We start from the raw sequence: 143,809 nt of genomic DNA, 5'->3' as shown, positions 1-143,809 counted from the left end.
CTTGCAGCTATAAAACTTCCTGCAGGAGGTTGATTTGAGTCCCTGCCTCCCCCAATTGTCATTCCAGAACATTAAGACCTTTGTGTTTGATTGAGTTTTAGGGTGAAGTTGAACCCCTTTCTCCTGTGCTTTTTGTGGTGTCCTCTTGTCCCTTTTGGTCGTCAATTTTCTTTTTATTGAATGTTTGCCTCTTTGTGTAGTTTTTAAACTGAATGTTGGAAGCTGTATTGGGGTCCATCTGGGTCTGGAAGGGAGGTGTAAGTATTTTAATCAAATCTGACTCCTGGAAATAGAAGACTCTTCCTCCCTCCTTAGCTTTGCTTATATCAAGCTTTGTCATCTCTCTGTTCACCATTTGTGCCTTCTGAGTACTTCTCAGACTGCTGGTCGTCTGAACTCTGGACTCTGTCACATCTGTGTGGTACCTGCTCTTGCATTGGATAAATATTTTAAACCAGTGGAATGAGAATTTTAGAATGAGAATCTGTCAGGACTCACCAGAAGTGATGTCATGACCAGAAGTGCCATCATCAAACAGGAAACTTTTTAACAATCCTAGGCTGCAATCCTACCCACACTTACCCAGGAATAAGTCCCATTTACTATCATTGTTAAAAACATATACAGAAAAACCTCTTAAAAGTACAGATTTGTCACATTTCCCCAATGTAGTCACATGTCATGGTAGCATCAAGTCTAATATATTAAAAATAAAAAATTGAAATAAATTGGGTCCCACCTGAAATCAGCTTGTGACCCATCTAGTGGGTCCTGACCCACAGTTTGAGAAGCACTGTTTTAAATTATGCAGGACTCATAAGGGTCATTAAGTGGTGCGTCTTCTCGGCACATTTATGAATCCCTCTTGTTATGGAGTACAGAGCTTGAATTTAAAGACGAAATCCAAAGTAGTCTTGATCTGCCTGACATGCGCTATCTTCTTTGCTGGGAGTGGATGTGCAGCTGAACCTGTAAGAAGTCTCCTGCAGCCCCCCCCCCCCCACTTGTTTTTGGCCCCTCTCTGTTTCTGAAGGTTGAGTGTGTCCCTCTCTCTGAACAGGAGAGAGGATGAGCTTGTTCTCCCAAGAATGCTGCCTGGGGTCAAAGAGATAAGCAACTGTTTGAAAAAGGCTGTTTAACTTCCTTCTTAAAAGTTCTAGTACAAAACGTTTCCCAGCTTTGTGGGCAAAACAGCTGTGCAGCATAATCTGTTTATTCATTTATCTATGGTTACATTTGCATCTTGCTTTTTTTTCTGTATTGGATCTCAAAATGGCATATACAAGATTCTCAGGCCGTCTCCCATTGGGGTGCAGACTCAGTGAAAGGTGGTTGCATTGTAAGCTTTCGAACTATGCTTTATAATGAAGAGCATATCTGTGCTTAGTGGACTGGGTTTCCTTGCAGTAAGCATTGATGCACCAAGCCACTCTTTTCTGTTGGCCATCTGAAAGAAAAAGCTTGACCAGCAAGCTTAGATGACTTTATAAAAGACTTTGACAGAGGACAGGTTTACCCAAAAGTGCCCTTTTTAGGATCTACCAGGGAAGGCTGCTGCTTTCATGCCCTCCTTGCAGTTTTCCACAAGCTTTTGCTTGGCCATTGCTGGAAATAGGATGGATGCTGGACTAGATTGACCCTTGGTTTGATCTAGTAGGCAATTCTTTTGAACATTAGAGACTAATTGCTCTAATGTTTAGAGAGAGTTCTGAAACCAGGATGTTGCGAGGTCCCCAGTTGCCTATTGCTTGAGCAGCAGCGCTATTTTCTCAGCTGGCCATAGAAAGCTGCATTTATACTGACACCTTTGGTCCATCTAGGCCAGTATTGTCAACACAGACTGGCAGTGGCTGCCCAAGACTTCAGGCAGGATTTTTTCTCTGTTCCTCCTGGAGATGCCATGGGTTGGACCTGGGACATTCTGCATGCAAAGCATCTGTTCTTCTACTGAGCTATGGCCCTTTCCTTCCCCCTGTAAAGGGCTGAATCATCATAAAACAGTTGAGTGTAATGTTCTCTCAAGACCTAGTGGCTGCTGTGCCACAAATCCTGTTCCTTCCCCCACCTCCATTCATTTCTGTATTTGTGTTCCTTTTTTAAAAATTTCTATTGTGTAATTACAGGTGATGTGTGGATCATTTACCTCTTGTGTTTCTAAATGTGCATGTGCTACTCAGAATTGAGGCTGCTGGTTTGTTAGTATGGCTGGTTCAGAATGTCTGTAGTACTTTCATTTTACTATTTTATCAACTGGTACTTGGCAATGGAACAATGCTGCATGGCAGGAACAATATTCAACATGCTCTACACTCATCTAAGAACCTTCCCACCCTCATCCATGGAAAGAATGTCTGCAGGGTGGTCATCTACTGAGGACACACACGCCCACCCATTCCCTAAGCTTATGCAATTTAAATATGCTCTCTTTTTTCCCAACACAGAAGTCACTGCATCCTCCTTGGGTTTCCCAGGCAGTTATCCATCTAGGCACTGACCAGGCCTAGATATGACACCAGATCTGCTCTTAGCCCAACGTAGGAGAGTGTGCTTTGTATTTTGAAGAACAGTTTGGTGGGGAGGCAGGCAGGCAGGTTCTTAATGAAGTTGGCAGACTGGGGCTTGGCTATATTAATGGAGCCAAATTAGTGAGGGTGCAGGGGATAAGAGGAAGTTTCTCCTTTGCTAGCTAGGTGATTGATAATGCACATGGTGTACTGTGGATGGATTTGTACTTTCCCTGGCAAAATTGGGTCTTTCCCTGACAAAATTTCAGACTGGTGGCTGTGCCAGCCTGCGTGTGAAGACTGGACATGTTTTTCTCTTAGGACAGTCTTTCGCCTCTTATTTCCTTGCTTGTCCTCCCTCTCAGCATCATAATCGCCCAATTGGGTAACCTTCACTCTGTCTTTGAGGGGAGGGTGTGGCTTTATTTAAGATTTTTCCCCCTCCCATCTTGCATCCCGATTATGATGCTGTCTTAACACATTTTTTTCTCCTGTCCCAGAACATGTCACTGCATTAAGAACTGATTATGATGGAAATGAAGAACAGAGCAAAATGCCCTTTAATGGAGAGTCGTATTTTGATTGAAAGTGGTGTGTGTGATTTTGAAATTTACTCGGCAGAGTTTCAAAAAGATGTCTGGTGAATTGTAGAGGCTGTTAAATATTTGGGCAAGATACTTGCAATCCATGGTGTGTTGAAGAGGGAGTCGGTCTGCATAGCCCACTGTTCTAGCACTACGTAAACACTAGAAGGATGTTTTATTTTGGCATGGAAGGGTAAAAACTCGGGCTTCAGTTTGGTGACAAGATTATTGAGTTTTGGCAGTATAAGATCCCAGGTTCAGTCCTTGGAATCTCTTGATAAAGGGCTTCAAGAAGACCCATCTGCTGCCAGTCAGTTGATAATGTACTAGGGTATTTGCATCATAAGAACATAAGAACAGCCCCACTGGATCAGGCCATAGGCCCATCTAGTCCAGCTTCCTGTATCTCACAGCGGCCCACCAAATGCCCCAGGGAGCACACCAGATAACAAGAGACCTCATCCTGGTGCCCTCCCTTGCATCTGGCATTCTGACATAACCCTTTCTAAAATCAGGAGGTTGCGCATACACATCATGGCTTGTACCCCATAATGGATTTTTCCTCCAGAAACTTGTCCAATCCCCTTTTAAAGGCGTCCAGGCTAGACGCCATCACCACATCCTGTGGCAAGGAGTTCCACAGACCGACCACACGCTGAGTAAAGAAATATTTTCTTTTGTCTGTCCTAACCTGCCCAACACTCAATTTTAGTGGATGTCCCCTGGTTCTGGTATTATGTGAGAGTGTAAAGAGCATCTCCCTATCCACTCTGTCCATCCCCTGCATAATTTTGTATGTCTCAATCATGTCCCCCCTCAGGCGTCTCTTTTCTAGGCTGAAGAGGCCCAAACGCCGTAGCCTTTCCTCATAAGGAAGGTGCCCCATCCCCGTAATCATCTTAGTTGCTCTCTTTTGCACCTTTTCCACTTCCACTATGTCTTTTTTGAGATGCGGCGACCAGAACTGGACACAATACTCCAGGTGTGGCCTTACCATAGATTTGTACAACGGCATTATAATACTAGCCGTTTTGTTCTCAATACCCTTCCTAATGATCCCAAGCATAGAATTGGCCTTCTTTACTGCCGCCGCACATTGGGTCGACACTTTCATCGACCTGTCCACCACCACCCCAAGATCTCTCTCCTGATCTGTCACGGACAGTTCAGAACCCATCAGCCTATATCTAAAGTTTTGATTTTTTGCCCCAATGTGCATGACTTTACACTTACTGACATTGAAGCGCATCTGCCATTTTGCTGCCCATTCTGCCAGTCTGGAGAGATCCTTCTGGAGCTCCTCACAATCACTTCTGGTCTTCACCACTCGGAAAAGTTTGGTGTCGTCTGCAAACTTAGCCACTTCACTGCTCAACCCTGTCTCCAGGTCATTTATGAAGAGGTTGAAAAGCACCGGTCCCAGGACAGATCCTTGGGGCACACCTGGATGATTGTGTCCTGCTCAAATGCATCCCTGGACATTCACATCCATTTTTTTGTGTGTGTCCACTATAACTGGGTAACAAACCCCGTGTTATATATGCTAAGCCTCTTACCTAACCCTACCTTTTGTATTTTAAAAATAAAGAGTACATCTAATATATATATATATATATGTTCAGGGACATCAATGACTGGGACACAGTTGGACAGGATATGCATGTAGCCGGGATATATATACAGGGACACAAATGTACGAGACACAAAAAAACCAGGCACAAATGTCCAGGGACATCAATGTCTGGGGTGCATCTGGCCGGGACACAGTTGTTCAGGACACGATGGTCCTGTCTCTGTTGCTAACATCTTGCCAGACAATATAATAATAGTGTGACTCTGTCTAATGTCGTTTTTAATCTTTTGTCAAGTTTCTGCTTTCAGGCCTAGCATTGGGCTGGGATTCTGTACACATCAGAGATTAAGTTCCCTTAAATGCAGTAGAACTTGCTTCTAGCAGATGTGCAGAGAATTGCACTGTTAGAATACTATGGGCTAGAAACTTAATTTTTAAAAACATATGAAAGCTGAGATCCTCAGGATCTCAGACTCTGATTTCATAGTTGCGTGAAACAGTTGCAGAATGCATACAAGTCCAGCCATAGTTCTGAATCATGTGGAGAACTTTCTCTGCATTTGGTGCTTGCCCTCTCCAGACAAACTCTGAATGTGAAGAGGTCAAGGGAACATGTTGGCAGAGGAGGGTGTATGTAGCTAGCTGATGTGTTCACCTTTTATGGGTTGCTTCTACCCCAAAAGAACAGTGTCTGAAAAGGGCTGTAATGGAACTCTGATCAGTTCACCACATTGCTACCTTTAAAGGTGACCTTTGACTAAGGAATGGTGTATTTTGTGTGATGGTGGTGTTCCTTTTGGGATAGTTAATTGTGTGGAATGATTGCTAAAACAGTCTGTAACAACCTTTTGTGAGATCCTATGAGCTGTTGTCCAGTGGTACTCCCCCCCCCCCGTGACAGGATCTTGTAATGGTCTGTGACTAACTGTTGCCCCCTCTCTTCTTTTTCTTTCCTTTGCTGTCCTCAAGGCCTATGAACTTTCCACCTTAACGGGAACTCAAGTGTTGCTGCTGGTGGCCAGTGAGACAGGCCATGTCTACACGTTTGCCACACGTAAGCTGCAGCCCATGATCACCAGCGAGACAGGAAAAGCGCTGATCCAAACATGCTTGAACTCTCCTGACTCCCCTCCTCGATCGGACCCAACCACTGATCAGCGCATGAGTGCTACGGGCTTTGAGGAGACAGACCTCACTTATCAGGTGTCTGAGTCGGATAGCAGCGGAGAGACAAAGGTAAGCTCTTCCCTCTGCCCTTGTATTTTTCTGCTTCCATGATTCTGGTAAGTTTCTTGGGAGGGAAAAGGCTCAATGCTTCTGTCCTTGAATTCTGCCTAGGAGCAGGACAATTTGCTGCAGTGGTCTGCATATGTGTTAATGTACAAGGCTTGCAGGTGCCTGGCCTTTGTGTAGCATCAGTTCTAACCGGAAGCTGCATTGGCTCCTTCATAGTAGGGACATTGCAACAGAGATATGTGAGCCTCTTTTTTCCATTCTTTCACAACCCTGAGTCATTAAAGTTAATTCTCCAAGCACAATCAGCCCTGCAAGATTAGTTTTGTAAACAAAAGGTAAGGGCATTTGAGGGCTGTGGTAGGTCTACTTGCTCCTCATGTTATGTACTCACAGTGGGCCAGATGGGGGAGAACAGTTGGGCATCTGGGTTTCTATGAAAATTATGAACATTGTGTGGTGTTGCAGTCCTCTTCCTTCTCCCCTGTTTACATTTATTATTAGAACTTGGGGCCACCAAATGAAATTCTTTGCAAGTGTATTGAGGACAGGCTAACAAGAGTAATTATTTTCACACAGTGAATAACTTGCTTTTGGAACTCACTGCCACAAGCTGTAGAGCTGACCACTCATTTTAGATGGCTTAACAGAAAAAGATGATATTCAGATTGTTAAAATCTGTTGAAGGCAAGCTAAACTTCCATGTACAGGGGCAGTAGATCTATGAGTGTCATATGCTGGGGAGCCTGTGAGTTCCTCATGGCGCCTGGCAGGCTGCTGTTAGAAAGCTGGATGAGCAAGGCAATTGGTGTAGTTTTACTTTGAATGCTGATAAGTGAGTTAGGCATGTCTCTGTGAGGAGGCATTTTGTAGGGATTTGTGTCTCTTATCTGGCTTTGGTGAACTCGGGCTTCAGCAGAGGGAAGACTGTGGCTTGAGTTTGCTTTGAGTGTTAGAATTCATATAGCGTTACCCCTCCTGGGTTTGTTTTTTTTTCCGCTCTTCCCTGGCTCTTGGGTAGTTGCGCAGTGTCAACTGTGCTGGACATCCGCCAGACTGAAAGTGGGGCTGTGGCTGGCCTTACTGACAGCAGTGAGGTGGGCTCCTGTGCTGGATGGAGGGTGGGGGGGGGTATCAAAATGACAGGTGCTGCTAGTCGCCCAGTACCCTCCTCGCTGCAGCTCTGTGGCTCCTGTTATCTCTCCTTGGGCGTCTCTGTGCTCACGCTCATTGATAAAAATTTGATTCTGCCTCCGTGGCCATATAAGGCCTGGTTTCCCTCCCTGGAGTCCCTGGCTGGGCCCCTCGCATTCCTTATAAGCTGCAGCTGTCTCTTGCTTTGGTGCTGTTTTGGAAGGGGGCAGGGAGGACATGGGGAATTGAAACACTTGGCTGAACAGACTATTCCTCCTTTTCCTCCCTCCCTCCTTCTCTCTTTCCAACCAGCTCCTCTGCCATTTTAACTCTTTGACTTTCAAGAGTGGGGGGCATTAGGAAGTGGGGGGGGCAGAGAGTTGTCAGTGGTGACACTAGCTGAGCAGACTTTCTTCTGCCCTAGGAGATTGAAAGGTCTTGGATCAAAACTCTTGGACCATTTCAAGTTCTTCGCTGCTTGAATCTTTCTTACTCTCCTGCATAATAGGTTGGTGTAGAAAAACCACTATCTAGAGAAGGGTGGTGAAGGTGCAATTTGGCTAAGGGTTTTCTGGCTCAATCATACATCAAATCTCTTTCTGTCTAACACCAGCCTTAATATAACATGACATTTATAACCTGCCCTTCTTCCAAGGAGCTTACAGCAGTGTACAAGGCTGCTGTATCCCTTGCATGTCCTTCTTTTTATCTTCACAACAACCTTGCAAGGTAGGTTAAGTAGAAGGAGAGTGGCTGACCCAGGATCACCCAATGGGCATAGCTGAGTGAGAATTTGTACCCAGTTTCCTCTGTTCCTGGTATGACACACTATCTACTGCAGGGGTGCTCAATAGGTGGATCGCGATCTACCGGTAGATCGCGAAGCAAAATGAGTAGATCGTGGAGTGCCGACCCCCCCCCTTTCAGGTGCCTCTGGGAGGAAACGCCGGGAGTAAGGCCCATTGTACTCAATGGGGCTTACTCCCAGGTAAGTGTGGCTAGGATTGCAGCCTCACAGCCTAATCCTAGGCATGTCTACTCAGGAGTAAGTCCTGTTATACTCAGTGGGGCTCAAGGTACACCAACATACAATGTACACATAAATGTTATATGTTATGATGGCGCGAACATTGTAAAAAAAACTCTGGTAGATCTCCGGGCCTTGCTGGGTTTCAAAGTAGCTCTCGAGCCAAAAAAGTGTGAGCACCCCTGATCTACTACATGGCTTTGGGTATCTATTGCTCTTCGTTTTCTTCTTTTGTAGTTTGTAAGGTGAAGGCATCAAAACTTAAAATCATGTGATGGTCATGAGACTTCTGTAACAACTTGTTTGGGTTGCACAAACCTGTCAGTGTTGGTTTATAGACCCCCAGAATGGCCAATGTAATGGGAGGTTATCCTAAGCAATCTGTTGTTTGTTTCTTCTACAAACCAGCGTCTTGTGCTGGGGAGGCAGTGCTCCTCTCTGGACACCTTAAATATATGAACATTTTCTATAGAACACTGGAACTTATCATCACCTTCTCGTATCTGATGCTCCCTATTATTTAAGCTCGCAGAGTGTGTATATGAATATAACTCACGGTTGCATTTTTTTAAACATAGGGATCCTGCCATTTGTGAGGTGCAGGCATGATCATGAGCTATACTGTAACATGCCTTCCTTTCCTGGGCTGCACTAGTCTGAAAGTCCGAATGCCCCCATGTACAAATCTAGGAAATGGAGACATCGCTGGGAGAACCACAAGGAAACTCACGAATGGCATGATCTCTATGTTTAAAAAAAACAACCATGAGTTATATTCATATAGATGCTCTGCATGTTTAAAAAATAGGGAGCATCAGATATGAGAAGGTGAAGCTAAGTTCCAGTGATCCAAAGGCAAGAAACGGGTACTCTGAGAGGAACTTTTAAAACTCTGTGAAGAACTTTTAAAAGTGTAACATGCACACGAACATACCCACTATCGCACTTCTTCTAACCCTAAATCAGAATTTTAGAGGCTGACTGTAGAAGCTAGAAGTTTATGTCTTTTTGTACTTAAAAGTGCTGTTCTTTTGAATTTGGGGTGGAAAAGAACTATGGACTAAATAGCAATATATGAAGCTGCTTTATGCAGAGTTGAACAACTTGTCCATCACGCTCATGACTGTCTGACTCTACACAGTAACCGGGCAAAGGGCTCTTCAGGGTAAAGAATCAAACTTTACATATAGGCTAATGCTGTGGTTCTTACACATTTTGCACCGGGAACCACTTTTTAGAATGAGAATCTGTCAGGGCCCACTGGAAGTGAAGTCATGACCAGAAGTGACATCATCAAGCAGGAAAATTTTTAACAATCTTAGACTGCAATCCTACCTATACTTATCCTGGAATAAGTTCCATTTACTATCATTGTTAAAAGAATGTACATAGTAGCTTATTACAGTTCTGTAACAGGTACAGGTCTGTAACATTTCCCCAAATGTAGTCACATACCATGGTAGCATCAAGTCTAATATATTAAAAATAAAATATTGAAATGAATGGGGACCCACCTGAAATTGGCTTGTGACCCACCTAGTGGGTCCTGACCCACAGTTTGTGAAAAAAACACTGGGCTAATGAGTTCTGAGCTGTCTGTGACAGATCAGGAGAGAGATCTTCGGGTGCTGGTGGACAGCTCGATGAGAGTGTCGACTCAATGTGCAGTGGCGGTGAAGAAGGCAAATTCTATGCCTGGGATCATTAGAAAAGGTATTGAGAATAAAATGTCTAATATTATAATATCATTTTACAAATTGATAGAAAGGCCACACGTGGAGTATTGCGTCCAATTCTGGTCTCAGAAAGGAAATGGAGAAAGTGCAGAAGAGAGCGACCAAAATAATTTCTGGGCTGGTGCACTTCCCTTATGAGGAAAGGCTACAGTATTTGGGCTCTTCAATCAAGAAAAGAGGCGCCTGAGGGGGGACATGATTGAGACATACAAAGTTATGCAGGGGGTGGATAGAGTGGATAGAGAGAGATGTTCTTTTCCCTCTCACATAACTCCAGAACCAGGGGACATCCGCTAAAATTGATTGTTGGGAGCGTTAGGACAGACAAAAGAAAATATTTATTTACCCAGTGTGTAATTAATCTGTGCAACTCCTTGCCACAAGAAGTGGTGATGGCATTTTGACTAGTTGCCTTTAAGAGGGGATTGGACAAATTTTTGGAGGAAAAGTCCATCACGGGTTACAAGTCATGATAGGTATGTGCAAGTTCCTGATTTTAGAAGTAGGCTACCTCAGAATGCTAGATGCAGGAGAGGGGCACAGTCTTGTGTGCTCCCTGAAGCAATTGGTGAGTTACTGAGAGATATAGCAAACTGGTCTAGATGGGCCTTTGGCCTGATCCAGCAGGGCTCATGTTCTTAGGGTTTCACATAGGGGTCTTTCCCAAACTTACATGGAGATGCGTTCAGGAATTGAACCCAGTGCCTTCTACTTGCAAAGCTGGTACTCTGTCACTGAACCACTCTACTATTGAACTACCATCCTTCCTCAGCTTTTATCTCTCCCCCCCCCCCCCACTATCTTATCCCTTCCAATGGAACAAATTCCTAGACTTGCGCTCCTTCCTCAGAACTTGATTTTTATGGCTAATGACCCAGTCTAAGGCATTGCACTGAATGGGTGGTTTTAGTCTAGAAACAGAGGAGATAGGCGTAGACTATGATCTTTCCTAGCCCTTGCCATCAGTGATAGCTTTTCATTGATGGCTCTAGGAACTGAGCATAGAACTTTATGCATATTGCGCACATGACTTGCCCTTGAGCTGCAACCTTTGTGTAGACTTGATGGGTTTGCTGTGGAAGGCCCAGGTAGATGTTGGGCCTGCCAAGAGAGAAGAGAAGAGCAGTAAAAGCTCTTGAACCAAATTACTCTGCAAGGAGAATTCTGTCACTTGTGGTATTTATACTTCTGTCTGTAGGTAACTGCCTCCTTTTTGGCATGTATGTTGTTGGAGATGTAGCTGTGGGAGTGAGGAATACGTTCAGGTCTGTGGGAGGGTGAGCTTCGCTCTTATCTGGTTTTGTCTTATTGCATCCATTCATCCGCACTCCTAAACTCCAAGAACCTGCCTCCGTCCAAAAAGCCACCTATGAGGCAAAAGAGCATAACTTGCCATGGAAACATTTTTGACCAGTCACAGTCTGGCACACAAAATAACATAGCAACGAGAGACAGCAGCTTAGCAACCAACAGTGTGTCTGCTAAAGCATGGAAGGTAGAGAGAGGGATGGAAAGTGCAGAGTTGAAGCCCCAGGTGCTTGCAAACTACGTACAAGGTTCACACTGTGGCAATAAATGCCTCCCACATGATCCAAAGAGGGGAGACATGAGTAGTGAAAGGAACACTTATGGCAGATAGTTGATAAAAAAAAACTCTGGACTGGTCCTTCATTCAGTTGTGTTGAGGGTTGTTTCTGTATCTCTCTGGTGAGAGTAAATGCTACTGCTGTTGGAATTTTTTTCACCCTATAAGGTTGACCTAGCAGTGTATTTTGAAACAAATAGATGCTACTCTGATAGTAGCTTGTCCAGCCAAAGCATGTTGGTTTAACTAGTGCCTACAGGCAGTGATTCACAGCATGATGGTTGGAAGAGTGGCCAACAGAGAGAGGATCTCCCAGATTTCTTTCTTCCTATCTAAACTGCAAACTGTACATCCACTTAAACATATGCATCAGTCAGGTAAGCACAGCCGTGTTCGATTTTCCTAGGTAGGAGTACCAGAGGAGTGGGCAAAAGTAGGCTTAGTGCATTGATAAGTGATGATGTGTGTACAGGCAACATTTGAAGCTTTGGAATGTGAGTAAAATGTTACCAGACTGGAAAAGGAACATTTGGAACCCACACAATCACAAGGACTAGAAATGTAGTGTTAGTAAAATGAAAGCTTAGTGTTGATTCTGTGTATGCAGTTGGATTCTATAGTCTTTGCCCTACAATCCTCATAAGGGGGGGACTGCCTCTCAGTGGTCGAGTGCCTGCTTTGCAGCTGGAAGGTCCAAGCTTCAATCTTTGACATGAAATCCAGGGAGGACTGGGGAAAAGACCCTTGTCTGAAGCCCTGGAGGATGCTACTGGAGGATGCAACCTGCAGTGAGCCTCTGTCTGGCCTGCTGCCAGCCTCTGGTCCCCTGAGAGCCTCTGACCCAGTTGACCAAACATGACCAGAGCTATGTTTGTGGGGTGGGGGAATGGGGGTCTATTTTAGTGTGTGCTTTATTTCTGTGGTGTGTGTTGGTGCTTGGAGTAATCCTGGAAAATTGAGACATTTATTTATTCATCTATCTCTAATGCATTTATTTAAATTTTATATTTTAAAATGTTTTTTCGGCCCTCAACACTGTGCCAGATGCTTGATGTGGCCCTTTTGTCAAAATGTTTGGAGACCCCTGGGCTCGGTGGACCAGACGTTGGATTCAGCATAAGGTGGCTTCATATGTTCATAGTGAAGAGGGTTATGGTTTGTTGCCTAGCAGAATAGAGGCTCTCCAGACTTGTAGTAATCCTGGCCAGTCTGGACTGTTTATCTTGGAATTGTCCAAGCAGCAACAGTGAGGGCAGTTGAAACACTGGGACTGCCTCTTGAAGGATGTGGTCAGAACGCGTGGCACAGTCTCTACTCCTATGGGTGGAGGGGAATACAATCCCCTGACTCAGGAAGCTTTAAATTGGGTATTCCTTCTTTTTAATTCTATAGGAGCAAATATTCAGGTGCATTCCCCTCCCCGCCCTGTTTCATTTCTGTGAAATGCTAACAGCTATGCAAAGCAATACTGCTGAGCACTGTCATACAAATGGGCAGGGGCAATGGGGCTGTGGGCCATGGGTGCCAAGCTGTGGGGAGGGGTGACACCACTAGTGACCAAAATTGCTAAAATTGCGGTTATTAGGAACAATGCCAATATGTTGTATACCATTCGATGTGTAATTTACGGCATAATGCATTGAATAAAAATGGAGTGAAATATCTCAATTCTGTCAAACGTTATGGCCAAAAAACGAGAAAACAAAAATGAACTGTCTTATTTAACAAAAAGTACATTTCCTTAACTCAAAACAAATCAATGAGACTGAGTATTTGAGAGCTAATGAGATGCTATTACTACACAGCATGGAACCAATAAGGTGCTAGTAAGGTGACACCCTGGTGGGGTGGTGACACCATTAGTGACCAAAATTGTGGGAATCGTGGATTTTAGGAATAATACCATCATGTTATATACCATTTGATGCATAATCAGCAGCAGAATGCAATGAAACAAGCAGCATTGAAATGTCTTTGCTCTATCAAAAGCTATAGCCAAATAACCAGAAAAGAAAAACACAACTGCCTTATGCCACAAAAAGTGGATTTCCTTAACTCAGAACTGACCAATGTGTCTGAGTGTTCCGTGAGCTAATGAGGTGTTTGTTATGACGCAGCATGGAACCAATAAGATGTTATTGTGAGTCAGCTCCCTTTTCCTTGTATTGGAGCTAGTACTAAAACTCTTATTTGGTTGTGTAAGTGTCATTGAGTTGACCATTTTTTTTGTTGGTTACTGTTTGGTAGGGTAACCTGTACTGTTCTATAATAAAATAAAGTTAATGGGGGTGACACCATGAGTTATCAGACTGGTTAACACTAACCCTAGTGATGCCATTGGTGGGAATGTTGGGTGTTGTTGTACACTGGCCTAGATGACTTTTAAAATGGATTTTTAACATGGATGGTGGACTATACCAGTGGTTATTAACCATGATAACTACATTGAACCTCCAGATGCAGGGGCAGTATGTCACTTAGTCAGGGATGGATCCAGAGTTTATATTTGGGAAAGACATGAGCACTGTTTTAACTTCAGAGCCCACATCAACCAGGCAGAGCCCAGGTCAACCTCTGTGTCCAAGGTTTGCTGGGCAGGCAGACTTGGACTCCCACTTGGACTTGCAGCCCAGATTAATTAATTTTGTCATGGGGGGGTGTCAAAAATTTATTGGCCCTGGTACCAAATGGCGCTCATACACCACTGCTGCTGAACTATCTCTGGTCCTTCCTGTAAATGTAAAGCTACACTTTGAGTCTTGGATATCATGCTTCAGCTAGGCCCAAGTGTGCGGGTTCCATAACTGTGACTTTTTAAAGCCTGACCATCCACACAGGGGCTGGATTCTAGGGCAAACTGCTTCTGTCCTAAATTGTCTGGAGAATAGAAGCCTTCGAGCCTAGGCAAACCGGTCCTCCTTGCACTGGAAAGTCGAGCTATTTATCTTCCCCAGCACTCCACACCAAAAAGTAGTTTGCCATAACAGTTGGAGAATCTCTAGTCTACAGAACACCGGATGGCAGCCTTTTATAGCTGCAAACATACATGTACGCACCCACCATCTGCAGTATGGAGTAGGATAATATTGGTTTATTTTGTGGGATGTTTGCAAATGACCTGGTTTGTAATGATAGCTGGTTCTCATCTTTTTGGACTGGTGTCCACTGTTGCCCATGGCCATAATCCTCAAAAGGATGCTTTTGAGAAGATGTATCTGTAGATGCTGCACTGGATTTGTCTAACGTGCTGGAGATATTGTAGCAGATATATGTTTGCAATAGTTACTGAATGAATGACCTGATCCACATGATAGTAAACCATGATTTTAGCACATTGATGAGCCTTGGTGAGCTCCAGCTTCCACCTTTCCCTCCCTCCTCTTTTCTCTAATGTGTAACAAATCACTGTTCAGCATTACGCTTCGGGTCCTATGCTTTGACCTAACTCCAATTTGTTAAGTGAAGAAGAATCAGACTGTGATTTGGTATCCTGGTTTGCTTTAACAAAGAGTTGAAATAACCCACAGTTCTCAGAGTCTGTATGTAACACAATTGTGGGATCATTCTAAAGGGAAAGCAGAAGCTTTCTCTCTTTTGTGTGTGTGTCCCAAAGGGAAAAGAGGAGCACAGGACCTGCAGCTCTCTGCAGCTTGTTTATGGCAGTGTTGTCATGATAATTGTTGCCTCTGAACCATCCAGGTGTATGTAAAGTACTTGGAAGATTCAAGAAAAGTGTTACATTTGTGCATATGATTACTTCTACCACGTGTACAGCACCAGATAACTGTGACTGATCTTGGAAGCGAGATATTTACTTGCAGCTTCCCAACACCATCTCTAACAGTAGAGAATTGCTCTCTAATGTGTGTTGTGAAGCAACCATGGTCAGCACTCAGTTTGCTGTCTTGCAGCTGAAGCGGGGGGGGGGGGAAGGTGGGGAGGGGGCAGAACTGGGTGGGGGGAGGGCAGAGGGAGAGGAGGTGGAGACGGTGGCAGGCCCTGCCGCCATATCCTAACCCCCTCCCAGGCTGGGAGACCCAGCACGGGTCTACTAGAATCTGTGTCTGCTCAACAGCAGGTGCGAATCCAAGGAGACCCTTTGGGGCTGCCTGGATCTTGTACGAGGTAAGGGAGCATAAGTTCGTTCTCTTACCCCAAGGAGACCTGACGATGCTTTCCTGGCCCCACTGGTTGCAGTGTTTGCCATTCTGGTGCTGCTGCATTCCTGGGTGCTAGGGAAGCTTAGGATTGGGCTGCCCATCTCCTAATGTACCCCAGATATCTCTTCCTTGCTCTCATCTCCTGTGGTACAGACCCTTTCCCCCTATCCTCTGTGTAGTTTTGAATAGACAAATGTTTTATTAAGATCAGTTTAGTTTGGTGTGCTATAAACATTTTTGTGGGTTGGCAGTGTGTCTGAGTTTATAGATACTTTAAGTATGAGACTCAGGGGAGAAGATACCAATCTAGATATGAGATGCTTGTGTGGCCATCTTGTGCTAGTCACTTTTTTCAGCCTAACCCGCCTCACAGGGTTGTTGATAAGCTGAGAGATCCTGATGTATGCTCCTTGGAAGTTGTGCAGCATACAAACGTAAGAAAGAAAATACAATGAAGATGCATGAAGCTAAGAAATGCACCCTCAGCACTGCTGGGTTCATAAAAAGAGGAAGCTTATGACAGTTGCCCTGATCTGTTTACGAAGCTTCTTTGCTTCTTTCATCCAAATGGTGCCAGCTGAGAGAGACAACAAGTTTTGCAAAGTCATCTTCTGTGGCTTTCTAATAGCAGTCATGTAAGGCTACCTAGAGCTTATAGTTGGAGCTCTGCTGCCAAATTAAACTCCATTGTCACTGACTTGAAAGATCTCCAAATGCATCTTTCTGCCCGCCAAGTCTAGTTTGGCAGTTGGGTACAAAGGCCTGGTATCTGCTGGATACTTACAGATGGTCTACTGAGGGCACTGTGCCTTCTTTTTCTGTGGGTATATGTGACTGTATTGTGTTACACCATTACTTGTCCTCCTTACGCAAAAGCCGTCAGTCTGGCAGGGCTTTGTCCTGTATAGGTCTCGTTGGTCTTATGCCTGTGGCAATTGGAGATTCAGGAACCCTTGGAGAGCGAGGGAAACTTCCCTGACTCTCTTGGCAAATAGCGTCTGATGTTCCTGTTTGCATTTAAATTTATTTTCAATTTTTATGCTCCCTTGTTCTTTGCAGTATTGTTCATGATGTTGGCTTTCAAAGCATCTTGTGAATTCCTAAGGATTATTCCAGCTAGTTGCATCCAGAATAGATTGTTGCTATGCACTCTGTAGGGGGCTAACTTTTCAAGATACTTTGGAAAGTGCAGTTGGTACAAATGCTTCCTCCAGAAAAGCTTTTAGCAGACCAAAAGAATCTGCTCCAAGTCTTCAGGTCAGTTCAGAGACCCTGCTCTCTGACCCATCTTCATGGGAGATTTGAGTGCTGGGTACCAGGGACAGAGGACTACCTTGGTGGTGGCATGTGCCTCTGGAGTGATCTACCAGCTCTTTTTTCTTCCCACTTAAAAATGGTACATTTTTGTTACCATATCAAGAATAGAGCCTCAAAAAAAAAAAAAATCATTGCCTTGCATTGAAACCAAGAGATGTGGAACATAAAGGACAGATAGAAAAGTTGTCATAATCTGCAGTAAGATTGACCCTTCCCACTTTTAGAAAGACCATATAGATATTTTTATTCAGAGAGGCATTTAATAACCTCTCTCTGCTGAACTTAATTTTTGTATTTGTTGTATTTACAGCTGTGTATGTGTTGTATTTACTGCTGTGTGTTTAAATCGTTTTATTATATGCCAAATCAAGTGCATTTTTCTGTAGAAAAGTAGGATAAAAATAAAATGATTGATGTTTATTAAAAATGTATATTTATGTATTCCTTCTCAACAAAACATTCATAAAGCAGTGTATACAGCAAATGCAAATAAAATAAATGCCCACTGTATCTATATGTTTCTGCCCCATGTGCTGTTTTGATAATAGCCCAGTGGCCTGGCAATCCATCAGGGAAACTCCAGTCATTCTCTCAAGGGTCATGGCAGTTTTTAGCTTAGTTGTGTAATGCAGACATATTTCTTGTGAAATTGACAGGCAGCCTTATCATGTGTTGCTTGTATTTTGGGAAGGAGGTAATAAAATGTATTTTTCCACATTTTTCCATTCCATTCATGGGCATTCTATACCTCTATGTCCTCCCATCTCTCGCACATCATCTCTTTTCTTCTTTTAGCTTGCAAATGTTTTGAAAAAAGTCACTTTGCTCTCACATAGAGGTTCTTTTTGATGTTCCTGATACATCTTGTAGAGGGGGGGGGAGTTTGCCCTTTGGGCTGAGAATCCTCAGACAGAAGTAGAGAAAGGCCTGCTGCAGTCAAACTGCGTCATTGCCCCCCCCCCCGGCCTGTCACGTTCAAGACAGATTTTTGAACTTGAGTCTACTGTTCATGGTCAAATGAATCCCTCATGGATTATTGAATGGGATTTGGTTCTTTCTGTATTGAGGTTTGGACATGATGTCCATGGACTTCTGTACTTGGTGAGGTGAGGTGGGGTGGAGGGAAGCTTCATCAGTATGCAGGCCCTACAGTGCTCTTTTAATAGTTAAACTTGGTAGTTACTTGGATTACTGCAGTGGTATTCAAACTGGGGCGTCGTAACGCCCCAGCCTGTGGGTCCTGGCCTCTGCCTCCTTAAGAGGCAGGGGCAGCCAGGAGACAGGGGGAAGGCAGCAGCACAATCCACCGGATCGCACCACTCAGGGGGGCTGCAGGGGCTTGGGTGCACTTGCCCAAGCCTCCTACAGCCTCCCGGGGGTGCGGGGAGCCCTGCGCAACCTTCGGCAGGGCTTCGCAGGTCAGGAAAAGGCAAAGCGGAGTAATCACGCCCCGCTCCGCAAAACTGGAAGCGCAGCACGATTGCTCCGCTTTCCCTTCTGATGGGGCTGCAGAGACTGGGGTGCACCCTCCGGTCCCTTCAGCAGCCGTCCCTGTGTGCAGGGAGCCCTGTGCGAGCGCCTGCAGGGTTCCCCAGGTCAGGGAAAGGGAGAGTGGGGGGATTGTGCTCCGCTTCCACTTTTGCGGAGGCAGAGCAGATTGCTTCACTCTCCCTTTCCCTGACCTGGGGCGCCCTGCAGGCGCTCGCGCAGGTCTCCCCGCACACAGGGACAGCTGCTGCATTGACTGGAGGGTGCACCCCAGTCCCCGCAGCCCCCTGAGTGACGAGATCCTGGGGATCGCGTCGCTGCCTTCCCTTTGCTCCTGCTGCCTCCCCCCTGCCCCCGCAAAGACTTACTGCAGGTTTCAAACTCCCGGAGAGTTTGAAAACTACAGGATTACTGTAACACACTGTACTTGGGGCTGTCCTGAAAGGCTGTTCAGAAACTGCAGTTGCTGCAGAATAGAATGGCCAGCATGCTCTCAGATGACCATTGGGTCAGAGTGTGTTATACCTGTACTTGTGAACTGCGTTGGCTGCTGGTATGTTTCTGGGTCGATAACGAGCTGGTTATCACCTATTATAAAGCCCTACGTGGCTGGAAACCAGAGTACCTGAAGAACCATCTCCTCCCACATCAATATGCATCCTATCAATTCTATGGCCAATATTGAAGACCATGCTTCATGTCCTGCTGCTGACTGAGACACAGTTGATGGGAGAATTGGATAGGTTCTTCTCAATGTTGTCTGCCTCACCAACAGAAAATAAGTGTTGCCTGTACGTTCACCCCCTGCAAAATTCGTACTTTGTACTTTGCACCCCCTGCAAAATTTCTGCATTAAGTTTGATAAGAATTTTGAACAATAAAGAACCTATTAAGGATTTCTGACAATGAAGTCATTTTTTGATACACTATGTATATGAGAAACCAAAGATTTTGCTCTTTTCCCCAGCTCTGCACACCTGGTTGATAGGACTAAAGAAATGCTAATTGCAGAATGGATAAAAGCAGGAAGAAATCAAGAGGAGTGTCTTAACCAGTTTGGGGGAGGGGGAGGGGAGAGAAGATGGCAAAGAGCTGTCCAGATTTCTAGTGCAGTCCATCACTTAAATAAATTTTCAGTTTTTTATTTAATTATATGCAACATACAGAATTCAAACTTGAAATCTCTGCATCCTGACTGGAGGAAGTGTGTGACTGTATAGTTTAGTAAGCAAAAGCAAGCAGTCAATTTTAGGAAGAACAAGCCAGCTATCATATTTTCTGTCTTGTTCTTTAGTACAGTAACATTCCTGAACCAAATAGCCTCAAAATAAATTTTAAAAAACCCCTCTAAACTCTCAGCCCCATGGACCAAAATTTTTCCTCAAGAATTGATCAGCAAGAATTTAAAAGGTTGATTTAGTGATTTAAAGCCAGCCCTATGAGTACTCCCCAAAACTCTGTGTATACATGGTTATGTTTTCTTCGGGGTGTAGCAGCATGTAAGAAGGGGGAAAGAGCAGTCTTTACTTCCCTGATGTTGTCACAAATAGTACAAGAATTGGTGCGTTGCTGTTTAAAGAGGTAGGTCTTTATCTGACTGGCATAGAATAGACTATAGAATAGACTTTGGTGTGAACATTGTATGTATCCCAGCACGTGCTTGCCATTGACCTTGTCCCTGAGGTACCCATAATTCAGCTGCCTCCAGTGACTTTTGGTATTCTGGTAGTGTACATCCCAGACAATGTTACAGGGTCTTCAGGAAGAGGCCTTCAGCTGCTTTGGTTGGGGCTCATAATGACCTCAGTGTAGTTTGTTCTTTTCCAATCCTTCCACCTGGGAATTAATAGCACTAAGGGCTGTGAGGTTGCTTGTGTATGGGGAAGGTCAGACCCAAGTCTTTTTGAGAGCACCTTCAGTGGGGAGGGGGGTGAAGCGGTTTGAAGAAGTGATGTCATTGGACCTTGATGGATGAGTCTTTGCCTGTCCTGTTGCTGCCCCCTCCCCATGGCATGCAAGGCTGTTTGTTGTCTGGATTTCTTCATGTGCCACTCATTCCCTGACAAATGGAACAGCTGCAGAACCCCTCCCTTGAGGCGAGGGGCAGGAATGTCCTGTGGCAGGTGTGAGGGAAGGGCCAATTCTCTTGAGGCTACGGTTGCTGTCTTATGCTGGCCGATTCTACCCCTATTCTTATGCCTACCCTTTTCCCTTGTCTTCTCTCTTCTGCCCTACAACCTGTACAGGATATGCAATGGTTCTTTTGACACATTGGCATTAATTGCCATTAACTTTCCTAGTAGAGTGTTACACACATCATAAGTGGGGCTGCCCATGCTACCTGCCTCGGAGGTAGAAAGGAACTAAGACAGACATGTTTAGCTGCAGTGCTTAGGTCCACTGTGCTCTCTTTTGCTCACCTCTCTCTGGCTTTCCCTTAAACCTGAAGTCTTGGTCAGGAGCTGCCTCTTTCTTAGATCTCTGGAATTTGCCTGGCTTAGCAGCCTTTCCAGCCACAGCAGGGACACTACAGTGAAACTTGGAAGGTTTAGCAAGGACACTACAAGTGAAACTTAGAAGCCACTGCATGATCCACGTATGTGGCTTCTGAGACTAGCCCAGTGAGAATGGGCCCCTCCTTGTCACAGTCCCTCGCATAGAGGCTGCCACAAAGAGCTTGGGGTTCCGTGTATTGGATGTAATTTATCTTCATGCGCTGGTTCATATACATGTGGCATCTCTGCACCATTGCTGCCCCCTGGGTGCACATATAGGCCAGCAACCTGGGAAAGAGCCTTTTAAATATGAAGTTTACTATGTGCAGGATAAGCACATCTCAGCCAAATCAGCCCTCAGTTGAGCTGATGAGTCGGTTGACTTTACTTTCAACCCTGATCCCCACCAGAACTGTTCAATTTTCATATGGTTCCATGTTTTTCAGGGGAAATGACCTGTACTTGAAACTACCAGACTAGTGATACCCAAACTTACTGGGAGTCTGGGAACCAGGGTACCTGCTTGTAGGGGAGGGGCAAAGATAGCACTGCGATCATGCTGCTGCTGGGGATAAAAGGGGTTTGTAAAAACTTACCATTAGCAGTGCTGGCCCTCCAGGGGTTGTGGGGAGCCCACAGACCCCTCTGCTGGACTCCCCATGCCTCAGAACAGCTAATAACAGCTCTTGCAACCCACTTCTAGTTTGTGATTGCGAAACCAGGAGTGGATTGTGATAGTTACTTTTAGTTGTTCTGAGGTGCAGGGAGCCCAGCAGAAGGATCTGGGGGCTCCCCACACGATCCAGAGGGCCGACACTGCTAATAGTAAGTTTGAAAACAAACCCTTTTATCCCTAGCAGCGGTGCAATTGTGACAACTGCGTAGCTGCCTTTGCAGTTGCTCTGCCCCTTAAGGGGGCAGAGACAGAGCTTCCCTGGCTGGGGTGTCATGCCACCCCAGTTTGGGAACCTCTATAGGTAGTGGCACTAACTGTCTGTTTGTCCTTGTCCAAAAATGGCAGCTCTCCCCAACTTTAACATCTAGTGCAGCTTTTTATGTGAGTCTTCCCTGTCAAAGTAAACTATGCATTCACTGTCTGGAGTCTGAAAGGGCAAATTCTTCTGTTTGTGGCTTCCAAAGGGCATTGGCTTCTTACTTGAACATGTTAGTTTTAAATGGTGAGAGGCAAGGATAAGGGTGTGTTGAAAGAGAGAATGTGTTAATGAAGATGAATGCTGGCCAGGTTGTGGTTTCCTGGTTTGGAAAGAAGAGCTGGCAAAATGGGGAAAAGAATTTTTGGGAGACAGAGCTCCTCTACATAAGGAGGTGGTGGAAAGGGCCTAGTTCCATTTTGCACATTTTGAAATAGGGTCTTGTTGATGGGTCATCATCTGAGACCGTCTCCTACTTATGTGTAAATCTCTGTGGCTTGTCACATATTTATGGCCTGTAGCTTCATAGGTGAGACTTCCATGTCTGAAATCAGTAACACCTGCTGCCATGCTTGTACAGTACTTAGTGTTTTAAATGCACATTTTTAAATAGCATGTTGGTATTAGTCTTTTAAGATTCTATTCCTAAGGTGGGCTATCGACTCAAAGCTACTCTATGCTAGCCATATGATGCCCAGATGGAAGAAAACACTTTCCAAGGGAGAAGGCATTAGGGATGGGTATGGTGTCAGGAAAGTGTAAGATGAAAGAGAATCTAGTATGCTCTCTGGAAATGCTTACTTTCCCATGCCGCCTTCCTTAAGGGTTTGAGCATTTGCTGATAGGACTTGTGTCTTTTAACATTCCTTAAATATAGGGTGTTTCAACTATTTTCCTGCCTTGTGCCTCCTACAGTGTGGCTAGGTGGTATGGAGATTTAGAAAGTGAGTGCACTAAGGAACTATGTTGTGCTATTTGCTCCATCAAGTCTAGATTCTGCAAAAAAAAAAAAAAATGCAGATTTCTCTGCAATCTCACAGTGGTAAAAAAGGAATGTGCAGAAAATAGCTATGTCAGAATGATGCCTTTTCAGGGAAGGCAAGTGGCTTCTGTTCCTTGCACGCTGCATGGTAGAACCAGGAGTCACATTAGGCTATCCTAAGCTTCTTCCCTGGGCTTGTGCCTGTATGCCATAGTTGTACTAAAAGGAATGGGCACTGCTGAATTGTGTTAAGCATTAAATAGCCACCAGCCCTGTGTGTTTAGACCAGTGTTTTTTTCACGTAATCACATAATCACCTGTCCAGTAGTTCTGATCCTGCTGCATCACACATTTTATTTCAACTAAGTTTATTAATCTGTAGTCTTTAATCGACTACACAAGTAATATACAGCTATCTCATCTGGTGCAAACATCATTGCATTAACCCTTTTCACTGTTCCAGGGTTGCCTGAGCTATTTCTCCTGCTTTGCTTGTTTGTTTTCTGTCTCTCTCTTCCACTCTCTCAGCTCTAGATCAACCTGAAAGTAACCATGCCTGTTGTTTGTTCAACTGTTTCCCCCCTTATAAGTCTGGGTATTTTGCATGAGAATGCATTTTCATCTAGGCATCATAACTCTTCCAAAGAACAAAGCTGCCTGGAAGAAAACATATTTTCTCCAGGCTGCCTTGTGACAATGACCAAAAAAAGGTGTTTTTTTTTTTTTTTGAGGCCCTTTGATGTCGGCAGAAGCATGCACACAAGCAGCTTGGTGCAGTGTAGTTGCACGCAGTATTCATTATGGGGCAATCCTGAATGAGGATGGTACTGAACATAGATGAATGTCAGAGGAAGAGTTGAATGAATCTGCAGTAACAAAAGCGGTACATACATACCCTGTGGAATCTTAAAGGCAAATGGATTTATTTTGACATTAACTTTGTGGACTGGAGCCCACTTCATCTTCCAAAGGGAGCTGTGGCTCAGGGGAGCTTATGCAACACTAAATTTGTCTTTTTTTGAAGGGCCATAGGACACTTTTGTTGCTTAAAAGGAATGGTGTAGCCATGGTTTATATTGAACTTCAGGGCAGCCAAATCCAGGCTTGGAGTATGAGTGTTATCCAGCACTGGACCCTTGATGTTACCTGTTGGGACTGAAATTAAAGTGTTGCAGGCAGAAGGTGCTGCTCCGTTGATCAGACTAGGGCAGAGAGCCAGGTGCCTAGCATTTGTACCAGGACCAGCTAATCCAAAGGCTTCCTTTTGCCTGCCAGTTATGGGAGCTGATACTGCATGCCCCTGTTCCTGACTGTATCTGTCAAAGGCTTTGAGGTTTGAGTTCACGTGGTCCCATTAGGGATGCGTCCTGCAGTGCAATCTTATGTAGGCTTTCTAAATTCTGTGGGCTTATTTCCAAGAAAGTGTTAAATATTGCAACCCTAACATTGAACTTAGTGCAGACTTAACCTCAGATGCTGAAGTTCTCCAGATGCTGGATTCCCTGACCAGCAGGCCACATGACTCCACTAAATATATGCCATGGAGCTGTGCTCAAGGAGCAGTAACGGACTTCAGTTCTCTTTTGTGAGTCCTATAGCTACCTTGCACTTGACAGGGGAAGAAATACCCCCGGTATCTGTTAATACTGTAGTATGTCTAGTGGCCCTGCACCACACTGTTATCCTAACTCTTTTCTTTGTAAGTGAGCGTGGGGGAGAAGGAATTCTCCTGAAGCAAGGAGAGGGTCATTTGCAGTGATGGAGTAAATTGGCTCAGTGTGTGTAGGTCAACACATGTCACCAGATAACTGCAGTTGTCTCACAGACATGCCTAAGCCAAAAATTAAAATAGAGCCCATTAAGGTTTGCTGCTCCAGCCTTGAAAACAAGTCAACGGAAATCATAGATCTACAGGAATCACTATGCCTCGGGGCCATCACCTAGGGTCCTCTGCCACTGCAGCATGCTGGGGAAAAAAGCCCCTTACCATGCTCCATCACAACTTTCATAAATCTGGAAGTGCAGGATTTCTGGTTTGATCTCGAGGGACATGCGAATGAAGGAGCTCCTTTAGTTGAGTGGTCCCTGTAAATAAAATTAGAAGTCTCGCACTTCTGGATTTGCAAAAACCATGTGACGAGGTGCATCGCTGATTCAATCCCCACTTGAGCAAGCAGGATCAGATCAATGCAACTCTCATCAGCAGTAGACTGGAGGGAAGTGTTGGCAGACTAGAGGTGAAGGGCACCCCAAATCTTCAGCCCCATTGCTCTCCCACCATCTCCTGCTGACGTAAGCTGCATTAGGTCACCACATGGCTGGGCCTGTCATGAGACCACCTGTATTTATTCATTAGTCATGTGTTCTTGAAAGGGGGGGGGGAAACACACCAGCCTCTGTATACTTTCCTTCTTGGTTACCTAGAGATAATGCCTAATTGCTCAGAATGTGTCATTTGTGTCAGTAGTTGATCGAAAGTCAGTGTGGCATAATGGTTAGGTGTTGGATTAGGTAGGACAACCTGGGTTCAAATCCCCATTCTGCCATGTTCCCTGAATGTCCTTGGGCCAGTCACTGCCTCCCAGCTTTCTCTTTCTCTTCAGGGTTGTTGTGAGGATAAAACAGGAGGGAGAGGAGAACAGTTTGGCTCTCCAAGTTACCTGTGGCTGCGCTGGTGCTTTTGCAGTGACACAGTTTGTCCTTTGTTGGTGCTTTTGCACAGGCATGATATCATTGGACAGGCAAGAGCTGGATGTTTCAAACAACGTACAGCTTGTGCGTAGATCCCTGGGACCTAGCTGGTATGTGTGTAGGGGACTTGGACTTCAATCCGTTACACACTTTCCTGGGATTAAGCCCCATTGAACACAGATTTACTTCTGAGTAGACACACATAGGATTGTGGTGTAAGTGCATACTACCTTGAGTCCTTGAAAGCAGGGTGGAATAAAAATGTATCCCGTAATATATAGTGCTCAGAAAAACAGGTTCACTGCTTTCTCTTCTTCTGATCTGAGGGCACTCAGGCTAGTTGTTCAGATACTAGCCTGTTTTTTTTTTTTGCCCCATGCATGGTGATCTCTGGTTGGTTGTGTGTGTGTGTGTGTGTGTGTGTGTGTGTGTGTGTACACGCAAAGCAGTGGCCTGCTTGTGTCCTTTCCCTAAGGCAGATCTTTGTCCTCTCCTTTCTGGTGGGTGGTATGTTGTTAGTAAGTAACAGGTCTGATCTTATCTAGTGGAAAAGAGGCTGCAGCTGAGATAATGGAAAGTTAATTTGCTCAATTCTGCACCATTATCACATGCTCATCCTAATTCCATCTACACTGATCTTGGTGCCAGGGCTGAAGAGGAAGGGGGGCAGGCGTCTGATGCCCAACCCTCCCCTTTTCTCCTCCCCGTCTCCTTGCGGCATGGGAGGGTGCTTTGGATTGGCTGTCTCCGTCCAAAATGGGCTGCCTTTCCTTTTTTAGATGTTAGTCAAGCTGTGAATTCCTTGTTTTTGGCAGCCTGTCAGGTCAGGAGCCTGGAGAAGCACATGGGAGTGCTGGCCTGCCAATCTGCATGGGGGTGGGCAGCGCACGGACAACATATGCACATTAACCCTTTCCAGATTTGGTCAGCATGGTTGAGCAAAAAAACAAATGGCTGAGCACATCAATCCCATATGAATCTCCCTTCATTTAGGCAGCCTTTTAAAGGGTGAACTCTCTATGGCTAAAAACCAATCCCCAGCATTCTGTCATGTTCTAATGACTAAGAAACCAAATTAGAATGAAGCTATTGCAAATAGGAGCTGGCTTGAGTCTTGTCTGGGTTTACTGCTGGCACAGAACATTACTAGGCTCCCCCACCCACTCTCAAATGGTATCCAGGAGTGTGCCCTCCATTGCCTTCTCTTGTCAAAGTAAACCAATGTAGATGGTTATCATGCACTTGGAGGCACTTGTGGTGAGAGGAAAAACATGCCCAGAACCCAAGACACAGAGGGGAAGTCATACTGATTGTTAGGTGCCTTCGGATGTAGGATACAGGTGTACACCTTTCAAGGACATAGCCTCGGTGTCTGTTCCTAAGTACCTGTAGATTAAATAACTGGATATCTTTCTCCCTCCTCCTCTGTTTTCTCCCTTGTGTCTATTCCAAGAGTGTGAGCCTCATGGGGCAGGGACCTATCCTCCTATCTGTTGTAAAATGCTGCTTACATTGATAGTGCTGTAGGAATCATAATGCCTAGAAGGCCAGTAGCTATTCCTGCATGTTGCATGAGTGACTGAATCTAGTTATTAAAAACAATAGTTTCATAACACTGCTAAGCTGCTTCCTTGTCCCCACCAAGTTCATGCCCGAACTTGGGATTTGAATCTGGTCTGAATTGAAATCTATCTGTTTGCCACTGTCTCTTATCAGGGATGAGCACTCGAGTCATATGACTTGAGTCGCAAAAACATGTGTATTTTGCTGACTCACATGCACTTGAGTCAAGTGTGCCACTGATTCGGTTACCACCTTTAGTTTGAGCCACTGACTTGGAAATGAGTCCCCACATGTGCAGGCTCAAGTCTGTCTGGGTGTGCTTGCTTGCGTTTTTTGATGTGTGAAAGACTTTGTGGGGCCATAATTCAGAACAGGCGAGTAGCAGCAGGAAAGTTCCAGCCAGGAGGCAGGGGAGGGCTAGTGTTTAGCATTGAGCAGGAGGCAGGAGTGGTCTCTCTTGTCCATCTCTGAAGGAACTGATGGTCATTGGATGAAGGATGGGTGGTTTTTTCCTCTGGATGAGTGAAGGCAGAAAGAGGAGCCCAAGAGGGTTCTTGCCTTAGGAGTGGTTGGAGAAGCCCAAGGAGGGAGAAAAGGAGGCTGGAAAGCCAGGAAGCGGTTCCTCATGGCTCTGGCCATTGTTAAGTGAGAGGAAGAAGCTCCCTCATTGAATGGGACTACTATGGGACTACTTTTGAGTTGAGCTGCAAAGGAGTGGGTTGTACTTTTAATGTAAGCTTTCCAGCTGCTGCCGCTTGCAGCTTCTGTCCCCTCCCGCTGACTGTCCCGCCCCTCCTACCTTGCCAGGCTTGAACACCCCCCAGTCCCTTTTCATTCATGCCCTGGCATGGCTGACCCAAAAGACTCTGACCCAACTCGAGCACAAGTCAAGTTGCAGGGGAGTGGAGACTCAGGACTTGACTTGAATCTCGCCACAGTGCCAAGTTCCCATCCCTGGCTCTTATGTGCTTGTTCTCGTAGAAGACTTCGGTTGGAATTGTTGGCTGAGAGCATCTTATTTGGACTCTGGGCTTCTACTCTCATGTGAGCATCCTAGGTACAAGTTGCACTGTTTGTGCTGCTGATGTCTCGCACATTTCGGTTTGTTGATAATCTTGGGACTGATTGTTCAGTTTCTGCCTTGTACTGGAGTGTCCCTATTTTCCACTGATTGGTCATTTAAGAGAAGCATCAAACCAGACTATCATCTCTGTAGGAGAGTCAAACAAGGTGTAGGTGAGAAATCCTACTTGTCCCTCCTTCCAGCAGCTGAGGAAATGTCTCAATCCTATTTTAGGACTGAAATGTATCGTGTCTGTATCATGCAGTTGTAGAGACTGTTCTTCACTTTGAATGATTTGTGTTGCAAGGCTCACAAGAGTATTTAAGACATCTGCCTCTCTGTGTCCTCCCTACCTTACCCCTGTGTTCTTGGCGCTGTGTATGTTCGTACTTGCTCTACTTTTGTCAGTGGTCATCTCTAGTAGCAGGTGCTTTGCATGCAAGGAAAATCTGGTCTCATTTTCTTGAACTCTGTCTTGCATGTGTTTTTGTTTTTGTAATGGAAAGTTGTGACGTAAAATTCTTCAGTCACTCCTTGAACTTGCATATGCTTGTTTCTCCAGAGCAGCAGTGGTAGTTGTTAATATTTACTTGTATATACCACTTTGGACAGAAATGTTCATAGAGCAGTTTATGTAGCAAAACCAAGAAGATGGTTTCCTGTGCCAGAGGGGCTTGCAAATGAAAATAATGCTTTTGGATTTGTATGGCACTTTTGAGGGTTCAAATAGCTTCATGGTAATTATCATCTTATAAGCTTTGAAACAACTCTAGGTAGCAGTGCCCCTTATTGTGGTGGGAAGCTGAGGCTGAGAGGGAGTCCTGATTTGCTGCTCAGTCTCTTAGCAACTATGGTACACCAGCTCTCATAAAAAAACAAAAGCAAAAAAAGACCCAAGGGAGACACCAGCAAACTGCCATTGGGAGGGAAGGCTATGCTGGAATAGAAAGGAAACAGTTCCGATTCCCCTGACAAATCTAAGAGAATCACCATCTAAAAATGTGTCTTTTTGTCCTGGTAGCCTAATTTTAAAAAACTTAATTATGGTGCAGATCTAAGAGTTCCTTGTGTTCAATTTGTAAAGACGGGTATCGGGGCTCAAGCTTACCTGAAATTTGTGGGGGAAATCCCGCTCCAGGGATCCACAGATTTTTGGCTGGCCTCAGTAGCTAGCCAAAGTTCATGTTCGCCGTTGATGGAGGAGGGCACAGTTTTGTCTGTGACATCATGCTGAGTGTTGTAGGTTTCTAGAGCAGAGTGTGGGACAAGCACCTGCCCTTCTTCCCAGTGTTAAAGGAGAATAATAAGCATGAGTGCAGATAATCCTTCAACTCTTTAGTCCAAGAGCTAAGGGATCACCCTGGAGTCAGGTGATTCTATGGTGCCAACTCCATGTTAGTTTGCTATATAGCAAGAATGTGCAAATCCACTGTGGTTAGGCTCAAGTCGAGTCTTGAGTTTCCACCTCCTTTTATGCTACTCGTGCACGAGTCTTAATGAGCAACCATGGGCACTCGTCCAGAGTGTTTTCGGGACTCTATTTGACTCGAGTCCAGTCTTTTTGATACATTCTCAGGGTGCAGCTCTGTGGAAAAAACAGAACTCCTACAAGGTGTGTGTGTGTCAGAGTTCTCATTTAATATTCCCCTGAGGCCCCCCATTCCATCTGTAAACAAGATGAGAGGGGTGGGATGGACTGTATGAGAAAAAGGGCAGAAGTGGCAAGAGGAAGGAGGAGGGTCATGCACAACAGCTGGGAGGCTTACCAGTATGACCTTTGTAGCTCTACTCAGAAGTCGTCCCATTGCAGCTGGTCATTCAATGCCTGCCTCCTGCTTGATACAAAAGCAGAATATTACTCTTTTCCTGCCTCCTGGCAGGAACTTCCCTGCTGCTTGCCTGGTCTGAATGATGGCCCCATGAGGTCTTCCACGCAGCAAAAAAGTAAGCAAGCACACCCAAGCACAGACAGACTCAAGTCTGCATGCTCAGGGGATCAATCTCTGAGTTGGTGATCTCAGACTCGAGTCAGTGCCAGAGGGATTGACATGCCTGATTTGAGTGTACATGAGTCAGCAAAAAAAGCATGTGTTTTTGCGACTTGGACTCGAGTCACATGACTCGAGTTCCTGTCCCTGCTACATCACTCCAACTTGTCTGCAGGACTACCTCTCACAAAGAGAAGGAATAAGGAACCCCTTCTGAGAGTGCCTGCCTGTTGTCTCTTCTGCCCCAAGTACTTTTCCCCTCTCCAGCCATTGTTTGCACATGACATAAGTGCTTGAAATTAATTCCCTTGAGTTTCATTACCTTTGTCTGCTTCCTCTATTTACCTTTTTGCAGTTTGGTTCTATGTCACTAATTGGATCATAGGAATCTCATTGTGAAACATGGCTGGTTAGTCTTGTCTCAGGATCCCCACTGGTCCTCCTTATTCTCCCTTTAGATTTGGATGATGAAGTTTTGGGGTCATGAGAGGAAAGGCTGTACTGTGGCTTTGGGGCACATGATTTCACTTGGCTCTTCTTACTTGTCCTTCTTTTTGCAGGACTCCCTGAAGCCTGCATTCACAGTCACCAACTTGCCGGGAACGACGTCGACAATCCAGACGGCACCCACCACCTCCACCTCCATGCAGGTCAGCAGTGGCCCCTCGTTCCCCATCACCAACTACCTAGCGCCAGTCTCTGCCAGTGTCAGCCCCAACACGGTCACCAGTGCCAACGGGACAGTGCTGAAAACCACTGGAACCAGTGCGGTGGCCTCTGGAGGGCTAATGCAGATACCCACCGGCTTCACCCTTATGCCAGGTCAGTTCCCTCTTGCCAACTGAGACCTTTTCAGCTTCTCCCTTGGACTTGCCAGCCTTGACCTTCATCACTTGTGAGAGGCTAGAACTGGAGTTTAGAGGCTGCATGCCTTCTAATGTGCCTGATTCAGAAGGGATGAGCATGACTGAGGACAGGGTCAGTTTTAAGGACTAGTGAGTTGTGAATCCCAGTAGTGCATGAAGTGTGTGGAAACTGTAGCATTGCTGTCCCTGCTGCCAGCCCCATGGCTCCTGTTGGAGAGAGAGGTTCCCAAACCTCTGCCATGACCATTTCCTCCTTGGCGCCCCTGGTTGTGAGAATTGTAGGACTCAGAGCTGGGATATGGAGCTGGACAGTACCTTCCCTCCTCTTCCTTCCAGCAAGCCCTGTGCCAAAACACTGGGAGGAAACTTGGCATATATGCTGGGGGCTGAAGGAGGTTTTAAAAAGAGCTGGCCCCGATAAAGCCTTTTTTTCTCCCCCTTCCAGCAGGTGCTCCATTCCCTCCTGGGACCCCTACCATTCCTCTCACTCAGTTACAGCCGCATTCGCTGACTCTCACCAGTCAGCAGGGCCAGGCGGCGGTCGCAGGCACACCTGGACAGCTGCAGCAGGCACAGCAGACAGTCTTCCGATTTCCAGCCACAGCCGGAGGGCAGATTGTGTCTCTGACAGGTCAGCGCTCGCTTCTCCACTTGCTTGTGGGAGGTGGGTGGGAGTGCACGTTTTCAGGAAAGGCTTTTACTCCTGTGCAGGAATGGCTGCCTTAGATCACTTGGAGACATGTGAGAGTGGAGACAGAAAGTGGAACAGTTGGCGGCTGGGTCCAGATGTAGGTGGGAATTTTCTCCTCTTAAGGCAGGGCCAGCGCTCAGTGACAGAGTGTGACTCCTGGTTCAGTCTCTGGCATCTCCAGTTAGAAGGATCTCTTATTGCAGGTGATGCAAGATAGCGAGACCTCTGCCCGGGACCCTGGAAAGCTGCTGATAGTTAAGGATAGAGGGTACTGTTGCTTGGTGGGCCAGTGGTCTGACTTGGTTAAAAGCAACTTCATAGGTGCAGTGCTGAGGAAGGAAAGAGAATGAAGGTACAAGGGCTGTGTTTTGGAACTGGCCTTGCTGTTAAAATGTGCACAGAGATCTGTTTTAGGAAACAGTTCTTGTGATTATTTTCTGTAGTTTTAAAATAACTTGTGCCTACGATAAAACGCTTCAAAATGGATTAGACAACGTCTCGAGCCAATTTGTATCCTTGGCATGCAAGCCTATTATGAAAGAAACTCTGTATTGTAAAACAAAAATTTGGCACACAGAGTGCAGGTTGTGTGCAAGAAGCTGTACTAGAGGTCGGTAGTTTCTTTTGCTGGTGACATTCATGTAGCACTTAGAAATTTAGAGATGGCAGAGAAATTAAATGAGTTATTTGCATCTGTCTTCACGGCAGAAGACCTCGGGCAGATATCGCTGCCCGAACGGCCCCTTCTGACCAAGGAATTAAGTCAGATAGAGGTTAAAAGAGAAGATGTTTCAGACCTCATTGATAAATTAAAGATCAATAAGTCACCTCATTGCATCCACCCAAGAGTTATTAAGCAATTGAAGAATGAAGTTGCTGATCTCTTGACTAAAATATGCAACTTGTCCCTCAAAACGGCCACGGTACCAGAAGATTGGAGGATAGCAAATGTCACACCTATCTTTAAAAAGGGAAAGAGGGGGGACCCGGGAAACTATAGGCCAGTCAGCCTAACATCTATACCGGGTAAGATGGTGGAATGCCTCATCCAAGATAGAATCTCAAAACACATAGATGAACAGGCCTTGCTGAGGGAGAATCAGCATGGCTTCTGTAAGGGCAAGTCTTGCCTCACGAACCTTTTAGAATTTTTTGAAAAGGTCAACAGGCATGTGGATGTGGGAGAACCCATAGACATTATATATCTGGACTTTCAGAAGGCGTTCGATACGGTCCCTCACAAAAGGCTACTGAAAAAACTCCACAGTCAGGGAATTAGAGGACAGGTCCTCTCATGGATTGAAAACTGGTTGAAGACCAGGAAACCGAGAGTGGGTGTCAATGGGCAATTTTCACAATGGAGAGAGGTGAAAAGCAGTGTGCCCCAAGGATCTGTCCTGGGACCGGTGCTCTTCAACTTCTTCATAAATGACCTGGAGACAGGGTTGAGCAGTGAGGTGGCAAAGTTTACAGACGACACCAGACTTTTCCGAGTGGTGAAGACCAGAAGTGATTGTGAGGAGCTCCAGAAGAATCTCTCCAGACTGGCAGAATGGGCAGCAAAATGGCAGATGTGCTTCAATGTCAGTAAGTGTAAGGTCATGCACATTGGGGCAAAAAATCAAAACTTTAGATATAGGCTGATGGGTTCTGAGCTGTCTGTGACAGATCAGGAGAGAGATCTTGGGGTGGTGGTGGACAGGTTGATGAAAGTGTCAACCCAATGTGCGGCGGCAGTAAAGAAGGCCAATTCTATGCTAGGGATTATTAGAAAAGGTATTGAGAACAAAACGGCTAATATTATAATGCAGTTGAACAAATCTATGGTAAGGCCACACCTGGAGTATTATGTCCAGTTCTGGTCGCCGCATCTCAAAAAAGGCATAGTGGAAGTGGAAAAGGTGCAAAAGAGAGCGACTAAGATGATTACGGGGCTGGGGCACCTTCCTTATGAGGAAAGGCTACGGCGTTTGGGCCTCTTCAGCCTAGAAAAGAGACGCCTGAGGGGGGACATGATTGAGACATACAAAATTATGCAGGGGATGGACAGAGTGGATAGAGAGATGCTCTTTACACTCTCACATAACACCAGAACCAGGGGACATCCACTAAAATTGAGTGTTGGGAGGGTTAGGACAGACAAAAGAAAATATTTCTTTACTCAGCGTGTGGTTGGTCTGTGGAACTCCTTGCTGCAGGATGTGGTGACGACATCTGGCCTGGATGCCTTTAAAAGGGGATTGAACAAGTTTCTGGAGGAAAAATCCATTACGGGTTACAAGCCATGATGTGTATGTGCAACCTCCTGATTTTAGAAATGGGCTATGTCAGAATGCCAGATGCAAGAGAGGGCACCAGAATGAGGTCTCTTGTTATCTGGTGTGCTCCCTGGGGCATTTGGTGGGCCGCTGTGAGATACAGGAAGCTGGACTAGATGGGCCTATTTCCTGTTCTGGTGGGGCTGTTCTTATGTAGCAAAATAATAGTAAAATTGGCATGTGTGGATATTTGTTCTTTTTCTCTTAGTATAGCTGCCAGGAGAATCTGGCATGAAGATGTTCTTCCAAAGTACTTTTACTATCTTGTTCTGCTATCATTTTTAGGGGCATCACTCTTTTCTTAAATAACATTGCTGCTCTCCTGGTGATGCAGATTCTGTTGTGCCTTGTTTTGCTTGGGGAAGGGGGGAAGTGTAACCCCTTCCTATGATAATACAGAAAGAAGAAGTAATAACTAGAGATGGGAGGAGTTTTGACTGTAACTGTGTTGGTGAAATTGAATATTTGACCCAAGAGGGCATTGGGGAGGCTCTGTGTGTCGGAAGTGGGGAGGTTAGTAACTATCTGAGAGCTTGTACCCTGAGATGTTTGCAAGTAGTAGTCTTGGGGTAGGAGGTAGTCCTGGGGCAATACCACTGGAACTCCAGAGTACCTCCTTGAGGTCTGTGCAGCAGTATGCACAGTAAACAATCTTTGAGTATTGATGCAACCAGCATTAGCAGCAAAATGTTTTCAAGCTACCTCTTGTCTTGTCAAGACAAACTCTTGTCATGCCAAAGGGCCTAGACTTCTTACAGCTTGAAATGGTGTGCTGGGATTGTATCACATAATTGTTTCACAAAAAATCTTGCTGGGTTTGTGATAGTAGTGGGGGAGAAAGCTTTCAAGTAAGATTAAAGGTCTTTCAAATCATGAAGCAGTGCCTGCTGATTTTGGTTTAAACAATGATGATAAGCAACTTATTGTAGGAGGTATGTTTTCTGATTTTCTCTGTTTTTAAGGACTTATTCAAACTGCTTAAGTTTTAGAAAATCTTGTGAGTGGTAATCTCATCTGAAGATCCTGAAGTTTCTTCCACCATGCACACACTCTGCCAATCAATTATGACAAGCACAAGCATGCATGTGTTTTCATCATGTTGTGCTTCAAAATGTATAGGAGCAGTGATCTGGTCCAGATTGATTCCCTGCTTTGTTTCCATTTTTGCAAAGGAATTCACCCTCAACATACGTGTGTCTATCCATCGTGCTTGGTTGGGGCATGCATTTTGTTTTTGGGTGTGTGGATGCAAGTGTGTAAAGTTTTAATGAGGATTGGTCCTACAGCTAGCAAGATGGGAAAACTTTTGTGGGGTCTTGAAAATTGTGGCTGCTTAAGGTTCGTGAGTTTTGTTGCCATCAGATCAGCTGGAAACCTTTGTTCTCTTGTAGCAGGGAGACAGATTCCTCTCTCCCTGTCCTAAAAGGACTTCTCAAAGACTGATCCATTAAGCAGGACCCTTCCTCTGTCTGGTGGTTTGGATTAGATAACCTATCTAATCATTTTGTTTATCTAAAGTACTTGTATCCCCTTTTGGTCCCGTAGGGCTCCCAAGGTGGCTACAAATAATAGTCATACTATACTTAACAAAAAAAATCCCAGAATAAAACGTTAAAGAGCACACAACAACAACAACAACAGAGACCATTGCTAGATCTTAGACAGTGAGGAGGGGTTCACAGTCAGGCAGAGGCGTAGCTAGGTCATTTGACATCCAGGGCCCATAATTTTGTCACCCCATATGACATAATTAATTATTAATTATATTATTAATTAATTCACATTTTTATACCACCCTTCCTCTAAGCAGCTCAGGGTGGTGTACATGGTTCCTCCCCTTATTTTGTCCTCACAACAGCCCTGTGAGGTAGGTGAGACTGAGAGATAGTAATAGTCATGATATGAAATTAATAATAATTATGGCCAGAAAATAAATGCAGTGAATATTTCCCCACAAGCAATAGATGAAATTCTGCATCAAATGGTATATAACCTGATGGTATTATTCCTAAAAAACATAATTTCCAGAATTTTGGTCACTAGGGTGTCACACACACACCCCTCCCCCAGATGTCTCATTGGCCTGATTTGAGTTAAGGCAGTGGTTCTCAAACTTTTAACACTGGGACCCACTTTTTAGAATGACAGTCTGTCTAGGACCCACCAGAAGTGATGTCATGGCTGGAAGTGACATCATCAAGTAAAATAAAATAATTATCAATAATTAAATTAAAGAAAAACAGATAATTAAATAAGGGGAAGCTAACCCTGTTTCACCAAGTGAATTTTCTCTGTAGGCTGCTTGCAATAACACCCCCCCCCCCAAAAAAAAAATCAGTGAGATTTTCAGCTCTCCCCAGTGCCCACCTTACCAGCTCAAGCCTCTGTTTCATTCTTGGGGGGGGGGGTGCTGCCTTCTGGAGCACTTGTTGAGCTTCACGTTCATCAGATTGGGACTATGCAGCCAGCCTTGCATTCCCCTTTGCCTAACTTGACCGGCAGCCAAGGCCCATTTGCTTACTCGTGAGTAAACGTGACCATGTGGCTTACTTTAGCTTTCCATAGGGCTCAATACATTCGTTTGGAGTGAGGGACTTCCTTCTTGGGTGCTTTTTGGGGCCAGCTTTCATTGGATAGGAACCATTCTGGTGTCGTTGGATTCCTCTCAGCCTGCACTTTCCAATGAACTAAGGCATGTTCGCCTACTCGCGCATAAGTACGTGATATGGCTCGGTTTCACTTTCCATAGGGCTTCATGCATTTTTTGTTTCTGGTTTTTTGGCTATAACTTTTGATGGAAAGGAGATAATTTCCTCTGGTTTTTTTGCATTGCATTCAGCTGGAAATTCCACATCGAAAGGTATATAGCATGATGGGGTTACTCGTAACATCCGCGATGTTAGTGATGTTGGGTAATTTGTGGTGTCATCCTCCCAATGCTGGTACCTGGGGCGGACTGCCTCCCGCCCCTCGCTATGCCACTGACTACGCCACTGCAGTCTGGTCACTGAACCTCATTAGTGAACTTGGATAGGTTCATATTATGACCCAAGCATTCTATAACTAGGCTTTATGTAATCCTTGAAGTGGGTCTAAGGATTGAAACTGGTGGCCACTTACAGTGTGGTCACCTTACAAAAACATCCTGTGTGGTGGCCCTTTACCACTTGGGGAGCTAACTGTTTTTAGCCTTTGCTGGTGTACTACCCCATTTATTGCTGTGTCCCTGCTACCCCGTGTTTTTGTGTGGCTGAAGAAGAGTGATGATTCCAGCTTATCATATGGTTGGAATTTACGGATGATCTGCTCCCTGTGTGGTTCGAGCTACCTCATGTTACGTAATAACCTTGAATCATCCAAAAGTTTTATTTTTTGATTTATAGATATCTTGCCTATTTCCATCCTAAAACCCAAGGCAATGTGTATGGGTCTCCCATTCAGACATTGACCAGACCTAAGCTTGCTTAGATACAGTGGGGTGGCTACATCGTGTGCCCTTAAGCCTTACTCTAGAATCTTTCCCTCTGTCCCTCCCTCCCTCCAGCTAAATGTATGATAGATACAAGATGACCACTGACTGTGTGGTAGCTCTAACCACATAGGAAGTAGGTCACCTGTAAATTCCACTGACATAGGAAGCTGAACCTTATTGCTTTTCTGCAGCCACTCAAAAGCTGGGGACACAGAAAGGAGCTAGGTTTGATTGCCATAGGGCACCCCAGAGACCTATAATCTAGTTGCTCTAATAGATTGAATTGGGAACAGGAGAACACCACTGAGCTGGTAATATCTTCAGAGCAGTATAATGAATTGGATTAGGCAAATCTAGAGAAGACCACAGGGGAAGAACTTGATGCCCAGGCAGAATAATGGTGTGTGAAATTCAGTGTCTGCTGACATATCTTCATATGTTCCAAAGTACACTGGAGCAGACCATTCTCATGAAATCTGCTTTGTCTTCAGCAGTGTGAGTTCTGCCTTGCGTTACAACAGCTTAAAGCAGTGTCCTGCTGGGCTACCTTCAGATTTCGCTTGTGCGATCATTTTATGTGAACTTGAACTACTATTCGATAGCCGATTAACCCATAAAACTTTTTGTTTTATGTGTTGTTGTTTTTAAAATCACATTTTTGTTCACACAATAAGGAGCTGGAGTGTGAATTTGAACTGTGAGAGTGAACTGTGTGTGAATTTGATTCCAGGTGGTGATGCAAAAACTAGTAATTGTGACAAAGTCCAAAAGGGTTGGTTGCAAAGGAGCACTTCGAAGAATATGAGCGTATAAACTCTACTGAAAGAACAAGGGGGGATGTACTGGGAGTGGTGTGGCACTCAAAGTCAAAGAGGGTATATAGACTCTAACAAACGAGAACACTGCAGACTCATCTGCAGAATCATTGTGGATGTAAATACCAGTTTCCCAAAATGATGGTGTACTGGACATGCTGTCACTCTCCTGATCAAAATGCTTAGGATGATCTTGACTTGAAGGAAAGAACTGGGGAGGCATCCAAAGGGAAGAGTGTTGTAGTAGTGGGTGATTTAAGTTATCCTCACAAAGGTTGGGTAAATTCATGTTCAGGTTGTGACAAGAGAGAAAATGTATAGATACATTAAACAACTGTACCCTACTACAATTCATCTTGGAATTGAGCAGAATGGGGAGGTCACCCTAGACATGGTGCCCAGGAACTTGTGCAAGAGGCAAGTGTTGTTGAACTAATAGGGAAAAGTGACCATAATGTTATCTATTTCAAATATATATGTAACTGGAAAGTTTCCAAGAAAGCTCAACATGCACATTTTATGTCAAAAGAGGGGATTTCTCAAAAATGAGAGGATTCGTTGGAAGGAAGCTAAAAGAGAAATTTAAGTCAGTGAGACTTCTTCAGAATGCAGAAGTTCAACTGGAATGTATACCAGTTAGTAGGAAAGGCACCACCAGGTCCAGAAAGATGCCACCATGGCTTATAGGTCTAAAAAGATGCCACCATGTCAAGGAAGCTTATAAAAGGTAAGAAGGCTTCCTTCTGGAAATGGAAGTGTTACTCAAGTGAGGAAAATAAAAAGAAAGTCTCCAAAAAGAAAGTCTCGTAAAAATAAATCATAAGGGATACACGCACGCATGCACGCGGGCGCGCGCACACACACACACAAAAATATGAGGAGGACATGGCTAAAAACAACAAAACCTTAATTAAATGCATCAAGAGCAAGATATCTTCCAGAGAAGCAGTTGAATTGTTGGGTAATACAAGAATAAAATGGAGAAGGTTAAAGAGGATATTGAAATTACAGAGAAGCTGAATGAATTCTTTGCTGCAGATGACACATGGCAGATAGGCATATCTGAATTGACCTTCTCAGGGAATGAGGCTAAAGAACTGAGGAGTGATAAAGGATGAAGTTCTAGGCAGGGGTATGTAACCTGTGGCCCATGGGCTGAATCTGGCCTGCTACTTGAAATCATTTAGTCTGTAGTTTTAAAGAGATATGTCCACCTGGTATGCAGTGATCCTGAAAAAGAATTCATTTGTAATTCTGTTAGGCTTACAGTGTGAGCAGACCAAGGACAGAGCTTCCTTTGAGTGTCATTCTCTGTTTGGGCATGCATTTCTCTGAGCAGTGCCCATCTCTTTTTTCTTAGCTCTGTAGCCTGATCAGGAGGTTCACACAAGAATATTGAATGCACATGAATTCTTACTATTGGCGTACCTGATTTCTGACCCCTATATGGAAGAAGGTTGTTCACCCCAGTTCTAGGGCATATTGACAAATCAAAAATTAACAAATCACTGAGTCTGGTTGACAGCCAACCAAGAGTTCTTAAGGAACTCAATGCCAGATTAATCATCTGCTAACAAAAATATGTAACTTGTCCTTTGAATCAGACTCCATGTCAGAGAATTGGAAGGTAACTAATGTAACACTAAATCTTAAAAAGGGATCTGGGTGGGATCAAAAAAATTGCAGACTGATGATCTTAATATCCATTCTGGTAAACTGGTGGAAAACATACTTAATAATTTTATTTTTAAGAAAATGGAAGAATGAGCCTTGCTTAAAGAGAATTGGCATGGTTTCTGCAAAGGCAAGCCCTGCCTCACTAAACTTTTTGAGTTCTTTGAGAAACATGGTAGGCAGGTTGATAGATTCAGTTGATTTGTTGAAAGATTTTTGAAAATCCAAGTGTACAGAGTTAAGTAAACTTAACAATCATAAAATATGAGGAAAGGTATGTATTGTTAACTGGTTAAGGGTCCAGTCCTATCCAACTTTCCAGCACCAATGCACCTGCAATGCAGCTCTGAGGTAAGGGGAAAAAAATGTCCCCTTATGTTGAGGAGGCCTCTGTGACTGCCTCCCCACTACAGAATGCAGCACTCACCCCATTGGCACAGCTGCACTGGAAAATTGGATAGGATCGGGCCCTAAGTCATTTTTGCCCAATGTTGCATATACGCAACAGAGATCAAATGTGTACACCTGTGGGCCAGGCAGAAATGGGTTAAATAACTTAGTAGGAATAAAAGGACATTGGACAAATTCATGGAGGACAGGTCTATCAGTGGCTATTGGACAAGTTTCTGGAGGAAAAATCCTTTATGGGTTACAAGCCATGATGTGTATGTACAACCTCCTGATTTTAGAAATGGGCTATGTCAGATGCAAAGGATGGCACGAGGATGCAGGTCTCTTGGTATCTAGTCATGATGGTGATGCAGTACTTCCAAGTTCATGGCACTACACCTCTGAATCGCAGCTGCAGGGGAGCAACAGTGGGAACAAGAGACAAGCCTTTCTGTCCTGCTTGAAGACCTGCTTGAGAGGTCAGAGGCAGCTGGTGGGCCACAGTGGGAAACAGGATGCTGGACTAGATGGGCCTTTTGCTTGATCCAAGAGGGTTTTTCTTATGTTAAGAACATAAGAACAGCCCCACTGCATCAGGCCACAGGCCCATCCAGTCCAGCTTCCTGTATCTCACAGCAGCCCACCAAATGCCCCAGGGAGCACACCAGATAACAAGAGATCTGCATCCTGGTGCCATCCCTTGCATCTGACATAGCCCATTTCTAAAATCAGGAGGTTGCACATACACACCATGGCTTGTAACCCGTAATGGATTTTTCCTCTAGAAACTTGTCCAATCCCCTTTTAAAGGCATCTAGGCCAGATGCCATCACCACATCCTGCGGCAAGGAGTTCCACAGACCAACCACATGCTGAGTAAAGAAATATTTTCTTTTGTCTGTCCTAACTCTCCCAACACTCAATTTTAGTGGATGTCCCCTGGTTCTGGTGTTATGTGAGAGTGTAAAGAGCATCTCTCTATCCACTCTATCCTTCTTGTGCATAATTTTATATGTCTCAAATATGTTCTTATGGCAGACTGGGTTCCAGAACCATCTAGAGGAGAGAGCACCCAAAATAGTGTTTCTCAAACTGTGGGTTGGGACCCACTAGGTGGGTTGTGAGCCAATTTCAGGTGGGTCCCCATTCATTTCAATGTTTTATTTTATATATGTTAGACTTGATGCTACCAAGGTATGTGACTGCATTTGGGGAAATGTTACAGACCTGTACTTTCAACAAGCTACTAAGTATATCCCTTTAACAATGATAGTAAATGGGATTTACTCCTGGGTAAGTGTGGGTAGGATTGCAACCTAGGATTGTTAAAAATTTTCCTGCCTGATGATGTCACTTCTGGTCATGACATCACTTCTGGAGGGTCCTGACGGATTCTCATTCTAAAAAGTAGGTCCCCGTGCTAAATGTGTGAGAACCACTGACCTAGAGCATTTTGTTCCAAGCTTCCACATATCAAGGGCCCTTTTGCTTCCCTTGGCCTGTACCCTACCCCGTTGCGCACTAGAATTCTTCTTGTTTTGTTAAAACGTTCTAGTTAGAAAGAGGAAATGATGTATTCGAAAGTAAGATGACTCAGATTCTCATCATATAATTGTGACATAATGGGGTCCATTTCCAACAACAATTACGTAAATATTACACAAGAAACAATAGATGCTAATTTGTGACTAAAGTGATTGCCTAAAACACACAGGTAAAGAAAAAGTTAAATTAATTTTCTTTTGCTCCCTTTGCCAAATTTAAGCTGGCTATAAAAGTCTTGTTAGGATGCTGGAAGGGAGGGGCTCTGCGTATTAGCTAGTCCTGCACCCCAACTGTAAGGGAGCCTCAACCAATCACAGTAAGTCTTTCTTTATGTTTGGGCAGCAAAAGAGGTCAGGTAGGCTAATGATATTTGGCCCAAATCACATAAGCCTGGTTATGGAGTTCATTATAAAGAGAGAAGGAAGTCTTTGAGGTGGGTTTCTGTGACAGAGTAGGCAGCATGTTGTCACAGAACTAGGCCAGAGGCCATCACCACATCCTGGGGCAAGGAGTTTTTTAACTGGTGTAGCTCCCTCATTTCTCACTGGTTTTGTAACACATTTGGTAGGGTGCTGGGGCTGTTGCCTAGTTCCTCTGTGCCAAATTTGAAGAAGATCAGATAGAGCAGGGCTTTTCAGATTGGGGCGTCGTGACGCCCCAGCCTGTGGGCCCTGGCCTCTGCCCCCTTAAGGGGCAGGGGCAGCCAGGAGGCAGGGAGGAGGCAGCGGCGCGATCCCCAAGATCGCGCCGCTCAGGGGGGCTGCAGGGGCTTGGGTGCACTTACCCGAGCCTCCTGCAACCTCCTGGGGGTGTGGGGAGCCCTGCACAACCTTCTGCAGGGCTCCCTGCAGCTTTGAAAGTGAAAGTTGAGTGATCGCACCTCACCTCCGCTAACGTGGAAGTGGAGCGCAGTTGCTCCACTTTCACTTCTGAAGCTGCAGGGAACCCTGCAGAAGGTCGCGCAGGACTTCCTGCACTCCCGGGAGGCTGCAGGAGGCTTGGTTAAGTGCACCCAAGCCCCTGCAGCCCCCCTGAACAATGTGATCCTGGAGGTCATGCTGCTGCCTCCCCCCCCCCCCCCGCAAGAACTTAGAGCGGCTCAAACTCTCCCAGAGAGTTTGAAAACCGCTGAGATAGAGGGTCTAAATTTTATGAGTAACAGAATATTTAGGGCTTATAATGGTGGAGTGGCTTGTTATCCTCCTGGGTAGGGCTGTGGGGAGACACACACCCACACACACACACACACACCTCTTTCAACAAATGTGTCTATGGAGTCTTGCTATACTCAGTCACTTTAGTCCAGTGCTTCCTGAACTTACTGAGTGCTACCCAAACTTACTGGGGTCGCAGTGTTCTGCTCATGCTGCCAGTCACCAATCCTGGAAGTAAGTGCCAATGATGTTGCAATGTAACATAATCACCATCGACATTTACTTCTGGGGTCAGTGATCACAGAGACCCTAAATTTGGCGTAAATGAGGTAAAGATGGGCAGGAGGGTGCCCAAGACCAAAAATGACGTGCAGCACATGGAGCAGAGCCTCTGCTCCTCAATCTGTCATGCTGTAATGGCACTACCAAGCAGCTAGGCCAGTGTGCTTCCCATGACACCCCTGGGGATGCGACACCCAGTTTGGGAACCTGTGCCTTAGTCAAGCCGGTTTTCTGTAGAGATTGTATTCCAAGGTGACCACAACAAATGACAAAAATAACACTTTAAATACTTCCAACAATAAATCACAATAAAGGTGTAATCCCGTATCGCTCTGAGGCTCTTCCTTTCACTCAGTGTTGCTCTCGAATGCATGGCCACATCCTGATGCGTTCTGGGGCAACATTAAGTCATGGAAAGAGCCTCAGCATGACCAGGAAGAGGTTGCAGGCAGCTCAGAAGACTGCCTGCAGCCCTCAAAATGCAGCTGTTTTGCTGTGCAAAGGTAGGTATACTTATTTTGGGACTTTTTTCCTTTATTTTCCCTGCCTTAATTAAAGGGTGTCCCCAGTATCTGCGGAACCATGGATAACTGAAACCATGGATGCTGGATCCATGGACACCGGGATACATCTATATTGCTGTACATCGAGAACAATTCAATAAACAGATTCACAGAAAGAGTGGTATGTGATAACATAGCAAATCATTGATTTAGAACCATCCTGGAGTTGTTTATGTATGATGACATGAGTTTTGTCCATGAAGGCAAGTTCTGTGCACACTTTGCTGAGAATAAACCACATTGATCTCTGGGGGGCTTATTTCTGAGTAAATTTGCAAGGGATTGCACTGTAAATGTATTTGTCTATATAAGTACTTGTTACTTCCGTTCTCTTGACTGTTCAACATTGTATTCCTATTTTACCTGGGAAGTTGGGTGGGGAGATCTGTGAGCAATAGAGCCAATTTTATCTGTAATCTCAATGAAAGGACATTAATAATTTGATTGTTTGAAAGTGCTGTATGACTCTGCTGGTCCTATGTTGCTGCAGCAGCCACCTCACTTTTATAAAATAGTCCATGGGGGCAGGGATTTTTTGGTTGCTCAGTAGAGCAAGGCATTGTCATCATGAATACCTGGTGTGTAGCATGTCATAAAGACTCCCATCAAGGAAGTATTTTTGGGGTGATGTCCACTCTGCTGCCATAGTACTTTGAAGCCGCCTGGAGCTTTGTGATGTCCTTAGTTCTTGGAACCCAACGCAGAGTTGCGACTGAATAAGCATAGGCGAGTCATTAAGCCAGAAATAACTTATTTTTATAAGAAACTTGGATAGTCCTAATGACTAGCTCCTTCACAGCACTTACTGTCTGTATTGCATGGTCTTGTGAATTCCCCTTTTGTGGTTCTCATTATGTGCTCTCTTGTACAGTACTGGCATGTAGCTTTTTCTTTGTTTCAAAAAAGGGGGGAGAAGAAAATGAGATGAATAAAATTTAGAGAAATTGAAGAAGTATTTTAATGCTTTTCTGTCAGTCCTCTGTTGCTCCACTCTTCCGAGCTCTTGACTGTAGTGATTACATGGATAGGCAGGTTGGGTAGTGTAAGATTTAAAAGATCAGAGCTGCATGAGTGATTTCACTTAAAATAGATAGAAAATCACTTAAGCGGGGACATGATATAGTGTGCGAGGCTGAATGCTGAAGTACTTGGATCTGCATGTCCTGTCCAGCGTGACTGGTAGAAAAGGGCAAAAGTCCATATGCGTCCTGCTAAAGACAAGGGCTAAATGAATGCTTTCTTAGCAGCGGAACTAACCGCAGCCCTCCCACTTTGCTGTTTGTGCATACAAGGTTTTGGTCGCTGCACAGATCTGGTGAATCTTCTTGGTAGGGCAATTATGTATAAATATTTCTTTAGATGTAAACATCCGGTGCTCTGACTAGAGTGGAGGTTCCAATGGAGAAATGAGATGAGATTAACACGGATTCTTCTCAGTCAACGGTAATGAGCACAAGGCCCCCCGTTTCCACTTTCAGGCACCTCCCCTTCACTATAAGCATGTGTTGCTGTCCATGTTTTGTGACTGTTGCCAAACTTCTTGGAGAAACCAGCTACCTGATGTATGTTGTCATAAGGGTCTAGCTTATGCAGGTTTTACACAGTCCATTGGCTGATTGTCTCTGGTGGTGAATGCAGAACTGAATCTTGATACTCTTGTGACTGAGGATACCCAACATTTAATAAACAGATTTTTGAATCTTGTAGTATCTGTAGCAAATCTATTTCAGTCGTTGTGTTTACAACCTCACTTCAAAATTTCTTAGCACATTTACATATCTGCTAGGGGAAGAAAAAGCCTCTTAATACAATTGCTACATCAACACTTCCCCTCTTGGGTTTTATAAATCTTAAGAATGTTCCACATACTATTGATACATAATTTTATATACATTCTCCTGACAATGTAAGGAGCCAAAAGAACATTTGCACATGTATGCACATATGGGGATCCCAGCTTGAAAAAGACTGCTTTGTCTTGCTTGCTTCACAGTGACTTTAAGTACCAGTTTTGAATATACACTATATCTGTTTCTTATAAATGTTAGCCTTCTTGCTTGGTAACAAATGAACAAGTACCGTATTATGAAGGCACATCTTGGGCCCTGGTGGCAAAGAAAATTCATATTGGGTTATGTTTAAAATTTGAAATGTAGAAGTTTTATCAGGCTATGTTTCTTGCCCTTGTAAGTTTCACTGTGACCAAATGGCTGGCTGACTTGGGTAGCATTTCAAGCTATTTTTAAGAAGTTGTTTTAAAGATTGGCCTGATGGGCATTCAGATGCCTTAATGCATCTTGGAATGGAACTGTACGGAGTCAAGGTTCACTTCTTGCTTCCCAGGTGGTGCTGTGGCTCAACAAGTCCCTGTGCAAGCCATCCAGGTGCATCCAGCCTCCCAGCAAACGTCTCCCACAACTGACAGCAGCACTGACCTCACCCAGACCTCTTCCAGTGGAACAGGTAAACAGTCACCCCACCACCCCCATAGTTCTTTGCAGTCTAGCTTGTCTTTCCACAGGCCTGGATCCTTCTAATTTCAACTGGCTGGTTCTCCTTTTGTGGTTATTTGGATATGCAGTCAGTGTCCACATCCAATGCCTCTCTTCCTTTCCTGCTATAGAAGGTCCCAGTGTGCTGTGCCTTCTGATCATCTTGCCTTTGCCAGGGGCAATTGGCTATCAAAACTGGAGCTCATTCTAAATTATTTGTGTCCTGGGCACTACTCTGTGCTAAAGTGTATCATTTGTCTACAAGGTCATGGTATCCTTTTGAGTCTAACAGCTGCTTCTTAAAGTTGGTAGGACAGCAAAAAGACTGTGTGTGGTAGTGTTTGATCTACAAGCGTCATTCTGGTACCCTCTAGTGGGAGAGATACAGCACCACATGGTATGAAGAAAAAGGTGCTTTTTCCATATCCTAAACTGATAGACAATAGTTTCAAGACAGCAAAAAAGAAACTATTTCTTCAAATGTAGTTGACTTGTAGAACCTGTTACCAAAAGATGAGGTGATGGCTATTATCTTAGACCAAAACAACTCATTTGCATTTGCCATATGGTCCTATAATGAAAGGCTTCACTCTTGTGTGACAGCTACACAGTGTAGCTGTTTGGTTTGGGGCTGTGGCTTCGATATAATCAGTATTTCATGCTTTACCTCAGCACTGTTTTCCTACTGAAAATCTCTTCCTGAAGCATTTAATTTTTATTGTAGCAGGTGATACTTTCAGGGTTAAATTGTTTCTTCAGGGGCACAGTTTTTGACAGAGAAACTGAAAGGTCCCCCCTATCTCTTTACCGCAGCCTTAATCCAAGCCACTGTCCTGCATGGCTGATACATGCCAGTAAAGGCAAGGCTTTGCCTGTGTTGTCATATGGTAAACATAATGCATTTATGTTTGGGCCTTTGATGTCTTTAAAATGGGATTCCACATTTGTCAGTGGGATGAGCACAATACCATAGTCTTTCGAGACTGAAGGTTGCCAACAACCATATCCATAACAGTTAAGAACTTCTTTGTTGCTAGAGGGCATATGGCAAGAGAGGATTGTAGCCTCCATGCCTTGCTTGGGCCTTCCCAGAGGCATCTGATTGGCCACTGAAGGAAGCAGGATGTTGGATTCGTGAGATATTTACTTCCAAAAGGGCTATTGTGCCTTTTTACCCAAAGAATACACAAGGCAGTGTACTGTTGCTGTATCCAAATTAATCAACCAATTCCTATCTCAGTACCATTTCTTATATTACTTGATAGCAAACCTGAGTTTGTCACTTACTGTAGCCTCAACAAATAGTCATAGGCAGTCCCAGTTCCTAATGATTGTTGCTTTAGGTCAGGGGTGCCCAAACCCTGACCTGGGGCCATTTGCTACCCTTGGGAACTTTCAGTCTGGCCCACTGGGAGTCCCCAGTGAGCCTCTGACCCTCCAGACTTGCTGGAGTTCGTACTGGCCCAACACAACTGCTCTCAGCATGAGGGCGACTGTTCGACCTCTCGCATGAGCTGTGGGACAAGGGCTCCCTCCAGTGCTTGCTGTTTCACACATGTGATACACCAGTAGCAGCAAAGGAAAGGTCAGCCTTGCTTTGTGCAAGGCCCTTTATAGGCCTTGAGCTATTGCAAGACCTTCATTCATACAAGTTCCATCTCTAATATATTCACTTGTGTAAATTTATGTAAATTCATTCAAATTTGAAATGAAAATTCTTTCCCCCCCCCGGCCCCCAGCACAGTGTCAGAGAGATGATGTGGCCCTCCTGCCAAAAAGTTTGGACACCTCTGCTTTAAGACGTGTTTGCAAGCATGTATTTGTCATGTTCACACACAGCATGAGAAAAATGGTGCATCCCAGCACATTTCAGAAGGTCAATCCTTCATGTGACAGATAGACGTGATGAACTTGAGATGGCCTGGGGACCACCTTGTGAATGCTTTTTGTGCACTTTTTCTGTGGCTCCACACAGCTGATAGATGTGTGAAAGTACTCCTGCATTTAAAACTAGTGAGCAAACTGATTAACCAATTTTTGCCCAGCCCACAAGTGTACACATTTGGTCTCTGTTGCGTGTATGCAGCGTTCAGCAGAAATGACTTAAACTAGTGTATCATAACAGTTTGCACCAGCAATATCTTTGTGTGTTTTTTTCCTCCTCTTTTCAGTGACTCTGCCAGCAACTATCATGACTTCATCGGTGCCAACCACAGTGGGAGGCCACATGATGTACCCCAGTCCTCACACAGTGATGTACGCTCCTACATCAGGCCTCACAGATGGCGGACTTGCGGTTCTCAATGCCTTCTCCCAGGCGCCATCAGCAATGCAGGTTTCACACGGGCAAGTTCAGGATCAGGGTAAGGATGAAACAGAATAAATATGGTTGGTGGTGTTTCTCAAATGGTGAATAATTAAATTCTGCCATGTGTTGATTTATTGGTATTTCAGAGAGATGATGGCAGTGCCAACAAGGAGGACTTGAAAACAGTTAAAGGGAACAGCTGAGTGCCCCTGCATTGCTCAGCATGTTTTGCATGCTGAAGGCCCCAGATCAAGTCTTTGGCATCTCCACTTAGAAAGGATGTTGGGTACTAGGGCTTGGAAAAATCTTTGCCCAAGACCCTGGAGGGCTGGCTGCTAGTCAGGATTTGGCAGCCCAGCAGGAGCTATTTGTGTGTTTTAATATTTTACATAGGAATTGCATATAAATAAAGCTACATAAGTGTGAGATACCCTGCATTTCCTGAATCATTCCTTTTGCAAATTAATACATAGTTTTAGGAAGACAAGTTTTAGGAGGAAAAATCCATTACGGGGTGCAAGCCATGATGTGTATGCACAACCTCCTCATTTTAGAAATGGGTTATGTCAGAATGCCAGATGCAAGGGAGGGCACCGGGATGACATCTCTTGTTATCTGGTGTGCTCCCTGGGACATTTGGTGGGCCGCTGTGAGATACAGGAAGCTGGACTAGATGGGCCTATGGCCTGATCCCGTGGGGCTGTTCTTATGTTCTTATGACAGTGTCTTTGTGTGTGTATGTGTTCTTACAAAGCACACTTTAGTTTCATATTGCTTATTCTCAGATTATCTTGTGAAATTTTTCATGGCGCTAGTTCTGTTTTTTGCTGCTGTGATTTACACCTGAACTGTTCTGCAGCTTTCAGAGAGAAATTTTGCAAGTGTAGTTAGTTTTGCATAATTGGCTCACAGGGTGTCTGACTTTCTGTCTGGCAGGTGGAGTCCCTCAGGTGTTCCTGACGGCACCTTCAGGAACAGTTCAAATCCCTGTCTCAGCTGTTCAGCTTCATCAGGTAGGTATAGATCAAGAACCCCCTTTTACTAGAGTTAAGTTTTCCCCAAAGAGACAGAAACGGATTGTTTTCTTTGCATTCTTCTGAGCTGACAGGCAAGATGTGCAGCCACTGTGTCTGTTTCTTGGGTTCTCTTGTGTATAAGATTGCGAACGTGGATCATTGCCACATTTCTTTATTGTTCCCTGTAAGCTTCTGGCATCTTTAGGTTTTGTAGGAACACCCACTATATGAAGATGCAAATGTACATTTCAGAAGATGCAAATGTACATTTCATGTTTTTAAGATTGCATTTCAGATCATTTGGATTCTGTTGCATCCTTCAAAATCCTGAGAAACTCCAGTTTTACTTCCCTGCAAATGAGAAAAAATGTGCTGATCCCTGGAGAAGGGGAAAAATCCATCCCTTTAAAATCAGTTTTAAAAACTGAATAGTCCTTTAACAACAGCTTCCTTAATGAGAGAGAGAGAGAGAGGGCAGCAGGCTAACAATCCATCAATCCTTCTCTTTCCTGTGGACCCCTCCCTTCCCCCAGCAGGTGAAAGAAAGGTGATCATTTTGCATTGGTGAAGGGAGGGACTGAGTGAAGTGCTGATGGACTGTCTTCTTAATGACTCAAATGACTCAGTGAGTCAAAAGGTCAGCAAGGCTGTTTTTCAATCACTGGAGCAAAGAAACTTTGTTTTTTAAATTGATTTGCTATAGTGCGTTTTTTTTAATGGAACCCAGGCGAATAATTAGTCTCAACCTGTACAGTGCTAGAACTTATGGTCACCTAATAACATTGACTAGCTGTTGGTTCATGACTGACAAATGGAACTTTTTCACACAGTGCATAATTTCTTGGGAGAGTTAGAATAGAAAAAAGAAAATATTTCTTTACTCAGCGTGTGGTTGGTCTGTGGAACTCCTTGCCACAGGATGTGGTGATGGGGTCTGGCCTGGGCGCCTTTAAAAGGGGATTGGACAAGTTTCTGGAGGAAAAATCCATTATGGGTTACAAGCCATGATGTGTATGTGCAACCTCCTGATTTTAGAAATGGGCTAGGTCAGAATGCCAGATGCAAGGGAGGGCACCAGGATGAGGTCTCTTGTTATCTGGTGTGCTCCCTGGGGCATTTGGTGGGCCGCTGTGAGATACAGGAAGCTGGACTAGATGGGCCTATGGCCTGATCCAGTGGGGCTGTTCTTATGTTCTTTCTGGAATTCATTGGCGCAAGCTGTGTTGGTCACTATCCTAGGTGACCTAGGACCCAATCCTATCCAACTTTCCAGTGCCGATGGAACCGCATCAAGGTTCCCTTACCATGATTGCCCCCACCACTACCACCGCAGGATGCAACACATGCCCTGTTGGCATGGCTGCTTCAGCACTCAGAAGTTGGATAGGATTGAGCCCTTAATGGCCCAATCCTATCCCTCTCTCCCACTGGCATAACTAGTGTTGCATGGGCAGAGGCTGCTTTATGGCCATCACACAGTGGCCTTCCACACCCTGGCAGATCAGCCTGTGCAGGGGGTGAGGGTGGGAATTGAACAGGAGGCAGGAGGTGGGCAGAATAGGGGAGGGTACGGGCAGAATGAGGCAGTGACAAGGGGTGGGAGGAGGGTAGATCAGGCCTGGGGGGGAAGGGAGGGGACAGGATCAACAACTGTGCAGACCAAATTGCCACCCCATTCCTGGGTCTGATCTGCCTTCCCAGGTCAGTGCAGATTTGCACCATTGATTGAGCTGGCACAGGCCCAAGTTGGCCCCAGTAGCTGCTGGGGCATACCCTAGGGCAGTGTTTCTCAAACTGTGAGTCCGGACCCACTAGGTGGGTCGCAAACCCATTTCAGGTGGGCCCCCATTCATTTCAATATTTTATTTTAATGCTACCCTGGTAAGTGACTGCATTTGGGGAAACGTCACAGATCTGTACTTTGAACAGGCTACTATAAATATGCTTTTAACAATGGTAGTAAATGGGACTTACCAGGGTAAGTGTGGGTAGGATTGCAGCCTAGGATTGTTAAAAATGTTCCTGCTTGCTTAAGGATGTCACTTCCAGTGGGTCCTGACAGATTTTCATTCTAAAAAGTGGGTCCTGGTACTAAAGGAGTGAGAACCACTACCCTAGGGCAAAGAGAAATATTCCTTTTCTCAGAGGAAGCCTCTAGCAGCCAAAAATCTCCCTTGGGATACAGCACCAGCACTGCTGCATTGCTGGGCAGGGATTTAGATAAGATTGGGCTGTTAAAGTGTTAAAGAAATTAATCACATAGCTATTAGCCATGGAAGCTGAATGGAAGGTTTCTCACATGCTGGTGAGTTCCTAGAGGCAGTTGGCTAGTTACTGTGGGAAACGGAATGCTAGGCTCAATACACCTTGGCCTAATCCAGCAAAACTATTATGTTCATCCTTTGCTTACAAGAGAACCAGATGGTGTTTCTGGTAGCAGTCTTGCTGCTATTCTTAGAACATTTTTAGTAGTTTCTCTTCACTTTTTCCAAACTCATTTATTACTTTAGTCTTGTACTTTCTTAAGGGCAAATTTATAGTATCAGACTGTTTTTATTAGGTGAAAGATCCATGTAATTGTACTAATTGTGCATCCATGTGGTGAAATATACCCAGTATCTATCTCATTACTAGACATAAGAGAACATAAGAGAACAGCGGGCATACCTGTGCTCTAGCCCCAAGTTGGACTTATTCCAGGTTTCTAAAACTGGATGTATAAATGGGTTATAATAAGACATCCTGCCTGCTTTTTTTAATGTTTACCAGCATATTTCCATGGAAAGTTGGGCAAAGGAATGTTGCAGCAATTTTGTTTGCAAAGATAACATGGTGAATCCCCCCCCCCCCCCAAAAAAGAAACAACGTGAATGTTTTAAATTTCTTAGCCCAACAACTCGACACTCTAGTGACACTCGACAGTGCTTTCTGTGCAGTGGTTGGTGATGTTCTGGAATTCCTCCATGTCTTTTAGCTGGAGTGTATCAGGAAATCCTGTGATGTCCTTCCTCTTGCTCTCTTCCAGGGGATAATGTCACTGCCAGTACATGAGCAATAGCAGGAGGGGGTGTTAGCAGTGCTGCGTGGGGCACCTCCACTTTGACAGCCATAGAATGATGTATACATTGAACATGATGGCTTAATTTTGGAAGGCACACTACCCTTAGCTACCCTCAGGGCATGCTGTTACTTACCATGTAGCTTGGGAATTATAGTTACTAGCTGATGAGTACTAATTCTTTTAACTGTTTTACACCCTTTTTGTTTGATCTTTATCCAGTTTTTCTAATAATTATGATATGTGTACAACACATATGTGCCAACATTTTCTTGTTTTGAGCATGTCCTTACACCCCAAGGGTCCTTGACATCTTGTGTCCGCTTCCCAGTTCTGTTGTATCCATTTTGAGATGGGGCAACTAGAGTTGCATGCGGCCCTTGGGGTGTGACTGCACCATTGTGATGCAGAAGGACATGTGAGAATTTTCTGTGTTAATGTTTGCATTCCATAGCTAATGGTCCCGTCTTTTTTGTCTCTCTGCAGATGACAGTTATCGGGCAGCAGTCCAGCAGCAGCACCAGCTTGACAGAGCTGCAGGTGGTCAACTTGGATACGTCGCATAGTTCCAAGAGTGACTGAGCGACTCTGGGGGGAGGGAGGAGGAATACCTGGCACCAGGAGTGTACCTGGCACCCACACTTGCAGCACCTGCCGCCAGCTTTGCGCTGTGCATGGCCCCAGGATCCATGGCAGTCCTCAAGCTGCACCTGGCACCAGGATTTTGACGGTCCCTGTTTTTGTATGGACTCCGTCACTTATTTATTGTTGCCTTTTTCACGTTTTCTTCTCTCACACATTACTCTTTCACACACACACATGCACACACACACACACACACACACACACACAAACACACAATGCATATTAAAGTGACTGTGAGGTCAGCAGCAGGAGCTGAGCCTGGGCTGCGAGGGAGCGTGTTGTTGCATCTGAATGCTGCATTTACTTGTGCTTACGTTTTGTTCTTTTTCTTCCTCCTCACTCCAGCCAAAGAAACTGTCTCTCACAGGTGGGAGTGCTTGCTCTGCCATGTATATAACTCTCCTTCTGTTTTCTGTTGCCAGAGTGGGAGTTCTCTCTCCCCTCACCACAGAATGTCCATGAACCTCCTCAGCTTGTTGCCTCCAAGCAGAGCAACCAAGATTGTGGTTGGGAGAAGCAGGAATGCAGAAGGGCTTGAAGCCATCATCTAAAGGGAACCTCCTGTCTGACACAGGCATCTCTCCTGCCCGTTTTTAAGTCCATGCTAGGGCAGAGAACTCCCCCCCCCCAAGTCCAGGTTCTCCAGCTGGCTGCAGTATTGTGCCTTCAAGCAATCAGTGACACATTGTGGGCTGGCCACAGTGGTGGCCTTGCCTTTCTTCTCAGCTTGCAAAGAGGGGTTGTTTCTGCTAGTGTCCACCCTGGGCTCTGCTGAGGCAGTGGAGAGGGTGAGGGCAGATTGAGACCATTTCTTTGGTTGCCTATTGGCCTTGTGAGGCAATAGCTTCGTGCCTACTGAGTTTGGCAACATACACATTTCACTGCCAAAAGGGTGTTTGTCAGCCCCACTTTACCCTTCTTGGAAACACATTCAGCAACTCTTGCCTGGTAGCTACGATTGCTTCTAGTCTTGTGTGGCATTTGGGAAGCATTCCCCTCAAGCCAGCTCTATTGTTTTGCCAGTGCTTTCCTCTGGGAAGGAAGAAGAATCAAGCTGCAATTCTTTTTAATTAGGGAAGTGTGTAAAGGAACAGAAACAAATAGAGAGAGCTCTATTTTTATATGTTTTTAAACTCAACAGGCGCCCCCCCCCCCAAGGCAGTTGTGCTTATGGCCAAGTCATCACTAGTGAGGGAGTGGAGAGTGCACTAATCGAAGTTGGCCCACACAGCACTGTTTTACATGACCTCTAAAGAAGATGGTGTGTTGCATTATCAAGTACGTTCAGACTGCATCTGCCAGGAGGCTGCCCATTGTGGTCTGCTGTTCCTAAACTGAAACTGGGTAGATGGGATGGGGCAGCCTTAACCCAGACTAGTTGGGGAAATGCTCTTCCTATGTGGGATAGGGGGAAGTACAGGAGTGGTGGCAGCTACTGTTGCGCCAATGTGCTTTTCAAAGCTCCCTGTCATGTTGATTCGAACATGAGGTTTGGAGTGAACAAATGCAAAAAAAAAAAAAAATGAAACAAAAAAGGGAAAAGCTGCAGGGCTTCAAGGTCTGCAAGGGAGAACAGCAGAGGACCTGTGGCTATCAGTGGTGTTGAGGGGGTATGACCTGTCCCAATGGTAGAGGAGCTGCACGGTTGGATAGCTGGTTGCACACAATCATGAACTTCATTCTAACCAAGCAGGAAGTGAATTTGATAAGGAGTTATTCATCCCCACCATGGGAAACAAGGACTAAGTTGCCACAGCAGCTCAGTGGTATCTGCCCCCTACCCCTCCTTTCCAAGGACAAGCTTTGGAACAAGGAGGCTGCAGATTTTTACAGAAAGGAAGCAGCTACTGTAACTTTTTTCTTTTTAATTAAAAGACAAAAGAAGCCTTGAAAAAAAATACTTTATTTTTCTAAATGTTAAACTCAGTATTTATGTAATTCTTAAAGGAATTAAAGTCTGGGTCCTGTACAGTTTTCATGGGGTTTGTACTTGGGGTGGGTAGGGAAGGGAGGGGGGATGGGCCATGGGGTGGGAAGGGGGAAAAGGAAAGGGGCCCCTTTTAATTTGTAATGTAACCTTTTGAAATTATTTTCATGAACATTAGCGTTTAAACTGGCCTCCTGTTTAAATCAACTACCTGTATCAGATTTGGTGGGAAGATGGAGCCAGTGGGGAAGAGATGCTTATGTGCAGTGCTTGCAACCTTGTTGCATGTGGCCCTACTGTAGAAATCAAGCTGAGCTGGTACTCTGACTCACACCCGATTTACACATTCAGCAGATTGAGGCGGTAGAGTTCTGAGATGGTAGAATTGACTGTTTGACTTCAGATTATGAGGGGATGGAGATTACATTTTTTAGTGCTCCCTTGCCTGGAAAACTAAGTAGAAAATTAACATGAGGGGGAACCGGCTGGGCTAGAACCTTGCTCCTCAATGTGCTTGTCTTGTAATCTGAAGAGATCACTTCAGAATTCTGTCACCTGCAAGGATCAGGCCTCATCCAATGTGCATGTAATTATTTCTCTCTGGCATCCAGCAACTGGGGGGAAAAGAGTATTTGTTTCTGTACAGGCAGCTACGATAATGAAAGAACCAAGACACCTTCTTCTTTTGATCTGCTCGCTTTTTTCCCATTTTCAGGTATGAGAAGTCCACAAAAGCATCCAATGAATTCTCTTGAGTCTTAGCCCAATCAAGACTGCCCCTTGAATTATACAGTTACCTGACAGTGTTGCAGTTGGACATTATCTGCATCCACTTGCATTCTTACAAATGGCATCTAAGTTTTGGCTGGCTGGCTGCCTGCCTGCAACTTCTCCCTAGTGATGTGCAGTTAATTTCTGCATTAAGGATGATATGAAGAATGCCCCTTTCCATAGTTAAAAATAATTCCTTTTTCAAAATACATGGATGCTATAAATCCATATTTTAAGTCCTGCTACAGCCTGATAAGCTCTTAGGAACTTTTGGTCCAGCCTTTCTAAAAGGCTCAAGAGAATCTGGCATACTGGGTAAATTTAGGCCATTTTACCAGCTGATAACTTACTGCTGTGTGCATGTCACTATTTGTTAAGCTGGGGGTCTCTGACCTGTCAAATGATGAGAATTTCTAAACACTTCTGCACTGGAGTAGAAATCTTGGAAAATGGCAGTGGTGAAGTCCTCACCATGGCAGATAGGTAATAAGTGACTGGCTTTCAAGCAGTAATACCCAGTGGTAAGTTTACCCCTTGATTTATGGTGAAATTGTATTCACCAGCTAACAAGTTGGTAAGGATGGAGAAAAAAAATGTTCTGTGTGCAAAATCTTTTTTGCTTCACAAGGGGATCTGTGATAAAGTATTATAGAGATGCCATTTGGGATAGAGGGCACATCTGCAAAGCAGTATAATGTTTTCATTATGTTGCTAAGTCAAGAGTTGTCTGCTAAATAAGGACAAGAAGCCAAACGCAACAAATGTACACTCTGTTTCAAATCTCCCCTCTGTAGTCCTTTTTCGGAGTTCTAGTGCTATGGATTTTGCTCTAAGTTTATACCCCTCCTCCTTGAGAAAGTGCTCCCATTCCTAAAGCACCTGCAGGTTAAACGCTAATGTTGCATGTAATTTAAAGTGTTGACTTGTAAGAACACTTATCAGGGATGAAAAGGCATTTATTGTGTGGTGACCTTTTTAGTTCACACTTTACAGTTTGTTTTGAGTTTTGTGTGTGTGTGTGAATGGGTGTGTGTGTGTGGTTTGTTAATTTCCAGGGTTGTGTTTCTGGAAGGATGTGACAGTAATCGCAGTACTATGTACAGAGCTTTCTTTTGTATTAAAAACAAAACAAAAAACCTCTTTCAATAAATGTATCATTTTGTGCACACACTTTGAGTCCTTGGTGTTGCCTCTGGCATCCAAAAATGAGAAACAACTAAAATTGGGGTTGATGGTGAAGGTCTGTGATGTTTACAAGACAAAAAAAATGATAAAACGGAGGATAGGATCTATTGAGGTCAGAGACTTTACGATTCTGTGCTAGCCAAGAGAGAATACAAAGGACACTTACAAAAACCTAGTCGCTCACAGAAACCTAGTCGCTGTTGTTAATGAACATGCTCTGGAGACATGCATTGAACATTTACATGTGCCCCCCCCCCCAAATGCATATCAGGGAACTTGCAGCCATTATGAAGCCGTCATGAGTTGACGCACACATTGCACAAACTCTACCATAAGAATATAGAGGAAAAGAGTGAGAGAGCACTCATTTTAAAACTATGTTTCTTGAAAAAAATTAATGAAGAAGCAATTACTGTATACCAAATGTAAAAATCTATATATTGAATAAAAGAAAAGGCATGCAGTTATAAAGCTGTTAACTATAAACAATTCTCATTTATACAGGCTGATCCTTGCAGGATGAGGGCCTCTCCAGGTTGATGCTGGCCCTTTAGCCCCAAGGCAGGACTGGGTGGGGATGGGAGACAGAGAGCCCAGGAAGGGAAGGGCCCATGGTTTCATAAGGCACTCAGGCCCAATAATGAGATATTTCTATTCAGGCAACCTGAGAGCAGCTCTCCTGGGACTGGAGCAAGCCTGGGGAAGGAGAAAGAAGGTTGTTATGCCCGCATTCTCCGGCAATCTGTTGCCAACACTGCTCCTTCACATGTACACGTGTGACCTATACATGTCATGCGCACATAACTAAAACTGGGGACATTAGCAAGCAAGAGGTCAGATCTAGCAGTCTGACAAGCTTTGGGATTGTTGACATGGACGAGCAGTGGAACCAATCTCAAAGTGCCCCAAAAATAAGGCTAACAGTAACCACAAGACATTTTTTTGTTGGCAGCCTTCAGTCTCGAAAGACTATGGTATCGCGCTCTGAAAGGTGGTTCTGGAAGAGTGTCTAGTGTGGCTGAAAAGGCCAATTCGGGAGTGACAATCCCTTCCACACTGGGAGCAAGTGCAGTCTGTCCCTGGTCTGTCTCCCTGGCTATGGGCCTTCCTTCTTTGCCTCTTAGCCTCAGACTGTTGGCCAAGTGTCTCTTCAAACTGGGAAAGGCTATGCTGCACAGCCTGCCTCCAAGCGGGCCGCTCAGAGGCCAGCATTTCCCACTTGTTGAGGTCCACTCCTAAGGCCTTCACATCCCTCTTGCAGATATCCTTGTATCGCAAACCACAAGACAGAGCTTTTCAAAGAAGATAATGAGTTTATTAAAGAAATAATCTTTTGGGGTAAGAGAGAGAGAGAGAGAGATCAAAAAAGGGGGGGAATCACCTATCCTATTCTGCTGGTTTGTTTGGATGTGAAGTCCTTGAACAGCAAGGCAGGGCTGCAAAATTCCCAGGCTGAACAAACTCTGCTCTGTTCCTGTGTCTTGTCTGTCTCTGTCCTTGTGTCTTGTTCCTTCTTCTTGCTGTGTTGACTAGTCTGTCTCTCTCCTTCTTGTGTTGACTAGTTCTTGTCTTGCCCCTCTCTTCTACCTTGTACTAATCTGCTTCCAGAGCAGGGAAGTTACATGACTTTTTACAAAGGAAACAGGAATATCTGCAGGACAAAGGAGTTTGGAGAGCATCTTGGGTGATGCATTTTGGGCTTCCTGGCCTTGATTGAGTCAGAAAAGAGCTTGATGGCTCATCCAGGAAGTTTCTACTGAACAATGGCGTGGCAAAGTGTAAAATCTCAGGAAGGACTTCTTGGCCTGGATTCTGAAAAGGAACTACCCATTTGGGCCATTGTAATTCAATTTAACATTCAGGCAGGACTTGTTCTTGCTAGCTATCCTTTGTCAGACCTCAGGCACCCAGATTTAATCCACCATAGAGGGGCCTTTCCTTGGGAGCCAGCAAAATCTCATCCCTTTTGCCCTTCAGGGAGGCCTGCCAGACTGAAACCAAGATGGAGTCCGTTTAAACTGGACACGTGTTTGGGGAAAGAGGGTGTCTGTAACAAGGGTGAAGCAACACCCTCCCTATGACTGAATTCTGAGGCTGGTTGGGGGATCCTGGTTATGAGGCCAACACCCCCCCCCTTTGTTTTTATTTCTCTATCCCTGGGACCAAGGTCCTGGACACCCCCCTTGTGGCAACCCTACTGGGGGCAGAGGATGGAGAAACAGTTGGCAGGTGGGTAGGTCTGTCATGGGATGACAGACCCTGGCAGGGTAGGACAAGTGGCTTTTGTAGGGCTGTCAACCTGGTTCAAAGGCCATTGGCCACTGCCCATAGTAAGACTGCCTTCTGTGGTGCTGAGTTTTCTTGATGTTGGTGTACATGTTCCTTGGTTTCAGGTTTTGAAACTATCCAGACAGCTGGCATCTGGTGTCATGCATTTCTTCATTTGAAACAGACATTTGTTGTATAATACTCTCCTCTGATTCATTGCCTTTAATTGAAACTTAGTCCACCCAACTATTTACCCTGTAGGAGTCAGTTAAGTTTATCATTTGCATTCCTGACCTGGCCCTTTTAGTTAACAGAATTCACATATGTTCTATGCCATTGTTTGCCAATGCATTTAGGCACCACCAGATTATTACAAGAAATGAGGCTTGTTAAATGTCCACTCACAAAAAGTTCCAAAGACAACAGTTGCATTTGACTTTTCCAGAGCAAATTTAGCATGTTGCAAATCAGGAGCTCCTTGTCATGGTGCAATAATTGACTGGGAGCTCCCTGCAATGCCTGGAAACATTCACATTCCTAATTATTATTACATCATCAATGTACATGGCATATAATGCACATACCACCTTACACAGAACAAAAAACAGGTCCCTGCTTAAGAGGCTCAGTATAGATTACTGGGCTCCCTACTGGTTTCCCACTGGTCAGAAAGCACTTACAATTTGAGTTGTCATATTCCTAGGTTTGTTAAAGACATGATAGCCAGCTCAGCCTGAGCCTGTTTGTTCCAAGAGTGTATGAGTTTTGCAGGAGAAAGAGAACCTTTTAGAGGAGACTGGTTGTAGCGAAAATTCCTCACTATACCACATAGGCCTTTCTCATCCATTACTCTTACATAGCAAAGGCTACTCCCCCCCCCCCAATATGTTATAAATAATCTTTCATAATTGTAGCTCAGAAGTCAGGTAAGGTAATCACCTGGCTGCAACAGTATCCAATTCAACCAGATTGTTACAGGACAGTAGTTCCCAATGTTTTTTCACTTGCATACCCCTTGGCACCCATTTCCATAAATTGTACTCCTCATTAGTAAAATGTTTCTAATTAATATAGTTGCTGTTATTTCAAATTTATGTTTTCAATTATTGATTCATATCTGATAATACACAACTTGATGGTCAAAAACAAGCAGTTGGTGGGACTTTAGCAGCCAGCTAGCTGCCTTCCTTCCTGCCTTGCCAGCCCTGCAAGGCATTGTAATACAGACTTGCCTCTTCCTGCCATTTTTCAATTTTTTTGAGTACCCCTAAGGATCTGGCAAGTACCCCTGGGGTAACATGTACCCCAGGTTGGGAAACACTGTTATAGAATAATGTCTTCTCTTATGCCATCAAGGGCAGCTGCCTCCATTCTGTGAGCTGTGAAACATGTCAAACTATCTACATTACTAAACCTGTCTGGTAACATTTAAACTGAAGGCATTTTGGGTAAATGTAATCAAAGTTTAACTCAAGCCATATTTAAAGAACCCATTAAATAAGCCTATGATGCAATTTGTTGATCTATTTCCTTGTGCTGTGCACCTGTTCTTGTTTACTACCTTGGCAGTCTGGATGATATAAATTGATCTGAAGGATAGAAGACTCTGTCTTACTATAGCAGACTGAACCAGAAGGCATTTTGGTCTCTTTCACCTGCTTTCTAAATGCATAGCTTGATCAATGTGAATATTCCTGATTATTAAACAGCAGGTTCTGTGTGCAAGAGAACAACATTTTAGTGGTTGTCATTTCTACACCTGTAACTTTTTTTTTAATGCAGGGCTGTAGTTGGTGTGTTAGGAACATAGCAAGCCGCTTCATGTGGAATTGACCCATTCCTCCATCCAGCTTGGTAATATACACAAACTGGCTGAGGTTCTCCAGCATTTCAGAGAGGGGTCTAAGGGTGGAATTATAAGAAAGTAGTCAGAGGCTGGACACTATCCAGTGGTTCTCACACATTTAGCACTGGGACCCACTTTTTTAGAATGAGAATCTGTCAGGACCCACCAGAAGTGATGCCATGACCAGAAGTGACATCATCACTGTTTGAAGTGTTTGCCTTCATCATCATCACTTTGAACTGTTGCCTTCGGGTAGACGATACATAACTATTAGAGCACACACCACATGATTCCTGAACAGTTTTTATCCCACAGCCATGATTACAGTGAATAAGGCGATATAGTTGTTATAGTTAGAAGAGTGATGTGTGAGTGAAATGGAAGGTGCGGGGGGAAGGGCATTGTGGGTACCTGGAAATTGGAAGAGTGATGTGTGAGTGAAACAGAAGGTGCGGGGGGAAGGGCATTGTGGGTACCTGGAAATTGGAAGAGTGATGTGTGAGTGAAACGGAAGGTGCGGGGGGAGGGGCATTGTGGGTACCTGGAAATTGGAAGAGTGATGTGTGAGTGAAATGGAAGGTGCGGGGGGAAGGGCATTGTGGGTACTTGGAAATTGGAAGAGTGATGTGTGAGTGAAACAGAAGGTGCGGGGGAAGGGCATTCTGGGTACTTGGAAATTGGAAGAGTGATGTGTGAGTGAAACGGAGGATCCGGGGTGGGAGGGGGGGAAGGCAGCTCATCTAGGAGAAGGAAAACTCTGATCCCAAACCTCCACTGCCTTGTGGCTACATCCAGTTATGGAAAAGGCTTCAGGAGTCAACCTCGAGGCAAAATCAGGAGCCGGAGTCCCTGAGGCAGTTCATGGCTGAACACAGTCACGTTCTGGCAACTCCTGTGACGCCGCTGGAACCAACCGTATTGGCTTCTGCCTTTCCATTGGACCATTCCAGTGACGTGGAGAGGGGGGATTTGCTGCATGGGTAACAGCCTATCCTCCATGCCTTCTTTACCCAGGCTTCGCGCACTGTAGAGGACACTCCAACTTCGCCATACGGCGTCGGCACAACACAGGAAGCAGCAGTTTACCGGTTATAAGTCTTCGCTCGATTGGCGTAGAGCGTGACGCCAGGGGCTGCTTCCGACGGTGGGAGAGATAATCGCATCTCATTGGGCAGCTACCGCCCACCTTAAGCTGGGCAGTCCCCAGTCAGTAAGGTGCTGCCTCGCCACGGTCCGTTAACCTCACGGGGTGCATGGGGTTTAGGGTGAAAACCGACAAGCAGATCAACAACTCTGCACCATGCAACAGAAAACAGAAAACTCCTGCCCTAAAGCTGGGCACCTGGAATGTTAGGACAATGACACCTGGCTTCTCTGATGACCTGCAAGAAATAGACGACGCACGCAAAACAGCTGTCATTGACATGGAGCTAAGCAGACTGCAGATGGACATCATCGCCCTTCAAGAGACGAGGCTTCCAGATTCTGGATCTGTCAAGGAGAGAAATTTCTCATTTTTCTGGCAGGGAAAACCACCAAACGAAACCAGGGAACATGGCGTTGGCTTTGCGGTCAGAAATACCCTGCTGAAATCCATCATCCCACCTACTGTAGGAAGTGAAAGAATTTTGTCCCTGCAGCTCCAGTCATCAGCAGGACCTGTCACTCTCATCAGTGCTTATGCACCGACTTTGTCATCTCCAGCAGAAGCCAAAGACAAATTCTATGATGACCTGGCCACCACTATCAAGAAGATCCCCGTAAAGGAGCCATTGTTCATCCTCGGCGATTTCAATGCTAGAGTTGGTGCTGATAACAGTTCGTGGCCCACTTGCTTAGGTCAGTTCGGCATTGGGAAGATGAACGAGAATGGCCAACGCCTGCTAGAGTTTTGCTGTCATCATGGTCTCTGTGTCAGCAACACGTTCTTCAACACAAAGCCCCAACATAGAGTCTCCTGGAGACACCCAAGATCAAAGCACTGGCACCAGCTCGACCTGATTCTCACCAGACGCTCCAGCATTCCCAGCACCAAGATCACACGCAGCTATCAGAGTGCTGCCTGTGACACTGACCACTCCCTGGTGTGCAGCAGAGTGAAACTGCAAACAAAGCGACTGTATCACACGAAAAAGGTAGGAAGACCTCGCATTGATACCAGCAAGACCCAGGATCAGAGAAAAGTGGAGGAATTTGCACGAGCACTTGAGGAATCTCTTCCAGTCCCGGTCGATGCAAACACATCCAACAGATGGGAACATTTCAAGAATGCCGTTTACAACACTGCCTTGTCCATATTTGGCAAGAAGACCAACAAGACGGCAGACTGGTTTGAAGACCACTCTGAGGAGTTGACACCAGTCATTGAGGAAAAGAGGGGAGCTCAAGCAGCACACAAGGCCTGTCCCAGTGAGCGCAACCTGCAGGTCCTCTGAGCTGCTCGCAGCAAAGTCCAGCAGACTGCCAGGAGATGTGCTAATGACTACTGGCTTCAGCTATGCTCCCAGATACAGGTAGCAGCTGACACAGGCAACATCAAGGGGATGTATGACGGTATCAAGCAGGCCCTAGGTCCAACACAGAAGAAAATTGCCCCTCTGAAGTCTGCCACAGGCAAGGTCATCCAGGATTGGGCGCAGCAGATGGAACGCTGGGTGCAGCACTAGTCTGAGCTATATTCCAGAGAAAATGTAGTCACCAAAGAAGCGCTGAACAACATTGAGTGCCTGCCTGTGCTGGAAGAGCTTGACAGTGAACCAACCCTAGAAGAACTTCACGTGGCCCTGGACTCCCTTGCCTTTGGCAAGGCACCTGGAAAAGACAGCATCCCTGCTGAAGTCCTAAAGTGCTGCAAAGAGATCATCGCTACTGAGCTGCATGAAATCCTCTGTCTCTGCTGGAGAGAAGGTGAAGTACCTCAAGACATGAGGGATGCAAACATCATCACGCTGTACAAGAACAAAGGTGACAGGGGTGACTGCAACAACTACCGTGGCATCTCTCTCCTTAGCGTTGTAGGAAAGTTGTTTGCCCGAGTTGCACTAAAGAGGCTCCAGGTACTTGCAGAGAGCGTTTATCCAGAATCACAGTGCGGATTCCGAGCCAGCAGGTCCACCACTGATATGGTATTCTCCCTTAGACAACTGCAGGAGAAATGCAGGGAGCAACGACAGCCACTCTTTATAGCCTTCATAGATCTTACGAAGGCTTTCGACCTGGTCAGCAGGGACGGCCTCTTCAAGATTCTCCCCAAGATTGGATGTCCACCCAGGCTCCTCAGCATCATCAGATCCTTCCACAAGGACATGAAGGGCACTGTTGTCTTCGATGGCTCCACATCAGACCCCTTTGACATCCGAAGCGGCGTGAAGCAGGGCTGTGTTCTTGCACCAACCTTGTTTGGGATTTTCTTCGCTGTCCTGCTGAAGCAGGCCTTTGGAACTGCAACAGAAGGCATCTATCTCCGGACCAGATCAGATGGAAAGCTCTTCAACCTCTCCAGAATGAGAGCAAAGTCCAAAGTCCAGCTGAAATGTCTTCGTGACTTCCTCTTTGCCGACGATGCAGCTGTCACTACCTACTCTGCCAAAGATCTCCAGCAGCTCATGGATCGTTTTAGCAAGGCCTGCCAAGATTTTGGACTGACGATCAGCCTAAAGAAAACACAGGTCATGGTTCAGGATGTGGACTCACCTCCCTGCATTACAATCTCTGCGCATGAACTGGAGGTTGTCCATGACTTTGTGTACCTTGGCTCAACGATCTCCGACACTCTTTCTCTCGATACTGAGCCAAACAAACGCATCAGTAAAGCAGCTACCACGTTTTCCAGACTCACAAAGAGAGTCTGGTCCAACAAGAAGCTGACAGAACATACCAAGATCCAGGTCTACAGAGCTTTCGTCCTGAGTACACTTCTGTACTGCAGCGAGTCATGGACTCTCCGCTCACAACAGGAGAGGAAACTGAACGCTTTCCACATGTGCTGCCTCCGGCGCATTCTCGGCATCACCTGGCAGGACAAAGTTCCTAACAACACAGTCCTGGAACGTGCTGGAATCCCTAGCATGTATTCACTGCTGAAACAGAGACGCCTGCGTTGGCTCGGTCATGTTGTGAGAATGGATGATGGCCGGATTCCAAAGGATTTCCTCTATGGAGAACTTGTGCAAGGAAAGCCCCCTATAGGTAGACCACAGCTGCGATACAAGGACATCTGCAAGAGGGATCTGAAGGCCTTAGGGATGGACCTCAACAAGTGGGAAACCCTGGCCTCTGAGCGGTCCGCTTGGAGGCAGGCTGTGCAGCATGGCCTTTCCCAGTTTGAAGAGACACTTTGCCAGCAGTCTGAGGCAAAGAGGCAAAGAAGGAAGGCCCATAGCCAGGGAGACAGACCAGGGACAGACTGCACTTGCTCCCGTTGTGGAAGGAATTGTCATGCCCGGATTGGCCTTTTCAGCCACACTAGACGCTGTGCCAGAACCACCTTTCAGAGCGCAATACCATAGTCTTTCGAGACTGAAGGTTGCCAATACAAAGTTGTTACTATGCTCCTGGGCATTATGGTCTGTTATACTCTTTTTATATTATGATGCATGTTGTATAGAATGCATGTTGTATGATGCATGTTGTATAGAATGTGTGGGTGAGTGTGTAGAGTGTGATTATTGGAATTGTAGTATATATGACAATAAAGTTACTACTACTACTACTACTACTACATCAAGCAGGAAAATTTTAGCAGTCCTAGGCTGCAATCCTACCCAGGAGTCAGTACCACTTCTATCATTGTTAAAAGAATATACATAGTAGCTTGTTAAAAGTATAGTTCTGTAACATTTCCCCAAATGTAGTCCCATATCATGGCAGCATCAAGTCTAATATATTAAAAATAAAATATTGAAATGGATGGGGATCCACCTGAAATTGGCTCGCGACCCACTTAGTGGGTCCTGACCCACAGTTTGAGAAACACTGCTATAAACCATTTGGTGCTAGGAGACATAACTTACACAAGTGCACAGGCCCATAGAGGCTGAAGTTTGACTTGTTCTCTCTCTAAATATAGTGTTTTGTGTGTGTGTGTGTGGGGGGGGGGTGTTTCTTTGTTCCCTCCCTGCATGATTTTATGTTCATGCTGCTTTGTTGTTGGTTGGTTAATTAAATAATTAACCGATTGTTACGCAGGACCAAAGAGACTACTGACACCAATGAAAGGTTTAAGGCCTTTATTGTTCAGAATGGAACCTTAACCAAATGAAAACACAACCTAGTTCCAAATTCCCTGAGGACCTGAGGCAGGCAGGCAGGAGGCAGCAGGACTTGAGGCAAAGGGGCTGGGTGATTGCTCCCTGGTTCTCTGTGTGGCTCTTCCAGGGGCTCCTTGCTGCAACTCTCTCCTTAGCTCAGGTTTCAGCTCTCAGCAGCATGGTCTCTCCCAGCTCAGTCTTGAAGCTCCTCTCAGCAAGGCTTCCCTGGTGGTCTAATCCAAGCCCAGCCTTGTGCAACCCCTTTTATAGGCCTCTGCACGCAGCAGCCTCTATCTTCCCTCTACAGGTACTGCAGCCTCCTCTCCTGCAGCAGTTTTCCCTCAGGTTCTCCTCAGTCAAACTCAACTTTTTTACACATAACACGATTAATAAATAGTTGGCTGCTTCTCATGGGGAAGGGAAAGGTGGGATAAATTTTTTTGAAAGAATGTATGAGGAAGAAAATTCGGAGGTGTTTTGGAGCCTGTAGTAGTCAGTGGTGTATGAATACACACATGGGCTGATTAACATTTAAAAAAAAAACACCATAAATTTACATGTTCTAAAAAGTGTCTAGATTTTGTTAACTTAAGCCATTTCTGCCCAATGTGGCATATACACAACAAGGATCAAATGTTTTACACCTGTGGGCCGGGTAAAAATGGGCTTTAATAGTGAGAACCTGGAATAATTAGGTAGGCAGGGTCTTCTGGGGCCTTCACCCCACACAGAGGTTTCAGAGATTGAACAAGGCATGTACTCTATCCCTGAGCTACAGTATATGGGTAATCATACTTGGGACTGAACACTTCTAAAAGTTTTGCCTCAGGATGGATATGGGCATAGTGTCTTAAGAAAGGCACTAGGCAGATAGGCTAGATAGGGCTGCCCTTGTGCAATAATTGAAGAGTGTGGGTCATTGTTCTTTATTTTCCTGTCTTATAATTTTTTTTTAGGGGGCAATATTGTGTCTCCTCTCCCGTGTGTGGTTGTGGGTGCTTGGGTGAGGGTCCAAGAGAGCAGGGGTGTGGGGGGGCAGGTGAGGCAGCCTCCCCACCGGAGGCCTTTGAAAAGCGCCGCCGCCGTGTGAAGCGCCCAAGCACCCACAACCTGCGTGCCCAGGCGCCTAGCACGGCAGCAGCGCTTTTCGAAGGCCTCCGGTGGGGAGGCTCTGCCTCACCTGCCACCCCACAGCCGTGCTTCTGAGGTGAGTTTCACAGCATGAGTGTGCTGCTTAGGTTGGGGGCCTAACTTGATGGCGTCACTTCTGGTGGATTTGCCACTCTAGAGAGGGGGTCCCCGCGCTTGAGAGCCACAGCGCTCCAGGCAGGCAGGGTCGGGGTTGCAATAGCCAAGAGGACGGCGCCTGACGCAGGAACGGATGCCTCGACCGTTACAGTTCAAAAATAACGGCTCTAATGTAACAGCTGGAGCGCCCTCTGCACTGCCCCCAATGGGCGGTTTGCCCCCAGCGCTGCGGTCATGCGCTCAAGGCGGCAGCTGCTGCCCGCCAGAGACGGCCAGCGTCTCCCGGCGGTCACGTCGCGACTGCAGCAGCAGCAGCAGCAGCAGCTCACGCGAGGGGCGGGTTCACAACCAGTTGACGGCTCGTCCCTTTCCGCCTTCACAGGTATAATGACCCTAATGGGGCTCTGTAGCGGAGCAGCCGGAGGGAGGCTGAGGGGAAGGGTTGGGCCGGGTCCACGCGCGCGAGCCGGAATGCGCGCATGCGCTCTCGTTACCCGGAACTTGTGGAGCTGAAGTGGCCGGGAAGGGAACAAGGAGGGGTTGCGGCGGCGTCCCTTACTCGGTGGTTGGGTAGGTAACGGGCTCGCGCTGGCTGGCTGGCCGGCCGCCCGTGGAGCTTGTCCCCCGCGCGTGACTCTCTCCTTAGGGCCCACGTGGGGAAACGGCCCGTGGGGCTTTCTTTCATCCCCCCTCCCTCGCCCGCCCGCCGCCGGGACTGACTCTCCCTCTCGCCGGAGGAGGAGGAGGAGGAAGAGGGTAACGTCGGGCCTGTGGCGTCCCCTCTCCTCACCCTCCGCCCCACGCCTGGCGCTGGCCTCCCTCCCGTCTACCCTTCTCTCGTTGGCCCGGGGCTAGTAGTGCCTTCCCCGCGTGACGGGCGCAGGCGGAGAATGCCCTGAATGCAGGGAGCGTCAGGGGACCGTGGCTGCCATCCTGTCCACACTTCCCTGGGAGTAAGCCCCATTGATTCTCGTGGGACTGACTTCTGAGTAGACAGGCATAGGCTTGGGCTCTGAGGCTGCCATCCTGTCCACACTTCCCTGGGACTTACTTCTGAGTAGACAGGCATAGTCTTGGGCTGTGTGGATGTTCCAGGCTCTCTTTCGTGGGACAGAGTGGAAAATGATCTCGGATGGAAACTAAAACAGCATCACTCAAGTGATGCTTTCAAGTCAGGGTTCCCCCCCCCACAAGGTTTCATTTTTCTAGATGTTTGTTATAGAGTGCCACTTAAAGAAAACCCCAAAACCTGTTTCAGAATAAGGCCTTAATCCTAATAGAAATGTGTGGCATTCCTGCCATGAACATCCTGTAAACATGGCAACATGGAATAAAGGACATGGTTTCATAAATGCATTATTATCATTAACAGTATTTATATACCTCTTTTCAACAAAAAGTTCAAAGTGGTTTACAGAGAAAAATCAAATGACTGTTGGCTCCCTGTCCCAAAAGTGCTCACAATTTTAAAAAGAGCACCAGCAGACAGTGTTCTGCCAGATTCCCAGTCCAAGCTCCACCTGGAGAATTATAATAATAACTAGGTATTTATATACCTACTTTCTGGTCATTGGATTACTCCTCTCACTTTATTCAAGGCGGTTTACATAGGCAGGCATTCCTAAATCCCTCAAGGGGATTTTTACAGTCATAGAGGTTCTTCTTTCAAGAACCACACAACATTTCAGATGGATCTTCCTGGTTTGGTCTCACTTCTGGCCTCCAATTCTCCCATGCAGGCTGACAAGCAGCTCCATCTCTTACATGGAAGGCAGCCAAGATGCTTCTTGCTCCTACCAAGAGCAGGCGGAATCACTCAGCTCAGCTTGTCAGCTGCTTCAAGGTCTTGCCATTCTCAGCCATTGGACCCCACCACCAGAGTAGCTCATCTGTTTAACCTACAGAGGTCCTCCTTCCTGCCAGCAGCCTCCCACCACTACAGCAGCCCCTTGGTCCTCAGCAGGTCTTAGTGTCTCCAGTAGTTTCTGCTCCAGCAGCTTCCAAAGTCCCTTCACACATCAGTCCATTAATCCAGTCTGTCCTTCCTCAAGCTTTCCTCCTTCTGCTACCCACAGCAAATTATCCCTTCATCAGGTGCTTTTATGCCTGAGGGCCCTATTGCCTTCAAGTGGCTGCAGCTGTGCAGCACACTCTGCTGGATGCCCAGGCCTTACCCTTAAAGGGGCCACTGCTGATACCACATCTACCTCCTTGCCAGATCTTCCGTGATTCCAATACAGACAGCCACTAGAAAAGACATGCTGGGGTGGAGCAGGCCAGTTATTCTCCTCCCTTCCAAATAAAAGAGGAGCACCCACTAGAAGAAGTGTCTCTTACCCAGTTAGCAGAGGTTTTTACACTCATCTTAAAACTCAGTTCATGACCTTTATATCAAAGTGCTCTGAGTTAAAGCCAGCTTTTCATGTCAAGGTACAGTTAACAGCCATGGGGACAAATGCTTGAGTTTTGCATGCTATCATGATAAGTGTGGTATGATTGTACAAGTATGTCTTTCTGTGGCAAATTTCTCTCTTGCACAGTATGGATGTTTTGTTGTAATCACTTGGAGAAATTTATTTATTTATTTTTCACATTTTTATATTGCCCTTCCTCCAAAGAGCTCAGGGCAGTGTACACAGCTGCTCCCCTCCTTCTTGTCCTCACAACAACTCTGTGAGGTAGGTGAGGCTGAGAGAAAGTGACTGGCCCAAGATCACCCAGGAAGCTTCATGGCTTAGGGGGGATTGAAACACTGTTACTGTTTAGCCTAGTCATAATTTGCCTTAATTCTGTAACATTCTGGATACTTACACACAAACTAGTAAACCTAATTCTGCACTAACTTTGTCCAACTTCTGTACTAATTCTGGCCTTTGTCTTCTATTGTATCGTATTGGCAACCTTCAGTCTCGAAAGACTATGGTATCGCGCTCTGAAAGGTGGTTCTGGCACAGCGTCTAGTGTGGCTGAAAAGGCCAATCCGGGAGTGACAGTCCCTTCCACACCGGGAGCAAGTGCAGTCTGTCCCTGGTCTGTCTCCCTGGCTATGGGCCTTCCTTCTTTGCCTCAGACTGCTGGCAAAGTGTCTCTTCAAACTGGGAAAGGCCATGCTGCACAGCCTGCCTCCAAGCGGGCCGCTCAGAGGCCAGGGTTTCCCACTTGTTGAGGTCCACTCCTAAGGCCTTCAGATCCCTCTTGCAGATGTCCTTGTATCGCAGCTGTGGTCTACCTGTAGGGCGCTTTCCTTGCACGAGTTCTCCATAGAGGAAATCCTTTGGGATCCGGCCATCATCCATTCTCACAACATGACCGAGCCAATGCAGGCGTCTCTGTTTCAGCAGTGCATACATGCTAGGGATTCCAGCACGTTCCAGGACTGTGTTGTTAGGAACTTTGTCCTGCCAGGTGATGCCGAGAATGCGCCGGAGGCAGCACATGTGGAAAGCGTTCAGTTTCCTCTCCTGTTGTGAGCGGAGAGTCCATGACTCGCTGCAGTACAGAAGTGTACTCAGGACGCAGGCTCTGTAGACCTGGATCTTGGTATGTTCTGTCAGCTTCTTGTTGGACCAGACTCTCTGTGAGTCTGGAAAACGTGGTAGCTGCTTTACCGATGCGTTTGTTTAGCTCAGTATCGAGAGAAAGAGTGTCGGAGGTCGTTGAGCCAAGGTACACAAAGTCATGGACAACCTCCAGTTCATGCGCAGAGATTGTAATGCAGGGAGGTGAGTCAGCATCCTGAACCATGACCTGTGTTTTCTTTAGGCTGAAGGTGCGGGGGGGGGGGGAGGGCATTGTGGGTACCTGAAAATTGGAAAGAGTGATGTGTGAGTGAAATGGAAGGTGCGGGGGGGAAGGGCATTGTGGATACCTGGAAATTGGAAAGAGTGATGTGTGAGTGAAACGGAAGGTGCGGGGGGGGAAGGGCATTGTGGGTACCTGGAAATTGGAAAGAGTGATGTGTGAGTGAAATGGAAGGTGCGGGGGGGGGGGGGAAGGGCATTGTGGGTACCTGGAAATTGGAAAGAGAGATGTGTGAGTGAAATGGAAGGTGTGGGGGGGGAAGGGCATTGTGGGTTCCTTTGTCTTCAGGTAAAAAGACAAATCCCTAACTCAGGGGTTTTATGGTCTACAACAGAGCTCCATAGGCTCTGGACCACAGGCTGGATCTGGCACCTTGCCCAACCCCCCCCCCCCCCGCATGAATGGCACTTACTATTCCATGAGGAGCCTCCACAAAGCATCTCCTTGCACCCCCAGTCTTCACTGTGTCCAGCCGCTTCTGGCTTCCGACGCCCCAGCAGGCTTTGTACCCAGATTTCCAGGCAGAAGTGGCTGGACACAGTGAAGACCGCGGGTTCTAGGGAAGCCTTTGCAGGCGTACAACAGTCTCCACTTTGGAGTCCACTCCTTTGTAAACTGACTCAATGTAGACAACAGGGGGAATATCATTCCTTGTGTGAGTATGGTGAGAGGAGTAGAAATACATTAATTTCTTAGTTGTACCTTTGTCTTTCAGCAGGTACAGTAATGTTGTGTCAGAGGGGTGTGAATGCTGACTAGGGGTTTAACGTTGTATTACTCCAAAGGTTTTACTATTCCTAGATAGTAAGAAGTCTATATTTAGATGCAAACCAGCGTGCTTTGTTTTATTTATTTATGAATGAATGAGATTTATACCCCACATTTCCACCCCGCTTAAGGGACCTTAAGGCAGCTTACAATAATATTTAAATACGCTAAAAACAGTGCTAGCCCCCCCCATTGTCAGCATTTAAAAGCTTCCCTAAATAAAAAGGTCCTGAGACCCCTCCAAAAGAACTCCAGAACGGGAGCTGTTCTCAGTTCTAGAGGGAGGGAATTCCACAGACAGGGTGCCACCACCCTGAGAAGGCTCTGTTTCTTGCTGCCATCCCCCTCACCTCTACTGGTGGCAGCACAGTTAGAAGGGCCCCTTCCCAATGACCTGAGAGGATGGTTAGGATTATATGGAAGAACGCAGTCCTTCAAATACCCTGGACCTGAACCGTATAGGGCAGTGTTTCTCAAACTGTGGGTCAGGTCCCACTAGGTGGGTCACGAGCCAATTTCAGGTGGCTCCCCATTCATTTCAATATTTTATTTTTAGTATATTAGACTTGATGTTACCATGGTATGTGACTGCATTTGGAGAAATGTTACCTGTACTTTTAACAAGCTACTATGTATATTTTTTTTAACAATGGTAGTAAACGGGACTTACTCCTAGGTAAGTGTGGGTAGGACTGCAGCCTAGGATTGCTAAAAATTTTCCTGCTTGATAATGTCACTTCCGTCCATGACATCACTTCTGGAGGGTCCTGACAGATTCACATTCTAAAAAGTGGGTCCTGGTGCTAAATGTGTGAGAACCTCTGCTATAGGGCCTTAAAAGTCAAAACTTGCACTTTGAATTCAGCCCGGAAATGAACTGGATGCCAGTGTGTTGTTGAAGCAGCGACCCAACAGAGTCGAACTGGCTAGGCCCAGCAACTACACGGGCAGCTGTGTTCTGCACTAGTTGCTGTTTCTGAACTGTCTTCTCAGAGGCAGCCCCACGCAGAGCATATTGCAGTAATCTAATCTAGATGTCACTAGGCATGGGTCACTATGGCCAGGTCTGAGCAACCCAGGTATGGTTGCAGTTGACGAATCAGCTGAATCTGAGCAAAGGCTCCCCTGGCCACAGCCATCACCTGGGATCCAGGAGAACCCCCAAATCCTTGGTCACAAAGTGCCTAATTTACGAAATAGAAAACTTAAATTAAGTAATTTAACTTTCACAAATCAGAAGTTAAATGACTTAATACTGTTTTAAGATCATCTTAAGTACCTCCCATGTCATATTAAAAACAAGAGATCATTGTGGCATGATAGAACTTCATAAGGTGCATGAGTCAGAATTTATATCCTGAGATTTCATTGTTAATCTGAATGACACTAGCAAAAGTGTTTTTAATGTTCCCACTGGTTAGGGGTTCCTCAAGCACTGATGGCTGACTAAAGGTTTTAGTTAATTTACTTTGCCTAACTTTCAGTCAGCTAGCTAATCAACTGAAGGTCTGAACTGATCATATTCAGTTAGCTAATCAACTGATGGTCTGAACAGAAATAAAAGTTGCTGGTGCTGTTTTGAGAATCCTACAAGGAAGGACTGCAGAAGGACCTGTTGAAGTGTTACTTAACCTTAGTGGTTTGCATATCGATGGGCATGTGTGAAGTTCCTTTGGGTGGAATGTGAGGGGCATGGACATATGTACTTTGTACTGTATATAGTATTAAAAATTGTCTAGGGACTAGGATGGATAACTGTAGGGCAATTAAAAAGGGGTTGGATAAGGTGGGGGGACAGAAGTGTTACCCTGACTTGGAAAATAAGTGTACAAAAAAAGGTAGTACAGGATGTGTGTATAAGTAATAGTATTCCACCAGAGGGAAAGGCCATTTTTGATGTAATCAAATTTGGAAATAAGTAGTTCTGGAAAATTTAACAAAATGACATGCCAAAATGATTTCCAAAACTGAACACATTAAAGATTTGTCTCTGTTGTACTTCCGATTTAACAGTGTAAGCCATGCATGTCTACTTGGAAGTAAACCTTACTGAGTTTACTGAACTTATTACCATGTAAGTGGGTAAAAGACTGCACCCTAAGCCAGGGGTGCCCAAATCCCAGCCCTGGGGCCACATGCGGCCCTTGAGGCCTCTCAATGCGGCCCTCAGGGAGCCCCCAGTCTCCAATGAGCCTCTGGCCCTCTGGAGATTTGTTGGAGCCCTCACTGGCCCTATGCAACTGCTCTCAGCGTGAGGACGACTGTTTGACCTCTCACGTGAGCTGTGGGATGAGGGCTTCCTCCATTGCTTGCTGTTTCAGGTCTGTGATGCAGTAGTGGCAGCAAAGGAAAGGCCAGCCTTGCATTGTGCAAGGCCTTTAGCTATTTCAAGACCTTCATTCATTCATATAAGTTCATCTTTAATATATGCATTTATGTAAAGTTATGTAAATTTATTCAAATTTTAAATTTAAATTCTTTTTTTCCCCTGCCCCCAACACAGTGTCAGAGAGATGATGTGGCCCTCCTGCCAAAAGTTTTGGACATCCCTGCCCTAAGCTATTGACATATTTTAACTGCATGCTGTTTGCCTCACTTTCATTCCTTTCTCATCCTTAGGAGTTGTAGGAACAATCTAAAAACCTGACACAATGGGAAAACAGTTGGGTAAAATACCCAGTTAAACTTTTTCAACTGTGCAGGTTGAATCTCATTATTTGCAAGGATTCCCAGAACTCACCTGGATGGCACTAAAGCAAATCAGTTTAACAAAGTCCCTTTGCTCCACTAATTTAAAAACAGCCTTGCAGACCTTTTGAAATGCAGAGGCTGTCAGTCTCTCTCCAGGTGCTCACTAGGAGGGAGCAATCTCTCCCTTCACCAGGAACCCCAGTGAGGGGAAAAGAATGGAGGTGATAATCACTGCCATTTAGCCTTCCTAGGTGCTGGGGGGGGGGGAAGGAGGAGTAAAGCCTGGAGAGAGACTGATTGGCTGCCCTCTCTTGAATTAAGGAGGCTATTGTTAAATGACTCTTCTCCTTTAAAGGGTACTTCTCATCAGCATTGAGATAGAAAAATCTGTGGATTCACCCCCTGTGAAAAATCAGTGGATAATTAGGTTATACATGTAATCACTTGCATGACTGTCTAACAACAGTAAGAAGCAGTTTTTAAAACTGATTTTACAGGGATGGATTTTTTCCCATTCTCCAGGGATCAGCACATTCCTTCTCATTTGCAGAGGCCTTTCGTGTTGAGTCAAATCCGTGTATAATAAGGTTGGACCTGTAGTTCTTATTTTTACAAAAAAAAATTACTACAGCCTTGGACACTTAAGGGAAATCTAACGTAGGTTATTGTTTAATTTATATCCAGTGCAGTTTATATCCAGTGCAAGGTTTTTAAAAATCCAACACAAGTTTTTTTTTTAAAAATCCAGTTAGTAAGTGCATGGAATGCTTCAAAACACCCTGCTTAACCCAACTTGGGGCTGACACTGCAGCTTCCAGTTTGTCCTTTGTATTTGAAGCTGTCTGATTAGATAGCCTGGCACCAAAGTTCATATAACAAGAGGCAGGCTCATAAAACACTCAGTGTTTCTGTTAATGTAATGCCTGGTTTGTCTGCCATTAAGGTGCCAGAACTTTTGTTCATTCTGCTTTCTCTGACTTGATGTGAGAAAACCAGGGTTCCTGTGGCAAATGTCTTTGGAAGAGATAATAAAATGTTGGAAGAGAGTTGGAAGGCATCTTGGATGTCATCTAATCCAACTCTCTGCTCAGTGCAGGTACCTGCTACAGCATCCCTGACAGGTGGCTATCCAACCTCTGTTTGAAAATCTCCAATGTGGGAGAGCCCACAACTGCCCATGGCAGAGATTGTTCTGTGCAGACATATCTTAAGAGAATCTTCCTTATGTGTAGTTGATTAGTTCAAATCTACTTCCCTGAAGTTTGAACCCATTAGTTCTAATCCTGCCCTCATGAACCACAGAAAGTAAGCCCTTTCTTCAAGCCACACCTTCAGAGACTTGAAGATGGCTATCATATCTTTCCTTAGTCTTTTCTCCAGGCTAAACCTACCAAGTTCTTTAACCATTCCTCATAGGATGTGAGAAGGCTACTAAAGAGCAAGTGCTTTGTGGATTGTAGTGGTTGTGCTGTGAGTCCACTAACTTCTGTGATTTATGTGTATTTTTACAAGACCTTTCATGTCCACTGTTGCAGTGTCCATTTACAAAACAAGAGCGCATACTCAAGATATCTTAATTGTTAAGGCAAGGTAAGCTTAGTTAAGTAATTTTGAGGTGGTAGTGACTCTTGCTTAAGAATGTGATAACTGCCTGGCTGAATCTGACCCAGATCCACTTAATTCAGCATACTTTGAAGAATCCTCACAATGATTCAATGAGTGGCTTACCACCAAGAAGGATGTGCTACTTTGAAATGGCTTTCCTGCATATCTATGAAGTTGCTTTTACTGTATGTGACTGACATGCTTCTGTGGAACCTCTTGCCCTTGTAACATGAATTTATCATTCTACAGGGGTAACATTTTGATCATAAATGACTCAAGATTTTGTGAATTTGAGGGAATATTCTGGGAATCAGCATACTATACTAAATTATTCAAGTCTAGATTACTTTAGGATAGTTAGATGAATATACTCAGTATAAGTACAGACTTATATTTTTACAAGGTGTGAACATTTAGGGAAGAGGACTTCTCTGAGGAGTGTCACAAGTGACAGATAAGTCACTAACCAGTGCACCTGAATTTAAACAAAAATGTTTTCAGCATAATTAGGACTATTGACATAAAACATAGTGTCTTCGTTTTTTTTCTTCCTACGACTATTCAGACTATATCTTATTTTTCAAATGATAAATTATTCAGCGGAATACTACCAAAAGGGCAGGTACCCCAGGCCTTTCTTTGTAATGAAACTGCCAGTAGAATCCCTCTTTTATTTTGGAATGTATACTGTTTTATGAAAAGAAGTCCACTTTTACGGTGCTATTTCAAGTGTGCACTCTGCTGAATTTAATAACCTGTAAATTTTCATAGTGGCGAGAGATGCACTGGAGATAAACTCCTGAGTACTGGAAATCCTGCTCAGTTGTTTTTCCCTCCCATGTGACTTAGATATAACCAAGCGTTATTCACATACTTTCAAGCTTTTTTTTTTTCAGACTGAAGAGACAGAAAAACGAAGGCTGAGATTTTTGAGACGCCAAATTCTGTTTTCAGTTCTGAATTCTGGGCTGGCGCAATGTTGTTGCAGGCTTGTATGCAGAGCTAATGATGCACCTAAAAATTTGCTTTCCAAGGAATCTGAACAGATTGTAATTTTTAAAAGCAGTATATTAATATTTTAAAAATATCAGTACTGTAGTTCTGTTAATGTATACATTCTCCACAATTAAAATGATAGGAATACATTCAGTACTGCTAATTGGGTAAGAGGCACTTTTTCAAGTGGGTGCTCCTTTTTTAGCAGGAGGAGAGTAACTGGCCCATCTCACCCCAGCACTGTCTGTTCTAGTGGCTGTCTGCTGGTATTCCTTTGCATCTTTTTAGATTGTGAGCCCTTTTGGGACAGGGAGCCATTTAGTTATTTGATTTTTCTCTGTAAACCGCTTTGTGAACTTTTAGTTGAGAAGCGGTATATAAATATTGTTAATAATAATAATTAATAATTAATTTCAGTATTGCAATCAGTTTCATGTGGATTTCAGGGAACATGTTGACTTTTAATGTACCCACTGCTGATGTGACATGGGGAGACCATAGAGTGGTTTAAGCACAGACTTGGAGCCAAGACTATTCCAGATGACAAGCAGTCTCTCAAGTTGATAGTAAAACAACATTATTAATTGGTGCTAGCTGAATAGAGGTAAGAAAATACTGGACAAAGTCCACAAGGTTATTTAAGTGAGAGCACGGAGTACACGAGAAGAAAATATGACTGAACATGTGAGGAAGTTGAATCAGTGAAGGTTTTGAAAGCTAAAGGTTATGTCCCTTTGTTTCTTTATATGATGTGGCAACCATGGTCTTCAGGGGCTGGATGCAGAAGAACAGAATGATAGATGCTAGAAAAGAATATTTCCTAGCCAGTATAACAGCCTGAACCAGCACCTGGGCAGCACCAACAGTTATGTGCTGCCTGGGCAACAGCTACTGCAAACATGCCATAAGGCACATTGCAGTGGCCATCAGATGAGCGGTGCCAGTGGAGAGACTTGCGCCACTTGGCACTGGACCTCCCTGCTGGTGATGGGAGCAGTGGGAGACATGCATGGTAAACTTGCCACTGAGTGGCAGGGGAAAGTGGGGAGGGAGCAAAATTGGTGGGATAGGGGCAGACCAGAGAGTGGATTAGGCCCAGGAGGGGGATGGGGATGGTGGCAGAAGCGATTGAGGTATCACAGATCCAAGTAGATCCATCAGGACTGCAGGGGCACTATATAGGGTTAGGGAACCGATGTTCCATTACCCCAAGGAGACTTCTCCTGCCCTGCAAGATGCAGCAGCAGCCATTTCAGCACTGCTGTACCGCAGGCAGGCAAGCAGCATAGGATCGGGCTCTAAGGCTCACAATTGCAGTGGTAGAAGGGCTCTAGATAGTGCACAGTTCCAGAAAAGTTGCTAAGTAGCAACTTAGAGAGGAAATTCAGTCCTCCCACAACCTGTCTCACCCCAGCCTGCTCAAAACTGTGCCAAGCCCACCCCCACCCTGAGTGCGCCAACATAGTTTTTTGGGTAACAAGAATGGAGTCACAGATAATGAGAGTAGGTGGCAATTCCTGCCTTGCACAGATAAATAAATTTGCAGATAGCAAATTTGTGTATAAAGAAAACAAACTAGCAGTGAATGGGGAAGAAATGTTTTAATCACACTGTTGCCAGCTACCTGATACACAGTCTGCAAATAGGTCAATAAGTCAGGGATGGGAGAAGTTAGGAATGGTCACTTAAGTACTGGGAAGGAGGGTAGGAAGAGCCAGATGATGGTTCAAAGAGCAGGCAGAGAAAAGCTAGTGTTGCTCAAGATAGTTTTGTTAAAGAAGGGGAATTGTGGGTGGGTCGGTGGGGGAATGAGATGTATTCCAAAAGGGAAATACTGTACTATATAGCATGAAAGTAACAGTCCAGGTAGCTGTGATCAGTCCAGGAGACCATAGTGATAAAAGGGAATGTTGGAGACTACATTGTTGGGCACTCAAAATCAATTATGGTGAACAGAGAGCTGTATTTCTTCCAGTGATGCACTAGAGAGGTTAACCATAAGTAAATCCCTGTGTATCCTATGCTGCTTTGTCTGTTGAATCTGTCATTCTAAAATCTCAGCTTGTATAACATACAGTAAAGCAAAATGCAGATTTAATATTCTTGAAAATGTGAATTATGATGCTCCTTTTTCTGAAAGATCTAAATACTGATATATTTCCCCATTCCAAAGCTGTCCTCCTGTTGAGATTCTTTGCTCCTCTGAGTTTGAGAATTATAACATTTATGTTGGTTTCCTGCTAGTTTAACTGTCATGGCTTTCTGCAAAGAATTCTGGGGGTAGCAATTGGTCAGAATAATTTTCCATGAATGCTTACAACGCATCCTGAATCCTGCTTTACGGATGAATAATACTCCTATTTTATCAAGTAATAAACAACACTATATGCAGCAATAAATAATAGAGGTATTTTTGAAAATGGTGTTGTTTATTTTATTCAGAAGTAAGCCCATTGTGTTCAGTAAGGCTGTAATCCTATTTTACTCACCAGAAGCAAACACCTCTAACAATAAATAATACTTCTGTTTCTATTATACAAATGAAATCTTTTATCCTATTTGTAAATTAGTATACCTAGCAATTGGATTCTTTTCTGAATAAAGTATTAAAACAGGAGAAATCCAAATATTGCCATGTCTTGTGAAAGGTTAATGTGGAAACAAAATTATTTGTTAAATTGGTAGGACTTATAGAAAGTTTTGCAAGCTGGCTATCTGTCCATCACATTTATAAATGAGGGCCAGATAATATCAGTTCCCCAATTTGATTTGAAATATGAGCCATTTTTAAAAATGTTATGTGTTCAGGTAATAAATCTGGAATAGTTCATGAGATAAGACAGTTATCTGTGGAAGAGGGTGGGTTTCATATTCCCCCCCATTACTATCATGACACCTTTCTGGTAGCATGAGCCAGATCTTATCAGATAAAGGTATGTTCTTTTAAAGTATTTAAAAGAGCAAGTACATACAGACTTCAGGTGATACTGATAATGTTTGGTCAACTTTATTCAGAGAGTTAGATTAGATCAGCCCAGTTTAGTCATCCAGTTTTATATACTGACTTGTTCTTAAATTATGCTTAGAACCAGCAAATTCTAGTGGTTTGGATGTCTAGCAAATCCTGGTCTGTGCTAAACTATGATTAGAAATAGAAACCTTCCTTGCGAACTTGTGAGTCAATTACTTAGCATGAAACAGAATTAAATCATGGTTCTATGTGATATTGGGATCGGATCACTGCAGAGGAGATGATACATACTCTTCTATATGGTATGTCTGGCTAATGCTTATCTCCTAGTTTGGAATGCATAAATCAGTTTTCAGGTAATGTAAATTCATGAGCTTGTAGGAAACAAGCAGCTTGGAGAACAGTCTTGCAAATGCCCTTAATTGGCTGACGTACTCTTGAACAAGAAATGTACTCATCCCATGTTAATTGAATCACAATTCAAATTACTTCTGAAGATAGAAATTTATTTCCTAATAGTTCTAATTAATCCTGTAGAATAAATGACATCTATGTTTATTGTCATATTAGGTCATGTTGATGTTTCCCAACCAATAGTTTCATCATCTTGGAAGTGCTCTTGGCAAGAGAATGTTATCAGACAGTGAAATTTTGCCTACTTGATGCAACCTCATAAACTTTTATTATACATCGCTTAACAATGGGGATATGTTTCAAGAAATGTGTTAGGTGATTTCGTCATTGTTTGAATATCACATAACCCAAATTACAGTATTTGAAAAAGAATTCACAGTGCTGCCAGCCACCTCCAGTCTCTCTGCTCCTTCCCCATGAGGCAAAAGGATTGGAAGCCAACTCCACTCGCTCATGTTTTTTGTCTTGTCAGGCCCTCCTCTGCTTATTTTCTTCCACTACTGAGTACAGAAGAGGGCACACAGGACCAACCACCGAATAGTTCCTACTCCCTGTTGGATAACTTTGCTTTTCTCCGTGTTCACTGAACAATGACTCCTTTCATTGACCATTTTTGAAACCAATCACTATCTGCTTTGAGTGTCTCTGAAATAAACTGAAAATTTACGAGACTGACAAGCTCAATCACAGATAAAAAATGGTGGCAACGGGCATGGGAGATGGCAATTTAATAAATCTTATGGGACCACCATTTTATATACAGTTCGTTGTTGACTGAAACAGTGTTATGTGGCAGATACCTGTAGCAAGGAATAGGCTTTCTGTGCTTGACTAAAACATCTAGCATTCTGTAAGCCTTTCTAGCTACCAAGGCCGAAGTCATGGATTAAACATAAAATTTAACATTACTTAAAATAGAAATCCAGATCTGTACTTCACAAACTTGCAGTGAACTAAGGTGCCAGTGGTAATGTGACTACCTATTTGCCTGCTGAATTGATATTTTGACATAATCTGTGTACAGGCTTGCCCCCCATATCCGTGGGTATTCTGTTCTAGACCCTCCCCCTGCAGATGTTGCAAATCCACAGGTACTGGGCGACAACTCTTTAAAAATGCAAAACATTTAAAAATGAAAAAGAAAAGCTGAAAATAGCTTTCTCTGCCATTGCTCAGAGAAACTGCTGCTTTTTGAGGGCTCCAGGCAGTCTTCTGAGCTCCCTGTAGCCTCTTCTGGGTCACATGGAAGCCCTTCTCTTCACCCAGGCTTGCCCCTGAATACATCGTGAAGTTCTTTCCTACTTCTCTCCCCCAAAATAAAAATACCTTAAACAGAGAATATAGAACAAAATGAGCCAAAAGGACCCAGTGCTACTTGGGAGAAAGTTCAATTGAACTTAATGGGATTAATTTCTGAGGAAATATTCTTATGATTGGTTTCTAAACTGATCTGGGGTCCTCTCTCCACATGAAACAGTTCCTGTTGTCCTTGAGTGTCAGTGACTTGAAAGTGGGAAACTAATGCTATCCACTGTCTAGAAGTGAGTAGAAGGTGTAATGCATTTTGCTTCAGAGCATCTTTCTCACTTTGACTAGAGCAGAGCATCTGAATATGAGAGGAGAGTTCATGGGAATGTGAAGCTTTCACCTGGGTTCTCTGGATGACTCTTGGAGTCCTAACTTCTCTTATTTGTTTTTAGATAATCCTCCCATCATGGTGGGTGAGAGGCGGAATGGAAATCTACTGGTGCACCTTGGGCCCAAGCTACAGGCCTATCCTGAGGAACTAATCCGGCAACGTCGTGGCCTTGATGGGCACACTGAATACCTGATTCGCTGGAGTATCCTTAGCTTGGATGACAGCATGGGAAGTAGTGTGAATGCCACTTCTGCTGAGAGCAAAACAGAAAATATTCTTATGTGGATGTCAGGAGAGGAGGTTTATGCCAATTGTCCCACACTACTGGGCAAGAGGAAACCTGAGGGGCAGCGGGTGAAGGAGGAGAAAGCACCCAGCACGTTTCCATCTGATGTCACACTGGATGAGGCCTCACTGCTTGAGATGAAGATGGATGTAAGGAACCTAGTGCAGCGTGCTGCTCGGCAAATGGCCAGGACAACAGGCCCAGAGTCATCCATCCTGAACACCATCCACGTACTCAGTGCCTATGCCAGTATTGGTTCATTGACTGGTGTCTTCAAGGAAACAGGCGCCTTGGATCTGCTGATGAAGATGTTGTGCAATGAGGAGAAGCAGATCCGCCGCAGTGCTGGTAAAATGCTGAGAGCTCTGGCTTCTCATGATGCAGGTGAGATTTCCTGGCTAGAAGCCCTAAGATTAACTCTGGGCTCCTTCTTGGATAGTTGCTTCAGCCCTTTGAGGAACCCTGGTGCTGTAATGTAGGAGAATTATGATCTTGATGGTGTTTCCTTGATTGGCTGAATCAGATGAATAGAGAGTTGAACCTGGAAAGGGAAATTGGGGTTCAGTTTTTGCCTCCGTGATGGATTTCTGTGGTCTTAGGCAAGCAGGGATTGCAGTTTTAGAGTGCCATCTGTAATGATTTTTCATAATAGACAGAATGCCTAAATGTCACAAAACGGTCTTCAGATTAAAGGAGTTGAGTCTGACCAACTTGTTGACCTAGCTTGTGCTGTCCTACTTGTGAACTGAAGCATCTGGTAGACCTCTTTAAGATAGAGGAAGCTGCATGGGCTTTTGGCCTGAGCCAGCAGGGCTCCTCTTATGTTCTTATGTCAATTGCCATTCAGAGCCTTGGCAAATGCCTGCTTGAACTGTCAGATTGAACTAGAAACCATGTTCATGCAAAATATAGCTGCAGCTGATGCAAAACACAGCTGCTCTGTGTAACTGATACATCGTAGATGATTGCTCCAGCTTAAGCTATCTGAAGATTGCAGTCTTTGTGACTTAGGAAGAGAATTGAGTGTGGCTCTGTAGTATAGATGCTGCCGTTCTAGTCAGGTGACATTCAGCAGTGACTTTCTTAACCAGATGCAATCACTTGCAAACTATTTTTCCTTGTCTTGTAATATTACTGTATATTTGCAAACGGGTTTGGATCGTGGAGATGCTTTCAGCTGAAAAGATACGTGGGTTAAACTCAGTGGACTTAAGTATACATTTTGAACATTACAAGACAAATTAGGTAACTTCCTTTTCAGACTTGTATTCATTAATTGCTAGTATTTGGATCTAAATCCCACCTCTTATAAAATGGAAGAGCTGGTTTTGATTTATTTTTTGCTCCTTTTATGACAGCGTAGTGATCCTGGTAATTACAGTTATTTAGAATGATTGTGTAGGTTTCACTTCCTTCAGTCTCCCCCAGGCTTTTGAGGAAGGGGTGCTGAGAATTAGTCACCTGCTTCTGGAATCATTCCCACGCTCAAGGGAAAGAGTCAGCTGTTCATATTACAAACTTTGCCTGACCTTGCTCAGCAGCTCTTTCAGAAACAAGCAGTGAAAGAGTTCTGTCATGGCAAATCTAATACCTGTGTTAAATATTTGTGTTCTTGACCAATTACAGAAGAGAAAAATAAATAAAATCCAAGCATGCTTTTTCCTTTCATTTATAATGTTTAATGAAAGTAGGGGAAATTTAGTTCACGCAGAACTTAACAAGAGTGCTTTTCATCTGTAGATGTTAGAGAGCTCTTTTACAATGCAAGAGTCCATTTTTAAAGCAGGAAGAAATGGAAGCATAGAGAGAAATCTAGCTTGCTTCAGAGGGTAGAACTGATTTTGGTTCTTGTGTTACCTCTTTCTACTTGGAGTTTAGCACACTGGAACAAGAAACAGTTCTCAGAAAGTGTGGGTACACTGATCAGATATCAGCTGCGCACTATATGTTCCTGTGGTGGAAATTGCATTGGTGTTGCCTTTCATATGTTCTAGAGCAGTGTTTCCCAAACTGTGGGTGACAACTCATTGCTCATTCCTGGGAGCATTCCTCCCAGGAGACTGGGAGCGTTTGGAGACCGCTTTTGTGTTGTGCTGGGCCCACAACACACTTCATTGGCCTCCATAGATCTTGGAATTCTTTGAGGAAGCAACTTCCAGTTTGAGCCCACAACTTTCAGTTTGCTTTTGTGGGCATTCTGGGGCCCATGGAGGCCAGTGGAGTGGCTTGTGGGCCTTGCACAACCTGGAAGCAGGCTCTGGAGACTCCCAGGAATGCTTTGTGGCATGACACTGAGTATCATATCGCAACCCACTGTGGAGGATGAGGTGAGTTGTGGCACTAAAAAGATTGGAAGCCCCTTTTCTAGAGTACATGCTTTTTCCTGCTCAGTCAATCTTATTGTAAAACTCACAATTAAGCCAGAATTTCAGAGCTGCTTAATATGAATTTTTAACACAGAGATTAGACTGGGGAAAGGCTACTTATAGCAAGAGTGTTAAATCATTGTACTTTAAATCAGGGGTGTCCAAAGTTTTTGGCAGGAGGGCCACATCATCTCTCTGACACTGTGTCAGGGGCCAAGGAAAAAAATAATTAATTTACATTTAAAATTTGAATAAATTTACGTAAGTTTACATAAATGAATATATTAAAGATAAACTTATATGAATGAATGAAGGTCTTGCAGTAGTTCAAGGTCTATAAAAAGCCTTGCACAAAGTGAGACCGGCCTTTCCTTCGCTGCCACTGCTGCATCACAGATGTGAAGCGGCAAGCAGTAGAGGGAGTCTTCATCCCACAGCTCACATGAGTGGTCAAACAGTCGCCCTCACACTGAGAGCAGTTGCATCAGGCCAGTGTGGGGTCCAGCAAGTCTCCAGAGGGCCAGAGGCTCATTGGAGACTGGGGACTCCCTGAGGGCCGCATTGGGAGTCCTCAAGGGCCGCAAGTGGCCCCAGGGCCGGGGTTTGGGCACCCCTGCTTTAAATCACACTGCAACCAACATATGCAAATTTTATAAATAAGATGGAGAGGTGTATACTTGTTTACAGAAGCACTCTCACTAATAAAATGTTTTATTTTACACCTGTATACACCTCTGTTTTGTCCCATATTTGTTTTTGCAACAGAAACCTGTGGCACCTTAAAAGACCAAGATGTTTATGACGGCCTCAAGCTTTCATAGAAAAAAGCTTGCTGCAAAATCAACTCTTTCTTGTGTGATATTTGTCTTTTGACTGCTATGTTAGTAGCAGGAAGGAACTGGACTTGTATTGCCAGGACAGCTGAATAAAGAACAAACTTTACTTAGCCCTGTAATAAATAATGTTCTGAACTTACCAGATGGCATCATGCAGCCTGAATGCCCACTCCTACCACTGACTAATCTCTCTCTGCTCTTACCTCTGAAACAACAACTCAGTCCTACAGTTTATGCTCTTGTTTAAACGTTCTGCATCTATCCCTGTTCTCAGGTGTTCAGACTCCCACGATTACACATTTAACCATCATTGTTTGGCCACCTGTTGTCTATGGTTTCTAACCCTGTCTCTGTTAGTTATATCAGTTTAGTAGGGGGCAGCATGTGGTTTGCATCTCATGTGGTGCTGAGATTCCTTATAGGGATCTGTGTGAGTGTTTTTTTTACCCATGAGTCTTCCTAGCTTCCTTTTAATTTGTTTTGGACATTAATCTTTTAAAATTTGTTTTGTAATAAATGTATGGCAATTTTTCAGAGAGACTGATATGTTCAGTGAATTGGGCAATGAGATTATGTTCTTCTACCCCCAGCACAAAAACTTAGTCCAGGGATTCTCAAAGTGTGGGTCAAGACCCCCAGGAAGGGGGTTAGGAACAGCTTGGAAGGGGGTAACAAAACTCCAAAGAACTAGATTCAGTCCCTGGAATCACCAGGTAGGTCTGGAGAAGACCCCCGTCTAAAACCCCTGAAAGCCACTGCCGATAAGTATAGGCAATATTGAGGTAGAGGGACCAACTTTCTTACTCTAGGGCTGTGGTTTTCAAACTTTCTTGGAGTTTGAAACTGCAGTAAGTCCTTACGGGGGCAGGGGGAGGCAGGGGGGAAGGCAGGGGGGAAGGATTGCGCTGCTCAGGGGGCTGCAGGGGCTGGGATGCACTCACCAGCCCCTGCAGCAGCCTGTTGGGGTTGTGGGGAGCCCTGCACGAACGTCTGCAGGGCTCCCCAGCTTGCAGAAAGTGAAAGTGGAGCGATTGCAAAACCAGAAGTGGAGTGCAATCGCTCCACTTTCACTTCTACTGACCTGGGCTGTCCTGCAGAGGCTCGTGCAGGGCTCCCCGCACCCCAGGATGGCTGCTGCCTACTCCCTGCCTCCTCGTTGCCCCTGCCCCTTAAGGGGAAAGAGGCCAGGGCCCTCAGTCAGTCTGAAAGCCTCTGCTCTAGGGGTTCTCAAAGTGTAAGTCATGACTAGCTGTAGCTTGCGGGATAGTCACATACATTTATCTGTTTTTCAGGGGTTGCAATAACATAGTTTAGGAACTCATACACAAACCCTTTTGCTTCTTGCCTTTAACCATGAGTAGGCTAACTAGGACTTTCAAAGCCTGGATTTAGATCCTGGTTAGAATGGGTACTCTGGTTAGCATTAGCTGTGGTTAAGCCATGTGCAAAAATTACCTTTAGCATGGTTATGGACAGTTGATAAAGGTGCAAAGGAAGTTGTGTGCATGTGGGAAGGGGGAACAACTTACGCAGCCTCATGACATGATCCCACTTACTTAATCATAACTCAGTGATTTGGGGGATACCAGCCCAAGTAGCCATGAAACTATCTTAGAATTCTGAGCACATCAGCTTTCATTTACAGAAAAACATGCATTTTAGCCCTTGCAGTTATAAAGATAAGGCTGAAATTGTGAGGGTAGTGTATTTGAAATTCACAATAAGAGAAGACAGTCTTAAATATGTGTTCTCTTAACGCAGGGCTTTTCAAACTGGGGTGTCACGACGCCCCAGCCTGTGAACCCTGGCATCTGCCCCCTTAAGGGGCGGGGACAGTCTGGAAGCAGGGAGGAGGCAGCGGCCCCTGCTGCCGGCCCCCGTCCACACAAGTACTTAGTGGCTCTCAAACTCTCCCAGAGAGTTTGAGAACCACTATCTTAACATGTCATGATTTGAAGAGGTTGATCAAGTTTTGGGGCTCGAAATGCTGAGTATGTTGGTCAGTCATGCTTAGCAGGAATATCTGTTTAGTCAGATACTTATTTAAAATATTTATATGCTATTTTTCTTTCACCCACCAAGGGGATTCAGGGCAGCTCACAAATCAAAATGATACAATCAGAATATCAGAAAAAAGCAAAAGGAGCAAAACCGCAGCACCAACAGAGAGAGAGTGTGTGAGTGTGTGTGTGAGAGAGAGAATGTGTGTGTTTGTGTGTGTGTGTGAGAGAGAAGCTGCTCAAAGTCCTGGCAGAACAAAAACATCTTTGCATATCTGTGAAAAGCAAGCAGGGTGGGGTCTGTGCAGATGTCTGCCATGTTGAACTGCTTTACATTTAACGTGCTTTTGCAAATTTACCATATAAACATAAAATATTACTTAGCAGTGACCCTCTAGTTTGTCATATGCTTTTAAAATGGCTGTTGGGGCTAAATCAGGTGTCTAAAATAAAAGGATAATGCCTGAGAAGTGTCAATTTTGTGACTAGCTCTTCTTACTAGCAGAATATGAGGGGCAGCGATAAGTGTGTCTATTTTGTTTTCAGGGAGCCGAGCTTATGTTCTCTTGTCCCTGAGCCAACAGGATGGCATTGAGCAGCATATGGATTTTGACAGTCGTTATACTCTCTTGGAGTTGTTTGCAGAGACTACATCCTCTGAAGAGCACTGCATGTCCTTTGAAGGGATTCATCTTCCTCAGGTACCCGTTGATCTGTTTGGCTTTGATATAGACCTTATGGTCTCTCTTACAAAAATAAGTCATTCAGTGTGTTAGGTGGTTCTTCATAGTCTCTGTGCAGTCTTGCATAGTGGAGTTTACTTTGGATGCTTTCTGTTCTCTGTCAAGCATTCTGCCCATACTCTCGAGTGGAGAATCCCAGTGCACAGCCATGAGTCTTGGGCAGAAGAAGAACCCTTGTTCCCTCGGTTCCTTTTTGACTGCCACAGTGTCAGCATCATGAGCAATGCTTTCCTTGACCCTCAGAGCTTTTTACCTCGGTTTTCACCTTTATTCTGTATCTCATTTGTAGTTTTAAAGATAGTTTTTAATGGTTTCTAGGTTCATTAGTCCAACCTCATTGTATGGAAGCATAGTCGCTTTTAAAAAGTATCACTTCTGGGGGGGAAATATCTCCCTGCTGACAGGCAGAGATTGGACATTCCTGTGATCAGCATGATATTGGGTTGAGAGACTGTAGAGGCATTTGTCCTCCCTTATGTGTGATAGACTGAGGTTGTCAGTGCTGAGCTGGGAACATTATCTCAGAATTGACACTCAGTGTATCACCAGGTGTATCCATCTCCAAACTGATTATTGTACCAGAGCCCAAGAGCCTCGCATCATTGCTCTGATTGGGCTTCATTTTGTAGATGAAGTGTCAATTTTGAGAGAGCTTTTCTGTCCCCTTATTCATTTTGCCATTGTAGGCACTCTCTGTGGACCTGGTCGATATGGGAATGGGGTTCACTGTTGCTATTGCTGCTCTCCTGGTAGTACATAGGCCAAGAGAACCATCATCAGTTGTAGTTTCTGTGTCACCTGTGGAAACAACAACCACAATTGAGTCCCACATGGTCCCCACCTCAGCACCAACTACCTTAAATACTGCCTATAGTAGTAAAATTTTTGCCTAGTAATCAAGCTCCAATTATCACTTTGCCTTATCTCTGGGTCAATTAGAGGGCGGAGCTTTTCAACTCTGAAAAGTTTCATTTTTTGTTCAAGGGGTCATTAGAAGCAATGCAGAAATAGCAACTGCTGGGAAATTCCAGCCAAAGTTAACCATTTATTCCCCTCTGTTCCATTTTGCAAATGCTGTTGCATTTCCATAAATTGTACCTTTCATATTAGCATACATATTACATACATATTGGCAACCTTCAGTCTCGAAAGACTATGGTATCACGCTCTGAAAGGTGGTTCTGGCACAGCGTCTAGTGTGGCTGAAAAGGCCAATCCGGGAGTGACAATCCCTTCCACACCGGGAGCAAGTGCAGTCTGTCCCTGGTCTGTCTCCCTGGCTATGGGCCTTCCTTCTTTGCCTCTTAGCCTCAGACTGTTGGCAAAGTGTCTCTTCAAACTGGGAAAGGCCATGCTGCACAGCCTGCCTCCAAGCGGGCCGCTCAGAGGCCAGGGTTTCCCACTTGTTGAGGTCCATCCCTAAGGCCTTCAGATCCCTCTTGCAGATGTCCTTGTATCGCAGCTGTGGTCTACCTGTAGGGCGCTTTCCTTGCACGAGTTCTCCATAGAGGAGATCCTTTGGGATCCGGCCATCATCCATTCTCACGACATGACCGAGCCAACGCAGGCGTCTCTGTTTCAGCAGTGAATACATGCTAGGGATTCCAGCACGTTCCAGGACTGTGTTGTTTGGAACTTTGTCCTGCCAGGTGATGCCGAGGATGCGTCGGAGGCAGCGCATGTGGAAAGCGCTCAGTTTCCTCTCCTGTTGTGAGCGAAGAGTCCATGACTCGCTGCAGTACAGAAGTGTACTCAGGACGCAAGCTCTGTAGACCTGGATCTTGGTATGTTCCGTCAGCTTCTTGTTGGACCAGACTCTCTTTGTGAGTCTGGAAAACGTGGTAGCTGCTTTACCGATGCGCTTGTTTAGCTCGGTATCGAGAGAATGAGTGTCGGAGATCGTTGAGCCAAGGTACACAAAGTCATGGACAACCTCCAGTTCATGCTCAGAGATTGTAATGCAGGGAGGTGAGTCCACATCCTGAACCATGACCTGTGTTTTCTTCAGGCTGATTGTCAGTCCAAAATCTTGGCAGGCCTTGCTAAAATGATCCATGAGCTGCTGGAGATCTTTGGCAGAGTGGGTAGTGACAGCTGCATCGTCGGCAAAGAGGAAGTCACGCAGACATTTCAGCTGGACTTTGGATTTTGCTCTCAGTCTGGAGAGGTTGAAGAGCTTTCCGTCTGATCTGGTCCAGAGATAGATGCCTTCTGTTGCCGTTCCAAAGGCCTGCTTCAGCAGGACAGCGAAGAAAATCCCAAACAAGGTTGGTGCAAGAACACAGCCCTGCTTCACTCCGCTTCGGATGTCAAAAGGGTCTGATGTGGAGCCATCGAAGACAACAGTGCCCTTCATGTCCTTGTGGAAAGATCTGATGATGCTGAGGAGCCTGGGTGGACATCCAATCTTGGGGAGAATCTTGAAGAGGCCGTCTCTGCTGACCAGGTCGAAAGCCTTTGTGAGATCTATGAAGGCTATAAAGAGTGGCTGTCGTTGTTCCCTGCATTTCTTCTGCATATCAGTGGTGAATACCATATCAGTGGTGGACCTGTTGGCTCGGAATCCACACTGTGATTCTGGATAGACGCTCTCTGCAAGTACCTGGAGCCTCTTTAGTACAACTCGGGCAAACAGCTTTCCTACAACGCTAAGGAGAGAGATGCCGCGGTAGTTGTTGCAGTCACCCCTGTCACCTTTGTTCTTGTACAGCGTGATGATGTTTGCATCCCTCATGTCTTGAGGTACTCCACCTTCTCTCCAGCAGAGACAGAGGATTTCATGCAGCTCAGTGACGATGATCTCTTTGCAGCATTTTAGGACTTCAGCAGGGATGCTGTCTTTTCCAGGTGCCTTGCCAAAGGCAAGGGAGTCCAGGGCCACGTGAAGTTCTTCTAGGGTTGGTTCACTGTCAAGCTCTTCCAGCACAGGCAGGCACTCAATGTTGTTCAGTGCTTCTTCGGTGACTACATTTTCTCTGGAATATAGCTCAGAGTAGTGCTGCACCCAGCATTCCATCTGCTGCGCCCGATCCTGGATGACCTCGCCTGTGGCAGATTTCAGAGGGGCAATTTTCCTCTGTGTTGGACCTAGGGCCTGCTTGATACCATCATACATCCCCTTGATGTTGCCCGTGTCAGCTGCTATCTGTATCTCGGAACAGAGCTGGAGCCAGTAGTCGTTAGCACATCTCCTGGCAGTCTGTTGGACTTTGCTACGAGCAGTTCGGAGGACCTGCAGGTTGCGCTCACTGGGACAGGCCTTGTATGCTGCTTGAGCTCTCCTCTTTTCCTCAATGACTGGTGTCAACTCCTCAGAGTGGGCTTCAAACCAGTCTGCCGCCTTGTTGGTCTTCTTGCCGAATATGGACAAGGCGGTGTTGTAAACGGTATTCTTGAAATGTTCCCATCTGTTGGATGCGTTTGCGTCGGCCGGGCCTGGAAGAGATTCCTCAAGCGCTTGTGCAAATTCCTCCACTTTTCTCTGATCCCGGGTCTTGCTGGTATCAATGCGAGGTCTTCCTTCCTTTCTCGTGTGATACAGTCGCTTTGTTTGCAGTTTCACTCTGCTGCACACCAGGGAGTGGTCAGTGTCGCAGGCAGCACCATGATAACTGCGTGTGATCTTGATGCTGGGAAGGCTGGAGCGTCTGGTGAGGATCAGGTCGAGCTGGTGCCAGTGCTTTGATCTTGGATGTCTCCAAGAGACTCTATGTTGGGGCTTTGTGTTGAAGAACGTGTTGCTGACACAGAGACCGTGATGACAGCAAAACTCTAGCAGGCGTTGGCCTTTTTCGTTCATCCTCCCAGTGCCAAACTGACCTAAGCAAGTGGGCCATGAACTGTTATCAGCACCAACTCTAGCATTGAAATCGCCGAGGATGAACAATGGCTCTTTTACAGGAATTTTCTTGACGGTGGCCAGGTCATCATAGAATTTGTCTTTGGCTTCTGCTGGAGACGACAGAGTCGGTGCATAAGCACTGATGAGAGTGACAGGTCCTGCTGATGACTGGAGCTGCAGGGACAAAATTCTTTCACTTCCCACAGTAGGTGGGATGATGGATTTCAGCAGGGTATTTCTGACCGCAAAGCCAACGCCATGTTCCCTGGTTTCGTTTGGTGGTTTTCCCTGCCAGAAAAATGAGAAATTTCTCTCCTTGACAGATCCGGAATCTGGCAGCCTAGTCTCTTGAAGGGCGACGATGTCCATCTGCAGTTTGCTCAGCTCCATGTCGATGACAGCTGTTTTGCGTGCGTCGTCTATTTCTTGCAGGAAATATTAGCAAAATGTTTGTAATTAATAATACAAACCCATATCTCCTCTATATGAAACCCAGACTTCATGTATTTATCACATTGTTTTCTCTTTTTATCTGTTTGAAGAACAGAAGACTGCCTTTGCACTGTTTTGCACCAGAAGTGTGCTGAGAAATTCAGGGTGATTGATCACTTTCCATATTATGTTTCGGCTGTTTTACTGTGCTGGTTTTCAATCACTGGTTCATAGATGAATTATTGACCAAAAGCTGGTATTGGTGGGGCTTTCACAGCCAACTAGCTACCTTCCTTCCTGCCTTGCTGGCCCTACAAAGCATTCTGGAGCATGACCTGCCTTTTTCTGCCGTTATGCCATTCTTTTTCAAGTACCCCTAAAGGTCCTGTTGAGTGCCCCTGAGAGTACATGAATCCCAGGTTGGGAACCACTGTTCTACTGGTATGTTGTGTACAGTGCACAGATAGTGTTTACAAAAAGGTGGTGAAGGCCAGAATTTAAAAAGAATAAAAATATATCTTACGATCTTTTACTATGTTTTTAATAAATTAGAGACCGTACAATTCTTAGGTAACTATTAGTGGTAAGTTATTTTTCAGGATCTGGCCTTGGGTAAAATCAGTCAAAACTATAGTCAGACACCCTCCTAAGTTTAACCCCTGACTTATCTGATGGTCACAGAAAATTCCATGATTTTTTGCTCAGAAAACCTGCCCTCAACTTATCTGTGAGATCAACTTATAGGCGAGTGTCTGTGGTAGTTTCCTCTCAGCTGTGATGCTGATTACAGTTTCATCACATACAGCATTGACAGCAATACTGTCAAGTTCAACATCAGTAGTCCTCTTTGTATTGACAATGATGTTACCTGCTGCCATTGACACCAGCAGCCTCTTTGACCTTTCTGTCCTCTGACTTGATCCTGAAACCAGATTCAGAGACATCCACTTCTGTTGTGTCTTTAGAACCTTCGCTTTACCATCAGGTGGAAAGTGGAAATGCATGACATCCCCTCTCACAGAGGGCCTGAAGATATACAATAAATACATCTTAGAGATAAGGTTGGAGCAGCCTACAGACTAATATTAAGTAGAATAATAATGACTGAGGTGATCCAGGAACCCCATCTAGTGTGGAAGTAGATGTTTGTGGGTTTGGAGAATATCCAACTTGCCAAACATGATCGTATTAGACCAGTGATGGTGAACCAGTGATGGTGAACCGGTGATGGTGATTAGACCAGTGATGGTGATGGGTTTGGCATGCCAAAAATTTGGAAAATGCCAATTTGACTCTGTTGGCATGTCTTCCCCTCCTCCTTGAACAAAAGAGAAACAATTCTTTACATATTTACATTTATTTTAAAAAATACAGTCCAGTCATGTGCAGTGCTATGTTTTATAATAAAGAAATGTCAAATAATTTAAAAAACAGAATATGAGTAAGACAAACTCAGTTTTTGGTAGATGTTGGTGAATGCTGGCGTGTCATCCAAAATGTCTTGGTGTGTCACCTTTGACATGCGTGTCATAGGTTCACCATCATTGTGCTAGAAAAAGTTCATTGGAAACCAAGAATAGCATAAGATGATATTAGACCCAACTAAACAGAACTAATTAGGGGACAACATTGTTTCCTAGCACTTAGCTATTCTCTTATATCTGTTTCAGATTCCAGGGAAGCTGCTGTTTTCTCTTGTGAAGCGCTACCTGTGTGTCACCTCCCTCATGGACAAGCTCAACAGCACCACAGAACTGGGAGTGGAACGTCAAGACTGTGCAGCCCCCAGTACAAACTTTGGGGAAAAAAGCCGGGTGCAGCGGGAGTTTGATTTCAGCATGGCCATGGCTAACCTCATTTCAGAACTGGTGCGGGTTATGGGTTGGGACCGCAGTCAAGAGAGAGAGCCTCTTTTCCTGAGGGAGATGCAGCCTCGAGTTGTTCGATCTATCTTTCAACCCAAAGGTCCCACTTGTACTGCTATTCAGGTACCTGTGGTAACTCCAAAGCCTTCACCACATAAAAAGCAAGCACAGGGATTCTTGACTTTGTCAGACTTTTCCAACCGTAGCAGCTATGTGGAATATGTGCAAGAGAATCTGAAGCCAGGAATGACTGTGCGCATGCTGGAAGACTATGAGGAGATCATTGCTGGAGATGAGGGTGAATTTCGCCAGAGCAATAGTGGGATGCCACCTGTACAGGTATGTGACTTGGGTGGGGAGCAAAAGGTGTAGCAAAACAGGAAAGATGAAACTTGCATGATTTTTCCTTCTGTGTTGCACCTTGTGATAGAATTTTAATACATTTGGAGCCTCTGAAACTGTGGGTTTTTTTCCCATTCCTACTTGCACAGACTTAATCCTAGAATTGAATTGCCTAGAAAGTTAAGGATGGTTTTATAAATTGATATATGCTTTTTATTAATGGCATGATGGCTGCAGGCCCAGTGGGTGGTTCCTGCAAAATGCCTCACCACTTTGCACATCTTTAGATGTAATCAGCGAACTGTAGGGGTGTAAGCAAACCGTCCATCATTGTTGAATCTGCTATCTTTGGGCAAGAAATCCAGTAAAGAAAGCACCCCCGGGAGGGAATTACTTAGTCTCTTTTGTCTTAAACACTTCCAGAGGTAAAGATGACTCAAATTCTCAGGGAGGGGGCCAAAGAGGACAAAACTAGTTTATCTTTTGCTTTTGCTACTTTTGCTTTTGCTATTGCTACTACCTATTTCACAGCAGCAGTGCTTTGGATGGTCTCTATTATTTTGTTCCCCAGAAGCCCCATTGGAATGATACTACATGGGGGTGAAGAATGTTGGCTGCCAGCAAGAGGCTTTCATTGCCACTGATAAATCTGCCATTTTGCATCCCCTCCCAAAATTGTCAAAATGACAACAGATGGACTCAGATGGTCTTGTTCTATTTCCTAAGCAATTTGTCTTGCTTCCACTGTACTGTTTTAAAGCTGGGTGGCTGTGTATAGTAGCTACTTGGAGCTCAGTGTTCTCAGATGTCCAGTGATGGCATATAATGTCTTCACTGTGCATCCAGAAACTCCACTGAGCGGCTATGCAGCTGGTAAAGGAGTCCATGCAGCAGCACAGATGCCTTAGGTTGAATATAGCTTGTTGTCCTGGCAAGAGCCAGCAGATTTGGACTCAGCTTGGAGTAGGGACTTGTTCCTGATAGTTCATAGTCAGGACCTTTCCCCTGCTCCTTTGGGGGTATAGTTCCACAGTGCCAAATTCTGACCATAAACTTTGGCAGGAGTGTAGGAAATAGTTTGGGGAGGAGGGCCGACATTCACAACCCCTCACTTGCTTTTTTGTTGCACTATTCACTGCCTTCTTTCAGAGCTTCCCCATCTGCATTTTTGGTGTCAGTTTGTGAAGAATGCAATGACATTCAGCCAAATTAAAGTGAGATAATTGCATTCTGTTGTCCTGAAAGAGTAAATGTTTTATGTCTCATTTTTGTAGCATTCCCCTTTCTCCAGTAAGGAAGTTGTCCATGGAACATGTCCTCCTCAGTTGGATTCAGTCCTAATTGTTTTTCTTTCAGGTCTGTTAACCCAAAATGAACTAGCACTTCTGGGTCATGAAGCTATGTTGGTGATTCATGGAGTTTATTGCTCTGTTTGGCAGCTGTTATTTGTTTGAGTGCTCTACTTCTGACTTTCGTTCTGTATCACATTTTTACCAGTTTGTACAAGCCCTGTAACATTTTATTCTGTATGTCTGACAGAATTTCTTGCCCTGCCACTATATCTTTCTTGGCAATTATAGTTAAATATTGTGCATCTACTTTTTTTGTTCCACCAGTACAACTTCTGTCATTTATTTAACTTATCTGATGTCCTCAGTTGACCTTTAGGAATAACTTCCTCAGTCAGGTTAATGTTTAGGTTCCTGGTTATGACTGGAAAATATTTTTTAAACGTGGTATGTGTTTGAAGGTTTTCTCCACCCTCATTTTGCAGAATGGGAAGAATAATTCAGATTCTTGAATCCGGTCTCATTGTGTTTGAAATTTACTGACTGACTTTTAGACATCTGCTCTGCATAGGGCTGTGTCAAATTTTCAAATTCCTAGTATCAGGATCTGATTTCAGAATACCAGGTACTGGTTTTATTTTCCAGTCCTAAAACCATATTAAAAAAAACACAAAAACCATTCTAGCTAAAATAGTTTTATATTGTAACCATGCTTGGGAGGTTTAGGCTGCTATTGTTTATGCGCTTTCTTGGGAGTAAATACAATTAATGGTATGTACTTCTGAGTAGATTTGCATTGGGATTGTACTGTTGGGCTAGAAATGTTTCTGATTAAGTGATTTGAATTCTGTGTTCTTTCAACCTAGATAGGGAAATAGGAGGCTGCTTCTACTATGATGTAGGGTTGTATTTAGGTACAGCCCTGAATCATCTATTCAAGTGGTTCCCAAATTTTTTCACACAGGGACCCACTTACCAACTCGGGGCCCAATCCCATCCAGTTTTCCGGTGCCAGTGCAGCTGTGCATGCACTGTATCTTGTGGTTGGGCAGCGGTCACAGAGGCCTCCTTAAGGTATGGGAATATTTGTTCCCTTACCGTGGAGCTGCATTGTGGCTGCACCGGTGCTGGAAAATTGAATAGGATTGGGCCCTCAAGCCTAGGTGGGGGGGCTGTGTTCTGGAGTATTTGTTGAGCTTTTGATGGTCCACATTCATCGGATCTGGACCATCCTGGTGGCCTTGCATTCTCTTTTGCCTGGCCTTTGTTAGTAGCCTAGTCATGTTTGCTTAAATTGGCAATTTTCAGCCTTTTTTATCTCATGGCGCAATGACAAGCAGTAAAATTGTCAAGGCACACCATCAGTTTTTGACAATTGACAAGGCACACCCATTGACAGCAGGAGCTCACTTTCCCCAGTGGCCTTACTGACAAATTACCCTCCCCCAAACTCTCGTGGCACACCTGCAGAGCATCTGTGGCACAGCATAGTTGTTGAAAATGGCTGGCTTAGGCCCCAAGTCCTAATCAATTTCCTTCACTGGCATAGCTGTTGCAGGGGACCGTGTGCTGCACCATGCAGGTGGGTGACGCTCACAGAGGCCTCCTCAAAGCAAGGGAATGTTTGTTCTCTTACCTCGGAGCTGCATAGCCCTTATGTCGGTGCTGGAAAGTGGGTTAGGATTGCGCTCATAAAGGCACATTTGAGTAAACATGCATGTGTGACTCAATTTTGCCTTTCACAGGACTCAATATGTTTGTCAACTTGGGAGGGAGACTTCCTTATCGAGTGTTTTTGAGGCCTACATTCCATTGGGCCTACACTACCATTCTGGTAGTGTTGTGTTCCTCTTCGCCTGCCCTTTGAAATGGACTGAGGTGCGGTCACCTCACTTACTCATGAGTAAATGTGCAGTGCAGCTCTGTTTCACGTTCCATAGGGATCAATGCATTTTCCTTGTCAACTGTCAGCTTGTCGGTTTCATGACCAACCACTGGTGTGTCGTGACCCACAGTTTGGGAAACACTGATCTTATTCACTGTCCAATTCATAAGATGCTGAATATCCTTCAGAACTTCATGACTGACCTCTACAGAATTCTTCTTCATTATCCTTTCCAATTTTGAAATGTAATAATATTAGGTTAAAAAAAACTGCAACACCCTATATGGAGCTTGATACACACACATAAATAGGTAAAAACATGCAAAATTCTCACTTAGGATGGAGGCTGATTGGGGAGAGATGTACAGAAGTAGTGCATGCAGGACATGAGGTTATGGCATGAGAAAGGGTCAGCTATGTGTCTTTTTTTTGTAATAGAGATTTATTACATTAATTATTTATAGAGAAGATTTATGGGTTGCTGCTTTTATTCCTGGCTGCGGGTGGTCCATTCTCCTCCCTCTCTGGTGGTCTTTGGGGAAGTGTTTCCTTTTTTTACTTTTTTTTATTTGCTTTTAATTAAAAAAAGTGAAGATATTACAAGTTGTGTGGCAGGTGCAGAGATTTCAAACTACATTTCTTTGTTCTACTACAAAAGTATATAAAAAATTAGTTATCAAATCTTAAACAATCTACACTTATTAAAAAGTACATTTTCAACACAAAAAGAAAAATGAGAAAAACATAAAAGTTAAATCCCCTATCTACTCATCAAATCCATTGATTATTTGTCCCATTTTTCCCTCAGTACGCAGGAAGTCCATAAATGGTTCCCAATTGTCCATAAAAGTTTTTACTGACTTATCTTTAAACAGAATTTTAAGTTTATCCATTTCTGCCAAATCCAATACCTTTAGCCACCATTCTTCCAGTAGCTATGTGATGTTTCTTAAGGAAAGCTTGTGTTCACAAATATTTTTCTGTAGGAATAAATACATTCATCATTGAATCAGTGAGTCTGATGAGTAAGTTTACCAGATGACATATGAAGCAAGTTGCTACTTTTAGCAGAAAATCCTGGGCTTAGCATCTAGTTTATTGCAGCTGAGGGAGGCGGTGATTGTGAGATTACAATAAAAAAACTTGATCAAATTTTCTTATAAAATATGAAAAACAAGAGAGAGTTGGAGATTTCTAGTATTCAGGTTATATCACAGTAACTAGCAGATTAATAAGCACAAAAGAAAAAAAATTCTATTAAGACAAAATCTGATCCACAAAGGAAACATCCAAGACTTTAGGACTTGGGTGAAAGACAGGGACAGGTATACAGTGATTGAATCTGTGGAATTCCTGTTGTCTTTTTGTGATCTCATACTGGTATCCTCTGTGCTGCTGACAAGATTACAGGTTTATTTGCATTCTGGTTTATTTTTTCTCTCATCACTGTACGTTTGATTTAGTAGTTATGGCTCCATTAAGACAAGGGGAGCCATCCTTTATTAATTCTGATGTATTCTGATGTATAAACTCGTAATTGCAAGTTTTCAGGGGCTGATTGCCTACCATGTAATTCAATGACTTGAGCTCATATCTCTCCCCTTCCCAATTCCTGGCCGTAAAGCCAGAGAATAGGAGGCAAGTTGGGAGGGGCAGTTGGCATTAGCATTGCATCACATAGAGCATAGTGCTGGAGACAGCTGCTGTCACATCTTTTCATTCTTGGAGGTTTTAGACCTGGAGCCTAAAAACTTCATGCTTACCCTCTGTGGCATATGAAGAACAGCAACCTAACTTTCTTCATCTTCCTTTAAATCTCAAGATTTATAGGAAGCTGGACATGAGAAAGGGAGATTTATACACAGCTTTTATAGGGTTAGAGTGGGTCTGTTCTGTGGCACAGAGAATTGCCTGATGGTTTGGGAGTAACTTTTACTCTCCATTATTAATGAGGCAAGTGACTTATTATAAGGCTGCATCACTGAAATGCAAGTTTAAAATTCTGTACTAGTTTTGTATCGTTGCATAGAAAACAATTATTTCTTCAGTTACTGTATCATGTTGTTTTCTGTATTACACGTGTGAAGGGTCTTCTCATATGTAATTGAGTTATTCTGATAGAATGCAATGAGATTAGCCCATAATCCTTGGAGCAACCTTGTCATAAAACCCTCCATCCACCTGCTCTGGTAGTTGGTGATAGAACCTCTCTCTTTCTCTCTCTCTCGTTTTATTTTTTGCCGTACCCCTTTGGGCAGTGGTAGCTTCAGAAATGGTTGAAGCTCTGATTGGATCCCTCATGCCTGGCTATTGCCAGTCATAATCTTTTTTCTTTACAATATACCAGGAAATTACTGTATAGTATGTTGTAGCTCATTTCCTGGCACATTGTAAAAAATAAAAATGGTGGTCAGAGGAGGTCAGAGCATGTCTTAAAAAAAAAAAAGCTCAAAAAGAGACTCCTTAGCTGCATGCCCATATACTAATTCAAAGTCACCAGTGGCAACCAGATGAGTGGTCATAAACAGGACTATGTTGGAGAGAACAGTTGCTCATACAAATAATGAGGGCTGTTCTATAAAATCATGGAATCTGATTTTCTGGTCTATAATTATGTTGTCTTTTCAGAGCCTTGAATTATCTAAAGTGTAAGACGTTTCTTGTCTTAGTTTATGTGTGTAACCTCCAGTAGTCCCAAAGCAATACTTACTCACTGTAAACAGCTTTTCATCCCTTCCCTTGGTAGTTGCAAGTTTATCTGTCATCAAACATCAAACCTGTTGTCACCAATCTCTGATCTGATAGCCACTGATACATTCTGTAATATGAGGAGATAAATCCAAAGCATTTGCTAAGAGAACGAAGTTTGCAAATTAAACAAGTTTGCCTTCAATTCGTGCTAAAATGATGGCGCATGGGCTTTCTCACAACAGAATTTGGAAGCTATAAATGTCTTGACCCCCCCTTATTTTCACCAGTTGACCTGACTAGTGGCCTTTAAGTGTCCACCAGTGAGACCTGAGGCATAAACTCTGGTTTCACAGCCCAGTCCTAACCTGTGCTGGAACAGGCAGGCCAGCTGGTCTATGCTGTATCCAGCACAAGTTTGAGGGTGAATGGAGCGCAACTTAAAGTAAGGGGACTTATGTTCTCTTACCCCAAGTAATGCCTCAGCCACTGCAATGGAGCTACTTGGATCTGCACCAGTGTATTGCTGGCACAGATCCAAGCAGCCCAGTGTAATGTCAGGCTGCTCAGGAGGGGCGTTAGGATCTGGCCTGAGTGCTGGAGGCCAGTCTCACCCCCCGCCTGGGCAGCCCACTTGCCCACCCCTTGCCCTGAAATGTCCCAGTTTTGCCCTCCCCTGCGCTTTCCCCAACCCCATGTGCCAACTGCCCTCTGGTGGCACAAACTCACTGGGTCCATAGCTGGATCTGGCATGGGGAGGTTGGCACGCATCGTCACACTGGCCTCTCCAACTTCCTCTCCAACTTTACAGCACATTCACAACACCTGGAAGACAGTGCAAGTGAGCCCAGAAACGGGGTGTTGGAGACTGGCCGGTAGTTGTCTAACACAGTGGAATCCAGGGAGGACTTCTTCAGGAGGGGACGAACCACTGCCTGTTTCAAAGCACATAGCAACGTCCCCTCCATCAAGGAAGAGTTGACCACCCTCCCTGTCCACTCAGCCAGTCCACCCCAGGCAGCTCTTATCAGCCAAACTGAGCAAGGGTCAAGCAGGCAGGCAGATGGCCTCACACTCCAAAGGAGTCTGTCCATATCCTCAGGCTGTACAAGCTGAAAAGAATCCCACAACACTGGACAAGCAGTTGCCAAGGGGACATCATCAGACATTGTCAATGTGGCATCCAAGTCGTGACGAACCTCACATGACGAATATGATCGATTTTATCTGCGAAATGTTGTGCAAACACGTCACAGTGGCTGACTGTGTGTTCCTCCTGGTCTACTGGAGGGGCCTGATGGAGGAGGCCCTGCAACACATGGAACAGCTCTGCTGGACGGTTGTCAGCAGACGCAATGGTAGCAGAGAAGAACGATCTCTTCGCTGCTATCACTGCCGCGGAATAGGCTCTGTAATGAGCTCTACTCCGTGTCCGATCGGATTCATCCCATGTTTTCTGCCACCGTCGCTCTAGATGTCTGCCCTGCTGCTTCATCATTCGCAGCTCCTCAGTGAACCAAGGAGCCACTCCGAGTTTGTGACATGGCAGAGGTCGCTCCGGAGCAATCTCATCCACTGCCCTGGTCATTTCCCCATTCCAGAGGTCAACCAGGGCCTCAGATGAGATGCCAATCTTGGCAGTGGGGAAATCCCCCAGAGCCCTCAGGAAACCTTCAGGATCCATTAGCCTCCGGGGGCGGACCATAGAAAACGGTTCCCCGCCTCTGCGGAGGTAGGAAGTCGCAACAAGCCTAAACCTTACCAGGAAGTGATCTGTCCATGACAACGGAGTGATCTTGATCTCCTCCGCATCCAGATCACTGCCCCTGTGCCCAGCTGTAAACACCAGGTCCAGCACATGTCCTGCAGAATGTGTTGGGGCCAAGATCTTTTGGGACAGGCTCATGGTTGTCGTGGCGGCCATGAAATCCTGAGCTGCACCTGCTGCAGGGGCCTCGGCATGAACATTGAAGTCCCCCAGCACTAGTAGGTGGGGGGACTCCAATGTTACCCCCGAGATCACCCCGGTCAGCTCAGGCAGGGAGATTGTTGGGCAGCAGGGCAGGTGGTACACCAACAGAATCCCAATCCTGTCCGGCCCTCTCAACACAACATACAGGCACTCAAACCCAGCAAACTGCTGGACAGGGCACCTGGCAAGGGAGATGGACTCACGATAGACCATTGCAACTCTCCCTCCCCGTCCCTGCAATCTTGGCTGCTACAACACCTGGAAACCTGGTGGACAAAGTTCCTCCCGCCATGTCCAACCAGGTCTCCGTAATACATACCAGGTTGGCTTTCTCATCCAGGATTAAATCCCGGATGATGCAGCAGCTTCAGATCCAGGGACTCACTGCCAAGACCACCAGGCATCCGAGAATTGAGAGAAGGACCAGAAAGAGAGAGGATCTGCCTATGATGAACTCTCCTTCTCCTGTAATGGCCTGTCCAACCCCCACCGCCATATCTCCCCTGGCCCGTCACTCTCTTGATAGTGGTGCCCTTCCCCTGAGATCCCTCCTAAAAAGAAACACATATGGCGAGGCCCACCTTCTGGGACTGGCCTATACAAAGAGAAACCTAACCTATATTCTATAACCTAACCTAGAATTTTGTTCATCATTGAAAAATTGAATTGAATTGAAAAATTGAATTTTCAGTTTTCCTACATAATTACTCTTGCTGCATATTGCATGTGCTTCTGCCAAGTTTCGTCTTTTGAATTTAAGTAAGAATATTCTATCTGTAATTATACAACATAAGATTTGGGTCACTCTTAATTCTAACAATATGTTTTGTTTGTCTTGTATAGGTTTTGTGGCAGTCTACAGGCCGCACCTATTGGGTTCACTGGCACATGATAGAGATTACTGGTTCTGGAGAGCAGCCTGAAGAGGAGGCTGCCCAAGAAAAAGTATCCAGTCTAAAAGAGAACCTGAAACTACCTACAGGTGAGGTTAGGGACACTGTGCATTTATACATGCACACATGTAGCTCTCATTTTGCATTGCATTTTTATGTAAATACTTTTTGCTGTTTTTACTGTCATACCACAGGTGGTGTGACAACTCTTTTTAGGTATATACCGTACTTAGAAAAATAATTGGGGGGGGGGGGAATTGCCCAGCTGCAGAGTAAGAGCAGCCTCTTGGTTTTCCGGGGAGCTGTGGACAGTGAAGCAGCAGGGCAGATGTCTAGAGCAATGGTGGCGAAAGACTTGTGCTGACCGCATACAAGCTAGAGCTCATCTAGAGCCTATTCTGTGGCAGTGGCGGCAGCTAAAAGATCATTCTTCTCTACCGCCATTGCATCTGCGGAGAATCGTCCAGCTAAGCTCTTCCGTGTGGTTCATGGCCTACTCCATCTGGCCTCCTCCATTGATAGGGAGGACCACATGGAGGCTTGCTGTGATGAGTTTGGAAAGCACTTCGTGGACAAGGTCAATCCGATCTGGCACGACTTGGATGCCACATTAGAAGTATCTAGTGATATCCCTGGGGCATCTGTCTATTCTATCTTGTGGGATTCTTTTCAGCTTGTAGAACCTGAAGCGGTGGACAGGATTCCCTGGAGTGTGAGGTCATCTTCTTGCCCACTCAACCTTGTCCGGCATGGCTAATTAGATCTACCCGCGGACAGATCCCAGAGGGTGGTGCTGGGGGTTGCTTGTTCGGCATCCTAGCCTCTTAGATATGAGGTGCCACAAGGTTCCATTCTATCCCCCATGCTGTTCAACATCTACATGAAGCATCTGGAGAGGTCATCCAGAGGTTTGGGATAGGGTGCCATCAGTATGCTGATGACCCCCAGCTCTTTCTCTCCTTTCCTCCTGATTCTGATAGGGCAGTCAAAGTTCTGGATCATTGTCTGGAGGCATTTGGGAGCTGGATGTGGGTGAACAAGCTGAAATTAAATCCTGACAAGACAAGGTTCTCCTGGTCCCGAAATCCATGACTCGGGTATTGGACTATCGTCCTGCTCTGAATGGGGTTGCACTCCCTCTGAAGTAGCAGGTTCGCAGCTTGGGGGTGCTCATGGATCCACAGCTGTTCCTGGATTTCCAGATGGCAGCTGTAACCAGGGGAGCCTTTTCTCAGTTTTGCTGATTTGCCAGCTGCAACCATACCTGGAATGCTCAGACTTGACCACGGTGACCCATGCCCTGACATCTAGATTAGATTACTACAATTGTGCTCTAAGTGGAACTGCCTATGAAAATAGTTCAGAAACTGCAGCTAGTGCAGAACACGGCTGCCTGTGTGGTTGCTGGGGCTTACCGGTTGTCGGGCTGTTGCTTCAGTGACTACACTGGCTTCTGGTTCATTTCTGGGCTGAATTCAAAGTACTAATGTTGACTTTTAAAGCCCTTTATGGTTCAGGTCCAGGGTATTTGAGGGACTGCCTCCTTCCATATAATCCTACTCATCCTCTCAGGTCATCCAAGGGGGCCCTTTTAATTGTGCTGTCACCAGTAGAGGTGAAGGGGATGGTGGCAAGAAATAGGGTCTTCTCAATGGTGGCACCCCGCCTGTGGAATTTCTTTCCTCTGAAATTGAGAACAGCTCCCTCCGTGGAGTCCTTTTGGCAGTTTCTCAAGACCTTTTCATTTAGGAAACTTTTAAATGCTGACATGGGGGGGGGGAGCACTTTTTTATGAAACATCTTTTAATCAGTGATCCAACTGTGTTTTATTGCTTTTGTGGTTTTAATAATAATAATAATAATAATAACAGGTATTTATATACCGCCTTTCCTGGTCTTTATTGAAGACTTTATTCAAGGCGGTTTACATAGGCAGGCTTTTATTTAAATCCCTTATTAAATAGGGATTTTTACAATTGAAAGAAGGTTCTTTCTTTCAAGAACCACTACATTCAAGGTGTTACATTCCGATCTGGCTTCTCATTCTGGCCTCCATCCTTCCACACTCGGAGCAGATGGAAATAGCTCGGCTTCAGTTTGTCAGCTGCTTCAAGGTTGCATGGTGCCGGTGGCCTCGAACTGGCGACCTTGTGGATGTTATCTTCAGGCAGATGGAGGCTCTACCCTCTAGACCAGACCTCCTGCCCTTTAAATGGTTTTAAATGTTTTAATGTTTTTAGCACTGTTTTTATTGTATCAACATATTGTTGTAAGCTGCCTTGAGGGCCCTTAAATGGGGTGGAAAGGCAGAGTACAAATCTCTTAAATAAAATTAGTCACTCTAGGACTGTGATCTATGAGATGGAGGAAGGTATTGCATTTTCCTTCCACAGCATTTTCCATTTTTGCATAAAACAGCGTAGTGCATATACTAGTGGAACAGTGAAGGCTTTTTCATGTGATACATTTTTCAAGTGTGTTTTCCCAGTGGTCTTTTTTCCCATGGAATAGGGTGGGCAAACTGTTGCAGGGAAGTGTGAAATGGCAAATGGAAATGGCTAACTTTTCACAGATGCTTAGGAAAGTGTGATTTTCCTTGGTTTGCTTTAGAGATTTAAAGTCTATTAACTTTGGATTAGGGCATTCCTTGGGAATGAATTTTGTGTACGTAATGTGTTGCCCACACCACACTCTTTGATTTAACTACAAGAATTTCACAGGCAATCAAAACTGAGGGTCAGAAAAGTTTTTCCCAAACTTTATGGTGGTTTGATATGAATTTGGGATGCCTATTCAAAAAATGGCATCTTTTTTGCCCTATCACGTCTAGTTTTGGAGACAAGGCATAGCCTCATTAGTGAATGGTTCAAGCAGCTTCCTCATGAGGAAGCCATGGTGTAGGCTTCCTCATGAGGAAGCTGCTTGAACCATTCACTAAAGAGGCTATGCCTTGTCTCCAAAACTAAATGTGATAGGGCAAAACGGATGCCATTTTTGGAATCAGCACCCCAAATATACCCAGGCATTGATGTAATGTTTAAGGAAGCAAAATGTGTGTTGGTATGTGTAATTTTTCATGGGCTCATTCTGAAGAAGTGACATTAGCAGGGGTGAGGTTCCCTAATAATGTGTAATGTTTGTCCTTCTTAAAACATGGGGTAAGAACTCCCTGTCGAACATGGTAATTGCAGCCAGTCTCAGCATCTATGTAGTTCCTTATGACAATTCTTGCTTGCATTGCATCCATATACCTATGTAAAATTTAATAGTGATTGTCATGAAGGTGGGCTTTCCCTGTTACAACCTCTGAGAGAGGTGAGTAAGAAAATAGGGGATGAAGAATGAAGGGATGCTGTGCTTTAAAAAAAAAAGATGCCGAATTCCTAAGATCAGGATTGCATTGAGATGGAACTGTCTTTCCTGTAAGGTCCAGGTTGCAGGGAAGTGTGAAACTGGTTGAAGAAGATGGAGATGTTGCAGGACTTCCCTGACAGTGAAATAAAACTGACAATTTAGGTACCAGTGTGGAGAGTTACTGCTCTGGGAACCAAAGGGGAGTAACCCACCAGGTGACCTATTATCATTCATTCATTCATTCATTCATTCCACCTTTATTGGCATAAACAATCCAACAAGAAAACAAAATTAAAACATTCAAGGTAGCCACCAATCATTAATCAGGCAAAGAAATACAGAGGAATTTATGCCTCGACAGTGCCTTAAATATATATTTTGCTACATTTGATGAGCGGCACTCATTTCTCCCATCTAACAAGTACTGGACCAAGTCTGTATCTGAACCATGAAAGCTTTCCAGGAATGGATATAGAAATCGATGGACCTATTATCTGATGAGCACAAGGCTGCAAGGACAGAGAGACCAGGTACTGTCAGTTTGGAACCTGGCCAAATACTTGGGAATTAGAGGCGCCATACCATGGTAACAGAGGGGCAGATCATGACTTGCAAAATTAATGGCTGTTGACTGTATGGAACCAAAAAGGGGATTTTTAGATTGTGAGCCCTTTTGGGACGGAGCCATTAGTTGTTTGATTTTTCTCTGTAAACCGCTTTGTGAACTTTTAGTTGAAAAGCGGTATATAAATACTGTTAATAATAATAACTGTATAACTGGGACAGATGAGCCTGGGAGAGGTGGTTCATGACTGGAGTGCAGCTGGATGCTATGTCTGTTTGAACACTTTACGAAATATTGTTTTTCCACTCTAAGGGATTCTGAGACCCGCAGAGGCCGCGGGCAGATGCCCGTGGTCTCCGTGGGGCTCGGGACAGCCTCTGAAGATGAGGGGAGCTCAACTCAGAGGGGGCGCAGACCTGATCTGCAGATAAATGAAACCGTACATACAGGGGCCCCCCTGTACTTCTTTCTCTTCATCATCTACCTCTGATACTCCACGCAGTCGTCTTTGTTGTTGTCTCCATTGCAGTACTTGGTACCCTTCTCCTGGAAAGATATTGGATGAGGTCATGAGCAAGTGGCTACTATGCCACACAGTTGCCTCATGAACTGTGATGCAGTCCAATTCTGTGCTTCCCAGCACCTGGAGGAATAGCAGTGCCAAAATTGCTACTACGGCCCAGGCCCCTCAGTGGAGCTTCTCAAGTCTGTGCTGGCTATTTTTCTGGCGCAGACTTGAGAAGCTCTGTGTTGGGCTTTTCAGCCAGACACCAAGAATAGGATCTGGCGATGGAGGCCTCTACCAGTCCCACCCCCATCCCAGGCCAGTTTCTCCCTCCATCCTGGAACCCCTCCTACCTGGTGGTTGTACTTGCCTCTGGTGGCTGCGCAACATCCTCCTCCCAGCACTATGCCCAGCGCCAACTGGTGATGGCCCAGCACTAGCACTTCTTATTCTCCTGGTGCTGTAAATGTGCTTTATGGCAAGTTTACAACACTTGCCATAAGTGTACAACACTTAGTACAACACAGTGCTTTGCTCCAGTGCTGATGACCCATAGGATTGGGCCCTTAATTAATGTGTGTGTCAGGAGGGGCTAGAAAATATATTTTGTCTTTCTCTCTGTGCAGTTACCCAGACGTTCTACTGCAAACCACTTGGGGGGCTGTACTCCCTGCCATATCTGACAGATCAGAGGAATGAGAATAGTGGCATCCTGAGCCGAGCTGAATGGTGGGAGCTGCTCTTCTTTATAAAGAAGTTAGAGCAGCGTGAACAGCAAGAAGTTGTTCAGTACATCCAGCAGAACCATAAAGAGCAAGTAAGTGGGACAAGTGTGTTATGAGAGGAAGAAAACCAAAACAGTAATTGTGCTGGGAGTAAAAAAGTGAAATACACAAGGAAAATATAGAGGAAGTTGACATGTGACAGTTTCTGCTTGCCTTATAGCAGTACCCAAGGTGTGATCTGGTAATTAGAAACCATTGCCTTTCTCTCCCTATCTGAAATATTTGTTCTAAAGTATTTTTCTACTGTTTATCTAACATTTTTCAAAAATTCATTAAAATCATAAAATGATACAGTATAACACAAACTAAAACCAAAGCAGTCAACTATTAATCAGTAGCAGTGAAAAAACCAATATGATAATCCAGGGCATGGCAATGGTCAGTTAAGTTTCTGAAGGCTCTCTTAAGAAGGAATGCTTAAAGAGATCGTGGAGGACATAGAATGCATCTCTCTTGGAAATATTGGGGTCCTTTTGAACAGGTCTGTCTGCTGGTTGATGCTAATTTAGCCTTCCCATGAAATGGAATCTGGAGCAGTGCCTTATTTATTTATTACAAATATTTTTGTTTGGGCTTTCAGTGGGAACTTATCAAGGCAACTTAGGAACATAGGGTGCAGTCCTATGCAACTTTCCAGCACTGCTGCAGCCCCGAGAAAAGTGAACAAATGATCCCATATCTTGAGAAGGCCTCTGTGACTGCCTCCACACCTCAGGATACAGTGCATGCCCCACTGGTACGGCTGCACCGACACTAGAAAATTGGATAGGATTGGACCCATAATCATAAAAATTAAACAGACCAAACAAAAATATTAAAACAGTAATTAATAACCTAATATAGCAGCAAAATACCAAATCATAATGCAGTGTTAAAAGCCCTCAGAAATGAAGTGGTTTTCGTCTGCTTGAGGTAGAAAAAGGTGGGGCTGACGTCAAAAATCAAATAGGGGAGGTAACTTTAATTCCTGATATATTTTTGATTATTTGACACTCTTTTTCAAGGGAATGTAAAACATTTTTGAAAAAGTGTATCTTTGAGGGTTTGTTCTGTTGAACCTCTTCAAAAGTGCAGAACCTGTTCACATTTCCTTGAAAAAGGTGATTGTCAAATTGATGTCAGGAATGAATGGTACCCAAAGTTTACCAGATGTTTTTCATTTGTCTGTTGGTCATGCATGTGTATTCGTGACGGGACACTTCCAGAGAGAATTGGAATTCAAGCACTTTACTAATCTAAACCCATATGACATGTTCCCTTGGAGGAGTGGGCTCCAAAAATTCTCCCAATTTCCCCTGCCCTTTGAAGCCCATTGCTGAACTTTAGGCATATCATTTTTATAGAGAAGGTTGAACTGAACTGTCTGATCTGTCTCTTGTATATCAAGCTTCCAGACCTGGATGAGGAGAGCCTGATCCAGCTGTCTGTGTCGGTAGAGTTGGCTCGGGAAGTGTTGCAGCTTCTGAACAAACAGTGCCAGGGCTGCACCCGAAGTGACCTCCAGAGCTCCCATGTCTACCTCAAGTATTCCTTCAGCAAAGGAAAGGCTGAACAGAACTCCATAAATGTGGACATGACCTCTGTGGAGGGCAGTGGCCTCCCTGAAACCAAAAAGCCAAAGAAGGAGTCCCTCTCTGCAGTAGTGCCTTCCTCAGCTCCATCTACAGCAGAGAAAACTGACACACAACTGATTAATGAGCTCCTTAAAATGGAGGGACTTTCCTTCCCAGACACACTGGATGAGAAAGCCAAAGGTCAGTGCCAGGCAGCATTGCCACCTATGTTTTAGTTGAATTGTTCTCAGCCAAATTACCCCAGGGCACTTATTTCCAGGGAGCCTTATGAGGAGGCTATATGGGGTGGTGGGGGTGGTGTTGAAATGGGTTGGTGGCTAGAATGCTGTTATACAGGTCTGTCTTCTAATTTTGGCCAGCATTCTCAGCCTTCTCCAGTATGAAGGTGACGGGGAAGAGGAGCGCCTTGGAGAAGCTGGCAGATGTTGTGGAGGTCATCCAGAAATCTAGTTCTGAGGTTGCGATGCAGATGGCTGGTCTTAGATTCATCACTAAAATTTTGGAAGAGGAAGCTGGCCCAGAGAGACAGATGATCAAAGTAGATGGTGGCCCTACAATCAGGTTAGTTTGTCTTTCTTGTTCTGGGTAATGCCTTCCCACTGGTACCCAGCAGCTAGAGGGTACAGGATATTCGAGGGACTGCCTTCTCCTATGTATGCTAGTCCTCCCCCTGCAATCTTCAGAAAGGACTCTTCTGCATGTGCTGCCCCTATTGGAAGTCAGAGAAGTGGCAGAGAAGTAGTGCCTTCTCTGTAGCATTGCTGCAGTTAAAGAATGTAAGAATTAAGCCCTTTAAGAGTTGCCCCACCTTTGAGGTTTTCTGGTGAGGGGGAAAAAGGTCTTTGATTCAGTTGACTTTTGGGTTGTGACTGGGGTATTGCTGTTTTTACTACTCCTTATTTGCACATTTTATTTATGTTGTCATTTATGAGAGCCTTTTACCGCTGCTTTTATTGCCATTTATGGTTTCACTGCATATTGCTGCCTTTTTCTATATTGTTACTTTTGATTATTTTATTGTTCACTGTTAAAAGTTTGTTTTTGTATCTTATGATGATTGTATATTTTGTTAACCACCCACAGTGTGGAGGAAAAGCAGTGTATAAATACATTAAATAATAGTTTGAGATGTGCTTTGATACAAGTGTGCAAATACCTCTTTTAAAGAAAGGAATGAGGTAATGTTATCTGAAGCTACATGGATTGCGTGAGATATAGAAAGCAAGAACGATGAATTTGCCTTGGATTTTAGCATAAAGTTCATTTTTGTATATGCAGTCTTGTTAATTTTGAGCATCTTCAAGTCATGCATTGAGCTGGCCTCAGGCTGCTCAGTCTACTCAGTTGGGGATTGATGGCCAGCCACATCACAGGCTTTGTCCAGGGGCGTAGCCCAGGGCTTCCTCTGCCCAACCTTAAGGTTCACACACCTACAAGATAATGGGCTTGTGTGTCATCCTCAGAGAGAAGATGGTGAAGATGCTGGTGGAACTGCTAAGTAACCAAGTGAAGGAGAAGCTGCTAGTGGTGATGGCGCTGCGGCTGCTTTATGTCTTCATGGCCAAGTATGATTGGCGAGTTCTCTTTGCAACAGAAGGTGGGGTGCGTGCTGTGTTGGGCTGCATGCAGGAATACCCCACATCGGCATTGGTGCAGCAGGCTGGCCTAGCAGTAAGTGGGACACGCTGATTGGGAGGAGTGGGGCAGGATTTGAGAAATGGGCTTTTATGCTATCACCAAATGGAATGAGGGATTGGCATGGGAATGGTGTGCTTATGGGGAATGCTTTTTCATTCCATATATGCTGCTTTTTCAGACATTCAGAGTTTCAGTGTCACTATTAATAGCTTTCTGTTGTTTGCCATTCAGAGTGTTTTGGGAGATTTGTGCTACATGAGACTTGGAAGAGCATTGGAACAGCTTTTCCAAATAATTTTTACATGATTCTTGTGTGTTGGAAATTGCCTGTTCCCCATCAAAAGGGATGAGCGCACGTGTTTGTCTATATATTGAACCCTCAATTTAATGGACTTTGGCAAAAACAGAGGTTTTCTGTTTCATTAAAAACTGATTATATACCTTTTGCACATGCACATCTCCACTGATTTAGATGCAGTCATATTTAACTGCAGACAGATATATGATTAATGGACAGGGGAGCACATCAATCAGTGAGGGGGATGGGAAGTAATAGTTGCTGGGGCTGTTGTACTTGTGAAGATGGGCAACAGTTCAAAGAACTGGAGTATGATGGGAAGTGTGGTGTTAATTAGATTGTTGTAAGGAGAAGTTTTGTGTATGTTTGTCTGCTTGACTCGGTTCCTGCTTTTGTCCTTCTAGGCACTGAAAGTACTAGTGGGTGCAGGGAACTGTGAGCTGCTGGGTACCAGTGGGAAATTCTACCCTCTGAACCACTTGGATGCCCAGATGATGCGGGAGATCTTTGCCAGCATTGGTTCAGCTTCCAGCAAGGACTCTGACAACTTGCTCTGTGCCATCCGTACTGCTATTGAAAAGATGTTGGATACACCTGGGTAAGGTTCAGGGGCAGTCTTGGCTAGACAACTAACATGCAAGACTAAGGCTAGTCTTGGGGGCACTGTTGGGAGTTCTCTTGTTTCTGTTGAATTGGAGTGAAGAGGCCTTGTAGGGGGAAAATTTTGGTATTGCAGTTTCTCACTTTTTCCTCCTGGGACATGGAGCCATTGTGTCAAGCTCCTTGGTTAATGCAACTTTATTATATTTATATCTTACCCTTCCTCCAAGGACCTCTGGTTTGCACACATCACTCTTTCCCACCCCACAGTTTATTCTCCCAACAATCCTGTAAGGTAGGTTATTCTAAGATAATTTTGTTGAAGGCCAACCAGTGAGTTTTGTGGCATTGTGGTTCTCTCCAGTTCAAAGCTAACACCATTGAATTAATAGCCTCTCTGTGACTGGGAAATGCTGCACAAGTGTTCCTTCTATTCATACCTCCCCTCAGCCTCCTGTGGCGTGGCTAATATTGATTTCAGCCAAGCAGTCACCTTTTTTCCTTTTCACCTTTTCTCAGGGCCTCCTCAGCAGTGCAAAATGGACTCCTGGTATTGAACATGCTGATCAACAACCACAAGGGTCTGGCAGAGCAGCTGGGAAACTGTGACCTCCATTCAGTCCTGCAGAGCTGCTGCCGCACAGGCCAAAGCTCCAACGAGATGCTGGCACGGATAGTGCTCAATCGTCTGGTTGAGCATAAATTACCACTGAGCCAAGAGAATGCCGGTATAGTTTGCTTCAGTCTCATGGTTCCTAATCCTCATTCCCTCTCTGCATTTATGCAATTGCAGAATGCTTGTTCCATTTCAGTCTCTCCCTAAACACATCTAGTGAGAAATAGTCCCTATTGCTAGCTACTTGGATTGTCCCAGGGACAAAATGTTTCTGGGTGTGTATGTGTTTAGAAGTGTTCAAAAATGAGGAATAAACCAAAGTGGGGGACAGGACAGGGTATTGATCGCAATTGCTTTGTTCTGTCATCCTTCTAGAGCAGGGGTGTCCAAACTTTTTGACAGGAGGACCACATCATCTCTCTGACACTGTGTCAGCAACTGGGGGAAAAAAAGAATTATTTTACATTTCAAATTTGAATAAATCTACATAAATGAATATATTAGAGATGAAACTTATATGAATGAATGGAGGTCTTGCAATAACTCAAGGCCTAGCACAAAGCAAGGCCCGCCTTTCCTTTGCTGCCGTTGCTGCATCACAGATGTGAAACCAAGCAGTGGAGGGAGTCCTCGTCCCACAGCTCACACAAAGGTCAAACAGTTGGCCATCACACTGAGAGCAGTTGTGTCAGGCCAGCGTGAGCGCCAGCAAGTCTCTGGAGGGCAGAGGCTCATTGGAGACTGGGGACTCCCTGCGGGCCAGATTGGGAGTCCTTGAGGGCTGCAACTGGCCCCACAGCCAGGATTTGAGCACCCCTGTTCTAGACTAGAGCACTGTGGGCCCTCACCCATAATTCTTCTTTTCCCAGTGAACTGCTGGTGAGGGTTGTTTCTCAGTTTTATTTAGGAGGTTGAGGGCGCAATCCTAACTTGCACTGGAACAGGCAAGCCAGGAGGCTTGCACTGTATCCAGTGCAGGATTGTGGCCAGCAAAGGCTTAGCCAGAGGCAAGGGGAAACTTTTCCCCTTACCCCTGGGTAAGGGCTGCTGGCCACAATTGGTCTCCTTGGATGTGTGCCACCTCCTGAGGTGGCGCAAGTCTGAGGAGTGCAGAGCAGCATGAAGCCGCTCCGTTCTCCCCAGGGACTAGGGTTGGGATCCAGCATAACTGCCAGATCCAAGCCCTGACTCCCTCTCCTCGCCCGCCCGCCCCCGGGGCTGCCCATCGCCCTCCCTTCCTTCCCCCACCCAGAAACACCTCCCTCCCTCCCTTCTCCCTGCCCCCCCACGTCTACCTTTTCCGCTTGTGTCGGTGTAGGCGGGCCAACGCAAGCAGCTGAGGGGAAGCTGGCTTGGAGGCATCTGTTAGCCTCCACAGGCCAGCACTTCTTGGAGCGCCGGCCTGGCTTCCCCTCAAGGAGGCGTAAATGTGCTTTATGGCACGTTTGTGACCCTCCCAGGCCAGCTCAAGGGACTTGGGCCATCCTAACTCAAGGTTAGAATTGTGCCCTGAGAGGTATAAAAACTGTCATATCTCTGTGGCCTTGATTTTTTTCCTGGAACTTTTTTCATCTTGTCCAGTGAGACATGATCCCCAAAGTTCTCACATAGCTAATCTGAGGAAATGCTATATGATTCTTTTTAACCTATTCAGACTCCGAGGCCTCCTTTGAGCTCAAGGACATGGATGTACCAACTTTGCTGAACAGCCTCCATGAGACCAGTTTATCAAAGGAGGTGGTGCTGGCACTGGAGCACTGCCTTTGTGATGAGGGTGTCTGCCCTGAGGGAAATGGTGCTGAACTCTTGCCAGATCGTGAGCACTTCTTGTTGCTGCTGAAAACCCTGGAACAGCTGGGACCTGAAAAGACTGTGCAGATGGGCATGCTGAGGTGAGGTGAAAATGAGAGGGTAATGGCTTTGATTGAAGCGGATGACAGCAAGCTGGGGATAGTGAAAAATAGCAGGTATTGAAACGACGGTTGGGAATAAGAGGATATGGGGATAGCATATTGTTAGCATTGGAGAATGCTTTAGAAGGGCATCCCATTGTGAGGGTGGGAAAATGCCAGCAAGTAAGAGACGTAGGGCACAATCCTAACCCACTTTCCAGCACTGACATAGCTGTGCCAATGTGGCATGCACTGCATTCTACAGTGGTGAAGCAGTCAAGGAGCTCTCCTCAAGGTAAGGACATGTTTGTTACCTTAACTTGGGGCTGCATTGCGGCTAGGTTAGTGCTGGAAAGTGGGTTAGGATTGTGCCCTATGTCTGTAGCACCACAAATCTGACTTAGGGCATAGAAATTGGAGGTCACAGAATTTGAGTAGTCTGTATCCATATAAGTGCAACACACTACAGGGTATGTTTGTAGATGTTTATCTGGTGTGGAAGTGGAGACCAGTAGAACACTGTTTTGAGACTCTTCTCCTCCTGCCCTGATATTCTCGTGAGGAAGCTACTTTTAACTTCAGTGTCTGTAGATAGATGCAAAGTACAGATGTTGAGCAACTGTTATGTGATTAGAGTCACGAGGGAGAAATTGGAGTGTATTGTATGATTGTGGTTGTAGCCAAATGGTTTGGGGGAGTTTTCAAATAATACCAAATTTATGAAAAGGTTATTTTGGGTATTATTTTGTGATAGAAGTTGGAACTTCCTTGAACATGACTTGTGGGGAAGTGTTTGTCCCAAAGAGTACCAAGTGTCTTGATGGAAAAAATGGTCCTGCTTCAAGAAGAAAGGAATAACTCGAAATGGAGTGGACTCAGAGGCTGAGCTTCTTAAGCCACAACAGTCCCTGTTGCAGTCAGGTTAGAGTTCAAACTGAACTGAACCTTGTCTAATTCTCTTTTCCATTCTCTTTTCCTCAGAATTTTGAATAGATTTTTGGACAGTTCCCAAGAGGATGCGCTGCCCTGGCATGAATGCATTGAGCCCTGTCTATCCTCCATGAGTGCCCACAGCAATGAGCGGGAGGTGAGAGTCTGATTAAAGTGTGGCTTGAAAGACTGAAAGCATAAGGGGCTGGATAAATCCATTGGCTTTGGATTTGCCAGTAGCGCTTTAGAGCGTAAAGAAGCTAGGTGGAGAACCCAGCCCTGTGCACTGCCAACTGAGCATCGCTGCATCTCTTTCTATAGGTTGTGCAGGAGTTCATCCGTTTCCTGCATCGTTTGGCTACCACCAACAAAGACTGTGCTGTTGTGATGTGCCGTGTGGGCACAAAGGAGGCTCTGACCAAAGTTATGGACAAGCACAACTCCAATCTGTTGCTAGTGACAGAACTGCGCGATCTCGTCACCGACTGTGAGAAGTATGCCAGCCTTTATAAGAAGATGACAACCAGCATCTTGGCTGGTTGCATCCAGGTGAATTTCACTTTGCTAAACTTTTCACTAAGATGTTTTGACTGATTTAATTTGCTGCTTGCTGGTTGCTGCTCACAGAAAGATGCTTAATAAATTCTGAGCATCTCTCGCCAGTATGGATTACTGGAGGTGAAGTCAAGAGCTCTTGGCTCCTCTAATAATGTCCTTGGTTTTGTTCATGCCTTTGTTCCATCTGTATTTTTACAGATGGTTCTGGGTCAGATAGAGGAACACAGACGGAGCCACCAGGCAATCAACATTCCCTTCTTTGATGTGTTCCTGCGCAACCTTTGCCAGGGTGAGTGGTGGGGATTGGCCTTGGAAGGGGGAGAGGTGGAGAGCTCAACCCACAAACTTATGTCAGCCTTGGTTCTCCTCAACTCCATTTTTTTTTTTAAACATAGGATCCAATGTGGAAGTGAAGGAAGACAAGTGTTGGGAGAGGGTGGAAGTTTCCTCTAACCCCCATCGGGCCAACAAGCTGACAGACAGGAATCCAAAGACATACTGGGAATCAAATGGCAGTACTGGATCCCACTACATCAATGTTCACATGCACCGTGGAGTGGTAATCAGGTAGGAATCAGTCAGGAATCTCTGGAGTTGTGTCTTTCTCAGGCAGCAAGATTTTGGGGGATGGGTAGAATTTAAGTTGATGGTGTAGTTAGCATCTTTGGGTAAAGGCCAGGCTCAGTTGCTTGTTTGACAGTTTTGAGTAGTTCTTTGCAGTCAGAGTTGAGAATTGTATCCTGTTTTAAAATTTTAAAACATTTATAGCTGATCATCCCTATCCAAAGGGCAGCCAAAGGTGGTGAACAACAAAATGTAAAGACACTCCAGAAGACAAGATAAAATCAGCACAATAAAGCATCTTCAATCAGAAAATAATTTGGCAATCCCAGTAAAGCAAGAAGTTCATTAAATACCAATAAGAATCATCTACCAAAAGCAAAACAATGCAGCCAAGTTTTCACAGTGTACCAAAAAGGAGGACGGAGTGGGGATTTTATGGGCCTTTGCCAGGAGGGAGTTCCAAAGGGTGTTGCCACCGTTACAGTTGTCCTCCTGGTGCATACTTTATCTGCTTCTGGCACCTAGAACAAGATCTCTGTTAATGGTCTAAGCAGGAAGATTTGTATGAGATGTTGTGGTCCTTCAAGTATCCAAACTGTGTAGAGCTTTAAAGACAATAACCAGCATTTGAGTTTAGCCCAGAAACAATTGGGAACTTGGGCATTGTAGGGATAATGTGATTCTTACCATAGCCTCAGTCAGTAACCAGGCTGCAGTATTCTGTACTAGTTGAAGTTTCAGGATGGTCTTCATATAGAGTGCAATCTAATAGGAAGTAATGAATGGATAGGTTACTGTAACAGAATTGTGACTTCTTTTTTGTGCCAGTCGTGTGTTAAATTCTGCTGACAAGGCAGGTGGTGGTTTCTCCTGGTTTGTGGAAATGCTAAGATTGCAGCAAAGACTTGGCTCAAAGCCTGAAGGTGCTGTTTCTCTCCTGCTGCAGGCAGATGACTTTGCTAGTGGCTAGTGAAGATTCCAGCTACATGCCAGCTCGGATTGTGGTCATGGGAGGGGAGAACACATCCAGCATCACTACTGAACTCAATACTGTGAGTGCTGCAACCTCTTCTAAAGCTGCCCTATTTGTTCTTGGCCACGAGCTTCAGGAATTCTAAGCTTTGCATTAGATACTTACTAAGATAAGACCCAGGTCAGCTTTTTACATGGGTCCATTTAGAACTTCCTGACTGTGGGGTAGCCTCTTGAGTACACTTGTTGTTCATGTCCTTAACAATGTATTGTGCACATGCTAGAGACTTGACGTTCCTTAAAATGTTTCCACAGACCTCCCTGTGTCTTTGCTGTTTTCAATACATTAACACTTTGGTGCAGCGTTGACATTTTGGTTGTTCTCGCTTTCTCCCAAAAAGGTGAATGTCCTTCCTTCAGCCAGCAGGGTGGTTCTTCTGGAGAACACAAACCGCTTCTGGCCCATCATACAGATCAAAATAAAACGTTGTCAGCAGGTAGGGATGAAGGGTGTAGTGGTAAGGATTTGATTTTTTTAAATAATTGTTTTAAATATTGTACATTTTTAATCTTGAATTGTGAGCTGCCTTGAGCATTTGCTCCAGCAAAGAAAAGGCAGGATTCAGATCTTATCTAATAGGGAAATATGCTGAACTGTGTTGCTGCTGCCTGCCCCAAAGTAAATGGGAAGTAGCATCACATAGGCTTTTCTCCATGACCAGTTTCTGTGAATTAAAAGCACCTTTGAGGTGCACTGTACGCATCCATCTTCCCTCAAGATATTGTTGTTTCAGGAATACTGCATTTTTTGTTAGCTAATATGAACATCATATTTTATACCTGGAAAAATGTCGGGATAATAGATTTATTGCCATTATAAAGGCAGCACAGAATGTAGTTATGTGAATATTACAGGAGACCACAAAGGTACTATTTGTGATGTGATTAGCTGCAACTACAGTCTTTCCCTGCTCTGTCATATACCAGTTTAAGCATGTCATTTTGTATTTTGGAATATTTTAAGCAATTGTTTGAAGGTTAGGGACCCTTCTTATGCCCAACTTGTGCATAGCTACCAGAATTCCTTGAAAAGATAATGTTCAGCCACGTTGCAAAAGTGTGTAATATGCATACTGCACTTCTATTGTATGTGGGTGGAATATTGAGTTCTTATTGCTAAAACATGACTTTGAGAAATATTATGCTATGGCCAAAATGTGATCTTGGCACATTTTGGTTGTGTGGAAAGGCTTTTGATAGGAATGGAGCTACCAGTCAAAGAGTTAGTTGCATACATGGGAGAGCACTGCCTCATTGAAGAGGCTTTTGTCTTTCACAGGGTGGCATTGACACACGTGTTCGTGGCATTGAGGTGCTGGGCCCCAAGCCCACCTTCTGGCCCATTTTCAAGGAGCAGCTGTGCCGGCGCACATACCTCTTCTACACTACCAAGGCACACACCTGGTGCCAGGAAATCTCAGAAGACCGGGTGCAACTGCTGCAGCTCTTCAACAGGTCTGGCCTTTTTTGATATACTTGTCTTGGGTCTACAGACCAGGCAGGGGAGGAAATGTCTGGGTGGCAGACAAACGTCTGAGCCTTCTTGCACTTTACCCAGACTTTATTCTTAGTTCACCAATTGTAAACAGCTAACCACGCAACTTTGGGGGTAGAGAAGCCCTTTGCTGTGGAGGGGGAAGGCAGACATTCCCAGAGCCTGTCCTGCCATGTCACATACCCTATGCATGTATTGCTAAATCCAGATGTCCCAACATCTCGAGGTTGGGCAGTGTCCTAGTGTTTACCCAACCTGAATCAGGAGTTCACACTGCAGCACTTTGTCATTGTAGGTTAAACAGCGCATTGCGCCATGAGCAAGTGTTTGCCGATCGCTTCCTTCCTGATGATGAGGCTGCCCAGGCCCTGGGCAAGACCTGTTGGGAGGCCCTGATCAACCCCTTGGTGCAGAGTATCACTTCTCCAGGTATAGGCTTTCCTCCCTAGCCAGGGCATTGCTGGTCAGTCAGCCTTGCCCCAAATAGCCTTGCTGACTCTTCTTTCTGGCCTTCCAGATCCCAGTGGCATCAGCCCTCTGTCATGGCTGTTAAGCCAGTACTTGGAGAATCTGCAGGCAGTCCGAAGCATCAAGAGCCGGGCCACCGTCTTCAACTCTCGTGTGCGCCGCTTGAGTCACCTGCTAGTACACGTGGACTCTAGCAGCTCTGAGCCCGAGGAGCTGAAGCCACCTGTTAAATCCAGTGAGTGGCATTTCCCCACCTTATTTATTTGCAAATTTATTGAAGGTTGTCCTTGAGGCAGCTTTATTCTGATTTGAGGATAGGAGGGTGTGAATGGGGGGAACCACTGAGGACTGAATAGATGCTGTGATCATGCTGGGAGTATATATAGGACTGCAAGAGAACTGTGTTTGCTGTAGGGAGAGATGGTCTCTGTAGGGCAGAATGTGTGAGGTAAGTAGCATGGTTCTTGTTAGGTGGGACTTTTCAGAGTAAAGTTCTCAAGAGTCTGAGGCAATGTCATGCACACTGTTCACAAATTCTGATTTCTGTATGTCCTTAAAGCCCTTGCCAACAGTGTTGTGCAACTCCGATTTTACAGATGGGAAGAATGGGAAAAACAAGGAGCTGAATTCTGGGGCCACCAAGCCAGCAGTCAAGAAACCCAACAGCACAACAGGCATCACGCGGTGCTGGAAAGGGGTGGTCCAGCAGCAGGTATCTGGCTGAATGTACCAAGCAGTGAGATGTGGTGTTGGAAGAAGGAGATCTCTTGCTCAGTAGTGCAATCTCCATATTGATCCAAGCTCAACTCTTCATGTTGTCCTCTTCCATCACAGGTCCCCAATCATCTAATGCATTGCTTGTGAATAGTGGGTAGTGGTGTTGCATGTCCTTCTCCCTCCCTCCACAAGGCCTCTTAAGAGTGCAGCTTCAGGAACTGTGAAGCTGCAAGGTAGGGGTGGATATGAGACTCAGTTTGATCTCCATGTGGCAGGCCTGACTTCCATCCATGTGGCTTAGCTGGAGTTTCTTTTTGCTGTATCTAGAAACAGATGAGCCCTCCATTGGCTCACCTATAGGTTTTCATGGTTGCTTACAAAGCAGGACAAAGGGAAAATAGGAGTCAAAATATTTGAAGCAATTCAAAAGAGCCAACCAGCCAATATCTGACTTGGAGCTGAACATCAGCCACAGCTTGCCACTGCAAAGGCTTTCCTGATTAAGCTTTCAGGAATGTTCCAACGTCCCCCCATGGCATCTGACAGTGGGTTCTGGGTGCTGCTCTTGTAACGCTGCTGTGCCTGTGATTCTGTCCAGGTGAAACGGTTCCTAGAGTCATCCTGGCAGGCACCTGACTTTGTGGAGCGCTATTGCAACACTTACCTGCACCTCCGCACTGCCATGGAGGAGCTCTTTGGACAGCAGATGTCCTTCATGCTGGCCCTCTGCCAGGGCTTCTCAGGGGCATTGCTGCAACTCTCCTTTCTGACAGCCATGCACGTGAGTAAGGACTAATGGGGCTCTTCCCAGATCCTAGAAATGATCCCCTCGGTCACTTGGGAGGAACCCAATTCACCCTGAATCCTGTTCCCTGGCCTTTGTCTTGGGTCCCCTGTGCTTGTGAGCTGACCAGGAACTTTGACCTTGCTACCTGCAATTCCACACCTCTTCCTGCAGTCTGCTCAAATCCCTTTTATAACCACAACCTGCCCGTTCTGGGCTTGCATGCAGAGTGTGCCCCAGAGAAATTGTGCCCTTTCCTTCCCTGGGGAGATTCCTGCTGCTTTGGTGGGAGAAATTCCTTCCCCAACTTCTCCTTTGTTTGTGGAGGATCTCCTGGACTCACCTCTTACCCCTTGCTCCCTGCTTCAGGTGAGTGAGCAGTTTGCCCGCTACATTGACCGGTGGATCCAAGAGAGCTGGGCTGACTCAGGAAACGTGGAGACCCTGCGGCGCCTGCAGCAGAGCCTGGAGCCCATTCTCTTCTTGTCAGGCCTGGAGTTGGCCAACACCTTTGAGCACTTCTACCGGTGAGACCTTTATGGCGAGAGGAGCAGAATGCCTGGGAGGGAGGAGAAGAGAGGCTTGCTTAGTGTCTTGAGGGAATTGAGATAGGCAGGCAGTGATGATGCAAGCACCTTCATGGGGTGAATTGATGTGAGAGGAGGTCATCCAGCATACCAGGCCAATAAAGTTCTTTCTGAGAGGCAGGTCGAAAGGTCCTTGGACCTGCTGCTTGCATGTGACTGGGGAGCCCCTGGATTCTGGGGGGGGGGGGCTGTGCAATGGGTGGGGGTGGTAATGTGAAGGGGTTCCTGATCCCTCAGCCTGACCTCCTTGCCTCTGCAGGTACTACTTGGGTGACCGGCTCCTGTCCCAGGGCAAGACGTGGCTGGAGTGTGCCGTGGTGGAGCACATTGGGCTCTGCTTTCCCAACCGTTTCCCCCAACAGATGCTGAAGAACCTGAGCGAGTTGGAGGAGCAGCAGCAACAGTTTCACCTTTTCCAGCTCCAGCAGCTGGACCAGCATCTGCTGGAACTTGATCAGGATGGGAAATGTGAAGAGGTGGAAGAGGGGGAGGTGAGGTGGTCCTGCCAGAACCGAGGATTAGTTCTGCCGGGCACAGAAGTCAAGGCTTCTTTGCTCTCCTGTGTCTCCCTCTGTCTCAGTTACACTGCCTGTGCACCTCCTGACACTGATTCTGCTTCTCCCCCAGATCATGGAAGAGGAGCCCCGCCCTCAGGAGAAGGAAGCGGAGGTGAAGGTGCTGGCCTTGTCTCCGCGATGTTGGACTGTCTCCCCACTCTGCTACCTGGAGGAGCCAGCCAGATTTTTCCCACCATCCCTCAGTCAGCACCTGGGCAAATTTGCAGACTTCTACACCCAGAGTGAGTATGGGCCTGGCCTTGCACCTAAATTGGGTAAGTGGTGGTTGTGGTTTCTACCAGTTTGTCTGTCTGCCTCGGGCCTAGCAGTGGCCACTCAGGTACTTCTCAAGCTGTAGTCTTTGAATAAGGGAACAGAGAGTTTTGGAAATGAATGGCACCTCATGTCCTCTGGAGAAATGATACAGTGCTGTAAGTTTGAGTAGCAAGTCTTAGTGCCATAGTTTGAGAGAAGGAAGGACTAGTGCCTCATCTGTGGAAGAACCGGCTAATTGTAGGGTTCAAAGGACAGTTTAGTAAAGTGGGGGGGGGGGAACGAAGTCTCACATTTTATCAGTGCTAAGACAGGTGCATGCAGTAGTGTGGCTTCCCATCCCTGTGTCACAGAAGGGGAGGATAAGAACATAAGAACAGCCCCACTGGATCAGGCCATAGGCCCATCTAGTCCAGCTTCCTGTATCTCACAGCGGCCCACCAAATGCCCCAGGGAGCACACCAGATAACAAGAGACCTCATCCTGGTGCCCTCCCCTGCATCTGGCATTCTGACATAACCCATTTCTAAAATCAGGAGGTTGCACATACACATCATGGCTTGTACCCCATAATGGATTTTTCCTCCAGAAACTTGTCCAATCCCCTTTTAAAGGCGTCTAGGCTAGACACCAGCACCACATCCTGTGGCAAGGAGTTCCACTGACCGACCACACGCTGAGTAAAGAAATATTTTCTTTTGTCTGTCCTATCCCGCCAACACTCAATTTTAGTGGATGTTCCCTGGTTCTGGTATTATGTGAGAATGTAAAGAGCATCTCCCTATCCACTCTGTCCATTCCCTGCATAATTTTGTATGTCTCAATCATGTCCCCCCTCAAGCGTCTCTTTTCTAGGCTGAAGAGGCCCAAATGCCGTAGCCTTTCCTCATAAGGAAGGTGCCCCAGCCCCGTAATCATCTTAGTCACTCTCTTTTGCACCTTTTCCATTTCCACTATGTCTTTTTTGAGATGCGGCGACCAGAACTGGACACAATACTCCAGGTGTGGCCTTACCATCGTTTTGTACAACGGCATTATAATACTAGCCGCTTTGTTCTCAATACCCTTCCTAATGATCCCAAGCATAGAATTGGCCTTCTTCACTGCCGCCGCACATTGGGTCGACAGTTTCATCGACCTGTCCACCACCACCCCAAGATCTCTCTCCTGATCTGTCACAGACAGCTCAGAACCCATCAGCCTATATCTAAAGTTTTGATTTTTTACCCCAATGTGCATGACTTTACACTTACTGACATTGAAGCGCATCTGCCATTTTGCTGCCCATTCTGCCAGTCTGGAGAGATCCTTCTGGAGCTCCTCACAATCACTTCTGGTCTTTACCACTCGGAAAAGTTTGGTGTCGTCTGCAAACTTAGCCACTTCACTGCTCAACCCTGTCTCCAGGTCATTTATGATGAGGTTGAAAAGCACCAGTCCCAGGACAGATCCTTGGGGCACACCGCTTTTCACCTCTCTCCATTGTGAAAATTGCCCATTGACACCCACTCTCTGCTTCCTGGCCTCCAACCAGTTCTCAATCCACGAGAGGACCTGTCCTCTAATTCCCTGACTGTGGAGTTTTTTCAGTAGCCTTTGGTGAGGGACCGTGTCAAACACCTTCTGAAAGTCCAGATATATAATGTCCATGGGTTCTCCCGCATCCACATGCCTGTTGACCTTTTCAAAGAATTCTAAAAGGTTTGTGAGGCAAGACTTACCCTTACAGAAGCCATGCTGACTCTCCCTCAGCAAGGCCTGTTCGTCTATGTGTTTTGATAAGGATAAGCTGGGCGGGGGAAAGGGAGGTAGCCTAGGCCTATTTCTAGAGGAGAAGCAGCCAGAACGTGAAAGATAATGTTTAATCATCTAAGTGAAAGGTTAGGTTTGTGTGGCTCCCACTTCAGATGACCTTTTACAATACAGGGGAAGAGAAGGGGTTAATTTCTTGTTACTTTTTTTGGCCAATGACCCTGAGGGTAGCCATGATGTCACTCAATAGCTGCCATCCCGTGGGTAAGGTCTGTGGTGTCCAGGCTCTCACTCTGGCTGGAGCTGGAGCTTTGCAGAATTCTGCTGGTGGAATCCTCTTCGTCATCTTCATTTCCATCCCTTGCAGGTCAGAGCCGCTTTGGGCTGGAGCACACAAAGCCACGGCGTTTGCAGTGGACATGGCTGGGCCATGCAGAGCTTGAGTACCAGGGCTGCATCCTTCATGTGTCCACCCTGCAGATGTACATCCTTCTCTGTTTCAACTGCCATGAGGTACTGACTGTCCTGCTTTTCCCTCCCTTTGCCACCATTTGGTGTAGACAATTTTGGACTGACTTTTGCTGAGGAGTAAAAGTGGTCGTTGCCTGCCAAGCAAGCTTCTCTCTTTGTCTCCCATTCCGCCCAACACTAGACAGACGTGGTGCATGTGTTGGTTTGGCTGGTGCTTCAGGAGTCACAGCCGAGCAGCAGTCAAACACCCGCTAGTCTCACTATGCCTCTCATTTCTGCTGTCAGCCAGGAACTAGGAGCGTATGTCCATTTCCCTGTTTCCCTGCTGCTTTGTAGCAGTGCCTCCTTACACTTTCCATTTCTACTCAGAACAAGAAAGAAAGGTGTGGGACTTCCTTATTTGACCCTGAGCAGTCAAGGGGCTCCAGGCATTTCTGCAGTGCAGCTGCCCAGCAGCCTTCAGCCCTCCTCCAAACATAGGAGCTGAGAAAGAGGCAGGGATTGCCACACAACTGGCATGATGACCCCTGCCTCTTTTGCCTAATTCAAAGTTGGGGAAGAGGCTGGGGCTCATCTTGTCCACTAGTTTTCATGGATAGAAATAAATGTGAAGCTTTCAACTGTGGCTTTCTGTGTGTTGTGGGACAAAATACATCTCCTTAGAATGGGCGTCCTCTAAATATTGTGCAGTGCAACTGGAAGTTTTACTACAGGATGGAATCTGTCTGGAATGGGTCTGCTTTGAACCCATAGGCAGTAACTGTCTTGTGCAGATGTTTAATTTTCGCTTTGACATAGAATTGTTTCTTCCTGCCACTAAGGTGCTGATGGGAAGTACGGAGTGGCTTCTATTCTCTATTCTGTTTCTAGTCAGCGTTCTTGATTCTCCAGAGCAGCGTTTCTCAAACTTTGAGGGAGCTTTACTCCCTCAGTAAGTTCTTGTAGGGGAGAGGCTAGGGCAGTGACGCGATCCCCAGGATCATGTCGCTAAGGGAAGTAAGGGGGGTGCTTTGCACTTACTTTGAATGATGCAGGGCTGCTGGAGGCTGCAGGAAGTGTGGGGAGCCCTCTGCATAGCTCCCCAACACTTGGAATGTTCACTAAAAGCGGGCACAAAGCACCTCCTGCAAAACAGAAGTCCCTTAAAGGGACAGGGGAAGCGTTACATGAACTGATCGGTCACAACTCACCAGTTTGAGAACCACTGCTCCAGAGACTTGGGCTGTAGGTGGCCACTGAACTCTGTTGTTTGCCAGTCAGCAGCTAACAGGCCCTTTTTGCCTGAATTTAGTAATTCAAATGGGTTTTTTCTCTCAATTCTAGGAGGTATTTGTGGAGACCCTGTTACAATCCACTGATCTCTCTCCTGTCCTCTTGAGTCATGCACTGAAACCCCTAACAAAGGAGAATGGGATCCTGATCCAGAGTCAGAGTAAGTACAAGAGGCTTTGCAAGGAGGAGAGAGGGGGTCTTGGCCCACATTGTGGGAAGTGGGCATGAAGGTGGTCTTGGGAGGCATTTGGGCTCCTGAGCTTCAGCTGCTTCCATGGAACATTTATGTTTGCCAAGCCCTGCTGTAGAGTGTGATTCAAGAGACCTTTCCCAGTCAGGCCTCACTGAATGCAATCTGTGCTTGAACCTGAGAGGTGCATGTTGGATGATATCCCATGACTTTTTGTTCTAGGTGCCTTGAGGCTGAACGAGGGGGTGCTGTCCCGGCTGTCTGGCCAGCGCTTGTGGCTATTGCCCAGACAGACATACTTGAATGTGGAGGAGAATGAGGGCAATGCCTTGGAGAGAAAGAGAAATATCATTTTCTGTCTCCTCATCCAGATCCTGAAGGAGGAGAAAGAGATACACATTGACAACCTGGTGTTCAAAGTATGGAGTACAGGGGTTCTAACTTTGTAACTTGGTCCAGCTGGTAGCCAAGAAAGAGGTTATGTCACTTTCTTTCTGCCTCTCCCAGGTCATTGATGCCTGCCAGAAATGGGAGTCTGGCTCAGCTCTGAAATTCCTGAGCTTCTGTTGCAGCAGCACTGATGTCCTGTCTTGCATCCTCCATCTACTGAGCCAGGGCTATATCCGTCGCCAGGAGGACAATCCTCAGCTCCTAGAATACATCTCCACTGAGCCCACCACACCTCACCGTGGTCAAGCCCAGCTCATCTTTCAGAATACTGACTGCCAGAAGAAAAAAACCCCTTCTGGTGCAGATATAGGCAACAAATTGTCTCCTTTCAGGTAATCATTTAATTACAGGAGTGGTATCATGTATATCTGCTGTTGGTAAGCTTTGTTCTTTGTGGTCTCTGTGCTGAAGACCACTTCAAGAACGTCAGCTGAGGGAAAGGAATCTGTCTTTCTCCAATAGGTTGGACACCTTTGGCCTTGGCACGGAAGAGGTGCTGATGGAGACCGTGTTGTTGCCCATGGGGCGCACAATGAACCAAGAAGAAGTTGAAGTGCTGATGAACCAGACAGTGCAGAGGGTCTCAGATACTTTAAGTGTATCTGCAGATATAGCTCAGCACCTCCTTATACACTGTAAATGGAATGTGGACGTGCTGATTCAACGCTACACAGAAGATCCAGAGCTTCTACTGTTTTCTTCAGGGCTGCAAGTGCGAAACCCCCAGCCATCACCAGGACCCATCACCCATTGTCCAGTGTGTGTGAATCAGCTGAGTGCAGCAGACAATCCACCCAGCCTCTGCTGCATGCACTACTGCTGCAAGGTGAGGAGGATCCATTTAAAATACTGAAGGCAAGTACCTGCACAAGGAGGGAAGATTCTTCCTTCCTCTTATTTATCTCGTATCCTTTCAGCAGTTCTCATGGTACACCTCCAACTTCTCTGAGATGAAGGTGTAGTTCACTGCTTCATTCCACATATGCTTGTATTCATATAACCTGTATTCCCTCAATCTTGGTTACAGTTTAAATGATTGTATTGCCATTCAGTTCTGCAACAGGATACAGTTTTTAACTTGGATTTGGGGTCTCTCCTTACCCACATCAAGCTTATAGGTTTTGGCAGATGTTTCTCTCCTTGTAGGCATCCAGGAGAGAGGCTGCCTATGGTGCTAATACTCTGCACTTTTCCAAATCTAATCATTTCCTCTTGCTCTTCTCCCTAATTGGTGTGCTTTTCAACCAGTCCTGCTGGAATGAATACTTGTCAACACGAGTTGAACAGAACCTGATTCTGAACTGCACATGTCCCATCTCTGACTGTCCTGCACAGCCTACTACTGATTTCATCCGCTCCATCATTTCATCCAAGGAAGTCATTGCCAAGGTAGGAACAACAGTTCTAATGTACAGATTCCATCAGTAGCCACCTAGATGAATTCCTGATGCCTTAAGAACATATCTTTATAAGAGCCTTGTCTTTATAAGGCAGCACCTATTTTCTCCTATAGTTTGGGACCTGCCATAAGTATGCATTCCATACATAAGCCTATGTATTCTGTGCCCTAAGTCTATCTGGTCCAATCATGCTGTAAATCTACCATTACAAAGCATGTAGGTTTTTTTTTTACATGGGCAGCAGGGAAGTCCTATTTCACAGATTGTATCCATATATACTTGTTTGAGGCACTTGGAAGCAATGGTTCTGTAGGAGTCTGCTCTCCGCTTGTTGTATCTTCTGGTCTCCACAGGCTGACCTAGTGGATGTCTGATCCTGCTTTGGTGGGGAACTGGCATAAATGACCTCTTGGTCACTTTCTGTATAGCTCCTGCAACCACAAACAAAAGCTAAAATTCTACAAAAAACAAATTTCTTTTTGTGCCAAGAACAGCAAAATTTGCAGATGTTTATAAATTGTGCAGATTGGCACAATCTATAACTCTGTGCCTAATCACTGAAGCTTCTTGCTCTGGAAACCCTGATGAGCTTGCAGTTATTTATTAACAGTATTTTTACCCCACCTTTCTTCCCAAGGGAACCCAAGGCGGCCTTTGCAGTTCTGAAACATCACCAGACATTGCACAGCTGCCCAGATTTTCAAGCCCTTGAGAGCTAGAAACAAAATTTTTAAATGTATAAACTAAGACTTCAGTGGCCAGAATTGTCACTAAGAGAGAAATTCATTTGTGGGCTCTCAGGCCACATTCAAGAACTCTAAAAAGTTTCCCGACATTTTGCCCCAACTATGTGGGCTTTCTCAAGGGAATGAAAAAAATTATCCTGACACCCGAAAAAACTCAGAACAAAGTATCCCACTCTAATGCCTCATAAATAAAAAAACTACAGCAAGTACCTTAACCAAAAGTTCAAGGAGTTCTAAGCATAGGTAAATGCACCCACCTCCAGCAGAGCTTATTCCCATTTAAATGTAAGGACACAAAAAAAATCAGGATTTATATAGTCAGGCCTCTTCAGTCAACTAACTGCTAGGCTACTTCCAGCCCCAATTACCTTATCACCAGATCTCATCGCTTGGGTGTCCCTCCCAACTTTCTTAAAAGGCAGCTGTTCCTTCAATCTGTTCCTTACTGAATCTTAAGATCTTAGTTTTGTTGAGTCCAGGAGTCCAGGCATAGCTAAGCATTTCCTCTTTTTCTGTTCATGTTCCCTTTTGTTCATGTTGTTACGATGCTTATGTATTTTAATGGTCTCTATAGATCCTTGCTCAGTATTGTTGTTCCCTCACCAAGGCTTGTGTCTGGGCAAAGCTGATCCAATGTCTTGAACTCCAAGTATTCTCAGCTACTGCTGACTAATCAGTCTGTCCCAGTCTACAATATTTTTGGTGTTTCTTTAATATTAACCAACCTCTTAGTAGTGCTGACCTCTTTGTGGTGCCCTGTAAGTGCAGCAAAGTTTACATCAGCATCACTAAGAGGTTTGCCTGCTGGGAACATCCTCCTGCAGGCACAGCTTAGGATGCAACAATTACAAAACCAACTACACAGCAGAATAAATTCTAATTTTCAAAGGCCTGGCAGAAACAAACCCCAGGTTGCATAAGAATTATCTTTCTTAGGGATTCTGCCCAATTTATGCACAAGTTAATTTTGCTGATTTGGCAGTATGCCTCATTTTATTAAACCTCTCTGCTGTTGTGGAAATTTGGTCTGTTAGTAGCAATTTACAATTTTTGTTAAAAGTAGATTCCTGACCAATTTTGTGTTCGTTTAATTTTCTGACATTATCTTTAATGTTACGAAGCAGTGCAACTTCAGGAGTTAACCACTTAAACTGTTCATAGGTATAATTTTATCTTCCCAGTAAACTTTACATAAGAGGAACACTGCTGAAACAGGCCAAAGGCCCATCTAGTTCAGCTTCCTGTATCTCACAGTGGCCTACCAAATGCTTTAGGGAGCACACAAGACAACAAGACACACCCTGCATCCTGGTGCCCTCCCCTGCATCCTGCAGTCTGAGGTAGCCTACCTCTAAAACCAGGAGCTTGCACATACCCGTGATGAACTTTTTCTCCAGAAATTTTCCAGTCCCCTCTTAAAGGTGTTGGAGGAAATTAAAAATAGTTTCCTCTTTGGGGGGAAGCAGAGTAGCTTAAGCAGCGGACCCCCCTTTTGGGTATCACCCAAGGGAACCTCCCTTGCCCGTCTGACTGCTAATCGATAAAAAAGACAAAGAGACAATGGCTTGTTAAAGTTGCAAAAAGAAGTTATTTACTTACAATTCCATTGAGTGTATATTTACAGCATCTGATTAGGATCAGAGGTTCAGCTAACACTAGAGATAGCAAGACCCTAGAGCGGCCTCGCCCTGCATGCCTTGTGCTCAAGATGGCCTGGGCATCAGAGCCCTGGTGTGCACCATCTTAACAGGTCAGTGGTGAGAGGACAAGAGGAAGTGCTCAGAGGAGAAGGGAAGGATAAAGGGTTAGGGCCACACCCCACAAGGATCAACAAGTAGAGAACAAGAGAACAAGTAGAGAGAACAAGTAGAAAGAACAGAGTCACTGGGCCATAGCTTGACCCCTTCTGGACAGCATCCTGCCCTCTCTGGACAGCAGATGGAGTTGCACCAACTCCAACAAAAGACATCTAGGTAAGATGCCTTAGTTTTAATTTTAGGCAGTCACCAGATTTGCATATATTTGGTTTTATCAATGTCTGACCTCCCAGCACTTCAGATTTCTTACCCTATAAAATCATCTTTTATTTTCTTGGGTTAGCACTTATATAAATATGCAGTTGTTTCCTTTGAAACTCACTTGGTGAAAAAGCAGGTGTAAAATAATATTTCATGATGTGAGTCCCTGTAATGGTTAATTAGATTCCCATTTGGTAACTTACCTAAGATATGATGTAGATTCCAGATAATATGCCTTATTTTTCATATAACATCTCAGTTTTGGTAACTGTTAAGTTTTTTGAGTTCTTCTAAGTCAGGGGTCTCCAAACCCTGGCCCGGGGGCCAGAAGCGGCCCACATCAAGCCTCTATCCGGCCCACAGCCAGCCTCTTGTCAGCTAAGAGCCTCTGGCCCACTCAACTGAACACAACTGTAGCTGTGCTCTGGTTGTGTCTGGAGGGTGTTCTGAGAGCCAGAGAGGTTGAATGAATGAGCCCATTCATTCATTTACTCACTCATCATTTATTCACTCTATTTATTTAAATTTTATATTCAAATTTTTTTTCCGACCCTCAACATTGCACCAGATATTTGATGCGGCCCTCTGGTCAAAAAGTTTGGAGACCCCTGTTCTAAGTTATAATGTTTTATAGTTAGACATAGAAGACATATAGGAAAACAGTCTTGTATTTTAGTACATATACGTTTTCCTGTGTTTATACTGAATAATGCCTTGATTGTTTCATCCATCTGTTGCCATTTTTCATCCATCTGTTGCCATTCTTGGAAATATATGGAGGACAAGGGTCACATGTGCTTTCACATGAACAAGGGGAAATGCCTGTCATGTGTTAATAAACTCAATCTTAATCCAGAAGCCAAGATGCTGTAGGTCAGAACTGATTCAGATTTGTAGTTACAGCCTATTCTGAACAGGGTTGGGCTCCTCTTGAAGGATCATGCTCACATCTTGGGAGTGCTGTTGGACCTAATCTGGGTATTGGAGAACCAGTTGGTAACTGTGGCCAGCTCATTTGCTCAGCTTTGGCTGGTCCACAAGCTGTGCTGTGCTGTGTTCTAAAGAAAGCAGATCTGGCCACAGTAATTCAGATCCTAGTTGCAGCATGTCTGGATACCTGTAATGTGCTTCTGTTGTGATCTGTCTTTGGAACCAGTTCCAAATGCAGCAGCCTGGGCCCTTTCTGGGCCTGTTGGACTGATGACATTACACTATATGTCTCGAGACATAGATACTTGAAGGTCTGCTTCCATCCACATTAACTTGCATGTTAATTATTGACAGCCCTGCTCTGTGTCCTGTCACTTGGAGAGGTTAGGTTGGCAGAAATGTGAAATGGGTCTTCCTTGGTTTCATTCAGGTTGTGGAACTCCTTGTTTCCCCACATAGCCTTGTTGGCTCCATCCCTGGGTATTTTTAAGTGACGGGGAAAATGTATTGGTTCTGTTTTAGCTTTCTGTTTGTTATGCCTCTATTTTCTCTTTTGTGCTACACTATTTTTGATTATGTAGGTATCATTTAGTTGTTGCATTGTCTTCTGATTATTTATTGTGGTGTTTGGTTTTACATAGATTGTTTTAAGAAGATTGTCAGTTGCTCTGATAGTCTCCACTGGGAACTGAAAGGGTGGAATGTAAATATTTTAGATAAATGTAAGATGATGGTTCTCCCTATCCATGACACTTTGGTGCAATGAGAATTTCTAAAGAATTTTTTGTAGATATTTTAGTTGTAGATTTATAAGTTGTTCCAATTATGATGTGAGAATAATATCCAGATACTTGTCTTGTAGATAAATGATTATCTTGCATAAGATCTTCAAAACAACCTCTCTTCTCTTTCTCTGTGCAGTATGAGAAAGCACTCCTGAGAGGTTATGTTGAGTGCTGTTCAAACTTGACCTGGTGCACTAACCCTCAGGGCTGTGATCAAATCCTCTGCAAGGAAGGCCTTGGCTGTGGAGAAGCCTGTTCAAAATGCTCTTGGATCTCCTGTTTCAACTGCAATTTTCCAGAAGTAAGGCTGAGAGAGGCTTGGAGGAAGCACTACTGTCTCATTGCAAGACTATTAGGCTCATGGTTTTTTTCTTCGTACAGATCAGTCTCTCTATTCCTTACAGGCTCACTACCCTGCTAGTTGTAGTCACATGTCTCAGTGGATGGATGATGGTGGGTTCTATGAAGGAATGACTGTAGAAGCCCAAAGCAAACACCTGGCCAAACTAATCTCCAAGCGTTGCCCAAGCTGCCAAGCTCAAATAGAGAAAAATGAGGGCTGTCTTCAGTGAGTACCTTTTTATTCATTTGTAAGTCACTCTTTTATGGTGTTTCCAAAATCATATACAGAAACTAATTTTTTTATTATTTATAAATATTAGTAAAATTGTATACTTAAAATACTAAAAACCTCAGGTTCCAAAATAAGCTGCAATTGAAAGAGAAAACACTACAATATACAAAGCAGTGTTCTTCAATTCAAATAGCATTTTCAACCTGAAAGTTTTAGCACAATATCTAAATAACATCCTCAAAAAATCATACATCCTTATTATCAATCTTAAAAACTGTCATAAATATTTGTTGGAAAATAATTGACTGAGGCAGTGGGACAAAACAAACTAATGTTGGGCAGGAATATAAAAGTGAACTGGGCCAATCCCAGCAGGTTGTTGCCCTATGAAGACCAAATCCAGTATGCTGTGTAAAAACTGTTGATGCAGTACAAACTCAGAATAAGGGAAGTTCAGAGGCTCAGGAACTTGGTTGTTCAAGTATGTCTGAACCAGTGATTTTCAACCTTTCTCATCTCAGGACACACTGACAAGGCACTAAAACTGGCAAGGCACATCATCAGTTTTTTATACTTGGCAAGGCACACCATGTTGCAGAAAGGGGGCTCACATCTCTCAATAGCCCTACTAATAAATGATCCTTCCCCAATCTCCTGCAGCACACCTGTGGATCATTTGCAACGCATCAGTGTGCTACGACACAGTGGTTGAAAATTGCTGGTCTGGACCAATAAAAAGGCAAGCATATTGTGCCCACTCAGACAGACCTGATAGATGGTAGTAGATTACAAAATTATTATGGATGTCAGATTGCATGTGTTTGAAATCCTAAAAGTAGGCTTGTGGCCCGAGCTTGTTGTTTTAAAAACTACTCTTTGCCATCGCTAATTTCCTGTTCCAGTCTGTGAATTTTCAACTCAGGTTCCTAGCCACACATTTCAACTAACTGGCCGTTTTTCTGTGTTGCACAGTATGACTTGTGCCAAATGTAACCATGGATTTTGCTGGCGTTGCCTGAAGCCTTGGAAGCCAACCCACAAGGATTATTACAACTGTTCTGCTATGGTCAGTATTTCTAGAGCGCAAGGGTGAACATGGTGTGATGGTATTGCTCTTAGTTTAACAGCTTCCCATTTCCATTCCTTAGGCGAGCAGAGCGGCTCGACAAGAGAAACGTTTCCAGGACTATAATGAAAGGTGTACTTTCCATCATCAAGCAAGGGTGAGGATTGTGCACCCCTTTGCATCTGTGTCTTTCCACCCTTTCTCCCACACCATGTTGAACCATAACAGCTATAATCCATTCTGTAGTTCAGTACCTCCTAAGGTCAGCACCTCATCCAGAAACACATTTTCAGGACTTTGAGTTGCAGAAGGGGAAATTGCATCTCCCCTCCACTTATGCAAGTTGGGGACCATGTTTGCACATGACCGAATTTGTCTGTAGTTCAGGAAATAAGTCCCAGATCTGCACCATGTCAGTAATGGCCTGAGATGTTTTGAGTTTGTGTGTCAAGAACAGTTAAGCAGTCAGCTAAGCAAATAGAACAGCTAGTCAGAAGGATGAAGAGAGGACACTTTGGGGGGGGAGGAAGGGGGGAAACTCTGCTTGTGAGTGAGCTGGAAGTATTCTGTTGTAGGAATTTGCCATGAACCTGCGAAATAGGGTTTCCACTATCAGCGATGTGCCACAAATTCGGACCTTAACGTTTGTTGTTGATGCCTGCAAAATGCTGGAACAAGGACGAAAAGTAAGTGATATTGGACGGTGGAGTGTGGGTGTAACTTTCTGCTCAGGCTTTCTCCTCTTCTGCTGCAATTCCATTCTCTACCACTGGCCAGTTCAGACCCAATTTTTTAAAAAAATGCACAGCATTCAGATAAATGGAATGACTGTATTTTGGGAAAGGAAAGGAAATGAGAGAAAAAACTCCTTATTTTTTGTGCATAAAATGTGGTGTGTTATATGTACACTGTCAGGTGCTGGCTTACTCCTGTGTGTACAGCTACTATAACCAAGACACTGAGAAGATGGATGTCATGGAACAGCAATCGGAGAACCTGGAGCTGCATACCAATGCCCTACAAATTCTTCTGGGTGAGTAACAGTAAGTGAACCTGTGCTACCATGCTGATGGCATCCACTACCTTGAAAGACATGTTCAAATATGGAGGATAGTGAGCACTAATGATCAAGAAAGTCAAGTGTCTACCACTGTTTGGAACGGATCAGGAATCTGGGCTGATTTGAGCTGGTCTGACAACGCATCATATGTGATTCTAAAACATAGATTTTCAACCTTTTTCATCTCATGGCACACTGACACTAAAATTGTTAAGACACATCACCAGTTTTTTAAATTACATTACATTACTACATTAGCATTAATAAGTACAATTAATTAATTAAATCATTAAATGACAATTAAATAAATTCATCATATGATGAAATCAAACTTCTCCAAACTTGAATAGATATTTCTCATAAAATTACATTGGACCAAACATCCCGTAGAAAGGGAAGAGGGAATTGTATGTGGTTTCTGGAAAGGAGGAAACATGTTTGGAAGTAAGGTGGTCAAATTTTTATCAGAAGTGTCAGAACATCTTGACAAAGAAGGTCAGTGCACATGGCGTGCTGAAGAAGTGTGGAGTGAGAGGCAGCGAGGTGGCATGATCAAAACAAGACTTGAGATCCAACTGGAGGTGGGGGCAAGAGAGAGAGAATGGAAGGCGAAGATTGTAAGACCTTTGGAGAGTGGGGACAAGCTAGGAAAAGAGGTGTTAACTGCATATGTAAGATTTTAGGATGGGGGGAGAGGATGAGTTTTGTGTGGGGGAGGGGGGAAAGAGAGATGTGCCAATTGCCTGCTCATGTATACAAGACCAAAAGTGCCCTGTCAGTGGAGACAATACAGGGAGGGTCACTTCTGGTGGAGACAAAAGTTGGCAAGTAGATGGGACTCTCAAGGACCCTTTTCCAACCAACCAGTCCTTCAGTAGGTGGCCCCTGGAGGACTCTTGCTGCTTGCTTGCTTCTTAACTGGCTGGCATGCTCACTCTCACCCACAGAGCAGGTCCCACCCAGAGTTCCTCGGAGCTTATCCAGCTGCCCAGTCAGTGTGTTGCAGCGCAGTGGCGCCTCCCCCCCCAGGGGCTGGATATGGGCACCAGCTGTGAAGTGAGCCCTGGCCTTTCTGTTGTAGCAGCCACAGATGCCCCCAGTAGCAGCCAGAGTTCCTAGCTCCGCCTGCAGCTGTCCCATTCCTCACACTGTTGAACCTGCAAGGGAAGGGCTCAGGAGTGGATGCTGCAGGGCTGACAGGTTTCCATTGGCAGCAGCTGCCAGAGGCGGGCAATGCACGGTGAGCTGCAGACAGAGAGAGCTGAGGACTGGGAAGGCGGGATGGGGGGTACAGGCTAGGGACGGCCTCCTTTAGCAGCTGGCTGGGGAATCGAAAGGAGAGGGCTCCCTAACAAGCCCAGGGATGTTGCTCTTGTAAAAGCAGGGTCGTGGCCAGTCACAGAGAGCAGAGGAAGGGAGGAGGAACTTGGGTGTTATGACCCTTCTGCCTTCCCCGTCTGAAGCCCTTCAAGGGGGTTAGCCTTCTGCCCCGCACAGGATCGTCAAAGGAGCAGCTTCCCGCAGAAGCACGTGGCTGTGCGAGGCTTAAAGCAGCCACTCTACTGCACAGCTGCTGCCTGTCTCCTCTGGCTCCGCAGCATACCTGAGTCTCATTCACAGCACACTTGTGTGCCATGGCACAGTGGTTGAAAACTACTGTTCTAAAAGTTTATGTGCATAGTGGTGTTGTTTTACTGATGAAAGCGCCATGATTCTCTTGCTGTAGCACACAGTCTAGACCAGTGTTTCCCAAACTCTGTTGACCATGACCCTAAATAGTTTTTCTCTCAGTCTAGAGATCCATGGAGTTTGTACATGTTGATGGTATTACATAATAATTTGGAAAAAATTAACACACTGGGTTTGGACATTTCCAGATTGTTCACTCAGTTCGGTGAATCTATATTTCAAAAACTTCGGCTTATACCAGAATGCGTTCTTTGACATTTTTCCAATTAAGGCCCAAATCCTAACCAATTTTCCAGCTCTCACATAGCTGTGCCAGTGGGACATGTGTTGCATCATGCAGTTGGGGGGCAGTCACAGAGTCCTTCTCAAGGGAATGCTTGTTCCCTTACCTTGAAGCTGCATTACCCTTACATAGGTGCTGGAAAGTTGGTTAGGAGTGCGTCCTGAATTGAACAGTCTTTGGGTGTCTGTTGTCACTACAGGCTGTTCTTCAAATGAATCTTCTTCTGCCCAGATGGCTGTCCCTGACCTCTTTATGATCTCCACTTGCAATCTGTGTGGTCTGCTCCCTCCCCCTGGAAGGGCCTCACCCTTGGCCAAGGTATCCTGTCCCTTTCAATGGCCCTTCTGTTTCCCATCTTCATCCCTTGGCAGCACCTTCATCCTTCTTTCGCTTTCTCCTTCTCCATTGGCCCCCAGCAGTCTGCTCTCCCAGGTTCTCCTCTGCACCTCTTCCGCTGCCTAGGTTCCTTTTCTTGTGTCTCTTGTTCCCTCTCTTCCAGGCCCCGATCAATTCTCTGAGTTCCTTCCTTTCCTCCACCATCTTGCCCTTTCTTCGCCTCCACTGAACCTGCAGTCTCTCTCCATCTCTCCTGCGGTGTATGTTCCTTCTCCCATCTCTTTCCACCCTCAGTCCTCTCCTTCCTCCCCTTCCTAGTTCCCCTGTTTCCCTTTTATACCTGCTTCTTTTACCTCTCACCTATCTTCCTTGTCCTCTCTTGCCATCTTCCTTACTAAGGAGGGCCATGGTGTGGCTCAACTGGTGCCGTACCTTCCTGCAGTTGTTGATTTGGGAACCACTAGTCTAGACCAGGGGTGCCCAAAGTTTTTGGAAGGAGGGCCACATCATCTCTCTGACACTGTGCCGGGGGCTGCGGAAAAAAAAGGAATTAATTTACATTTCAAATTTGAATACATTTACATAAATATACATAAATGAATATATTAAAGATGAACTTAAAGATGAATGAATGAAGGTCTTGCAATAGCTCAAGACCTATAAAAGGCCTTGCACAAAGCAAGGCTGGCCTTTCCTTTGCTGCCGCTGCTGCATCACAGACATGAAACAGCAAGCAGTGGAGGGAGCCCTCATTCCACAGTTCACGCGAGAGGTCAAACAGTCGCTTTCACGCTGATAGCAGTTGCGTTGGGCCAGTTCGGGCTCCAACAAATTTCCAGAGGGCCAGAGGCTCATTGGAGACTGGGGGCTCCCTGAGGGCCACATTGTGAGGCCTCGAGGGCTGCATGTGGCCCCAGGGCTGGGGTTTGGACACCCCTGGTCTAGACCATTAGTTCTGCCATAACACTGCCAGCACAGACTTTCAGTAGATTGTGATCTTATGACTAGTTTTTCATAGTCTGATGAGCACTAAGTAATGTGTTTGTGAAAAGTAGTTAACGGAAGTGCTTGAGGGCTGGAAAAAACCTGATACATTTGTAATGAAATCCAGCCCCTCTTGAAGCCTGTCTCTTTTATAAGGGCAGGCAGGAAGCTATCAGATGGCAAATAGTAAGATGGTGGCTACAGGAGTTTACAGGCTTGTTCCCCTTGAGTATTGTATGCTGTGAAATGTACAGTATCTGAGAAGAGAATAAAAAGTGCACCATAGTCTTCATTGCAAACTGTGACTTGGATGGCTCTAAATGTTTACAGTCTCTCTCTTCCTTCCTCTGCTCTGAGCTTCCAGTGCAGGTTTTTTGTTGTTCAAGGAACACATTGAGATATCTCCCTTTTATTCTCTCAGTAGCCTGTGATGTAGAATCCACAGTCCTAAATAGTGCAATGTTTTGTCAACTACAATTTTTTTCTTACTTTGTCTAAGCAGCTTTGTATATGTAATGAAACTGTTTTATACTTTCCAAGGATGACAAAAATCTGCAAAAACAAAGCACCAAAGAAGCCCCTAAACTCCACTTTTGGATTTTACAAAGTGCAGACTGTTGGGGCTCTTGCAACTTGACTCCTTTCTCCCTCCCCCTGTCCATTTGCTTTACTGTCTACCTAATGAAGAGTTATGTGAAGCTTGAAAGATTGTTGTTTAAAATTTTCTAACTTTTGGTTAATGCTAAATAAAACATTATCCAATTTTGGATTGTGGATCCAGTGAGGTAGGTTAGAATGAGGGATACTGTGACTGGGCCAAGAGGACCATGTGAGAGCATCATTCCTGACTGGAGATTGGAACTTTGGGTCTTTCCAGCCCTAGTCCAACATTCTAACTACTACACCACAATGGCTCTCTGTCAGGCTTTGTTGAATATTCCCTTGTTAACTGTAGATCATGTGCACAGCATTTGGCTAGGTTTCCCAGAATTTTGGAGATGGAACCTGTCTTTAAATGCCCCAAAGTGCTAAGAACTTCTGCTGCCCTGTTCCTCTCCAGTCCTCTTTTCCGTTGCCCTCTGTGCCTGTTGTGACTAGCAGAATTCTTGTTTTACTCCATAGAATCCAAGGAAGGAGGAGTGAGCAAATGCACAACAGTTTGGGGTCTTTCCACCCATGGGTATCCAAGCTAGAAAAAATTGATCAAGATTCTCCTCAATTCTTTGTGATCTGGAATTCATTGCAAGTTAGGAAACATTTGCCTGGTTGGCTATAGTCCTATGATGGATTAACTGCTTCCGCTTTTCCCTCTTTTGGTTGCTACCTCTGAGCCTGCATCATGGAAGATGTTATTGTGTTTGGCCTTGTGTTTCAGAAGAGACATTGCTGCAGTGCCAAGATCTAGCCTCCTCCATTCAGCTCCTCAAAGCAGAACATTTTAATACGGGTCTGGAGCTGGTACGCAGGATCCAGGAACGGCTCCTAGCAATTCTGCAACATGCCACTCAGGTAACAGTTGTATTTGCCAGAAATATGTTTTGTCAGTGTTGTAGCAAAAGGCACTATGTTAACTTGGGCTGCAATCCTAACCACACTTTCCTGAGAGTAAGCCCTATTGAACAAAATAGGACTTGCTTCTGAGTAGATCTGGTTAGGATTGTGCTCTTAGTAGAATAGCAGATCATGGCATCACAACAACGTCATTTATTTAGTCTCTGGTGTCTATGGAAGGGGCTGTAGCTCAGCAAAAAAGCATCTGGTGTGCATGTAGAAGGTTCCAGGTTCCCTGGTGTCTTTAGGTGGGGCCGAGATAAATTCTTGTCTGAAACCCTGAACTGAAATGAATTTAGTTTATGAACTGTTAGTCTGATTTCAGAGTTCAACACTGGAGGTTCAGCAGCAAAAGAACTACATTATTAGCTAAATTTATTTAAGGTTTTTAAAATACAGTTCTTGTCTGGTATATCTGAGAATGGGGAAAGCATAGAATGTAGGTTTTATGTCACTGCAAGACAGTACCTATTTTGGTGGCTTTATATTGCTGCAGCTATGTAAAATCATGGATAAAGCAAACTTCTGAACCCAAAAGACCATTCAGGCTTCTCTCATCCTTGGAGATAAACCAGTTAGTACCAACAGTACTGATGAGCTTGATGTCCCAATGGTCTGATTCAGTGTAAGGCAGCTTCCTGTGTCTGGACGACAGCCTTTCCTGAACATTCTTATTTCATTGCAGGACTTCCGTGTGGGATTCCAGACTCGACAAGGCTCTGAAAACCAGGATATGAAATTATCCAATGTGCCTAATACGACTCCTGCTTATAAAGAGTGAGTTTTCTTCTGGGGCAACATGGACAGCAGGCACAGGAGGATTTGGGGTTTTGTTATAGTCTTAGTGACTTACCAAGCACCTAGGAGTAGCATCCAGCTTAAATGTATGGCACACTTGAACTATTTAACACACAGCATTCTGAAGACTGACTGAAGAGGAAGCTGTCCAGTCCTATTCTCTCTCTCTCCCCCCTCCCCCCCCGCTATGTTTTTCTTGAGAACAAGTTAGGCAGATTTGATGGTCTTTGAACCTGACAAGGTGTTCTGGGAAATAAAAGTAACCCAAATGCAGGCTGGACTACTAGGATGACTAGCTAAATAATGTTTAGAGACCTAGTCATTTTCCCCAGAGCCATGACATTGTAAACTCAGTGTTATATTTTTAAAGTTTAGTAATGCTGTGAGTTCTTAGACAATCTGACAGTGTTGTTGTGGTGATTGACTTCTAGGCTTTAAAGAAAAGAGTTAACAGTTGGCTCGCCTCCAGACTGCAGGAGTATGACAGCATGTTTGTCCTTTTGAGTGAAGGAAGATGCTGCTAGCATTTAGAAATCTGATCCTAGAGATACCTGTTTGACTACGAGTGAGCAGCAAAATATAATGTACAAGGTTTACATTGCTTGATTTGCTATGATTTGTTTCTGCCAAGGTTGGTTTTTGATGAACCATCTGATTCACCTGATGACACGGATGATGGTGGCAAAGAAGAGGATGATGAAGAAGATGAGGAATATGTCCCTGAATGGCAGGAGTACGACGATGATCTTGATGATGACAATGTTTCCTATGACGATGAATCAGAGAATTTGGAGAGGGATTCTTTCTTTTTTGAAGATGATGATGATGCTTATGATTAGAGTTGGCCTTTTGGCTTTCCACATTCATCACTAAGGAGCCTGGAATGAACCCTGTATGTTACTCAGAAAACCTTGTCCCTGCTGCACTCTACTTTGGCGTGGTCAAAAAAGCAGGAGAGGACTAGGTTTCGGTCCAATAGGAAGTAGTTGTATGGTGGTGTACAACAAATGGCACTTTCCTCTTTGAGGTGGCTTCCTTGTAACTTTGGGTAAAACTTAAAGGGCTACATTCCCTTGTGAACCATCATCAGTTCTCTTCATCAGTTCTTGGCAAAAAGAGGGTCACTGTTACCTGCAGACTTCCTTCGTACTGTCTCTTGAGGAAAAAGACCAGGTACCAGTCTAGAAACAGGTCCATCCATTGCCTCTGCCTCACGGAAGGCTTCAACCTTAAAGTGATAGGGAAATGCCACATCACGCATACATGTGCAAGTGAAAGACTGTTGGGTAAAAGAAAGAACGCTCTTGCCTGTATGTCCTATACCATATTGCCCAATTGCTACTGTTCCATTGGAATCTAACCTTGGCAAAACCTACTTGGTCTTATAATCTAGCCTGACAATGGCTAAAATTCCAGGTGAGAATAGGAGCAAAACCTTATGATACTGGCTTTAGCCCAGCTACTTTTGATTCCAAGTAGTGATGTTGCATGTGGTTGGTGA

The 143,809-nt window shown here is 45.0% G+C and overlaps 2 protein-coding genes across 3 annotated transcripts in view; both read left to right on the top strand.

Moving 5' to 3' along the window:
- The window catches only part of SRF (serum response factor), a 74,477-nt gene extending 19,142 nt beyond the window's left edge, over positions 1 to 55,335 (top strand). The window contains exons 2-8 of one of the 2 annotated variants that reach the window (XM_066624774.1): positions 5,631 to 5,897; positions 30,616 to 30,877; positions 31,367 to 31,552; positions 46,169 to 46,288; positions 48,489 to 48,680; positions 49,562 to 49,638; positions 53,186 to 55,335. In XM_066624774.1, coding sequence (XP_066480871.1) covers positions 5,631 to 5,897; positions 30,616 to 30,877; positions 31,367 to 31,552; positions 46,169 to 46,288; positions 48,489 to 48,680; positions 49,562 to 49,638; positions 53,186 to 53,281 — 1,200 coding nt within the window. In that variant the 3' untranslated portion in view covers positions 53,282 to 55,335. The remainder of the gene's footprint in view (positions 1 to 5,630; positions 5,898 to 30,615; positions 30,878 to 31,366; positions 31,553 to 46,168; positions 46,289 to 48,488; positions 48,681 to 49,561; positions 49,639 to 53,185) is intronic. The other variant, XM_066624782.1, reaches the window with a different exon arrangement.
- Positions 55,336 to 68,328: 12,993 nt separating this feature from the next.
- On the top strand, positions 68,329 to 143,147 carry LOC136648637 (cullin-9-like). Its single transcript, XM_066624763.1, has 41 exons — positions 68,329 to 68,408; positions 82,785 to 83,393; positions 88,758 to 88,912; positions 94,898 to 95,431; positions 104,112 to 104,250; positions 109,212 to 109,402; positions 110,758 to 111,124; positions 111,313 to 111,505; positions 112,408 to 112,615; positions 113,285 to 113,478; positions 114,000 to 114,208; positions 115,751 to 115,988; positions 116,970 to 117,075; positions 117,240 to 117,467; positions 117,675 to 117,765; positions 117,872 to 118,043; positions 118,987 to 119,092; positions 119,414 to 119,509; positions 120,352 to 120,527; positions 120,863 to 120,996; positions 121,085 to 121,270; positions 121,632 to 121,747; positions 122,351 to 122,533; positions 122,906 to 123,063; positions 123,383 to 123,614; positions 123,751 to 123,922; positions 126,073 to 126,218; positions 127,500 to 127,608; positions 127,861 to 128,057; positions 128,146 to 128,420; positions 128,551 to 128,914; positions 129,337 to 129,477; positions 134,104 to 134,268; positions 134,372 to 134,535; positions 135,514 to 135,607; positions 135,690 to 135,764; positions 136,183 to 136,293; positions 136,523 to 136,640; positions 141,335 to 141,468; positions 142,196 to 142,287; positions 142,940 to 143,147. Exons 2-41 carry the CDS (start codon positions 82,799 to 82,801, stop codon positions 143,145 to 143,147), a joined length of 7,572 nt encoding a protein of 2,523 aa, XP_066480860.1. The 5' UTR covers positions 68,329 to 68,408; positions 82,785 to 82,798.
- Positions 143,148 to 143,809: the final 662 nt, after the last annotated feature.

Source organism: Tiliqua scincoides, chromosome 1, assembly GCF_035046505.1.
Source record: "Tiliqua scincoides isolate rTilSci1 chromosome 1, rTilSci1.hap2, whole genome shotgun sequence".
Lineage (NCBI taxonomy): Eukaryota > Metazoa > Chordata > Lepidosauria > Squamata > Scincidae > Tiliqua > Tiliqua scincoides.
The sequence above is the reverse complement of the archived record's forward strand: the minus strand, read 5'-3'. Positions and strand labels throughout refer to the sequence as shown.

Coding starts and splice junctions, on each gene's coding strand:
- LOC136648637 (XM_066624763.1), top strand. CDS start 82,799: ATGGTGGGTGAGAGGCGGAATGGAAATCTACTGGTGCACCTTGGGCCC. Junction 104,251..109,211: donor GAACCTGAAACTACCTACAG/GTGAGGTTAGGG, acceptor CTCTCTGTGCAG/TTACCCAGACGTTCTACTGC. Junction 121,748..122,350: donor AAGGGGTGGTCCAGCAGCAG/GTATCTGGCTGA, acceptor GATTCTGTCCAG/GTGAAACGGTTCCTAGAGTC.